The sequence below is a fragment of the Lygodium microphyllum genome, chromosome 13 (assembly GCF_053477565.2).
Source record: "Lygodium microphyllum isolate KBCC chromosome 13, Lygodium_microphyllum_v1.1.10, whole genome shotgun sequence".
NCBI lineage: Eukaryota > Viridiplantae > Streptophyta > Polypodiopsida > Schizaeales > Lygodiaceae > Lygodium > Lygodium microphyllum.
The window spans coordinates 139,753,206-139,897,384 of NC_141147.1; the positions used below are offsets into that span (position 1 = coordinate 139,753,206).

The window sequence follows — 144,179 nt, forward strand, 5'->3', positions numbered from 1 at the left end:
TAAATTGGGATAGTGCAAGTGGAACCTCATTTGCTTCAATAATCTCTTGTCCAATTCTAGTGGTTTTTCTCTTAGGAGCCATCATGATCACAAGAACTATTCCATGTGTATTTCTTGCTAAGCTCCTTCTTCGCTCCTTTGTAACACTCCTTTGTCTTGAAACTTGTCACTATCTTTGGGATAAGGCTTGAGTGAGGGCTAAGAAAAGGGTGATTTAGGGGGTGGATTTGGTAGCTAGATATGAAGGGGAATAGAGTATTGAGATGATGTTATAGATTAGGAAAAAATAGATTTGAAATGGATTTTGAAGAAAAATTGAATTGGTAGTGATCCCAAGTAGGATAAAGGAAAGTGTTTCTATTTTGATACTTCAAAGGTGGATTTCCATATTGAATTCCCTTATCAATAGGATGGAGCTAAGAAAATAAATGGGGATGGAGTTGATATCAAAAAAGACAATTGAACTCAATCGATATTATAATGAAAGGTCAATAGATGTGGGGGAGAGAGATAAGGAAAGACCAATAAGGGTGATGGATATGAGGAGGAGATAGGTCAAAACAATTTCTCCAGTTTGTGAGATCCAATGGACTCCTTGTCTTCAATCTCTCTTGATGCCCCGATGAACTCATTGCCTTCTCTCTCTCACACATGCACGCACACACACACACACACACACACACACACACACACACACACACACACACACACACACACACACACACACACACACACACACACACACACACACACACACACACACACACACACACACACACACACACACACACACACACACACACACACACACACACACACACACATCTTGAAGTAGCAATGTATGGTGTGCCAAAGAAAAAAAACATGTTTAGCTATAGGCCTCTTTCATAGCCCTTCAAGTCTAAAGCTTCATCTTCCCTTCTCATATGCTGGTGGACTTCAGCTACGTCTCTCCTTCCACATGACTAGCTGCATGGCCTTCATGGCTTGAGTTTTGGTAATCCCCTCATTGTTTTCATCATCTTCTCTCTTATTAATTCTAGCGACCAATTTTTCCTAAGATTACATTGGCTAATCAGTTCGATCCTCTCTATGTTTGTATTGATCATCTTCTTCACTCTATGTTTTTGCATGGCGGAGCTTATCTTGATAATGTATACAAGAAAGAAATGAATTGAAATGTTTCATTCAAATGATAAATATTTATTATTATTATTATTTTCTAGGGTTCTATTTGTCCCCTTCCATAAGCCCCCTTTCACACACATTCTTATACGTTGACTTTGAGGTTTTGTGTGTTAGAGAGAGAGAGAGAGAGAGAGAGAGAGAGAGAGAGAGAGAGAGGGGGTTGTGACTAGGGGTGAATTGTGTTGTGACCAAGGAAAAATTGACCTCTCAATTGTTTGGTTATACAATAGTGGAGAGCCTTGGTGGAGAAGAAGGGGTAAAGGCCTTGAGATGATGATGGTGGAGTGTAGTGATGGAGGCCTTGGTGGAGAAGAAGAAGCAAATGGCATTTGTTGAGGTCTTGAGGTGATGATGATGGAGGCCTAAAGGTGAGGTGGGATAAATGTATGCCAAGAAGGCTCCCACTTGTGATGGATCGGTAGGTTTCAAAGGAGGTATAACCCCTCGAGGTATGTGGTTTGAGGTGAAATGGCCATGGGGTGTGTGTTGTTAGAATATTAAGCTCCCCTTACTCTTCAGTTAGTCTATCTTTATGTGTGTGACCGAATTAGCTGGATACAGTTGTACATGTGTGTGACATTCAATAAGTCGATGTAATCAATGACTTAACCACCATTAGTCTTGGTTAGTCATACCTATGTGTGTAAGTCTCTTTCAATTAGAATGATGGAAGAATAATGGAAGAAGAACAATAATGAGTTGAGGCTCATCTTTCGCTCCACTCTGTCTCTCTCCCTCTCTTCCAACATGGTACCAAAGCTTGAATGCCTGAAGCCTGAAGGCTTGGCAGTGGCCATTTGACATCAAAACATCAGATATGAAGAAAACATCATCAAAGGAGATTGTGCCTGCAGCCCGCTTTTTTGTAGAAGCTATATCTTGTTGCAAAAATGGTTTTTGGGGAAATGGCTCCCTAATCTTGACAGTTTTGATGTGATCTACAACTTTGCAGAAGAAAGTATTTTCAAATTCCTCACAGATTTTGAGATATTTAGCACAGACATGTGCAAACTGGCTATTTATTGCAGTAAACAGCAAGTGATTCAAGGGCACTCGTGACTTTCATCCTAACAATGTATATTCCCTTATTATCATGCATTTGAACATGATATTGGAGTGTTAAATGCTCAGTTTTCGAGCTTATTTGCAGGTTGGAAACAGTGAACCGGTTGTTGTCTTGAATTTGGAAACAATATACCTACAAGGTTGAAGTATCTATTATGCTTATTTGCTATTGAAAAATGCTTGGATCATACCACTTGAGTGGTAGATGCTTTTTGGGATATTGTGAGTGCTGAAAGTCCAAAGTTTGGACTGATTTTTTGCTAGTTATACCATGGTATTGATTGGTTATTGTCTGTAGGAAGGATACCTATCATCTTCACTTGACATACATGCAATATATTCTGATTGGTTGGACATGTATTAACTCGTGCATAGAGTGGAAATTGAATGAGATGTTTTGGGGCTATTTTGAGGTCTGAATACTCTTGTTTTAACATAGAAAATACTACTAGTTATAGCATTGGGATGGCTATATTTGGTACTGCTACTTGCATATAGTACAAACATTGATACTTGTATGGACATAGTTTGTTGCTGGGATGTTTTGCCACTACCATAGAATGTTTTGAACTAATTTGAGCTTGATTTATGCTCAGTTGACTTTGTTTTTTCATTCTTGGAATATAGTTTATAGGAAGCAGGTTGTCAAGAAAACTGTCTTGAATTGCAAGAAACTATCCTGAATAGCAGGAAACTGGTCCTAAACTGTAGAAAAATGAGTCAGATACTTACAGGTTGTATACATCACTGAATATCTAAGCTACAACTATGGCAAATGCTCAAGGCATTGACAATATCACTCAAATTGTGGAAGAAAAGCTGGACAACAAAAATTTTGCTTTATGAAAGTTCCGTATGAAGAATTTTTTGGTTGGTACATGTTATTGGGACTTATGTATAGGTGATGAGGCTAAACCTGAAATACATTAAAGGAATCTGACAAATGATCAGAAAATGACTCATAAGCTATGGACTGAGAGAGCATGCAAGGTGTTACATTGGTTTTCCTTATGTTTATCAAATGCTATGGTTATACAGATTACTAGATGCAGTTCCCTAAAGGATCCATGTGACATACTTATGAATAATTATGGAAATGTATTACATGCAAGAAAGATTCAGTTGAAGCAACAGTTCAATAGCATGTCTAGGAATGATAGAAGCATTCAAGCCTACACTACAGAGATCAAGAACATAGCGGATCAGCTTGCCACTATTGGATCTTCAGTGTTTGATGATGATATGATTGCAGTGACATTGAATGGACTTGGTAGAGAGTATAAAGCATTTGATACGTCTATTTCTATCAGAGCTGAATCCCTTGATTGGGATAAGTTGGTTGCTTTGTTACTGCATGAGGAAGTTACAGGTTCTAGTACGTCTCAAAGCAGAGGCATTGTTCTTTACTCTAGCCAGCATGGCAAAGGCGGAAGAGGCCATAGCTCTTTTCGAGGTTGAGGAGACACTCAAAATACTTATGGACAACATCAGTAGAATGCCTGGCATGGCACAAATACACAGGGCCAGTGTGGATCTGGTGGCTTTAGAGGCAGGGGGAGATCACCCCATGGTAGAGGTGGTGGATATGGTTCATGGAAGTCAAATGATCAGTCAAACAGAGATAAGGACTGTCATTACTGTGGCAGATATGGACTCATTGCAAAGGATTGTTACAAGAAGCAGGGAGATATGAAGGCAAAGGGCAAACAACATGTGCACTATGCATCTTCTAGCGGTGCTCATGATGAGCAGGTTGACAGATTGTTTGCCATGCAGCATGTGTCTAAGAATGCATCTAGGTAGGACAAAGATGAGAGATGGTACATTGATTCAGGGGCTTCAAATCATATGACACCCCATGGAGAATGGTTTGATGAGATGGTTGCAGTTTCACATGGTTATGTGTGTACTGGGGATGATACCCAACATGACATTTAGCACATAGGATTTATTCTGTTGTTGATGCCTGATGGCAAGAAAAAGAGCCTACATGATGTACTACATGTATCTACAATAACCAAGAACCTTTTGTCAGTTGGATAGATGGCAGAACAAAATTTGCAGGTGAGATTTAATAGAGATGGATGCTTTGTTGGATAATATGGTAATGTCTACAAATTGATTGCTAGAGGTCGAAGAGATGGCAGAATGTTTACTCTTGATACGTCAATTCTAGAATTGAAAGCAGCCATGTTTGAACATGGTGATGGTGCTATACGGGATGTTGAGATATGGCATAAGTGGATCAGTCATGTGAATGTACAAAAGCTGAAATCTATGCAGCAAAAGGAGATTGTGCTTGGACTACCTAAGTTTACGTATCATGACTTTGGACATGTATGTGATGCATGCTAGTTTGGAAAGCAAGCACGGTTTCCACTTATGAGACATGTATGGAATAGCTCACGAACCTTGCATTTGGTACGTTCAGATGTATGGGGTTCGTCTCATAATGCTTTGTTTGGTGGTGCTCATTACTATGTATCCTTCATTGATGATTTCAACAGGTATACTTGGCTTTACATACTAAAATATAAGGATGATGCATTTGATACATTCAAGGACTTCAAGAAGCATGCTGAAAATGAGTTGAGCTGTCTTAGATCAAATGGAGGTGGAGAATATGTCTCTAACTACTTTGACAGGTACCTTGCTAAACATAGGATCAGAAGATAATTAATTTGTAGCTATACACCGCAGCAAAATAGTGTAGCAAAAATGAAAAATAGGGTATTGATGGAATCCGCAAGAGCTATGCTGAATGAGAAGAGTTTGCCAAATGTTTATTGGGCTAAAGTAGTAGTGATTGCTATCTATGTGTGAATAGAACCCCTACAATAGGGATTCATGATGTAACTCCATATGAGAGGTTGTATGGTCATAAGCTTGACATTTCACACTTGAAGGTATTTGGCAACACTGCGTATGTGCATGTTCCTGATGAAAAGAGGAAGAAATTGGATCCTAAAGTTGTCAAGAGTGTGTTCCTTGGTTATGCACAAGACTGGAAAGCTTACAAATGTTATGTACCATCTACACATGAGACATTGATTAGCATAGATGTTTTTGATGAGCTGGCATGTGGTATGGTAATCTGGTTACAGTGGCTACTGATGGATCAATCAGCACTAGTAATTCTAAAAATACACCTACATTGAGTACATCTATGAGTGGTCCTACAGGTGATGGGTCACCTATAGTAAGTCCTTGGTCAAGATGCTTGCGGAGTTGTACTCCTACGTCCATTGACACAGATATGTCAATGAGGGGAGATTGGATAAGGGAAAGGAAAATATGCTTGAGCATGTGACATGTCCACTTATAGTAGGTTATGGGTCATACAGTGATAGTTTGGATAGTGAGTAAGGCATTCCGTCTGTTATGACGCCTGGAGCAAGGCAAAGTTGTTGTGTACTGCCTCATGAGAGGCAAGTTCAGAGTGAGCCATAGTTACGAAGATCTGAGAGAGTCAAAAAACCAATTGACAAGTTTACATACAATGGTTATTCAGCCCGCCATTATGCATATATGGCTAGTGTGACAGGTTACAAAGAACTTGCAAAGTTTGATGATGCAATTATAGATGATAACTAGTGTGCTGCCATGGATGAGGAATATGCAGCCCTGACTAAAAATGAGACATGGGAATTGATTGAGTTGCCTGAAGGCAAAGTCCCCATTGGCTGCCCTGGGTGTACAAGGTTAAGTGCAAGTCAGATGGTTCGTTAGAAAGCTATAAGGCCAGGCTGGTTACAAAAGGGTATGCACAGCAATATGGCCTTGGCTATGAGGAGACTTTTAGTCCGATTGCTAAAATGGCAACAATCAGAACTGTCATTGCTTTAGTAGCATGCAAAGGCTGGAAATTATGGTAAATGGACGTCAAGAATGTTTTGTTGAACGATGATTTGGTTGAGGAAGTATATATGGAGCAGCTTGAAGGCTATGTTCACTCGGACTTTCCTACACATGTATGTAAAATGAAAAAGGCTTTATATGGACTGAAACAGGCACCTAGAGCATGGAATGCTTGGATCAGCAGTTATTTACAACAACATGGATTTAGATTGGGTGATGCAGATCATAGTCTGTTTACGAAGAAGACAGATCATGGATATGTTTTTATAGTGGTTTATGTAAATGATCTTATCATCACTAGAGATGATGAAGAGGGCATTGCTAAAATTAAATCATGTTTACAGGTTGAATTCAAAGTCAAATGTGAACTAAAGTATTTTCTTGGGATATAGGTAGTCTCTACACCTCAAGGTATATGGCTGCTACAGAAGCAATATGCTCATGACATGTTATAGAAAGAATGGTATGGCTGAATGCAAGCCTATGGAGACACCTCTTGATCAGAATGTCAAGCTGTAAATTGATGTTGAGAATGACATAGAGAATGTGACCATGTATCGACAGATGGTGGGCAGCTTGATATACTTGACTATTACCCATCGTGACTTATGTTATGCAATGGGGCTGATTAGTCTGTTCATGCAAAAGCTTCTCAAGCCACATTTAGATGCAATCAGGAGGGTCATGAGATATGTAAAGAGTACTACAGATTATGGACTGTTTTATGCATATGGAAAATCTCTTCACTTGATAGGGTTTGTTGATGCTGATTGGGCTGGTTGTGCCTATAATAGGATGTCAACCAGTGGTTATGCATTTGGATTGGGTAACAATATGATTAGTTGGCAGAGTAAGAAATAGTCTAGTGTTGCATTGTCTAGTACAGAAGCTGAGTATAGAGGAGCTGCCTTAGCAGCTTGCGAAGCAGTTTGGTTGACGAAACTATTGAAAGACTTGGGAATACAGCTGGAAAGCAGAGTGAGATTGCATTATGATAACCTCATCAGTGTTATGTTGGCTAGCAATACTGTCTACCATACTAGGTCCAAACATATTGAGGTTCACTAGCATTTCATCAAAGAAATGTTTCTTACAGGGTGGATTGACTTGATTCATGTGAAGACTGAAGACCAGGTAGCAGACATATTTACCAGTTCTCTTGGTAAGGAAAGTTCATATACTTCAGATAGCTACTTGGAGTTTATCAAATGGTTTGAGCTTGAGGGGGAGTGTTAGAATTTCAAGCTCGCATTACTCTTTAGTCAGACTATCTTTATGTGTGTGGCCAACATTAGCTGGATACAGTTGTGCATGTGTATGACATTCAATAAGTCAATGTAGTCAATGACTTAACCATAGTTAGTCTTGGTTAGTCACACCTATGTGTGTAAGTCTCTTTCACTTAGAATGATGGAAGAATAATGGATGAAGAACAACAATGAGCTGAGGCTCATCTTCCGCTCCACTTTGTCTCTCTCCCTCTCTTCCAACATGTGTGATCAACAAAGGCCTACTTGACGTAGTGCCTTGAGGTTGAGGCTTGAGGTAAGAAGGATTCCACTCATAGTAGTGTCATTTGAGGTAACTGACAAGACTCTACTCATAATAGTAAGCACTTGAAGCAAGTATGATAGGGTCGACTCGAGGAAGCTCATGGAGCCAACTGTAAGTAAGTTCACTATGAGTCAAACTAAGTGGTATTAGTAGCTAAAAATGATTTGAAGTCAAATCCAAGTTAGAGCAACAAGATAGATGATCAAGCCTCGATAGTAGATGACTCACTAGTACTTATGGTGGAGTCTATCTTGCCCAATAGGTGTGGAGATGAGGGTTAGAAAAAATCATAAAGCATCAAAATTTATCAGTAAAAATTTTTATAATTCTAAATTTTGACCTCCTACAAAACCCCAAGTATAAGGAGTTCCAATCTATGTACTAGACACGTCCTATAGGACACTACTATAGCAATATCTAATCAAGGCTATGGGTATAACATGGATAAGTATAGCCTTAATACTAGTTAATTCTAGTACCAATACTATTTTTTTGGCCTAAAAACCTACAATTTGTGATTTTAAATCCCTCCCAAAGAAGGGATTCTAAAAGTTGTCAAACTATGTATTGTCACTCCCAAACTAGCTCCTGATGAGTCATGAAGACCTAAGAGGGCACCTAGCCTGTAGATCCATGGCCTCACAAATCCTCAATCAATATAGCCATTCAACTATTAGATATATTCAATACTCTACCCTCGTAAGGTGCCCCCAATGATCCATTGTGCTCTAAGTTATAAGGCACCCATTATGAGAAATGTGTAAGCCCAAAGGGTCCTAACTTCTATGTCACATAAGATTTATGTGACTAGATGGTAAAAAGATAACCCTTATAGGTCTAGCCTTTGGGTTAGATAGAGTAGTTAAGCTGGTAGCAACTCAATGTATACTACATGGAGTTGTGAGATGTGGGAATGATTAGGGATCCCTATTTTGTGGCCCATGGCTAAGGGTCTCACAAGAGCCAAGAACACTACCCGTGGTCATATGATAAAGGGAATATTCCTTAGAATATTCATTGGCCAACTAGGAAAGGTTCATAATATGGTTAGATAGGCTAACCTAACAATCTATCTTTCACCTAGTCAAAGTTCTTCTAGCTAGTCTTAAGCACTTTGCATATCATTTGTCTAGATCTCCATCTAAGCTTCATGAAAGCACATGGGTGGATAGAGCCATATTTATATTAGTTTGTTTGGAATTAAAGAATTTTTTGGTCTTCTCCTATTTTCTTACTACATAAGAGGCAAGGGTTCAACAACGAAGAGGCGCATTGTCATTCGGCGTATCAAATAGTGGTGCTACTGTACTAGCAATTCAAACATGAAAGATTCATCCACCAATCTTTAGCAAAGGCAAGTTAGATAGTATAAAACACATGTTGTGGAAGTTTAAAATTATAACTATCCTTGGTTCTTATGAGCTTCTAGAGAAGGTGCTAAGAACTAACTTTGAACCACAAACCGACCCCCAATCCATCAAATTGAGAATTATGATTCCTCAAAATGTAGATCTTCTAAGGCATTGGAAATGAAGGAAGAAAATGTATTGTGTGCCTTAGTTATAAGTTGTTCTAATAGTACATTGACATTAATTTAATACACAACTAATGCATTAGAGGCTTGGAACATACTAAGGAGTTAATAAACAATGCAAAAGCAAACAAGGATTCATAACCTAGAGAATCAACTAGTAGAGGATAAGTTTGTTGAAAGAGAGGCAACTGAAGCAGTCATCACTCATCAAGAATCTACACAATCAAATGGCTGGCACTAGGATACAAAAGACTAGTGAGGAGCTAGTTGAGAGGTATCTTAGAATTTGTTCACCAAATTTTGATGCACTAGCATACTATTAATGAAGAAGGAGCTACAGCTTAAAGCTTGAGAAGATAGCATTAGTGCAAATGTTACATTCTTTGCCAATGCAAAAGGCAAAGGTTGTTTTTTTATCAATGGTAAGAAAAGGAAAAAGGATGGTAATAAAAATTTTCAAAGAGAGTGCTTCTAGTGCAAGGAGAAATGACATGTTATTCTAGATGTTCATGTCAAGAAACTAATGAAAAGAATGGCACCATGAAAAATATAGGAAAGGAGACAACCAATACAATTGAAGCAAAGTTGGAGTTATTCATCGTGACCATTGAGGAAGCTTGTTCCTTAGCACAAGAAATATCTACCATTAACTCATAGATACTGGATATAATGATGCCTCCTATCACGTGACCACCAAGAAAAGTCTATATAATTATAGGTAAGTGCTACAAGAATCCATCACTATGATGGTTGGGAATGATAGAAAATGCCCTACTAAGGATACAAGTATTATTTTATTTATTGCTACAAATGGTGGAGTAAAAAAGCTTTCAAATGTGTTGTATTCTTTAGAGATTAAGAGAAATATTTTATCAATTTCTTCCATAATTGATCTTGGCCATGAAGTGAGGTTCAATAAAACATGTGTAAAAATTCTCAATAGTCTTGGCAAAGTTATTCGCAAAGGAGAAAGATGTAACAACTTGTATGAGCTAAGTGCTCTTATAACCATCACTATTGTGGATACATGTAAACTTTGGCATGAAATATTTGGTCACATTGGATTTGCAGTGTTAAAGGAGATGCACAAGCAAGGTATAATTACTCATCTACCTACAATTATTAAAATGAAAGAACCATGTGAATCTTGTATGATTGACAAGCAATAAATAAAGAAATTTCCATAAGAAATTAAGAACAAAGAAAAGGCTCCTCTAGAGTTGGTCAAGGCTTACTTGTGTGGTAAAATACCTACACAAGACTTGGGAAGATCTTCTTATCTTATGTTAATCATCAACAAGTATAATCGGAAGATATGGGTGTACTTACTTTGTATAAGGTTCCATATTTTGGTAAGTTAAAAATTATTGAGAATGAGGATAAGAGGAATATGCTAAAATAAAAAATCATCAAACATATGTTCTTGGGTTATAGTGATGAGTAGAAGGCTTACAAATTGTATGACCAGGAGGAAAAAAGTGTCTTAGCAAGCCATGTTGTGGTGTTCAAGAAGTAGCCATAAGTAGTGAAGGAAGAATATGCAAATTCATGCACTTTATCATCAAGCAAAGAAGTAGTCCACTATGAACCTATCCCAAGAGCTATCCCTAACTTCAAGAAGAAGGAAGTATCATCTTGAAGGATGATGAGGAGAAAGTTCACAAACTTGTAATTATGCCACTGAAAAATCCATTCACTAGATGGGTGAAGTAGCTTCATGATCATAATAATCCTATACTTATAACTATTGAGGAAAGGTAGATGGACCCGAAAGGTCTCAATTAATAGAGGAGCAAAGAAAAACTTCTTCTCACAAAGTCAATATGACCTTGATGATGGCTAAAAGTAGTCTTCCCATGACAAGAAACAAACACCAAACCAGGGTGGAAATCTCATGTATATCAAAATGACCAAATAATACTTTCATCTTGTTTACTTGTAGCTATGATATGATGGATTTAGGCCATCTAGATAGTAAGATAGTTGAAGAGATTAAAGACATCCCGTGTTCCTAGGAGGAGTACAAATTTATCTTCACCAACTGTACCACCATAGTGGAGATAACAAAATAGTTATCAAGATAAAAATCTTTGCATAGACACTTGATCACATCCTTCAAGCCTATCTTTTTAGACACATTGCAAGAAGAGCTAGATGATTTGGACTATCTAGTAAAATCAAAATCTCCCATTTTATAGAAGTGGTTTATGGGAAGGATCGTATGTTAGATTGTGATAAACTCTGAACAATGATGAACAATTAAGACAAATTGGTATCAACCATTCTATCTTGCTTCTACATTGTTTAGGGTGCTTGCTATAACTTATAATATACCCATAGAGGATAATCTTATACCTAATCCCTTCTTGGATAGGATAATATTTTAATAGACTCATAGATTACACATCCCCCCTTTCTAGGATAGAAGCTAAGTGAGGAAGAACTTCACATGGACAATATATTAGGATCATATGTCTTTCTAATAGACATTCTAACTTACCTTATCCATATTAGCATAAGACTATATAAAATGGATCACCATGTACCACTAGAGTACAATAGTCACTTCTTTGATGGTTGCTAGGGGGATTGCTAGTTGCTAATAAATAAATCCTAGTTCTTTTGTATATAAGTAAGTTTTTTCTCCTTTGGTTTCTCATTTGATATATTTATCTATTTTTTTCCTTAAGCACCACTTCAATGAACTATTAGATAACTTTTGCAATCATCCTTGTAGTGCTTGCCCATGTTACATTTATTGCATGGGGGTAGACAAGGACATGATAAAAAATACAATGCAAAGGTATGATAGTAAAAAGCTCAAGTTTTAATCAAATATCGAATATCTTAAGTTGGAGTCAAGTATATAGTGCTCTCAAAGCTTTGTCGAGTGAATGTAAGACAAAATAGATCAAAAAACAAATGACTCAAGCTTGAAGACAACTTTGAGGGGGGTAGAAGGTTTCCCTAAATCCTACACTATGAAACCATCAATTTATAAGACCAATCATAAGCTTCAACTGAGATTCAAATATCTACAAGACCGTCATTTACAAAATCCCAACTTCATGAATCAAGTTGCACCATGAACATTCACCTCAAACGACTATTGTCTTCCTTGAGAGTTGCAAAGTGCCCAATGTAAATACAAGCCTTCACCAACAACAATAGTTCTTCTTCGATAGTATTTGCATCAACAATGAGGCTTGTTCTTTTAATTGACTTAACTCAATATTAATTTCCTACACTTAAGTGCATTAGCCATGTTGAACCATGTTTATTGCCTTCAAACAACCTCATAAGCTCCTATGTGTCCTAATCACTCTTTGTGAGGGCATCACATTGTATTGAATTTTTTCTTTAAAAAAGAAATTGTTAAAAAGAAAAGTAATATGCACCCATGAGCAGTATACTACACCTAGGAGTCCCCATGTTAGGAACACTTGGTGACGTTGGTTAGCTAGTTATGTCTCTAATAAGCTAGACTCTCTTTCCAACCTCCCATGCATTCATTCAAGGACCAGAAGGGCAAGAAACATCTAGGTTGACAATCTATGTTTACACATGTCTCCTTAAGCCACTTGCACTATTCCTTTCTCTTTATCTAGTAACAATGCAACTATCATGAATGTAAGGTGGACAAGAATGCCAATGGAGAGTATCAATTTCCTAAGCTTTTACTAGAGCTATTAATCCATTAAAGAGCCTTGTCTTTCAAGATCTGTTTGGATGGATGCTAGTATGTCCATCCTATCTTTCAATTCTCGATATGATCCTCTCTAACAATTCCTTTTCCTTTAGCAAGGCCAACCTTTCTTATCTTCATCCACCCAAGTGCCTTGCTTTTCCTTTAGCAAGGCTAACATTTCTTATCTTCATCAACCCAAGTGCCTTGCTTTTCCTTTAGCAAGGCGAACATTTCTTATCTTCATTGACCCAAGTGCCTTGCTTCATTGAATAAAGTGACAAGAAGAAGCCATGGAATTATCTTCTAACTGTAATAGCCTATGTAAGCACGTGCACTCACTAAACCCTAAACCCTAAACTATATACAAATTGGGTCCTCAGCTATGGAACAATATTATATGCTTTTGACCCATCTCCTAATCCAACAACATATGTCTCATGCATGCAAAAGAAGATTAGCCCTCCCCTAGGAAGTGAGTGCTACACATGAGGTTTTACTTTGCAGGTATAGAAGTTTATAGAGAGTTGTGACCCATTACTTCAATAATGAATCTCCCACCTTCTACAGATCCAACCCATCCCCTATCCTTATTCGAGGTCTATCCAACAGACACTAAAGTGTATGAATATTGTCCATGCCATCCTCTACGAGCCGTTTCACCAACAAAAACGCCAATCACCACCACCTACTGTGTAGCTAGCAATATCAATGAATGATGACAACTACTTCACCTAGGTATCCCATCATAACCATCCTTAGTATTTCACATCTACAGTGTAAGTTGAAGCATGCTATCTTTGACATTGAGTGCCAATGGACTAGCACTCATCTAGGAGGGAGATAAATGTTGATCCTTTTAAAGGTCAATGAAAAAAAAGGGTAAAAAGAAAAAGCCCCTGGGTGATAAAAAGTAAAAAAAAGTAATGGGCCTACAAGAATCAAATGAAAAAGCAAATATCAAATTGGGAAAACAACTACATCTATGTGACAATATTGAAGCTAAGAGTGAAAATGCATCTCAAAATAAAACTCCATATGTAATGGCAAACCATTTAGCTTGGTAACACATTCAAAATATCTTTAATTCATATTCATTAAGTTAAAATAAGCTTCTCATTGCATATTGATGCTTCTCACAATATATGTAGGTGAAAGCATAATAAGTTTTTTTAATTTATGAATCTCTCATCCTCATGCATACGTAAAACATGATGATCATCTTTGTGCCTATACTCTATCCTTCTACTAGTTTCAAACTAGTAGAGTACCTCCAACTTGCACATGTGTACAATTGCTTACACACATGCACACACTACTATTCACATACATAATAATCTTTTGCAACCTTAACATTTCCTTCTACTAGTTTCAAACCAGTAGAGTACCTCCAACTTGCACACGTGTACAATTGCTTACACACATGCACACACTACTATTCACATACATAATAATCTTTTGCAACCTTAACATTTCCTTCTCTCACAAACACATAGATTTAAATAGGAAATATTTGACACATAAAGTACATTACTATATTGGGAGCAACATATTTATGTATATTTTATTTGATCTCTTCCAACACTGTCAACAAACTCGATTCAAAATCTCTAATATCTCTTGAAATTATTAGTGATTCCCACTTGAAATAAGCCATCGAGTGGACCCATATGAGTTTATGGGTGCACAATTCCAAAAAAATTCATTGAAGGTGATATTATATTCACACCCTTATACCATTTCAATTTAACCACTAAAAGTAGGCATCAAAACGGACCATCCATTAGGATATGGGATGGTTGTTGGGAGGAATAAATGCATCATCACACACCATAAGGTGCAAAACATGGTTACCGTAGAACTCAAGGTACCTTTGATTCATAATCTATTAATTGTACTTGAGAGACTATATTTGCATGAAAATGGCTCATTTCAATAAAATGAACCTAGAAATCCTAATATAGAGTTTATTTTCATGAAAACTTTTATCTTTCAAATGAAGCTAGTAATATGAAGAATTTATTTTTGAGTGAGATGATTTTCCAACCTATGTTCTTCTATGTGAATAGATGTTTTAAAAACAATGGAGCATTGATGAGGAGGGATATTTCATGTGGCCAAAGCATAGCCTCTTAGCATCCTCTTCACCACTGCACAACAAATCACTATCAATAAATATAGCACCCTCATTATTTTGGCATCCTCCCATTGCACCTATAAATTCAATCCCAATCTAGTCTAGCAACATTAAAGCTCTCTCTTATTATTCTTAATGCACATATCAAGTATGGCTAGTACCCTTAACCCTAAACATTCTAGGTTGATATCACAATATAACAAAACCCACATTGTTTGGGAAATTGGGATAAAATCTAGGCACATGGTGAGGGGGGGGGGGGGGGAGGGACAAACATCTACAACTAAATTCAATGCAAGCCAATTATGCAGGTGATTGTAGGTCCTTCCTTTACACATCTTATTTCTACATGCTATATCTAATAAAAAAGAATGTAAAGTTAAAAGTAACATGCCATTTAACTCATGTATGCTAAAACACTTTAGATTATGTATGTATGATTTTGCATGCAAACACACTTCTAAATAGGTTTAACCCCACCAACCTCTATGTTTGTGGGTCCTCAAAACAACCAATGTATTCCTTGTTCCAAAGACATAATGAATGTAAGTCCCATCCTCTCTCTCTCTCTCTCTCTCTCTCTCTCTCTCTCTCTCTCTCTCTCTCTCTCTCTCTCTCTCTCTCTCTCTCTCTCTCTCTCTCTCTCTCTCTCTCTCTCTCTCAAGCCCCTCGCCCCTAACCACAAATGCAAAACTATTGTAAGATAGCAACAATAGAAGAGCACCATTGAGATAAAAGGTGATTAGTATATAATAAACTAGAAGTCTTGCAAAGTAGATTGGATTGAGCAATGCTCATAAAGCGACATCTCTTTAAAGTAACATGTATGTCAATTGGAAGGCTAATCATTATTAACTTAAAATGTATTTCCTTAATAGTTCTTGCAAATTCGTGGCATTTGAACATTTATTGTTTCACATTTTTATTTTAAATAAAAAAGGAAAACTTCACAATGGTGATCACTTTTAAGGAATACATTCAATTATTTTAAAGTGTCATCATTCACAAATAGGGCATACTCAATGTGTAAATTGATGAGATCAATAAACAAAAAACAACTTTTCATCCTACATTGGTATCGTATGGATGTGTCATTAAAGGACGTGTAAATTCACATTTAGTGAGATAAAATTAACTCATCATAACACATCAAGCTTATCGAAGAACACCTAAGTGAATGCACACAAAATTTATTTCTTTATGAATCTTTTCATTTTATTGCATCCTTAAAACATGATGATCCTCCTTGCACATATTATTTATCCTTTCATCTATCATTTGTCCTTCATACAATATCAAAGAGGTTAGTTGCGGCTATCCTCCTCATCCCTATGTAAATGGACCTCCAAGTGGCATATGTGACCTTGCAACAACATCAATTAAGTACCCCACTCATGGATTTAATAGGCCTTGCTATCATAATGGCCAAATAATACCTTCACAACATCTACTAGAGGTTTATGAAAGCATGACATGAGAGGAGTTTTTCTTCTTAAAGAACAACCAACATAACATCCACTAGAGATTTGTAACACACACACACACACACACACACACACACACACACACACACACACACACACACACACACACACACACACACACACACACACACAAAGATTGGGGAAAAGGGAGGGAGGGAAAGAGGGTAAAAAAGAATAACACCCGCTACCCTAAAGCAATGCACTAGGTGTTGTGAATCACTTTGATGAGGTATGCTAGTATGTCCACTGAACATGCATATTTTGTGCCATAATGATGCCTCCAACACAATAATCGTAGTTTTGGTTTTCATTCTAAGGATTTTCCGCTTATTTGACTTGGCTATATACCAATGTAAGGATTTGTTTATCCCAATTAGGAATCTATGTGGAAGAAACCTCCTTGATATTTGTACTCAAACACACTAAGCCACATCTGGTTATATCAAATGACCATGTATGCATGTGCAAGAAATCGATTTAATTTGGAGAGAGAGAGAGAGAGAGAGAGAGAGAGAGAGAGAGAGAGAGAGAGAGAGAGAGAGAGAGAGAGAGAGAGAGAGAAGAATTGTCTTAGACTTATTTAAGAGATATCTATGAGAAGAATTGTAAGTCATATACTATTGCAATATGGCCAATGTAAGGATTTGTTTATCCCAATTAGAAATCTATGTGGAAGAAACCTCCTTGATATTTGTACTCAAACACACTAAGCCACATCTGGTTATATCAAATGACCATGTATGCATGTGCAAGAAATCGATTTAATTGAGAGAGAGAGAGAGAGAGAGAGAGAGAGAGAGAGAGAGAGAGAGAGAGAGAGAGAGAGAGAGAGAGAGAGAGAGAGAGAGAGAGAGAGAGAGAGAGAGAGAGAGAGAGAGAGAGAGTAGAATTGTCATAGACTTTAGTTAAGAGATATCTATGAGAAGAATTGTAAGTCATATACTATTGCAATATGGACGTCATTTGATCATTTGAAAATCAAAATCATTTCATGTTAGTAAACAAGATTTAAAGACATTAAAAAAGGCTAAACTTAATATTGATGAAGAAAAAATTTACTTGCGAATTTATGAATGTACTATAAAATGTGTTAAAAAAAACTACACTCTAAATACAAGGAGAGGAAATCTACACTTATATTGGTGTGAGCTTGACAAAAAGAAAAACCTTAGCTCTATGAACCTAGTGTTTTTTTCAAGCACAATAGTAAAATGTGATAAATATAACATTTCTTTTAAAATGGCAAAAAACTTGATCTACTAAAAAGTAAGGTTTTTCACAACATTTTTTAAAAATAGACTCAAAAGCATATAAATTTTAATATTTACATTCATTTTGGTTATTTTGTTAAGATAATCTTTTAGTAGATTTCAAATGTTTCTCCTAAGATGCAATATCACCTAAAAGGTTTGCACAAGTGTGTTTTAGGCGAAGAAATATGAGGTACAAGAAAAAAGAGAGGAGAGAAAATAAAAATAGAGAGAGAGAGAGAGAGAGAGAGAGAGAGAGAGAGAGAGAGAGAGAGAGAGAGAGAGAGAGAGAGAGAGAGAGAGAGAGAGAGAGAGAGAGAGAGAGAAGAATTGTCTTAGACTTATTTAAGAGATATCTATGAGAAGAATTGTAAGTCATATACTATTGCAATATGGCCAATGTAAGGATTTGTTTATCCCAATTAGAAATCTATGTGGAAGAAACCTCCTTGATATTTGTACTCAAACACACTAAGCCACATCTGGTTATATCAAATGACCATGTATGCATGTGCAAGAAATCGATTTAATTGAGAGAGAGAGAGAGAGAGAGAGAGAGAGAGAGAGAGAGAGAGAGAGAGAGAGAGAGAGAGAGAGAGAGAGAGAGAGAGAGAGAGAGAGAGAGAGAGAGAGAGAGAGAGAGAGAGAGAGAGAGAGAGAGAGAGTAGAATTGTCATAGACTTTAGTTAAGAGATATCTATGAGAAGAATTGTAAGTCATATACTATTGCAATATGGACGTCATTTGATCATTTGAAAATCAAAATCATTTCATGTTAGTAAACAAGATTTAAAGACATTAAAAAAGGCTAAACTTAATATTGATGAAGAAAAAATTTACTTGCGAATTTATGAATGTACTATAAAATGTGTTAAAAAAAACTACACTCTAAATACAAGGAGAGGAAATCTACACTTATATTGGTGTGAGCTTGACAAAAAGAAAAACCTTAGCTCTATGAACCTAGTGTTTTTTTCAAGCACAATAGTAAAATGTGATAAATATAACATTTCTTTTAAAATGGCAAAAAACTTGATCTACTAAAAAGTAAGGTTTTTCACAACATTTTTTAAAAATAGACTCAAAAGCATATAAATTTTAATATTTACATTCATTTTGGTTATTTTGTTAAGATAATCTTTTAGTAGATTTCAAATGTTTCTCCTAAGATGCAATATCACCTAAAAGGTTTGCACAAGTGTGTTTTAGGCGAAGAAATATGAGGTACAAGAAAAAAGAGAGGAGAGAAAATAAAAATAGAGAGAGAGAGAGAGAGAGAGAGAGAGAGAGAGAGAGAGAGAGAGAGAGAGAGAGAGAGAGAGAGAGAGAGGTGTATGAGACCATACAAATAGACACACAAGTATTAAACACATATATATGTACACACACATGCACACATATACATATGTATGTGTGTATGCACACACATATGGAGTAAAAAAACATGTATATAGCATATATATACATACATCCATATGAGAGAGAGAGAGAGAGAGAGAGAGAGAGGAGGAGGAGGAGGAGGAGGAGGAGGCGACGACGACAGAAATAAAGAGAGAAGATTATGTATACTTATGAGACCACACAAATGGACACATGTATAAAACATGTATAGAACACAGACACACTCACACATATCTAAATATATATATGAGAGAGAAAGAGTAGAGGAGAGAAAATAGATACACATTTATAAAATACACACACACACACATTACATTGATATATATTAATATTAATATCTATTAATGTATTTATATATATATATATATATATGATACATATATATGTATTATAAATATTATATAATATATAAGATATATATGATATCTATATATGGTATAAATATATATGATATATGTATGATACACATACACACACATGAAATGTATACTACATATATAATGTGTGTACGTGTCTCTATATATATGTGATATAAAATATATATAATTATGCTAATATAATTATAAAATCTTAGCAACACTATTTTGTACATTATTAATTACATTGGATTAGTAAGGCTATTATGATGTACATGGTATGTATTAGATATCATTTAAAGAGGTAATAATTTTTTTTGAAAAGTGAATAAACAATTTGAGAAAATGAGAGAAGAGAGGAAAGTACTTTAGAGAGAGATTTTGGGAAGAGGATTAAAAATTTTGGAGAGAGGGAGATTGGAGAGAGAAAATAAAAATGAGAGATTTTACGAGAGAAAAGGGGGGTGAAAAGAAAAAACTTAAAAATAGAAGAGAGAGAGAGAGAGATTGATTTTTTACGAGGGAGGAAAAAAAAATACACATACACACACACAAAGAACACACATTTGGAAAGAGAGGAGAAGAAGAGAGAGAGAGAGAGAGAGAGAGAGAGAGAGAGAGAGAGAGAGAGAGAGAGAGAGAATATAAAAAATTGGAGAGAATAAAATATATGGAAAGAGAAGGTAAAAGGTTTTGGAAAGAGAGGGGGGAGGGAGAGAAGAAAAACTTGAGAGAATTAAAGAATTAATAAAAATTAAAAAATTAAAAAGAGGGAAAAAGGGAGAGAGAGAGAGGGGAAGGAAAGAAAAACACTTACACACACATAATATATGTTTCAAAAGGAGAGGAAGAAAAGAAAAGCGGAGAGAGAGAGAGAGAGAGAGAGAGAGAGAGAGAGAGAGAGAGAGAGAGAGAAATTGAAAAGATAATAAAAGATGTTCAAAGCACCAAACTAAAATTAATGTGAAGTATTAGCGTAACACCCATGAAAAGCCCTAGGAGAATCTAAAAAAATCCTTAGCTCACAAAAAAATACTTTGGTGTCTCTCACAATTTATTTCTTTGTGATTGAAGCATCTATAGACCTTTAGCAATTGGAAACATGCCTTTGAATCTTGATGCGAAGCAATATAGAATACGAGTGCTTTGAGAGTACTGGTGTGAAGCACTAGGAGTTTACGTTGGTAGACTCTAGGCATGGAGCACTAGTTTTTGTAATGTTGTAGACTTAGTGTACAAGGATAATATGCATACTATGATAGGCTTAATGTGAATAGAAATTACTATTAAATGCATTTCTCTTTGAGAAACTTTGAGAAATGGTCATAAGGGTTTTTTGGAGATATAATTGAAGCTTTTTGTTAATATTTGTCTTCTACTCCCTATATATCAATGAGTGCTATATCCCCATATATTGCACTTTCGTACATTTAGCATTTGAAGTTTGAATTATATTCCTCATATCAACCTTTCATGAACTATCTTGCCAACCAAAATATGCTTTTGAATCCCAAAGCAAAGCACCAAGAGAGCACTAGCATGATTAGCTGGGAAAATCTAGGTGCAAAACGCCTAGGGATACAATAAAGATGAATTGTAAAATAAATAAATGAAAAAACGTCTCTATCTAAATCCTTCATGCGGACTTTAGGAGACATAAATATTCAAAAATTGTAACTGAATGGCTCGATACAAACACAAATTTTGTACAAAAATAAAGGATGGAGAATCTTGACACTAATTTGAACCAGATGAGCATCTTATGCCGTCTCACACGTAGTGCTCACATGCATAAGCACTCTATGCCTTTTGCCACACACCCACACACAATTTGCTGCTGTCAAAACTTACTTACAAAAGGTATAAGGAACATCTCCTTGCGTCTTGTCACGCCATCATTACAAAATAGCCATCTCACCAATCGACTAACAGCGAGCAGGACTGAGATGGTAGCCCTTATGCAGGAAGATGCCGACCGAGGAGCCCGTCAAAAGAAGCATACAGATCTTTGTTCTCAGGTCCAAAGATCTCATCAGCTTTTCGTAATGTCTCCTGCCCAATGCAAAAGTGCCACTGTAAAAGTTGAAATAGCAGAGAAGCGCAACACTTTTTAAAGCTGGAGTGAGCAGTGAGCACTCAACGTCCACATTCGACTTGTAATAACCATCCGGGGGTAAGGAGAAATCTTGGAGGGAAGGATACAAACCTCTCTTGTCTGGCGATGGGCATTGAGCTCTTTGATGTTAGCGAGGAAGGCGCTAAATTGCTCATAGGATAATCGGTTTCTGCAACACCCACATGCTTCAGAGACGATATATTCGGCGCATGAAAAGCATTTATCGATGCCCGACACATCAACAGATTATCGCCCAAAATTGGAACAAAACAACAGCTCATTGCACGTCTCGACACATGTCAAATCCTTGAACATCTGCAGCTATTTGTTATCCAGACCTTGCCGAGGAGTAAGGCTGTATTAACATGAAAACGGTACAAGACCAATGCAATGGACAAAATCAACTGTGACATAAAAGATCACCCATTGTACCAGCAGTTTCTTGCAGCTGGTTCCCTGCATTCAGGATTTCATGTTAAGCGGAGAACATTAATTTTTTACCACTCAACCCAACGTGTGATTGCGTTCATCGTCCTCCAATTTTTCGATCACCCAAAGCCGTATTGATATAGCCATGAAGGGTTGAAACTTAACTTGAAAGAGATGTATTTACAAAGAGGACAGATTCGTCAACCAATATGCTAAAACAAACACATCAGCAATTGAGGGCAAGAATGTTCAAACAAGTGGTCCGACTGAGATGCTTGATTAGACGAGATTACTTTCTGCATTTTTTTCTAACCAAAAAATAAATTCTATTTAACACCATAGACACAATTGTATAATGCCAGACCATGTGGGCCGCTGAGTGAAACAAGGTGCCAGAGTCGTGTACAAAACCAAAACCCTCCCTTCCCCCCACCCACCCCCCGCCCCTGGGCCCCTCAACGAAAAACACAAAACATTGCCCTCCCTCCTCTCTGGCCTGATTATCAGGCCTATCATCAGCTGCTTCCACCTTTGCAGCAACATTCCCCTAGGATGATCACTCACTTACCCAGGTGGTTCTCGGAGAATACACAATGGAAATTTCTAGTCTGACAGTGGTGTACTGCATGGGTGCCTGTAGTCAGACACCTTGCAGTTCACGCCACTAAGAAGGAATTGGAGGAGACCACTGCTTTCGGACACATCATGGGTTACTCCTCCAGAGCCTAGCTTCGGGATTGGCTTCAATCCACCTTGGGCATTGGCACCTCACAGTTAGCAAAGGCAATGCTGATGGGCCAAAGTATTTGTGTGGTGCAGTTCACCTTAGCAAATGCAGCACAAAGGCTTATCGACAGCTCTCCAGTCGTATCTGCTAAAGGAGTCACTAGCATGGTTCTGTGGTACATTGGGTTCACAGTCTCAAACTTTGGTCTTCTTCACTGCTTCTCTAGACATCCTGTCACCCTCCTCTTCCCCAGTCTTGCAGTTGGGTACCGCCAGCTGGTTGAGGACTTTAGATAGCTCTTTGGCACAATGCTCCTTGCCTCATTTGCCGATGCAGTCAAATAAGCAAGAGTGCCAAAGGTGCAGGTGGCAGTGACAGATGTAAAGTAAATCCCTACAGTCTTGGAGATTGAGGCAAGGACTCATTTCAGTTAGCAGGTCATACTCACAGGACAGCCTGGGTAGTGCCTCAGAGACCATGCTTTTGGACACCATTCTTTGGAGTGCACATGCTTTGGGGTTAAGGCCACTCAACAGGTGACTACCTAGATGGAGGATGACAGTTTCACTAGAGTACAGTGATGCCAAGGTAGGGGACACAAAGGACTCCAATTAGCCCTGGTGTCCACCAACCCCAATGCCAGCAGCCCCAATCAAGTGTAAGCCATCAACTCCCTTGAATTGGTGGGCCTGAGGCATAGACTAATTGAATTGATATACCATCAACTCCCTTGAATTGGTGGTTCCATTATTGGTATACCATTAACTCCCTTGTATTGGTGGGCCCAAGGCATCTAATTGAAAGCCAAAAGAATTGCTCTAGTGCTGAAATTGTATTAAAATGAGCATTTACAGAAAGAATGCCTTCAAAAAGTGAGATAGGATCAAGCAAGGATGATGCCTCTCAATTTGAAAATTCAAGCGTTGGGGAAAATGCAATCCCTACTCTTGGACAAGGCACGCAGCATGAGCAATGAGCTGATAATGTTGGTTTACACTAAAATGTGGGTTCCTCTAGGTCTCTTGAAGTTGATGACCCTAGCAAGAGAAAAATGAATTTGATGACCAATTTAAGGCTAATAATAGTTGAAATGTTTGTGGAATTGGCAAAAGATCCTTGGTTTATGCACTTTTTCAACACCTTAAGGGAGGGCAGTAAAAGGCAAGAAGAGGAAATTGTCTTCAAGAGCTTTCGGATAGCAAGATGCACTAAATGAAGAGTCCATACAGTAGTTACTGAGTTAAAAATGCATTAGCCTAACTTAAACAACCCCAAAATACGCTTAACTAATGAAGAAAACCTCTTATTTTAAAAAGAAACATGATTCTAGAGAGAGTTATTGTGTATCCTAATTTGGGTGCCCCAAACTTTCTATAAATATGCATGTAGCCCACCACTCTCCCTTAATCACGTTTTTGCATGTTTTAGGAGTCGTATCTCCACTGTCCACACCCCGTTCGTGGAAGACATCGTGGTCAGAGCTTCCACTAACCATTGCTACCATTTGGCGCCTGATTCCAGTCTTTCTTGCGTGGTTGCAATTGTCACCTACAGTTGGGTGTTGTCGCCTATAGTTGGTAGCTATCGCTATCATCTTCTCTCTCCTTTGAATGCTACATTTTTTATTTTTAGATGCTGCCCTGACATTCTCTCACCTCTGTCTGCTGCATTTGCATCTAACAATTATTGTGCAGATTTTCTCTCTCCTGCATTGTTGTTTGCATCAGATCCAGCATTCCTTGGCTGCGTTTGCTGATGTTTGACACTCGGAGGCTGCCTTTGCTGCAATTCAGGATCCGTTCAGAGTACGACACACTCTATAACTCATAGCCTCTGCCTTGATCCCAGAGATACGAGAGTTCAAGGTTCTATATACATTGCATAGTGTGTTTGCTACATAAGCACTGTAAAATTTATTATTCATTCACTTTATTATTCATTGTGTTCACTGTCTCTGAGTTACCCTAATCCTAATTGTGTTTTAAATTTATCAGTCTGTGCCTTGTCGTACGATTTGTTTCATGCTTTTTACATTCAGAGCATTTTTTCATGGCAGCATCATGTTCCAAATGTGAAAGTAAGCATAAGTAAATGATGTTAGTGGAGCAATTGATAAATGTACAAGGCTAACTTGAAAGTGCCAATCCAATGATTTTTGGACAGCAGGGCATGCATGCAATTATGAGGTAGCCATGGTACTTTGGTGATGATAATAGTTTCCATGCTATGGTGGGTTAGGGATTGCATATGGAGATATATGGCATAACTCCTTGTGGTATCTAGGTATGGTTTGCAAGGCTCAATGTATCTGGGTATGGCTAGTAATATGGATAATTCTATCTATAGTAATATTGGCATGATGCTGGGGTACGAAGTGACAAGTTTGGCAATGTATGTATGCAATCCACCATGTTTGGGACTCATGGTATTAATGCTGGTCATATAAATATTTCATTGCGTTGGTCGTGAAGAAAAATACAGCTAGTAAAGCCTGCATGAGAGAAAATGCAGCTAGTAATGCATGCAATGTATGGGAAAATATATCTTGGTATGGTTGGTAGTATATAAATCCCCATGCACAATCATATTGCAATAGTCCAAAGTATGCAAATAGGAATCTCGTGCTCCTAGCATGTCAAATACATATAAGGGCTAGTCAACTAGATGCAATGTTACATAATAGTTAAGTTGGAATCGCAACATTCCAATGCTTGAGAGGGAAAAAGGCCTAGAACCTAGTAGAGGATTTGAGACAAGTAAAGTTAGAGGAAAAGTTTCCATGTGCTTCTTAGTGAAGCTTCAATATTATTTTACCTGAAAGAATGTAAATGGATGGAGGAGGGTGACTTGGTAGATTATCCTTAGTGATACACTTTAGTTTGATGAGTTTTAGTTAGAGCTAATTTTGGATTGGGCTCTTCAGGCTGAACAAAGCATAGAAGGTTTAGAGTATTGCCCGATGCTCAAGGGGGAAAAAATTGTATGCTGATAAGTATTTTTACCATTGGGATCACTATTTAGTGTACTAGTCACTATGAGTTGGTATGCAAATGTGTATGGTTTGCACCTAGGCTTTAAAACTAAACATTTGCAAGGTTGTTGGTATATATGGAATACATAAAATGTACATTTGGATGTGGCATACATTTGCAAGGTATCCATTGGATACATGGATGGTATACAATGTATATTTGTAGTTGATGCAAGAGAAGTACAATTGTATAAGTTACATGTGGTTTGTAGTTTATGTATACTTTACATGACTATCATGTGGTACATCTTTGCTATGAGGTGGTGTTTATGCTCAGTTTATACATTACAATGCCTTGGTGGTTAGAACAATATCAGGTTTTGGCATGTAGATGTATCCCTTATGGTTTGGACAATGGTTATGATTCATGTGTCTAGATTGTGATTGGTTTAAGTGAGCATGAGCAACAATGGCTAATGTTATTTACACTATGATGCCTTTTGGAAAAATTCAAGTATAGTATGCTTTGCTTTAGCACATTGTAGTGCAATGAAGTACTATTGCAAGGATTTCAAGGGAGAGGTCTATCACAAAAACGTGGAATTGTATCACTTTACTTAGCATTTGATTCAAAATTAATCAAATGTGCTAATGTGACTTGTATATGTGAGATGCAAGTTAATTATTTCATAGTGTGAGACCCAAACCTCGAAATATTAGTTGTCGATGTCAAAGGCAAAAGTTGTAATAAGTTATATCTAATAGATACTAAGTGATCCTTTGGCTACTAATATCAATGGTAACATTAAAGACTAGGCATTAATTGCTTAATTAATACTAGTCTAAGGACTAATAACTTCTTAGGGATACTCAATTATTGGTTGGTGGAATTATTTTTTAAGACCTAGAATAATTATTAAATTAATTTGTAAAATTAATATTATAAAAATTAATTTATTAATTTAATAAGCTAGATAATGCTGAAAAATGAGATTAAAAGATTGCCACTTGGCAAAACTTGCCCATGGAAGTGGCAAAAATATTTTTAGGAACTAATGGAAGTCTACTCTAGCCATAATGCCATTGCGAGAGGAAATGAGGCTGTTAGAGAGAAATAAGATACTATTGATATGATTCGTAGCCACAAGGGACCAGTTTTGTAGCAAGCAACAACAATTTGGAGCCCTTCAGGTGTAGATGACAACAATCCAAGGTTCTTCTAGTGTAGGTGATAGCATATAGAAGGGGGCAGCAACCTTTTTGGTTATCCTAAACTACAAGCGATAGCTTCCATGGCTGTTTGAGCAGGGCAGCAACAAAATTTTAACTTTTCTTTGGATGAAACCTCGAAATTTCTCTCTAGAGTACTCTCTTATTCTATAGTCATCTCTCAAGTTATCTCAGTAAAATCTAGCTATTTGAGTCAAGATGCATGCTGAGAATTGAGAGCCTAGAACTTGAATTCAAGTAGTTGAAATTAAAGAATTTCAGGGAGATTCAAGAGGCCAACTAGCAAATATCAGATTTGGGGCTTAATGTTTCTCTTAAGGAGTGGGATAAAGCAGAATCCCCAAGCAAACCAAGAGACAAGTTGGTTTGAAGGCTTACCGGTCATTTATGATAGCAAGAGGGACTTGGATTAGAAGAGGATATTAGTGAATCTTAGTCGTGCTCTATTAATTTTCAATTAAAGATAAAGAAATACCGCAAGGGGCATCAATTCTGGGGCCAACAGGCTGTCCATTGTCCAAGATTTAAGTGGTTAAGTGTGCATTTTAGTTTATGTGAATTGTTTTCTTGTAATTTTTGCTTAATGAGGTTATTTACCACCCTATCTAAGGAGAAAGACTAGTTTCAGCACCCATGGCCTAATTTATGGGCACTCTCTTTATTCTTTATTTCGTAATTAGCCAATCTATTTTGTGGTAGAACTCCTCAATTTTTATCTATAAGAGAGGGAGTGTGGCCACAATTCATTATCCATTTGTGTACTTGCAGATTCTTGGTGTGGAGAGAGGGAGCTTGTTGAATGTGTGAGTTGGTACACAACCATTGTACTCTTGTCATAGTGGATTCCTTTTCCTGATTACATCTTGTGCATTGTCTCATTCATGATCTTGTATCTTTCATTATTATATTGCGTGTTTTTCTCTTCTAACATGGTATCATATATTTAAGGTCTCTTGATTGAGACATGTTCATTCTTGTTGATTTTCTGCGATAGAAGAATGTTCTTGTGTTATGCATGCATGTGACAGGTTGCTAATGATTGCAACCTGCGTTTGTCACTAATAATTTTTTTAATCACCATCCTTGTAACTGTGGCTTTATAGGTATTATAAACTAATTTTGTTGCTGTTGATGACCTAGTGTGTTCTCCCGCTCATCAGATGTGCTAGTGGTTGACCCTCTATGGGTGATCATAATGCTCCTATCAAGACTTACTGTGTAGACTAAGATATCATCAAGGAAACAATAACACATTTCCCCAGAAGAGATTGTAACACTCAAGCCATGAATCTAGAAAAGTAAGCAAGCACATTGGATGACCCAAAAGGAAGAATCACAAACTCGAACAATTCAAATGGAGTTTGAAATGCCATATTTAGAATATCTTCTAAAGCAATCCAAATATACTGATAACCAAACTTCAAATCTAGCTCATTGAAAATCACCGAGCCTACCGGCTGATCCAATAACTTATCTATCCATGCAAAGGGAAATTTACTTTTTATGGTGAGCTTATTAAGGACCCTATAATCCACACACAAACACAAGCTCCCATCCTTCTTTGACCAACAAGATTGGAGCACTGAATGGGCTTAAGCTAATCCAATTCAAGCCCTACTCCAAGAGGTCATGAAATTTTGCCCAAAGCTCCCAAGATCATTCTTGCTTATTCAATAGAATGCCTTGGAGGGAGGTTCTACTTGAACTAAACTTTGAAATATACTCTCGCCTGCCTCTAAATGCTGTCGCTTGCTTCCTCTGGTCCCCTAGGTTGCGGTTCTCTGCCTCCAATGGCTGAAATCAAGGCTGAGAACTAATCACCAGCTCTCTCTTTTGTTGAGAAACACTGATCCTTGAGCAAGGTTTAGCTATGGAGGATGGAAGTCAATGACAAGATGCATGATGACTGAGACTAGATATACTAACTATTACTCAAGTAAATTAAGTTCCAAGATAGATTAGCTCGGACTCATAAACACAAACTTGAGTAGAGAGAGATAAGACTGAAAGTACAAAGTACAATAGCATTCTCTTCAAATGACTATCAAGTACATTGCTTTATAGTTACATGATGGTACCACTTTTCTCACTGTGCCTATGGGATAAAGGCAACTTCTCCTAAGCTATTGCATGTCCCTTATCCTACTGCTCCATACAAAGAGGTTGTCTTAGGAGTGTGATTGCATAAATCTCAATACTTCTCCTCAATCACAACCATAAAAAACACGGAGTATATAGAGGCTGTCATGAGTAGAATCTTAGTAAGTGTAGATATGAAAAAACCAACCATACAAAGCTAAAGGCTATCACAAGGCCTCACTAAGTGTGCACAGGCTGTAGTGCACAAGTTACATGAGGGTTACAAAGCTTATGATTAGAGCATTAATGCAAGTACATACGAGGCTTAAAAAAGTTGGTGTGAATAGTGGAAATAGAAGGACTAATGAGGCTTATCCTTTTGCTCTTGAGTATATTCTTTTCTTTTTCTTCATGGTCTTCTTCTTCTTTGGCAATTGCTAGAGAGGCCTTTTGTGATCTTTTCCTGGCATAACAAATTTTTTCAATTTGTCCCGTTCTTTTGCAGAAGTCACAGACAATGTCTTTCTTCCCTTTGTACTTGTTATTGATATAGAGAACATATTCTTTCTTTGAAGTGCTTGCTTCTTCTTTTCCTTTGAGCTTTTTTTCTTCTTCAAGGAGTGATGCTTTGATGTCTACTAGCTTTGGATTTAGCATATTAATTAGTGTGGTGGAGACATTATCAAATTCTAGAGAAAACTATTGAGTAAGACTCCAATGCATATGTCTTCTTCCATTTTTAAAGTTAATTCCTACAAGTTGAGTTAGCAGACTTTTCATATAATTAAGGTGAGTAACAAGGGATGTATTAGCCTTCATATCCAATTTGAAAAACTCAATCAAAAATCCATTTTTTGAGAATTTAGATTGGGTGCTCAACAGTGTGTCCAACTGTTTCCAAGTGGCATGAGATGCATCATGTGTCTACATGGTGGATATAACTGTTATCAAGCTCAAGCTTGATGATGGCTTGGGCTTTGTCATTCTGTTGCTATACTACTACAAGAGTAGCATCTCTGGGTTTCTTCTCTTGGCCACTGGTTATTGATCAAAGGCCCTTCTTCATCAAGATCAACTTGATCCTTGTCTGCCAAGTGTGCAAGCCCATTTCTTTGAAGCGGCATGATAGTGAATCTTTCCCCATACTAGATGGCAGGAGCAGCAGCAAATCAGTACCAAAAATCTCAGATTAGACCAACAATTGAGTTGCTTCGATGTGTCAAGAGACATGAGTGCCAAGAAGCACTAATGAGTATTAAAAAAATGCTATGTCTGTTGAGCTTAATGTTGAACTTTGATGGTTGAATCTTCCTCTCCTTGCTGATTTGATGTGGCAATTTCATTGGAACTTCAGTGGTACAGTGGACTAGAGTGGCACACACTTGAGTGAGCTGAGAGGAGTGAGAAAATGTAGAGTTTTATGAGCTTCAATGAAAGTGGCTATGACTGCTAGTTAGGATTTCAGGACAAGGGCCTGGTTTTTTACTTTGTGCAGCCATCATAGTGAACCATTTGGCACAAGATTTGAATGGGGAGTAGCCTAGGTCATGGCCTTCAAAATCCCCATGCAAATTGTCAGCATTATAGAGTGTGATGATGGCACCAACAATACGACAGGAAACAGTGCAGGTTTGGGCAGCGAGCTGAATACTACCCAATGCTGGGTAGGAGGGAGGCCAATGTTCTACTGTGATGTAACAGGGAGAAGCTCCTAGAGCAAAAGAAGATTCCCATGGAAGAAATCTTAGTGAGATATGGCTTGGTTGAAGAGATCCAAGAGCTCCAACATAGGTAGGTACTGCTGGCTATGGCAGACAAAGGAGGTAAAGTGAAACTAGAGTAAGAGATGAGGTCATCTATTGAAGTTGAGCTGACCAAAGGTTGTGGGGAGCTAGAGGAACACTGAGCTGAGCTAAACCGAGCTCACCATGGCTCTGGTACCATGTTGAGAAACATGGATCCTTGAGCAAGGTTTTTTTTTACAAGTAAAATGTGGCTAATTATATTACTCAAAAGTCTCATTACAACGAAGTGTACGTGCTCAACAGACTAGCTGAAGCTGATGCAAATAACAAGTCCATCATATATACAAGCCTCTCAAGGTAGTTTGGGGGGGATGGGGGGGCAAGAAGCCATGGAGGGGGGGGTATATCACCATCTTGGGCTGCCCGCCTGCATCGTGAAGAACAGGTCGTGGCCGCCCCAAGTGAGCAAAAAGTGAAGATGGAGCTCTTGGCGAGCTCGAGACTTGCCCTGCACCAGGTCCCAATGGCCACGGAGGGAGTGGATGATGGAGGTCCAAAGCTCTGCCAAAGGCGCATATATTGAAAGATACTTCCCGCCAAAAACCACTTGATAGCATGCCTTCCAAATGTGCCATCCTGTAAGACTCCCTATGATCTCCCATACCTCTGAGCACTCTGCTGTGGGCTCCAATACTTGGCGATTGGGTAGAGCCTCCAACCCGACCACTACACAAGATCCAATCTCGATGAGAAAGATCGTGTCTTGCATCCTAGTCTCATGTAAAAGGTGATAGCCCTGGTTGACTACTTGCCAGCAAAAAGCCCCCCACGAGATACAACCAAGGCTAGGTGCCATACGGCGGAGAATACGGCAGGCTTCTCTCCACATGAGTTGTGCCGCCTTGCAAGACCAAAGGCAGTGCTTTGGAGTCTCTAAGTGCTGTTGTGGGCAGTACTTACAACCTCCATCTTGCTGCATCTGAGTCAACCAACTCTCAACAACCAAATCCCCATGTGCCAAAAGTCAAAGGAAATACAATACCCTCCTCGACCTCTAGCTGTCCCACACGCGACGCCAGAAAGTCCGACAGAAGGCATCCATGACACTATGCTCCGCCCAATATCTGCTACGCAAAGATGCCCAATCCATGTCCTTCTGCATCAGTATATTCCCACCAATCCTGGCTGTGTACTCCAAAAACCTTAGTGGCTTCTTGGCTACCGCACTCTCCAGGGTCCCACTCCAGCTCATCAAGTGGCCTGCTCTCCCATATCCAAAGGTACCACTTCCGAAACTCCTCCCACGGCACATAAGGGTCATGTCGCAGGTCTTCCCCTAGAGTCCAACCACACGAATCCTCCTCCAAGGAAGAACGACAATCTCCTCATCCTGTTGTCCTCTATCAAGAACCAAACACCCCCCATCCTCCACGGTGAAGAAAGTCCCATAGGGGACACCGCCCACTCTACTTGCCACCTGTAAGGGGATACCTGCCGGTGAGAATTTAGTAGCCCACACCTCACTAGACTCCACCGGCTCTCGGATCGGGGGGTCTAGCCACTCCTAAGGGATCACTGAGTCAATATCCCTCCTCCTCACCTCAGCTCCTCATCGCGGTGACAACCTGATGCCCGCTGCAACACCTCTTGATCCACCATCTTGTACACCTTTCACCACATCCCGATAGTATGAGCAGGGCCAGTCTCCCACCCAGCCTACTAGATGTGGGGGTGCTCACCAATTTGTATCCCGTCCCGATCTCTGACCTGGGGGCTCCAAACCACCAGCTAGTGGTCTATCTCCTCTTGACATCCTGGGGCCAACTAGCTCTAGAGGTATTTTGAACTGCAGCTGGAGCAAAAATCAACTAGCGAAAATCAACTCTAAGTAAGCTGTGGAGGAAGGAAAATCTGGGTGGCGTGATCTAGGTAGTCATGAAGATCCATCTCAAGGATGGCCTCCAACCACCGCCAAGCCTCGGTCTACACTCTTGGAGACTCTCCTGCAGAAGGACCTTTCAGGTCTGCCACCTGGTGTGAAACCATGGACCACTAGCTTGCCCAAAAGGTCCAGGCTCTAGAACTCTGGGTCGATGATCCTAACCCCTCCCTCAGACTGATGTCAGATGATGGTCGCCCATGCTACCTTGGCCTGAGAATCCCTGGAATCGTCTGAGCCAGCCCAGAGAAAATTCTGCACTAGGTGGCGAAGCTAAACCACACAAGGCGAGGAGAAGCACCAATAAGAGGCGATATACTAGGCCGTCGCTAGGAGGACTTGGTTAACCACCAGGGCTCGGCCTGCTAAGAAAAGAGGGGCAATGCTCCAGTAGGTCAATAGAGTCGAGAATTGGAAGAAACTGCTCGGCAAGAGTGATATCGAGTCCAACCTGGAACCGTAGATATCGAATGGTTTGTCCCCTGCTCACCCATCTAACCCCAAGTGGACACTCCACTCTCTGCTAGAGTCCGGATCTGCAAGAAAACCAACCGACTTTTGCTGGTTGATTTTCGCTCCAGCTGTAGTTCAAAATACCTCTAGAGCTAGTCTCACTCTCTCCAACATTAGCTCATCATCCTCTATATTAAGAGCAGTATCATTTGTATACTGTGAGTCCAGCAGCTCAGTCTCCTCCCTCTCACTGGAAGTCCAAGGCCACGTAGCCCACTTACACGTGAGCGGAGAAAGTAGGACATCGCCTTCGCAAAGAGTAGGAACAGATACAGGGCAAGAGGGCAGCCTTGCTAGACAAATCTCTCTAGCCGAAACTCCTCCCCTCTGCTACCACCAATGAGAACCCTACTAGTGGAGCCGATTTGTAAAGTGCCGAAGCCCCACATATCCATGCCTTCAACCTTACCACGGTGTCCTCTAAGAAGTCCCAATCAACCCTGTCATAGATCTTCTCAAAATCTAGGAGTATTGCCTGTTAGAATATCAAGCTTCCGTCACTCTTCACTTAGTCTATCTTTATGTGTGTGACCGACATTAGCTAGATACAGCTATACACGTGTGTGACATTCAATAAGTCGGTGTAGTTAGTGACTTAACAACAGTTAGTCTTGGTTAGTCATACTTATGTGTGTAAGTCTCTTTCAGTTAGTATGATGGAAGAATAATGAAAGAAAAACAACAATAAGCTGAGGCTCATCTTCCGCTTCACTTTGTCTCTCTCCCTCTCTTCCAACATGGTATTAAACACTTGAAGCCTGAAGGCTTGGTAGTGGCCATTTGACATCAAGACATCAGATTTGAAGAAAACGTCATCAAAGGAGATTGTGCCTACAGCCCATTTTTTCGCAGAAGCTATAACTTGCTATAGAAATGGTTTTTGGAGAAACGGCCCGCGACTCCTGACTTTTTCAACATGGTCTACAACTTTACAGAAGAAAGTTTTTTCAAATTCCTCACAGATTTTGAGAGATTCAGTACAGACCTATGCAGACTGGCTGTTTACTACAGTAAACAGCAAGTGATTCCAAGGCACTGGTGGCTTTCATCCTAACAATGTATATGCCCTTGTTATCATGCATTTGAGCATGATATTGGAGTGTTAAATGCTCAGTTTTGGAGCTTATTTCCAGGTTGGAAACAGTGAATTGGTTGTTGTCCTGAATTTGGAAACAATATATCTACAAGGTTGAAGTATTTGTGATGCTTATTTGCTACTGACAAATGCTTGGATCATACCACTTGAGTGGTAGATGCTTTTTGGGATATTGTGAGCAATGAAAGTCCAAAGTTTGGACTGATTTGTTGCTGGTTATACCAGATATTGACTGGTTATTGTTTGCAGGAAGGATGCCTATCATCTTCACTTGACATACATACAATATATTATGACTGGTTGGACATGTATCAACTCTTGCATAGAGTGGCAACTGAATGAGATATTTTGGGGATGTTTTGAGCTCTGAATATTCTTGTTTTAAAAGAGAAAATACTGCTGGTTATAGCAGAGGGCTGGCTGTATTTGGTACTGCTACTTGCATATAGTACAAACATTGATACTTACATGGACATAGTTTGTTGCTGGGATGTTTTGCCACTACCATAGAATGTTTTGAATTGATTTGAGCTTGATTTATGCTTAGTTGACTGTGTTTTTTCATTGTTGGAATACAGTTTACAGCAAGCAAGTTGTTAGGAAAACTGTCCTAAATTGCAAAAACTTGTCTTGAATAGTAGGAAACTGGTCCTAAACTGTAGGAAAAGGAGTCAGATACTTACAGGTTGTATACATCACTGAATACCTAAGCTGTAACTATGGCAAATACTCAAGGCACTGACAATATTACTCAAATTGTGGGAGAAAAGTTGGACAACAAAAATTTTGTTTTATGGAAGTTCCATATGAAGAATTTTTTGGTTGGCAGAGGTTATTGGGACTTATATACAAATGATGAGGCTAAACCTGAAATACATGAAAGGAATCTGACAAATGATCAAAAAAGGGCTCATAAGCTATGGACTGAGAGAGCATGCAAGGTGTTATATTGGTTTTCCTTATGTATATCAGATGCTATGGTTATACTGATTACTAGATGTAGTTTCCCAAAGGATGCATGGGACATACTCATGAAGAATTATGGAAATGTAACACATGCAAGAAAGATTCAACTAAAGCAATAGTTCAATAACATGTCTAGGAATGACAGAAGCATTCAGGCCTACACTACAGAGATCAAGAACATAGCGGATCAGCTTGCCACCATTGGATCTTCAATGTCTGAGGATGATATGATTACATTGATATTGAATGGACTTGGCAAAGAGTTTAAAGAATTTGATACGTCTATTTCTGTGAGAGCTGAATGCCTTGATTGGGATGAGCTGATTACTTTGCTGCTGCATGAGGAAGTTGAGCTTGGGCTAAATACAAGTTCTAGTACATCTCAAAGCAAAGACACTGTTCTTTACTATAGCCAGCGTGGTAGAGGTGGCAGAGGCTGTGGCTCTTTTCAAGGTCGAGGAGACTCGAAACACTTATGGATAGCATCATCAGAATGCCTGGCATGGCACAAATACACAGGGCCAGCGTGGATTTGGTGGCTTTAGAGGTAGGGGGAGATCACTCCATGGTAGAGGTGGTGGATATAGTTCATGGCAGTCAAACGATTAGTCAAACAGAGGTAAGGATTGTCATTATTGCGGTAGATATGGACACATTGCAAAGGATTGTTATAAGAAATAGGGAGATATGAAAGCAAAGGGTAAACAACATGGGCACTATGCATCTTCTAGCGGTGCTCATGATGAGTAGGTTGACAGATTGTTTGCCATGCAGTATGTGTCTAAGAATGCATCTAGGCAAAACACAGATGAGAGATGATACATTGATTCAGGGGCTTCAAATCATATGACATCCCATGGAGAATGGTTTGATGAGATGGTTGTAGGTTCACATGGTTGTGTGTACTAGGGATGACACCCAATATGACATTCAACACTCAGGAATTGTTCTGTTATTAATGCCTGATGGTAAGAAAAAGAGCCTGTATGATGTATTACATGTATCTACAATAACCAAGAATATTTTGTCAGTTGGACAGATGGAAAAATAGAATTTGCAAGTGAGATTTAATAGAGATGGATGCTTTGTTGAAAAATATGGTAATGGCTGTAAATTGATTGCTAGAGACCGAAGAGATAGCAGAATGTTTACTCTTGATGCGTCAATTCTAGAATTGAAAGCAGCCATGCTTGCACATGATGATGGTGTTGTACGGGATGTTGAGATATGGCATAAGCGGATTAGCCATGTGAATATACAAAAGCTGAAATGTATGTAACAGAAGGAGATTGTGCTTGGACTACCTAAGTTCAAGTATCATGACTATGGACATATATGTGATGCATGTTAGTTTGGAAAGCAAGCAAGGTTTCCATTTATGAGACATGTACGGATTAAATCACGACCCTTGTAGTTGGTACATTTAGATGTATGGGGTTTGTCTTATAATGCTTCGTTTGGTGGTGCTCGTTACTATGTATTCTTCATTGATGACAGGTATACTTGGCTTTACATACTGAAATATAAGGATGATGTGTTTGATGCATTCAAGGACTTCAAGAAGCATGCTGAAAATGAATTGAGCTATAAAATTTCATGTCTTAGATCAGATGGAGGTGGAGAATATGTCTCTAATTACTTTGACATGTATCTTGCTAAACATAGGATCAGAAGACAGTTAACTTGCAGCTATACACCGCAGCAAAATGGTGTAGCAGAAAGGAAAAATAGGGTAGTGATGGGATCGGCAAGAGCTATGCTGAATGAGAAGAGTTTACCAAATGGTTATTGGGTTGAAGCAGTAGTGACTGCTGTCTATGTGCTGAATAGAACCCCTACAGCAGGGATTCATGATGTAACTCCATATGAGAGATTGTATGGTCATAAGCCTGACATTTCACACTTGAAGGTATTTGACAGCATTGCATATGTGCATGTTCCTGATGAAAAGAGGAAGAAATTGGATCCTAAAGCTGTCTATGTGCTGAATAGAATCCCTACACCAGGGATTTATGATGTAACTCCATATGAGAGGTTGTATGGCTATAAGCCTCACATTTCACACTTGAATGTATTTGGCAGCATTGCATACGTGCATGTTCCTAATGAAAAGAGGAAGAAATTGGATCCTAAAGCTATCAAGAGTGTGTTCCTTGATTATGCACAAGACCAGAAAGCTTACAAGTGTTATGTACCATCTATACATGAGACATTGATTAGCAGAGATGTTTTTGATGAGCTGGCATCGTGGTATGGTAATCCAGTTGCAGTGGCTATTGATGGATCAACCAGCACTAGTACTGCTGAAAATACACCTACAGTGAGTATATCTATGAGTGGTCCTACAAGTGATGGGTCACCTACAGTAAGTCCTTGGTCAGGACGCTTGCGGAGTCGTACTCCTACGTCCACTGACACGGATATGTCACTGAGGGGGAGATTGGATAAGGGAGAAGAAAAGATGCTTGAGGATGTGACATGTCCACTTATAACAGGTTATGAGTTATCTAACAACGACAGTTTGGATAGTGAGTTGGGCATTGTGTCTATTATGATGCCTGGAGCAAGGCAGAGTCGTTATGTATTGCCTTATGAGAGGCAAGCTCAGAGTGAGCCACAGTTATGGAGATCTGAGAGAGTTAGAAAACCAGTCGACAAGTTTACATATATTGGTTATTCAGTCCACCATTATGCATATATGGCTAGTGTGATAGGTTACAAAGAACCTAAAAGTTTGATGATACAGTTATAGATGATAACTAGTGTGCTACCATGGATGAGGAGTATGCAACCCTGGCTGAAAATGAGACATGGAAAATGGTTGAGTTGCTTGAAGGAAAAGTCCCCATTGGCTGCAAATGGGTGTACAAGGTTAAGTGCAAGTCAGATGGTTCGTTAGAACCCTATAAGGCTAGGCTAGTTGCGAAAGGTATGCACAGCAATATGGCCTTGACTATGAGGAGACTTTCAGTCCGTTGGCTAAAATGGCAACAATCAGAACTGTCATTGCTTTGGTGGCATACAAAGGCTGAAAATTATGGTAAATGGATGTCAAGAATGTTTTCTTGAACGGTGATTTGTTGAGGAAGTATATATGGAGCAGCCTAAAGGCTATGTTTACCCGGACTTTCCTACACATGTATATAAGCTGAAAAAGGCTTTATATGGATTGAAACACGCACGTAGAGCATGGAATGCTTGGATCAGCAGTTATATACAGCAATATGGATTTAGATTGGGTGATGCAGATCACAGTTTGTTCACGAAGAAGACAGATCATGGATATGTGTTTCTAGTGGTTTATGTAGATGATCTTATCATCACTGGAGATGATGAAGAGGGCATTGCTGAAATTAAATCATGTTTACAGGCTGAATTCAGAGTCAAGGACCTTGGTGAACTAAAGTATTTTCTTGGGATTGAGGTAGTCTCTACGCCTCAAGGTATATGGCTGCTACAGAAGCAATATGCTCATGACATGTTACAGAAGTATGGTATGACTAAATGCAAACCTATGGAGACACCTCTTGATCAGAATGTTAAGCTGTAGATTGATGTTGGGAATGACATAGAGAATGTGACCATGTATCGACAGATGGTGGGCAGCTTGATATACTTGACTATTACCCGTCCTGACTTATGTTATGCAGTGGAACTGATTAGTCAGTTCATGTAGAAGCCTCGCAAACAACATTTAGATGCAGTCAAGAGGATCATGAGATATGTAAAGGGTACTATTGATTATGGGCTGTTTTATGCATATGGAAAATCCCTTGACTTGACGGGGTTTACTAATGCTGATTGGGCTGGTTGTGCCTATGACAGGAGGTCAATCAGTGGTTATGCATTTGGATTGAGCAACAATATGATTAGTTGGCAGAGTAAGAAACAGCCTAGTGTTGCATTGTCTAGTACACAAGCTGTGTACAGAGGAGCTCCTTAGCGGCTTGCGAAGTAGTTTGGTTGATGAAATTGTTGAAAGACTTGGGAATACAGTTGGAAAGCAGAGTGAGATTGCATTGTGATAATCTCGGCAGTGTTATGTTGGTTAGCAATCCTGTCTACCATGCTAGGTCCAAACATATTGAGGTTCACTACCATTTCATCAGAGAAATGGTTCTTACAAGGTAGATTGACTTGATTCATGTGAAGATTGAAGATTAGGTAGCAGACATATTTACCAAGTCACTTGGTAAAGAAAAGTTCATATACTTCAGACAACTACTTGGAGTTTATCAAATGGTTTGAGCTTGAGGGAGAGTGTTACAATATCAAGCTCCTGTTACTGTTCAGTCAGTCTATCTTTATGTGTGTGACCGACATTAGTTGGATACAGCTGTGCATGTGTGTGACATTCAATAAGTCGGTGTAGTCAGCGACTTAACCATAATTAGTCTTGGTTAGTCATATCTATGTGTGTAAGTCTCTTTCAGTTAATATGATGGAAGAATAATGAAAGAAGAACAACAATGAGTTGAGGCTCATCTACCACTCCACTCTGTCTCTCTTCCTCTCTTCCAACACTACCAATCCCTGACCACTGTGCTGGGCCCACTCGGTCGCCTCGAAAAATTGAAGACATTGTCTAGGATCCTCCTGATCCTGGACAAAATCTTTTTATGGGTATCATGAATGATGTCTGAAAGCACGGGGCAGAGTCGACTTCTAATCATCTTGGCCAATGTTGTTGGGGGTAAAGGCGCCTCCGCCTAGCCGCCTGTGTATTACTACACTGACAGTCACCACCAATGCACATTGCAGGTGGCGGGAGTCCGTCACCATCACTTTATTCTTTATTCTTTTAGTGACAGTTTGAATAAAGGAAGGCCCGATCACACATTGTGACTGTTGGAGTTCCCATTTCTTGTCTCTCTCTTTCTTGCTTTTGATTTCCCGCCATAGCTCTCGAGTGTAAGCTTCGATCCTTCTCACCTTTCAACTGGTATCAGAGCACGGCTTCCCGACTCTTGAGCTTGGCCTGTGGCATTCTCAGCTTCCCATCGACTCCCCACTCGCATTGGGTCTCCTTCTCGGCAGCCATAGCTCATTCTCTTGAGCTCCCGTCACTCCCCGGCTTTCCGAGCTTCTTCCCAGCCTATTGAGGCATCATTAAGGCATTGACATTGAGATATTGCTTCATTATTTCAGAGATTTATCTCAGTCCACAGGTCTAGGTAAATAGGGTTTCACAGGTTGTGGGCAGCCATAGCTCACACCTCTTGGAGCTTCCTTCACCTGGATCTTGCTTCCAGCCTATCAAGGCTTGCTCAGGCTTGGTGTAGGTCTTCTTTGGCCCCCATTTGTGCCCCCTTTGGGCCCCATTGTTGACACGTGGGACAGCAGCCCCCCCCCAGCCAGCTCACCTTTTTTTTGCGCCTGTTTCAAAATCTAGCCCAAAAATCACTCTTTTTGCGGGCATTCGGAACCCGATTCAGGCAAGGTAAGAGTCTAAGTTAGGGTTTTGGCATGCTCTGCACGTGATGGTGATGTCAGATTTTCCAAATTCTGATGATAGAATATTCTGCAACAGATTTCAGGTCTGAGACAGCATGTATTTGTATGCCTATGGCTTATGTGATGCTTCTACTAATGTCTATTGATACCGGATCACTTGTGGATGTTATGCCTCTTATGTGAGACACATTTCGAGCTGATTTAGCTCAGTCATTAACTGTTTTGAACAATCCCACATCTGTCCAAAACAGCGCAGCCACCTGTTACTTCAATTTTATGCTTACAGGTCTTGGCATTTGATGCCCGATTATGCCCGGTTGGTGCCTATACATACCGGAATGTATGCCTATGGTTTGCCTATGGATTTGAGCTTAGATTGAGCACTGATTTGCTCAGTTTACAGAGGTTATATGCTGCTGGAAACTTCAGGGCTGAAGCTATTTATGTTACAGTTGGGTTATTCCTATTGGTCACGGGGTGCTCCCGGCTACTCGGTATGATGTCATGATGTATTTGGACTATGCCACATGTTTTGTTTATACTCCCGAATGCTTTTGAGCTGAGATTAGAGCTCGATTTGGGTTTGACTGTCACTTCTTTGCAGCTGGCATTTCATCTATGACATGGTTTATGCCTAGATTACCCAGTATTATGGGTTATGATGTCTTGGTGAATGCTTTATGATTTGGCTGTGGATGGTAGTTGTTTGAGCTTGTCTCGACATTCATTTGAGTATTCCCTTGAGCAGTTGGACATTCACTTGGATTTTTTCGTTACGACTTGGCTTTTTCCATTACGACCTTGGATGCTATCGAGGCATTGTCTTGGTTACCTGTCTTTGGTACTTTGACTTGGTTTGCTTGAGCTGTTGAGCTCGTTTATCCGCCTTTTGAGCCGGTGGGAGCATCTTGTATGCTTGACCGACATGGGGCAGGAGGTTTATGCTATTTGAGCATTTTGCTGATACTTGAGACTTTGGGATCTCTTACACTTACATGTTGCATGGTTCATGCACTGATATCTTGGAATTGCTTTTGACCTGAGCTTGGGCTTTGCACTCTTGTGAGCATACACCTACTAGTGTCAGGTCTTGCCAGTGTTATGTATACTTTGCCCTATTGTCCAAGGGGTATGTCTACTCACTGAGGATGCTTTGGTGACATGTTTGAGTGTTTGCTTAGGGTCTTGATGACTGTTTGGTGCTGATTTATGCCCGTTTATGGGCTGGTCATGTCTTGGTTGTCATTTATTGACTTGATACAGTGATTTGGTTAGAAATTGACTCTCACAGTACCCTGCTGTCATTTATTACAGCAAGCATATAACTCCGGACTGACATGGATTTTGCATGCTGAAATATTCTGAAATGTTGTACTTTCACTAATACTTGGTGGACAGCAGCTTTGGTTACACTTTTCTCGCCATTTTCTCTCGATTTTGGTGATTTTTTTGTCATTTTCTGCAGTAAACAGCAAGCAGTTTTGAATTGTCTACAGTCTTTCAGCCTGCTTTATGGCAAGTTCGTCTACTGATCATGCTATTTTCAACATCACTAAGCTTGATGGTACGAATTTCTCTTATTGAAAGAGCCAGATTTTGCAGGTATTGGTGCAGAAATCGCAGATCAAACCATTGAGGTTCAGCGGGCAGCCGCCTACAACTATGCCAGATGAGGAATGGTTTGAGCTTGATGAGTTACGCAAGTCCACTATTGTATTATCTCTCACAGAATAGGTTCATTACGATGTATTTGAGGAAAAACAGAGTGCATGGCAGTTGTGGGATAAAATCAAGAATCTCTATGACAAGAAAAGTCCAGCGAGTCAGATGTATTGGCTGAAGCAGCTTATGGATCTGCGCATGAATGAGAATGTGACCATGTCTGCTCACTTGAGTCAGTTCCATGCTATACTCAAAAACTTGACTTCGTAGGACATTACTTTTATAGAGGATGTCACTCCTCTTTTCTTGCTTGGTACTCTTAATGAGTCATGGGATGTATTCCGCACTGCATTATATGCCTCTACTGCTACCTTGAAGTTATCTGATGTTGAGAGTGCTCTTCTGCAAGAAGAGGTTTACTATAAGAATTTGGATGTCTCTCGTGTATCGCATGCTATGACAGTTAGAGGCAGGAATGATGGATATGGAAAGCATGGCAGTGGCAGTGGCCGTGGACGGGATTCTTAGAAATCTTGGTCTAAGTCTCGTGGGAAGTCACGTAGCAAATCCCGTGGCAGGAATGCACATGTTACTTGTCACCATTATGGGAAAAATGGTCATATTAGGCCACAATGCCATGAACTGCGCAATGAAAGGTGCAAAGATAAGGGGAAAGACGAAGTGCAAGATAAGTCTTCTGATCGCAGCATAGTGACTATAAAGTCTAGTGTTAAAATTGAAGAGATCAATGTTATGCAGCCTGAGGATGTTGATGATGATTATATCCTTGCAGCTTCTTCTAGTGCTTCGCAGATGACAAAGATACACTCTATGTATGCACAGTGTTGGCTCTTGGACTCACGTGCATCCTTTCATGTGATACATTACCGAGAGTGGTTTCATTTATACCGTACAGTTTCGAGTTCTATGCGCTTAGGTGATGACAGCTCTCTTGATATTATGGGCATTGGCGATGTTAGGCTGCACTTTCCTTTTGGCAGTAGTTTTGTTATGCAGGATGTACGTCATGTACCTACTTTGACACGCAGCCTCATGTCAGCTGGACAGCTTGATGGTGCAGGTTATCATGTATCTTTTGGAGACTTTGCATGGAAGATCACTCGTGGCAGACTTGTGATTGCAAGAGGTGCCAAGGCTGGCAGCCTCTATCCCTTGATTGTATCCACTTCTTCCCTTAATCATGTTTTGTTTGTAGGTTCTATCCCACATGTATCTCTTTGGCATGCCCGTTTGGGCCACATGTCTTTGAAGGGAATGAAAATGCTTTCTAGTTTGTAGTACTTACCGCCCCTTGATTATGCATGTTTTGATTCATGTGAGCATTGTCTTTATGAGAGGCAGACTAGGTCTACGCATAAGAAGTCTGATAGGCCATGCATGAGTGAGCCCTTGGCATTGGTACATTCAGATGTCTGTGGGCCCATGCCTTGCCAGTCTATGGGTGGTGCAAAGTATTTTGTTACTTTCATAGATGATTTTTCATGGAAAGTTTAGGCTTATCCCATTAAGCTGAAATCTGATGTCTTCGCTCTGTTTTAGAGATGGCTTGCATTGGTTGAGAACCGGTCTGGGTATAGGCTAAAATGCCTATATCCAGAGATGGCTTGCATTGGTTGAGAACCAGTCTGGCTTGCATTGGTTGAGAACTAGTCTGAGTATAGGCTAAAATGCCTAAGGACAGATAATGGGGGTGAGTATGTCTCACGTGCTTTTGAGCAGTTATGTGATGAGAGGGGTATTAAGCGTCAGTTGACCGCCCCCTATAACCCCCCCCCCCCCCCCCCCCCAGAATGGTTTGGCTGAGCGGATGAATAGAACCATCCAGAAGCGTGTACGCAGTATGGTTAGCCATACAGGCCTACCACAGAGCTTTTGGGCTGAGGTAGTTAGTACAGGTGGAAAACCTCCCTCTTATGCGTATCTTCGTGTCTTTGGATGTGAGGCATTTTGCCATTTGCCTAAGGACAAGAGAAGTAAGCTGGATTCTAAGAGTGTCAAATGCATTTTCCTTGGTTATGGGGATGCAGGCGAGATGGGTTATCGTCTCTGGGATTTGCAGGCGTGGAAAGTTATCCGCAATTATGATGTAGTCTTCCATGAAGACAAGATGCATAGGCAGCCTGAGCGAGTTGTTGAGATCCGCAGGGTCATATTTTAGGAGGAGCCGAGGGCTCCCGCACAGTCAATTGGACAGTCTACAGCTTTAACAGATGCTCATGGTCAGGGTGTTGGATAGGCAGTTGGGGAGGCAGCAGAGCCTGCCATGAGACGGTCTACTAGAGACAGACGTCCATCTGATAGATTTCAGCCCTCAATGCATTGTCTTGGTTACAGATGTAGGAGAGCCTTTCACTTATGATGAGGCTATGCATAGGGGTGACAGTCACTCCTGGAAGAGGGCTATGCAGTCTAAGATAGACTCCTTGCATAAGAATGAGACTTGGGATTTGGTTTCCTTGCCTAAGGGCAAGAAGGCTTTGCCATGCAAGTGGGTGTACAAGCTGAAAAGTACCTCTGGACACCCCAAGCCAGCATAGAAGGCTAGATTGGTAGCAAAGGGTTTTAAGCAGGAGCATGGTGTGGACTTTGATGAGGTTTTTTCTCCTGTGGTTAAGATGACCACCCTGCGCTTAGTCTTGGCTTTGTTTGCTCAGCTTGACTTGGATTTACACCAGATGGATGTCAAGACGGCTTTCTTACATAGGGACTTGTATGATGAGATTTATATGAAGTAGTCTAAGGGCTTTGCAGAACCTGGCAAGGAGCACCTAGTGTGCAAATTGAAGAAAAGTCTTTATGGCTTGAAATAGGCATCTAGGGAGTGGTATCATAAGTTTGATGCCTTTATGCAGTCACAGGGCTATAGCAGGAGTGCTGTGGATCCGTGTCTTTACACGAAGAAAGCCCGTGATGGTTCTTTATTGATTTTGGTACTCTATATGGATGATATGCTGATAGCAGGGAAAGCTCATGATGAGCTAGATGCTCTTAAGGCTCAGATAAAAAAGAGCTTTGAGATGAAAGATCTGGGATAGACCTCTTACATACTTGGTATGCGCATTAGACGCGACAGGCATCAGGGACTCCTCTACTTGTCACAGAGGGAGTATATTCATAAAGTCCTTGAGCGCTTCTGCATGCAGAACGTAAAGCCTATTGGCTATCCATTGCCTTCTTATGTAAACGTATCACAGGTTGATTGTCCGCAGACAGATGAGCAGAGGGCCGAGATGGCCAAGATTCCCTATGCATCCGCCGTGGCAGTCTTATGTATGCCATGATCGCCACTCGTTGCCTTATAAGCCACTGACAACAAGGTGATCGGTCTCCACTGGGATAGCTCCGACCGATCTCCCTCTTTGGGGAGGAGACTGACAAGGCCTGCCGATAAACTCCCTCGTATCCTTCCTGAGCTGAAAATCTCCTGAAAAGCCAGTAGTAGGGGGTCCTTCACCACCTCCTAGTAGATAGTGAAGAAGGTCTTAGAAAGACTATCCTCTCTCGGGCATTTTTGCCCATCCTATGCATTGAAGGCCTCAACTAGCTCCTTCTCTGTGAAGGAGTCTAGGAGAGAGCGTCCCATCTCCTCTATGACAAGGGACGGAATCCAATTCTAGATCTGCTATCTACAACGGTGTACTCTGGCTGAGACTACCTCCTGTTGAAAAAGCTGTCTGTAGAAGTTAGTGGCAATCTCCATCACCTCATCTAGGCTAGAGCAAATTCTCCCATATTGATCGTGGAGGCTACGAATTTGATCTCCTGAGGTGAGAGACTGATGTACCTGAAAAAACTCCCTGCACATCATGTTCCCCTTCCGCACCCAAAAGGCTGTTGAGGCACAGAAGGAGAACTCAGAGCGCCTGTCTTCAAGACTGGCGAGGGCTGCCCGTGCGTGCACCTCCTGCGTGTGGAAGTGGGATCCCCTGGTGCCTCTTGGAGTAGTCTCTAAGTAGCTGCTAGGTCTCACCAGAGTGCTCTCTCCTCCCAACTTTGCTGCTTGGCCTATAGGACTGTCTCCTGGCAGATCCTACTCGACTCGGCTAAGACCTTTGCAACCTCCTCTGTGATTTGGTCCACCCTAGACCACTCTCTAGTCTAGAGCTGCTCAATCTGCCTCCTCATCTTCTCTCTCCGGTAGATCGAGTCAGGGATTCAATAGAATTGCGTGTCAAGGGCTAAAGCGGGAGTATCAAGTATGAGGAGAACTAGACAATGATCAGACAAAGTGGTGCTAGCCAACTGCCCTACCTGGCCTCCACGAGAGCATTCCCACTCCCACATAGAACTGGTTCAGTTGCTCCAAAAGAGTTCCGTCTAGCCGCCTATATCCCCAAGAGAAGTTCAACGACCTCTATCCACTCCTGCGGGAGCTGGAAAAGATGTGATGCGCTCTAATACTTGGTGTGGAAAGCGCCATCAAGCGGGACATTTAGCCACTGAATGTACCTGAAAACTAACAATTCCTGGAGCCTTCTGTTCCTACTGTTTGCGGAAAAACCATACAGAGGATATTTGCTCTCTGAAAGAGATGCATGAATGAAGACAGAAGGATGAAAATGCAAGATTCAACTTGCTAAAATCCAAAATGACAACATAGGATATTGGACCCAAGCCTAGAGAGTTTGGTCCTAATTTTGGTCCAAGGAGGTTTCCCTCTTAAAGTTACAGAGGACGACAGTCTGGAGGTGGTCAGAGATCAGAGGTGGAATGTTATAGGTGTGGAGAAAAGGGACATATCTCCCCAAATTGTCCAAACCCTAGACGATCTGTTGATTACAAGTCCTTATACAGCCGATGTAAAGGTGAAGGCCATACTGCAAAGGACTGTCCCAGTCCAGCCCCTATAAAGGCCAATGCCACTGATAGCCAACAAAAGGTACAAGAACCTGCTTCCAATTTGGTCGAGTTGGAAGTTGTTGCTATTACGCGCACCAAGAAGAAGGAACCAGTGGTTCAGAATGGAAATGACTCTCCTGCCAAGACTGTGAAGTTCAACCTACCTATAGAGGGACAGAGCAGTACAGAACAGAATAGTATAGTACAGAGCAGTACAGTACCACAGAAAGCTACAGAGACAGTCCCAGAGACAGGACCAGAGGCCCAGGAGATAGAAGATACAGAAGCACTTCTAGAGGCAGAAGACGTGCCGATGCAGCAATGGTTAGAAGAAAAAGGAAAGATGAAAATGGGTGTAGCCCCATTTCCCAGCCGGCTGGAGAAGCCTGTGGATCCTATTAAAGATTATGGCTTGGTCAAAGACCTAGACACTTTTAAACCAAACTTAACATTCCGGCAGTTGCTGATGCTGTCTCTCAGCTGCCGAAAGAGATTCAAAAGCATCTTGACACGAAGGCATGAACTAAGGATCGCTCCTTCAACAGCAACCAAGACCAATAAGGCCCCAAAGCCTGTAAAGGAAGTAGATGTGGCTAATGCCTTTCTAGATCCTGAAACCCCAGAGATTAGTATATGGATAGAAGGATGATTCATTTCAAATGCATTGATTGACGGAGGCTTACTGATGGATGTCACAATGAAGGAGTTACGGTTGCAAGGAATTCAACCTACACAGTGGCTTATCCGATTGGCAGACCAAAGTAGAGTCAAACCATTGGGCATCCTTCCATATGTAAAAACAACCCTTGCAGGAAGAGACTATTGGCTGACATATTTGGTGGTCAAACCAAATTCGTAAGGGACTTCATACCCTCTGCTCTGCTGTTGGAAAGACCTTGGCTTTTTGAAGCAAGAGCCAGGACGGGACTGGTTCAAAGGAACCCTAACCCTAGGCAGAGGACCCAACAAAGCGGTATTAAAGCTGTATGGATCGCAAAAAGGCAATGGATCCACATCCATTGAAGTCATAACCGACTCCTCTAACTAGGTAACAAATGGTACATCAAGAGATGAAGAGGCTATTAAGCAGATCTTTCCTAAGAAAACAGAGGCACAGTCCCTAACACTGGGCACTGTAAGCCAACTACCAGGGGAAGTAAAATCCTTGTCCATGGGAGAATACCTCCTACCTCAACTAGAATTAACTTCTGAAATCACCTCTGACAATGAAATAAAAACATGGATGTACTGTTCTCCCTGTTACATGACAGTCGCAGAGACAGAGTAGCGATAGTACAGAGACAGTATAGTTACAGAGCAGAGACAGTACAAAGGCAGAACAGATACAGAGCGGCTACAGAACAGAGACAGAGCGGATACAGAGATAGTTACAGAGACAGTAACAGATATAGAGCTAGAGCCAGAGGCAGAAGCAGAGTCAAAACTGGTGATAGAAGCAGAAGCACATGCATAGGCAAAAGATCTGTTCTTCTCCTACAGAGCCTCTACAGAAGCAGAGTTAGAGCCTCCAGAGGATGAGGATGAAACTGATGAGGAAGAAAATGAAGTAGGCTATGAAAGTACAGATGAAGAATTCCCTCTAATAGAGGATGATCTTGTTGATGTCCCTACAGAGACCTCAGAGGCTGAATATCTCAAGGTACTGGATGGAATGACCATGATTCCGTTTGGGTTGGTCAATGGACCACAAAGTATGCAGAATCTGTATAAGCAATGGATTAAAAGCATAAAAATTAAGTTCACCAGTGGCTCCTGTCGCCCTGATTGTTCAGTCCAAAGAAAAGATGATGATGATGCTCCCTGCCAACAGAAGCCCAAGCCCTCAAAGGTAGCAGGTCCGTGCTATGTGACATTTCTGGACGCATTCTCCAAAGATGAATCCCTGAGTCCTGAAGAAATCACCACTCAAACAAAAGCAAACAAAGCTCTGATATCCTTCCAACGCCTTAAATAGACAAATGAGTCATCTGTTCAAAAGGAGGACACTGGTTCTAGTGGGACATCAGACGAGGATACAACTCTCTTGAAAGAGTCAGACCTCTACCGAGAAGCAATCCGTGGAACATTTATCCGTGAAGTGGAAGGTGAAAGACAAGTAACGTTCCTGGATGCTGAAGGAACTGAATGTCACCTAAAAGTGGGTCTCAATCTTCCAGAAGAAGAACTGGTGGTCTTGCGAGACCTACTAAAGGAGAACTTAGACGTGTTTGCTTGGTCCTATAAAGACCTAAAGGGGATTGATCCCACAGTATGCCAACATCACATTGACCTAGAGCCGGATGACACACCTGTAAGGCAAAGACAAAGACGGATGAATCCTAATTATTCTGCTCTGGTGAAGGCCGAATTATTGAAACTTCTTGAAGCAGAGTTCATCTATCCCGTGGCTAATAGTGAATGGGTTTCGTCCATTGTGGTAGTACCCAAGAAGAACAGGAAACTTCGAATATGTGTTGACTTTCGAAAGCTCAATTCGAAGACAAAGAAGGATCATTTCCCTATCCCTTTTACAGACCAATTGTTGGACACAGTGGCAGGCCATGAGCTTTATTCCCTCTTGGATGGATTCAGCGGATATAACCAGGTCCAAATAGCAAAAGAGGACCAATCTCAAACAACCTTCACCACAGAATGAGGGACCTATGCCTACAGAGTGATGCCATTCGGACTCTGTAATGCTCTTGTCACCTTCCAACGAGTAATGATGGCTGCCTTCCAAAACCATCTGCATGATTTCATTGAGATGTATCTTGATGACTTCTGTGTCTATAGTGTGATTCGTGAGTATTGGGGACACCTAGAGCAATGTTTTAACAGATGCCGAGAGTATGGGATTTCTCTCAACCCCGACAAATGTGTCTTTGGCGTCTCCTCAGGAGTTCTTTTGGGCCATATTGTCTCTGCACAAGGAATTGCAACAGACCCGGCAAAGATTGAAAAGATTGCCGCTTTAACAGCACCAACAAACCTCAAGAAATTAAGAGGATTTCTTGGCCATGTGGGCTATTACAGAAGATTTATTGCACATTTTGTAACCAAGGCAGCCCCTCTGCACAAGCTCCTAAGGAAAGAAGCTGATTTCCTTTGGATGGATAACTGTGAAGAAGCCTTTAATACCCTAAAACAATGCCTGATCCAAGCACCTATTTTACAGCCTCCTGATTGGACAAAGGAGTTCCATATGCACACTGATGCATCAGTTGAAGGGCTAGATTCTGTCCTATGTCAAAAGGGCCCTTCTAAATTAGATCAACCAATATATTATGCAAGCCGAAAGGTCACTGATAGGGAACGGAACTATACAATGACAGAGCTTGAGTGCTTGGCAATGGTGTTTGCGCTGGAGAAGTTTCGACACTATCTATTGTCCACACATTTTAAGTTCTATGTGGATCATGAAGCCCCGTTCTTCTTGATGAACAAAGCAGATGTTAAAGGACGATTGATGAGATGGTTGCTTCTATTCCAGGAGTTCGACTTTGAAGTAGTCACTAAGCCTAGCCATTCCCATGTCCTAGCTGATCATCTATCACGAATCCCTCAAACAGAAGAAGAGGAACAGGATGATCCAGACCTTCCTGACGCTTCTTTGTTTCTAGTTGAAACAATTACTCCCTGGTATGCAGACATAGCCAACCTCTTGGCAACTCAACGGTATCCTCCTGGCATCTCAAGTCGTGAGAGGAAGAAGCTTTTGTTAGAATCAACCCCCTACACTTTGCTAGGCGGTGCACTATACAAGAAAGGCAAAGATGAAGTGCTGCGAAGGTGTGTTGTAGGGGATGAAATTGGCATAGTATTGAAAGCATGGCATGACGAACCATGTGGTGGACACTTCGCAGAAGAAGCGACAGCCAGGAAGGCTCTATTGGTAGGATACTGGTGGCCGACCCTCCACAAGGACGCATATGATTACTGCGAGAGATGTGATGCCTGTCAACGTATGGGAAAACCCACCAAAACAAGTGCCATGCCATTGCAACCCAGTCTCCCCCTAAAGCCGTTATAGAAGTGGGGGATTGATTTTATGGGTCCCATTGATCCACCTACCAGACGGAAGCAGAATAGATACATCTTAGTATGTACGGATTATGTCACAGAGTGGTGTGAAGCTAAAGTCCTAAAGCGGAATGATGGTAATAGTGTCGCACTGTTCATGTACGAGAATATTATCACCCGTTTTGGCAGTCCCCTCGAGCTGGTAAGTGACAGAGGTACTCATTTCCTTAACAAAATCATGGAGGAGCTGACGGAACTGTATAAGATCCCCCATCATAAGTCCACTCCCTATTACTCCAGAGCCAATGGCCAAGTTGAAGTCACCAATCGCATCCTTTGCTCGATTCTGACAAGAACAATTGCCGCACATCGTCGCGACTGGGACGATCGACTTACAGAAGCCCTCTGGGCGTACAGAACCTCCCATAAGGCAGCTACAGGACAGACCCCTTTCCAGCTAGTGTATGGTATAGAAGCCGTCTTTCCTATTGAGCTGGAATTGCTCTCTTTGCGAGTGGCAGTTAAAGAATGCTTGGAAGATAGTGAGTCACTGCAACGTCGTCTCCTGTACTTGGAATGCTTGGATGAGATACGGCGGATGGCCCTACAGTGCATGGAAACCACTCAAGCGCGATGCAAGGCCTATCATGACAGTTTCATCAAGCACAAGGAGTTCAAAGAAGGTGATATTGTTTTAGCCTATGATTCGAGATTTGGCAAGTTTCCTGGCAAGCTCCAACAACGATGGATGGGCCCGTACAAGGTAATGGCCGTCAATCCTAACGGCTCTATTCAGATGTAGACCGTTGATGCCTCTGATGATCCTTTCCTGATTAATGGGTAAATGGGACATTTTCCATGTGAACACATCTTTATTTCTTCGAAACGCTGATCTGATGAGTCAAGCTTGTTCTACCCCTTTTCCCTAATATTTTTTCTTTTTATTGCGTGTCATTTTGATGCATGGTTTCTCCATTATTAATTTTACGGGTTTTCGGTGTTTTTTTTCGTATCTATTTTACATTTTTCCATGAGAACCTGCTCTATTTTCACCGGAATTTCAGTTTGATTTGACAACCATGTCCTACCAGCTTTTTTCCCACTTTTTTATTTTTCCTCTCCGCTTTTCCGGCTACCGGATTTTTAGTTATTAATTTTTTCCGAGTGCTTGCAAACACAATTTTCGTGTTTTTTCAAAGTGAACCCTTCCAAATTTTCCCCAAACATAGCTTTTGATGTTCCATTCCTGTGAATTCCTTTTTCCCGGACATTTTTTCTTTTTACTGCCTGCTATTCCGACGCACAGTTTTTCCTGTATTAATTTCCAAGTCCATTTTCGGGGCCATTTTTGGGGTTTTTCCCATGTGAACGCATCCTATCTCGATCGGAACTGTGTTTTGACATGATAGGGTCGTTGGACACATTGTTCTGCACACTTTTCCTTCTTTCCGCACTTCGTTCCAATGAGTGGATTTTTCGATATTAATCCCCGCATGTGTTTTCGGACATGTTTTTTTTGCATTTTTCCCATGTGAACGCCCTCATTTTTCTCCGGACACCCCGTCTTACTTTTCTATCATTTTTCCCTCCTCTCTCGGCCCATTTTTCCTTTTTATGGATTTTCGTTTCGGCAAATGGTTTATGAGTTATTAATTTTTCTTTGTTTTTTCGTGTTCTTCCGTGCCTCGCCTTGCGCGTGAACGCGTGCGTTTTCGTTTTTCTGTGTTTCAAAACGCCCAGTCACGTCCGCGACTTGCGTGTCGACGTCCCCGCCCCGTCCGGTCCCACCAACGCAAATTTTTTTGCCCCCACCCCACGCATGCGCGCAGGACGGGGGCATGTCACCTTTCCCTCTCTTTTATTTCTCAATTACTTAATTCATTTATTAATTAATTTTATTTGTTTTTTTAAAAAAAATCAACGGGCACCTCCCCGCGTCCCAACCAACCCCCCCTCTCTCTCTCTCTCCTTCTTCTTCTTCTTTCTTCTTTCTCTCTCCTACCCCTCTTTCTCTCTCCATGACCCTCCCCCACCATCTTCCCCACCCTCTCACCTCCTCCCTCCACCCTTCCAACTTCCTCCTCCTTCTGCGCCCTCCTTCCCCTCCCCCCCTGTTGACGCCCCCCCCACTCGGCACCCCCCCCTCCCTCCCCTCCTTGGCCCCCCCAGCGGCCGCATTCGCCCCCCCCCAGTGCTCTCCACCTTCCCACGCTCGTGCCTTCCCTCCTCGGCCCTTCCCGCAGCCGCTCTGCCGTTTCATCGCCACCGGCCGCCCTCGCTGCGCTGTCTCGCCACCGGTCGCCCTCCACGCTCCTCCTATGCCTTCGTCTCACCACTGGCCGCCCTTCATGCTCCTCCCATCCTCGTCTCCAGCACCGCCACCTCCCCCCCTCTCCTTCTCCTCCTCCTCCCGCCGCACATTCTCTCCTCGCCGCCGCCTTCAACGTTTCCTTTCGCCTCTTGCACTGGCAGCGACACCTTCTCCCGCCTCCTGCCCCGGCTGCGCCGCCGCCCTCCTCCTCCTCCTCCTCCTCCTCCTAACTGTATCTCACTGGTTAGTTCCACTAACTTTCCCTTAGTTAAACTAATCCTAATTTAGTTAGTTAACTTTAGGTTAGTTAAACTAACCCTAATTTAGTTAAGTTAACCTTAGTTAGGTTACACTAACCCTACTTAGGTTAGTTAACTCTAGGTTAGTTAAACTAACCCTACTTAGGTTAGTTAACCCTACCCTAGTTAAACTAACCCTGGACTGGTTAACTAACCCTAGTTCAGTTACCCTAACCCTAGTCTAGTTAAACTAGCCCTAGTCTCCGTAACCTCATCTTAATCTAACTAACCCACCTTAGGTTAGTTCCCACCTTAATCTAACTAACCCTAGGATAGTTAGTCTAACCTAGGTTAGTTAGACTCTGACTTAGCTTACTTACCTGACTTAGACTAACCTGACTTGCCTTGACTTAGCTTACCTAACTAACCTAGACTAACCCAGACTAACCTAGTTCCCTTTGACTAACCTGACTTGACTTAGTCTGACTTACTTGATTTACCTAGACTGACAGGACTTAGCTGACTTGATTTGACCCTACTTACCAAACTAACCTGATTTTTCTGATTTAATTGATTTAATTAATTTATAAATTCATTTCAACTAAAAAAAAATTCAAAAAAAATTCTAAAAATTCCCTTAGATTTCTGCAAATTTTTGAAAATTTGTTAGGTGAAAATTTCCACCACCAAAATTACAAATAATTAAATACTTGACAATTTATTCAAAATTCCCTAAAAAATGCAAAAAATTCATTTAAAATTAGTAACAAAATACAGAAAAATTCAATAAAATTCTAAAAAATTCCACCCATCCCCTTGACTTTTTTTCATTCATTTTTCACTTTAAAATATTTTCATACAAGGCACCAATTTTTTTTTCAAAAAAAAAAAAAAAAACAAAACAGATTAAACATAAAAATCCAAATCTTATTTTCCTAACATAAATTATGGATATTTCCTAACTGGCTGAAATTTTATTTTTCCTTCATCCCATATCCATATTTCCTTATTATTCATTTTGAAAAAAAAAAAAACAAACAACCACATACAATTTATTAAAACACAAATCTAGAAACACACACATAACTCCAACCACCACACATAATACCCCTAAAATATCAAACACACAAAATATAAAATTCAAAAATAAAAAAATATTAATAAATCATAATAAAATAAAATAATAATAATAATCGACACATCCACTAAGGTGTTGCCTTTGTTGTTCAGTCAATGGTCTTTGATTTTCTTTGACTGGATTCATTGCTTTTGGGGAACTCTTCCGTGCGCCTTTAGGCCATTGCATACACACCCCTTCCAGGTATTTATTTTGTGCACTTTATTTCTTTTCATTTCTCCTTAATCACAAATTAATTGCTAAATGAACTCTTTATTCACCCACAATTTTCACGTGCATTTGCGCTAAACATACCATTTCATAGTAAAAATCAACCAACCGTTCACTTTGCACGCACTACGAGCGCTTAAGAGGCACTTTAATTTGTAATAAAAATGAACCAGCTGTCACACGAGCACGCGCTGGCAAAAAGGTGCTCCACATCACTCTTAATTTTTAATTAAGGAATTTGCATTTAGAGACCCAGTCTGGGCATCGTAGTCCAGGTTGCGCTAAAGCACCGTTTCAACTTAATAATTTGTAATTAAAATTTTAAGAAGGAATCGCCGTTTTCTTATTAAGGTTTATAACCTAATAAAATGTCACCCATTGTTAATAATTTCTTAAAATGAACCCTTCATTAAAATATTTCTCCATCAGTGCACTTTTTTTCTCTTTTTTAATAAACTCGTTTCGTGGGATGGGCACGTAAAAGTCAATTAGTTAACACTGATGGTCAAGGTTATGGTTCAGTCTTGATGTACATTTTTATGATAGTCTGATTTGTCCATGTGTTACGATTACGGATACGGTGTGTAGTTTTTTCTTTCTTGCCTGATACGGGGATTTGGGTGCTTGCATGTTGCATCGCATGAAGCTTTCGGTCGCATATGTGTAGAGGTCATGCCGAAATTATTCTAGACTGTGTATTGTCTGGGGTGGTAACTGGGTTAGTTACGTCTATGTCTGTATGAGTGTCTTTCTTTTTGGATTTATTCATTTTTTATCGCCCTTTGGTTGTTTTGCAAGCATTCTTTGTGACTGTCTGTGTTGTGGTGTGTGTGTTTACCATCTAAATGGCGCCTCACGCTCCTCCCCTATCCAGTATGTCCCACTGGTCAGTAGGGATTACTCTTCCCTACTCACTTTTAAGCCTCTTACGAAGGCAGGACTCGCGACTTTCGTGGCTGTCTCCTTTCCATTGATTCTAGAAGATCCATCCATGTGTGATGAGTTCCTGGCCTCATACAGCAAGAAGTCGGGACTAGTCCATGGTACTTCCATGACTTTGACACCTCGAGGGTTAGGGAAGGCTTTGTCTCTTCCCTACAAAGGTGAACCCTTTGTTACAGCTCGCCAGCTATTCTCTAATAATGAGATTTTGAAGCTGTTACAAAAACAGACCAAGGAAATTCTGGATGTCAAGAAGATGATCAACACTTCAGGAGTCTCTTTTTCCATGATCACTGATCCTGTGTGGAAGTTGGTCTGCCAGTTCCTCCAAGACAGGTTTATGCCTGCAAAAACGCCATTCCATTACTTGTCCAAAGAGCTCTTTACAGGTTCAAGGATAATGTTAAAAGGAGTAGCTATTGATTGGAGCACTTACCTACTCACAAAAATGGATCAACATTTCATTAAAGTAACCAGGGGCAATGTTACTAATGTCACCTATGGATCCTACATGTCTGCCTTCTTGACCTACTCAAGTTTACAGAAGAGTGTGCCTCCACCTCCTCCATCTGATCCAGTACCTCCTCCTCCACCTTCAGATGAGTCAGAACCAATTGATATAGAGGATCTGGATTCTCCTCCTTCCCTGGTCATACAACGCAAACGCTTGAAGCGGATAGTAGATAAAGCTCCTTCAGTTCTTCCTTCCATGCCAATTCCTGCTACATCTGGCAGTGATCTCCCTGCTTATCTCACATGTAACAACCTTTTCAGAGCATATAGAGAAGGTTCGTTGGACATATCAGTCTCTTCACTGAACAGTCTAGTCTCGGGAGATGCCATTCCATTTCTATGTAAAGACATTGAGAGTTCCATTGAACTGTCAGTGACAGCCTGTGTTCAACAGCTGTATGCTTCCTTTTATGAAGAACTGATGCAGTCTAAAGACCAATTGCATAAGGCAACATCCGAGTTAGCCTCTGCTAAGGACACACTGGAAAATCTGTTAAAGCAGATGGAGCAACAAACCCAACTGATTGAAACCCAAAGAGATGAGATATCTTCTTTGAAGATTCAGTTAACAGAGGCTCAATCAGAGGTTACTAGAATCTCAGAGGAGAAGGAGAGGATGTCCAAAGAAGCGCAAGAGTTTCAAACTCTCTTAGATGTAAAACTTTCAGCCTTACAGACTGCTAATGACACAGTGGAATCACAAGCTTCCCGAATCAAGCAGTTGCAAGACCAACTGGTGCAGTCACGGTCTGTTCCTCCAAGCCCTAATGTTCCCTTGATCCCTTCTCTCTCACAGCAGGACCTGGCAGTTCTTCAGAGACAGGCTACCTTGTGTCCTCTCTTCCAAGATAAAGTGGAAAGATTGCAGTCCAGGATGGATCTGCTATGGTCTACCTTTGAGAATTTCCAGGAATATGTTCCTCTGGACCATTCTTTCTTTGTCCACTATCAACTACGCAAGTTGGTCTTTTACATGAAGCTTTCAACGATGGATCTTCCTCTTCCAGAGGATGGTTGGAGTGGGGCTTGGTCTCCTGAGTTGCTGACAGAAGTGGTCCGTATGGTGTTTGAAGATTTTGTAACGACAGATACCATGTTGCTATCATATATGTATCTACGGGGAGACTTGTTGATTCCAGATGAAGTGGATATGGCCTGGTACGTGGGGGATGTGGTTTTACAAGCTGTTTTGTATGTCAGCTATTTGGAGTTGTGAATAGATGACATGTTCCAGAGTTACTCCTCAAAAGTGACTACTTGCCCTGAAAATTTCTGGCACTCAATGATTGATTCTGTGGTCCTGAATCAACGACAGAACACAGCTTCTACCTATGTACAGAGCACTAACCAACTGAGGGTGGATCTCTTAGCTCACCTTTCCAAAAATAATCCATTTGATTCCACCTTTTTTTATGCCTATCAGAGAAGATCTACCTTAGGTCCCTCTGTTCCTAGCCTACTGTATTACCAACAAATGGCTCACCGTTATGATACCTATCTTTCCCTCTATCAAACCACTTTGACAGCAATCTTACCCTTTCTTTTCCAACCTCAATCTTTTCCTCAAATTTCCATATTTACATATTGCTCTTTTATCGAAGATAGAGTATTTTCCTCTTCTCCACCATGCTCTTCTGCATCCATCCATATACCTTCTACCTTTCCTATTTATCAGTTAACACCCTTCCTAACTGATTCCTTAAAATTTTCAGTCACTCCTTCTTTAACCTATTCCTTCTTTTATGATTTTTCCTACCCATCTCTTCATCCACTTTTACTTATTCCACTTCCATCTCCTGCCACTTCTATCTCTCAACCCCCTCAGTTGGTTAGTGAATATGAAGGGTTTGATCAGCAGATTCCCAGAAGAAGGGGATGGAGCTCGACTGATTCTCTTACAGGACCTTAGATAAACTGGCCAATTATTCCAGGAGATTGGACAATTGCCAGTCAAGCATACCAGAACTACCTTCATTTTACTCACTAATATTCACAATCTCTGGATCCTTCGGTGAGATTGACAGCTCATTTTCCTTGGTATCTAGCATACATGCATAGGCATTCCCATAATGATCAAAAGGCCATTCCAAAACTTTGTATGAATGTCAATGTGAACATTGACTCCCACCAGTTGGATGTCCTGTATTTTCATGCTCTATGTCTCCCTAGCAGATACCTTGTCTTGCTAGAAAGGATGTGCTGCCTGCAGTTTTTTCAAAATCCTCCCAAGACATTTGTAGATGAATCTTTCTCCATGGATCGCTTCCGAAACCACCAAGCTTTTAAAAGGGATCATCTTCATTGATGCCTTTGCAATGTATCTTGGAAGCTTTTTAATGATATATATCTCTTTTTGGAGGTGTCATTCAGATGGTTGTGTTAGTGTTTGTGTATGTATTGTCTTAATTGTATGTGATGAGTTCATGTTGATTGCGAATACTTGTTCGAGAGCTCTTTTCAAAAGATTGTTGGTGGTGGATGGAAAGCCTATAGTGGAAAGCTGAAGAGAGTCTCTTATATCCTTTACAAATTTGTTATGGCTTTTAAATGATTAATTAGATGAGTTAATGAATAATGGAGTTTTCCTTTAGTAGTATTTTTTCTCTCAGATACAGGTGATAAGTTGGAGTCGTGTTTTGGCAAGATTATTGAAGATCTGACAGAAGACAAAATTGAGCTCTTTAGTGAACTTATATTCTTCTTTTCCTTAGGTCGCGAGAACGCTTCCTTTCTAAGTGCGGGGATATGTTGAGAGTGGAAAAAGACTGAATTTTTGACTGATTTTTGTTGTTTTTGAGGTCTGAATGATTGATTTTTGATGGATCTAGAGTGATGTATGGTTGTAAGGGAAGTATTTGAGAGTGTTTTGGATGATATTGATTATGTTTTGGAAGTTCATGATGATTCTCAGTGGAGTTATGAGGTTTTGAGATGTTCTGATAGGTTCTGATTGGTTCTGTATACCTCCTATATAGCTTCTGTTTTGTTCTGATTGTCTTCTGTATGAAGCATAGATTGATGATTGATGAAGATTGAGATCTTTTGAAAGCCTATTGAATAGTTTTTGAGAGTTTGGAATGGTTTGAGTATGAGTTATGAGGTTTTGATGACCTTCTGTAGACCTTCTGTAGAGCCTTTGTCTCTGCTCTATCTCTGTACTGTAACTGTTCTATAGCTGTTCTGGTGCTGTACTGTGATTGTTCTATAGACCTTCTCTAGGTGTTCTGTAGAATGTATGTGTGACTTTGGGAAAGTTTTCTAACCTTTGGAAAGGATGAATCTAAGTTCAAAAGAGCTAAAACAAGTGGAAGAAACAGCTGCTGAAGACTGAAGAGAAGACTAAGTGACAGTGACAGTAGTAAGCTGTGAAAAGACACTGTAGTGGCTCTGGTGACTCTTCATATCAGACATGCCTCTTGGGAGGTGTATCCACGACCTAAGAATGATTATTGAGAGTTATTATGAGAGCATTATAGTGAGGAGATGATGTACTATTGATGGAGAGAGAGAGAGAGAGAGAGAGAGTTAGAGAGAGCCAATTTTATCAAAACAGTGTAACTGTATATGAGAGATTGAGAGAGAGAACTATGAAGATATTAAAGATGAATAATATGTGATTGATTTCCATTCAAAGATGGTGTATTCTTTTGTGTTCTTTATTATATTGAAGAATTCTATGAAGATGTTGGAGATTATGGTTGATTCTATCAAATCCGTGGGAGATATCTACTATGATGCTGCGTGAAGAATTGCTGTTTTCTTTGTTTTGATGATCAGAAGAATGAAATAAAAGCTTGTTGATGTTACAAGATAGATTTTCTTGCAAGAGAATTCTCTTTTCCTTGGTGTTCCTCTTGGGGCTCCAACAATTTGTGTAGCCATAGACATTCTATCATTGCTATGAAGGCTGCCTTGTACTCAGCCTCAAAAGATGAGGTAACCACTATAGGTTGTTTCGTGATAAATGCATGAACATCCCAAAAAGAAACAATATCCACTGGTACATTGTCAAGTATCTAAGTCTCCAATCCAATCTGAAACATTGTAAGCATGTAGCTACAAGTCTCCCCTTGGTAAATATCAAGGCATATGTCAAAGTACCTGGCAAGTAATGGACGATCCTCTTAACAGCTTGCCAATGAACTATACATGGAAACCTACTCACCTAAGATACTACAAACTGTATGCCAAGGCATATGTTACAAAGATAAATAAGGCATCCAACAGCCTAGCTGTGAATTGCAAAATCAATCATCTTAGTATCATCATGCATAGAAAGCTTCAGTCCTAGCTTCATCGAAGTACTCGTAGATTTACAATCCTGCATGTTAAACCTATGTAGAAGCTTTTCCATATACATCGACTGTGACATGATGATACCATGCTAGTTTTGGGTGAAGTAAATTCTGAAATAGTAATGTGAAAGGCATATATCTAACATAGCAAATATTTTCTTCAATTCAGCTTTAAAGTGTGCAATTCTGTCCTCTTTAAGTCCTATGAGCAGCAACATATCATCTACATAAAGAATGATGACTAACAAGTCTCCCCTTCATTCTTAATTTATAGAGTAGGAGCAATTGGATTGTTTTTGAACCCTTTGTTGTTCACAAAGCATCTACCTTCATATATCATGCACGAGAAGCTTGTTTCAAGCTATACACAAAGCCTTGTTTAGCTTGCAAACCAAGTGCTCTTCGCCTTTAACTACAAACCTTGGAGATTGTGATACATAAACATCCTTATGAAGGTCACCATTAAGAAACATTGTCTTAATGTCCAACTAATGTACTTTCCATCTATATGGGTGCCCATAGCAGTAACAAATCTAACTATACTCATGCGGGATGTAGGAGGAAAAGTCTCCTCAAAATCTATGCCCTTTTTTTGAGCGTAGCCTTGGGCAACGGGTGGCAACTCAACAAGATCCCAAGTACCATTAGTAGCAATGGAGTCCAATGCCTCTTCCATGGCCTGCAACCAATGTACATCCTACCATGTGTCATCAAATGAAGTAGGCTCATCCTCATCCAAAATTTGAGCTCATGAATGCGTGCTCATCAAGAAAAGTGTCTACTTCCAAATTTTCCACAAAATGTGTCCCCCTACATCTTGAGCAACCTATTTAGTACATTGAGGCAGAGGAGCATCAATCTTACTCTCTTGGAGAGTCTATAACAGCCATCTCGAGATTGTTTTTGCTACATTTACAATATCCCTTTCTTGCCTAACTGCTTGGTCCATTGTCAGAGGCAAAACATGATCAACTAAAGGCTGATTTGGGTAGGTGGATCAGCAACAACTTGCTGTAATACATCTGTTCCTAGATTTACAGCAGGCTTGAATCCCAATGCAAGTGGCAAAAGACCCTCCAAGACAGCACAGACTCACACCTGGCTTGCATCTCAAATTGATCTTGAGAATAGGCTGCACTTTCAGCAAAAATGACATCTTTGCTAACAAAAATCCTTCCTATATAGGGATACATATAAATAGTAGCCTTTGCTCTTCGAATTGTATCCAACAAAAATACATTTAAGTGCTTTATCATCTAGCTTTCCATGAAGCTCTTTAGGCACATGAGCAAATGCTATACATCCGAACACACAAAAGTAATCAGCCTTTGGCTTTCTATCATGCCATGCCTTATAAGGAGTGATCATCTTGAGCTTTAGTCGGAACATGATTAAGTACATTTGTACACTGAAGGCTCTCAAGCCAAAACTTATATGGCAACCCTTTGCTTTTCAGCATACATTTGGTCACTTCCATGAGTGTGCGATTTTTTCTTTCAGCCACTCCATTTTGTTGAGGTGTCATCCTCATAGTGGCTTGATGTGTAATGCCATGCTCAAGCAAAAACGTCTCAAATGCACAAGACGTACTCCCCCCTTTGATCTGTGTGTAGTGTTTGCACCTTTAGATATGACTCTACTTCCAATTTTATAACCAAATGTTTGAAGTCCATAAATACATTTGACTTTGTCTTTAGGCCATTCACCGATGTGTAATGAGAGCAGTCATCTATAAAAGTGAAAATATGAATGACCATTAAGAGCTCTAGTCCGCATAGGACCACACACATCAAAGTATATTAGTTGCATTTTTTGGACATAATGCATTGCACCATTCTTCTTAAAAGCAAAACAATGCATTTTTCTAGGTATACATCCCTCACATGAGGAGGTGGAGTATCGATTGGAGGCAAAGCATCCACCATCTGATAATGCAAAAGTGTAATCAGACTACCAAAGCTCATATGACCACATCAAGCATGCCAAAGCTCTACATTTTGCATAGTGGTAAGTGTATTGACTATTAGAGCACGATAAGATCTCCTCTAAGTATCCAACAAGAAGAGACCTTTATACAAAATACCTTACAAAGCAAGTGGCTGTGCTTGACAAGGCAGACACCTCATCCTCCACCTTCTTCTTCTTCTTCTTCTTCTTCTTCTTCTTCTTCTTCTGCATAGATGACAGTATTGGCAGTAAGTAGAAGGACCTTCTTTTCTAACATTGGAGGAGCTGCAGCAGTGACGAGTGTAGCATGATATGGAGGGGGTGATGGTAGCATAATCCAATCGAACCCACTCTAATACCACTCTTGGGTATGGAGCTCACATGTGTAACCAGCAAGCTATGGAACTCCATGGAGAGAGACAGCTCTCTTGCAACTTGCAAGTACACACAAACTGAAAGACATATAGATAGTAATAAGCAAGATATAAATGTGATGGGGCCTGGATATATAGACTAAGCTATGTAGCTAAACCTTTGACCCTTATTTAATGCTAAGTGGTGTAAAAGGTGTTCACACCTAAATACACACTTTTACACATAACAATGTGTGTTTACACACGGGGATAAATAAAACTAATAGTTATACCTTGCCTGTGACTTGCACTACCCAAAACACCATTTCTGAGGAACAGAAATGGCCTGAAACAGCTATTCCATTTCAGCAAGGTAGAAATGGTGTTTCAGGAAACTATGATTGATCCAAAGTACTAGAGTTAGGCCCTATTGGGAAAGCTAGTGATCCAAGATTCTGAAGGCTCACTCTAGGTGGCCAAATCCCAGAAATTCTTCCAGGAAGGCTTCTAGGAATGCAAGCCCTGGTTAGAAGGGGAGTGGAGACCATCTATGAGATGGATTTTCACTTCAGCAAGGACCACCTTACCCAGATCCTCCTCCTTCACAGTCTACTATGGGTCAAGCAGAGCCTGCATAAGGTCCTAGAGCTGAGGGCTCTCGTATGCTAGGAGGAGATTGACAAAGAGCCACTCTTTGGAACCACACATCCGAGATCATGATAGGATGCAGCGCCTTTGCAAGTTTCTAATTCTACCTTCACTAGAGGCCAGTTTCAATATGAAAAAGGCCCATAGTATCTGCTGAAAAGTTAATCATACTACATTTCTTCCCTCTTGTTTTCATTAAAACCTTGTCAAACTTGGCAAGAGTCAATCATCTAAATTGTACACTCATCTTTCCAATGATCATGTACTGTCTCTCTCTCCTTTTCAATTGGGGTCCTCTCCAGCCATAGGATGTATCTGAAGCTTTTGATCATTTACTTAGAGGATGATATGTGGTGAGAAGTATCCCCCATACTGTCAGGGAAATATTTTTCAGAAGTGAAAAAGCTGTCCTCAAAACGATATCCAAAGCTTTTGACCTTTACTTAGAGGATGTTATGTGGTGAAAGTTAAGCTCCATCTCCCATATTATCAAAGTAATATTTTTCAGAATGAAAAAGCTGTCCTTGCATCTCTATCTCCTACTATTGACATTGAGAGTCCATGCGTCTTGGAGATCTGTGCCCTACAATAGTTCCCATGTGTGAGACCTTAATGGTCTTTTCCAGTGGTCAAAATCCATATAGCATCATTCCCATTGCATGCCTTTTATGTGGCTAGGTGTGAAAGGAAACACAAAGTCTTTATTGCAAATTTTCATATTAACTCAGTGTTCTGCTGTGAATAGGCATTGATGACTATTAGACACATTCAGCGCAGTCCAATCATCAAGGCTAGAAAATCATCATTAAACAATTGAGATTTATTTACAATTCCTACATGAATCTAAGTTTTAAAAATATTGAAATATTTTTAAATGAATCAAAACAAACTTGACACTTGGATCCAATTGAGCCATGAAAACACAGTTTTTGGCTGTTACTTATTGCAATAATCCAAACAAGATAAATTCTGCTGTTTTGCAACTTCTTAAAAGACTACTAACAGTTTTAAGAGCACCATACCGTGCTTGGCGAAAGAACTCTTTTCCATCAATGCGAGGAGTTCGTGCTGCAAATTATTTCACATCCAGTTGTTCATGATTGCATTGACACATCCAACTACAATGCATAATCACAGTATAAAATCGGAAAACACATCCTAAATTAACTAAGTGTCACCTGGAAGAGACCCTGCATGAGGAGGTGAGTTGGGAGCTGTGGTGTGCTGGCTGGTAGATTGTGATGAAGGTAAAGATAACCGCTGGGGAGAGCCAGATGCAGACTGTTGCAATGGAGAGTCAGCTGCAGATTGTCTTCTAGGAGACCCAGTTGGTGTCAGTTGACCTGGTGTCAAAGAGATTGCCTTCTGACTTCCCAATCTTGCTGCAACATGAGCATGCCAGTCACTTCAGTACATTAAGCCCAAAGGCAAAACAGGCAAACCACCTTTCCCACTTTCGTAATAGTCGAAGTTGAACTGTGTCCAATAAAATGGAAAGGGATCTAACCATCAGAATCAAAAGGGTGTTCATCATCATTTGCTGCTGCAGCTGAAGCAAGATCTGCAGCCGACTGCATAGACATGAATCTGGAATGATGTGCTACTTTTAAGGGCACTGTGCCACTTCCATCATCAAGCATCTGAACTTTACTTCTAAATTCAGAATCTGCAGCAAGTAAAGCATACTTGACTTTCAAAATCTTATTGGAGAATAGGCTTTCTGTACAATCCTAGCTACTGCCAAAGGAGAATATCATGGGTAAGATAAAGCCATGTTAACTAGTAAGAGCTGAACCCAACCTTTTTTAAGGCTGAGAGCAGCAGCTGAGGAAGTGAAAGAATTAAGAGATGAATGCCATGTAGCCTTGTTGACTTCATCCTTTTGCTGTGAAGGAGCAGGCTAGAAAGCAAGAGATAAGCTGTTTGAGAAAATAAGATACTAAGACAGCCCCAAATGGAACAGTACATATAATGAATATCATGTAAGTCTGGGAAAGAACATAATTTCTTTGCATAAATAAATAGATATCACTTCAATTGGCAGTGCAGCCAAAATGCATCATGGAACGTTAGGGTTCCTTTCCAAATGAATGAGGCACCAATATTTCTCACCTTTCTTGACAACATGCATGCATACACAAAAGAAAGTTGAATAATCACTTGGCATCATGTTCCTCACCAGTTCTTTGTTTCAAGCCTCCACGTACAAACTTCTTCTCAGCAATGTTATTCAAATTTCAAGTAGAGTCTCCACCTTGAGTCAATCTAAGCAATACTAGTTACTGATAAATGGTTTTCATCAAGACCAAGTACACAGAGAGCATCTTTCACATAGATTTTCTCACTAGAAGCATGCATTTCTTAAATCTCACTTTTGAAGCATTCCTTTAAACCGATCCCCTTTTCTTTCAAAGAAGAGAAAGTTCTATTAATAACACCTTCGAGAAAACCACCCTGAGATAAAATACAAAGTATAAAGAACTATCCTTTGAATACTTTATGTATTTTTTTACCAATATTCACTCATGAAAAAATAAGGGAGCCACAATAGACCATTGTGGTCTCCAATGTGCTGCTCAAATGCTATGAATCACTACTTGATGTATATCATGTGCCTAGGCTCTTTGTCCCTCCTGGCCTCACCATAGTCTTTTAATTACCAACTGAAAAGACTGGCCAGGCCCTCTCAACTAGTTTTTCACTCCTCTTTTTGTGTTTGACTGCTCCAATATCCAACCTTGCCACCCCCACTGCCTTTCTTTACACCTCTCACCATTGGCTACAACACATATATGTCCCTCTTTGGCTTCCTGAGACCATTTTCTGTCATAATCACCTTAAGCCAGTTCTTGCTACGACTACAAGTTATCCATCTAACTTCCATTTTCCTGCAATCAAACACTTTTTTCTATCATCATTGTATTACACTTCTACTACTGCTATGTCAGCCCAGCCACCACGATCATTCTCAGATAATGTGTCCACCTCCATTTTGGTCACATCCAAAATTCTTCAAGGACTTGGTGTTTGCATTTTTCTGGTTTTCATCATGATATCAGAGCCACACACTCCCTTTCGCACATCATAAGAAGGCTGGCTTACAGTACATCTTATAGGAATAAGATTTCTTTATTCTTAGGGGGCATATCCTATAAATAGCTCTTGTACTATCCGAGAATCTAGATATACTAACTGTTTGCTTAGCCATAGCAGTGTTAAGCTGTAGGAGCCCTCCTGCTATCCGAGGAACTAGATTTGTGGCTGCTTGTGGGAGAGTTGCAGTCCCAACCTGTGTTATTGACAAGAGAAGCCACTTCATGCTGTTCAGTTGGCTATATTCAGCACTTCATCTACCCGGGCATCTGAATTGACAATAGTAGGAGGCTGTGTTCAACTGCTTGAGGCAGGAAACAGAGACCATAAAAGGATGAGTTTTATCAGTCACCCAAGGAGCCTGTCGTATGCAAGTCAAGGTAGAGGACAGTTGTCTACAGCAGGAAAGGCTTGTTTTCAAGGTGTGCAACTGTAAAAAACTGTGTTTTCCCAAGTGGAGCAGTAGAAGGCTGCACTTTCTTCATACAAAGATCCACAGCAAATAGCTGCATCTTTGCTGAGATCATCATTTTTCAAGGGTATAGCAGGAGTAGATGGCAGTGTTTCAGCATTCAAAAGCTGTATTTTCACCTTGAGACATCACTATTGGTTTAATCATGGCCATGGATGAAACCAACCTTTCTTCTTGGATAGGGTAGTAATACTTGATCAAGCACTTAATTATAGCAATTAACAAAAATCTTGGACAATAGAGACTTGTTGGCCCCAAAACTAGCATCCCTTTCGGTATTTCTTTAACTTTAATTACTAATGGATTGAGTACAAGCTGAGATGGCACAATCTCTTTTGTTGATCCAAAGGCCCCTTCTTGTACAAACAATCAACAATCAATTTGGGCCAATTGCCCCTTGATTTTCACCCAAGACTTGCTCTAAAGGAACCACCAACTAGACAAATGCTGCCCCAATTCACAATGGATATGATGGCATCTGAAATCCTTGACAATTTCTTGAATTTTCAGGTGCTGATTTCGGTGCACGATACCCTTGACCGATGGCACAAGTCCCAAGGTGGCTGCTAAACCCTAATTTCTGCAAAAAATTAGGGTTTACAGCAGAATTCTCCTTGTCGTCCACCAAATTTGGCTAAGATCTACTCCAAATGGCTAAAAGATGCTGAGATCTTTAGAGAACAGGTTGAAGAAGGTGAAAGAATGCTAAGATGAGAGAGAAATCTGAGATTCTTCACAAGGAAATACCCAAAATTGATTGTTGGGTTCATCCGCGCTCACGCCCGTCACATCGCCAGCTGCCCCCGCTCCGTCTGATCGCCCGCCCCAGATCGATCGCGCTCATTTGTGAGCTCGCCCCCCCTCCCCCCCACGTTGACTCCCCCCCACCCGACGGCTCGCAATAGCCGCCCTGTCATCTCTCGCAATAGCCACCTTGTGTTTCCAGCCGCCTCGCCTACCAGTCTTTCGCCCCCGCCCTGACAGTTTCCTCCCCCCGTATCCTGCCATTTTGCCTCCACCTCCCATGTTTCCAGGCGCCCCGCTTATTGTCTTTTGCCCCCGCCCTGACAGTTCGCTCGCCCCCATGCCATATCTTGCCATTTCACCCCCGCCCCGTTAGACCGCGCCCTCCCTGCATGCCCGTCTTTTGCCCCCACCCTTGACAATTCACCCTGTTTGTTACCGTCTTATCCACCCCCCCCCCCCCCCCCCATCTTGTTATCCCCGCCATATCCACCCTCTATCCTAATCTCCCCCCACCCCCGGCGCGCTGCCTTCGTCCGCGGTGTTTAATACCCCCTGCCAAAAATAGCAACTCCCCCCCCCCCCCCTCACCATTGTTCCCCCCCACCCTCCAGTTGTTCCCTCTATCTGCAGCAACTTTCCCCCCTCAAGTAGCACCGTGACGTGATTGGTAGTTTTCTCAGAAGGGACGCACAATGGAAACCTCTGGCCAGACGCCGACGCACTCAACGAGTGCCCTCCAATCAAACACCTTGCGTGTCGTCCTCTCTGAGGAGCAGCTCTTAGCCGTTCAAGCTAAGGAGTTGGAGCTAAAGAAAACAACAATTTATGGTCAGGTAGTAGAACACTCCCCAGCTAGGGCCTAGCTTCGGGATTTGGCTTCACTCCACGTTGCGCATCAGCACAGCACAGATCGTGGAGGTGGTCCTAATGGGCCAAGGTATTTTCATGGTCAAGCTCAGCTCGGCAGACACAGCTCGCGAGTTGCTTGCCAGTTCACCATATGCATCCACGAAGGGGGTCATATACATGGTCCCTTAGTACAGTGGCTTTACTGTGGAGGCATATGCACTCCACAACAGGTTTCTTCAGCACTCGGTCACCCTTCTTTTCCTAACCTGGTAATAGAGTATCGCCAGTTGGTGGAAGACTTTGGATGGCTCTTCGGCACTATCCTTCCCGCGTCCTTCGCGGATGTAGTGACAATTGCAGGAGTCCCAAAGGTATGGGTGGCAATGAAAGAGGTCAAGAATATCCCACAGTTCCTAGAGATTGAGGCGGGCGAGCACTTCTTTAGGCAATAGGTCATTGTGACGGGGCAGCTAGGGCAGTGCCTACGCTGCCACAACTTTGGGCATCAAGCAGCAGGTTGCACGCGTTTCGGAGCCAAGGTGGCTTCGTCAATAGGCCCCTAGGTGGACGTTGACGGCTTCACATGGGTCTAGAGACAACAAAGACGGAGACGGCAGGGGAGGCGCAACCAGTGTCTCAAACCTAGCCTCAGCAGAGCAGGGAGCAGGTGGGCGAGCAACGCCCCCTCAGTAGAGCACTCCACAACCCCCCGCTGCCCGCCCCACCCGGTAGGACCGCAACCCCCCACATCCACCACCCATGCCACAAACTACCTCTCCTGAGTCCCCACCCCCCATCCCATGCCCCCCCCCCCCCCACTGACCCTGACTCATAGCCCCCCCCCACACCCGCCATGTACCTCCGTCCATCCCACCATCCCTCGATCATCCTCCCCCCCACCACCCCCCGTACCGAGCACCCCCCCTGATTCGCACCTGGTTCAGGTGATCCCCCCCAAACTCTCCCCCCCTCCTCCCACAGGAGGTAATGAGCCACACACGCCTACATCCTCCTCGCACCAGCAGTCCTCCCCCTCCCACACACCCACTAGCTCATCCACCCCTGCCGCCTGTCACACTTTCCCGAGACAGACACACCTGTTGCCACAGGAGTTTTTCCGCAGTGGCCCATGGTTCTACTTGAGAGTTGTGGAGCGCGGAGAGGTTCCACTATCTCTAGAGGTGGGGATCTTCGTGGTTCGTAAGTCAAGGAGGGGCAAGGTCCATCTACTAGCACCTCCGGATGGACCAAACTACACCTTCTTTTTCAGTCCTCTCACTTAGGGGAGTAGACGACGACACAGATAGGGTAAGAGTTGAAGAGTCAGGTGGTGGACCACACCTCCCAATGGATGGGACAAGAAGGACTAGCATTGTTTGCACAACAGTGGCCTGGTTGCATGATGGATATTAACTGGTGGGCCGGTGTCGAGGTCCCTTACCTGAGCATTATTTTTCGAGCCTCTCCATAGTGGAGAGCTCTGAGGGATGTGATCGAGTGGCCCCTGGCACAGGTGGCCTATTTCTACCAATACACAGAGTCCCGACTCTCAGCATGGCTGATTGATGCATTGATAGTACCACTTGGAACATCTATCACACCTATGGTCCGGCCGAGGGCCACCATGGGGGATTGGAGTTCGCCATCCAGACCGGTGGCAAAGCGTACTTGCATACCTCATAGCTTCTCCTCTTCATCAACAGCCTCCACACTGAACACATGCCTGTTCGGTCAGTCACAAGTTTCCCCATGAGCTTACACCTTGCATCCTGGAATGTGAATAGGCTCCACTACAGTGGGGCACGTGGTTCCAGGAAATTGATTATTCGGCAGGAGCTGAAGTGTGCCCTTGCCTGACGGATCGACATTTTACTTCTACAGGAGCATCAGCTCACCCCCATCCGGGCCTAGCGGGTAGGGAAGGTACTCCCAGGCAGTTCGCACACTTACTGAGAGCACGCCATAGGTGCCCACGGCAAGAGTGGAGGCGTATGCACCTCTATTGGTCCGAGTTTTACCACTTGTGTACGAGACCACGGGACGATAGTGGCAAGGAAGGTGCTATGGATCAGATTGGATATTGGGAACTCGTGCCTTGGAGTCCTTAATATCTATGTTCCTATGGAGGTTAGGGCATGTAGCAAGTTCTGGGTGGAGATCGCGGAAGGACTCCCAGAGATGGACTCCTGGATTGTTGGAGGAGACTTCAACAACCTGGAGGCTTTGGAGGACCAGCAGGATAGAGGAAGAAACTACCAGGACATGGCCAGGGAGGAGCACGAGACATGGGAGGTCTTTCTACTGGCAGTAGGAGCACGCGATGCTTGGAGAGACCCTGCCTTCCATAGGAGGGAGAGATCGACGAACTTCTCTTGGGAATGCAGGCGGCTAGGTGGAGTCCTACTGGAGCGGTTGGACACGTTTTATGTGGGAGAGTGGGGAGACTCTCAAGGAGGCCAGATTGGGCAGTTGGCAAACACCACGTTGTTTGATCATGGCCTGGTTCTCCTAACACTAGATCCCCCAGCATCTGCTCTAGATACACGATCTTGTTGGATCACTGACTTGATCTATAGAAGGGAGGAGGTGACGAGACAGATAGAGCAGATTTGGACTAGAGAGTGGGGTAGGAGGAACCAGATCACAGAGAAGGTTGCAGAGGTCCTAGCTGAGTCGAGCAAAATCTGCCAAGAGGCAGCCATACAGGCCAGGCAGCAGAGCTGGGAGGAGAAAGCACTCCGGCAGGACCTTGCAACCACGTAGAGATTATTACAAGAGGCACCAGGGGATCCCACTCTCCACACATAGGAGGTGCGCGCGTGAACATCCATTGTTGGCCTAGAGAGGACAGGCACTCAGAGTTCTCTTTCCGCACCTCAACAGCTTTCTAGGCGCGGAAGGGGGACACGATGTGCAAGGAGTTTTTCCAGGTGCACCAGCCTCACACCTCAGGAGAGCAGATACACAGCCTCCAAGATCAGTATGGGAGGACCCATTCTAGCCCAGACAAGGTGATGGAGATTGCCACCGACTACTACAGTCGCCTCTTCCAACAGGAGACAGTCTCAGCGAGAGGGCATCGATATAGACAACAGGTCTGGGATAACATCCTGCCCCTCATCACAGAGGAGATGGGATGCTCCCTCCTAGCCCCCTTCATAGAGAAGGAACTAGAGGAGGCTTTCCATACACAGGACGGGCAAAAATGCCTGGGAGAGGATGGCCTCTCTATGGCTTTCTTCACTATCTTCTGAGAAGTGGTGAAGGACCCTCTATTGATGGCCTTTCAGGAGATTTTCACTTCAGGACAGATGCCAGCGAGTCTTTCAGCAGGCCTTATTAGTCTTCTCCCCAAAGGGGGAGACCAGTTGGAGCTTTCCCATTGGAGACCGATCACCTTATTATCTGTGGCCTATAAGGCACTAGCAAAGATGATTGGTAGGCGACTATGCCCCGTGCTTCCAGACATCATCCATGATACATGGACAGGCTTTGTCCAAGATAGGAGCATCCTGGACAATATATTTACCTTCTTTGAGGCAACAGAGTGGGCCCAGCACAATGGGCAGAGACTGGCCGTACTACTCTTGGATTTTGAGAAAGGCTATGACAGGGTGGACTGGGATTTCCTAGAGGGCACCATGGTGAGGTTGAGTTTCCCCTATGCTTGGATTTGCGGGGTCTCCGCACTTTACAGATCGGCCATCAACAGGGTTCGCATAGGAGATAGGCGAGGGGAGGAGTTTCGGCTCGAGAGATCGGTCCAACAGGGCTGCCCCCTAGCTCCGTACCTGTTCCTTCTCTTTGCAGAGGCGATGTCTCACTTCCTCAGGTCACGTGTGAGTGGATTACGTGGCCTCCGACTTCCAGGAAGAGAGGAGACCAAGTTAGACTCAGAGTATGCAGATGATACAACGCTCTACATAGAGGACGACGAGTTGATGCTGGAGAGAGTGAGGTTGGCTCTTGAGTGTTCTGTTCTGTAGCGGGAGCAAAAATCAACTGGCGAAAGTCAGTTGATTTCCTCACAGATCCAGACTCTAGCACGAAGTGGGGCGTTCACCTGGGATTTAGGTGGGTGAGCAGAGAACAGACCGTTCGGTACCTAGGGTTCCAGGTGGGACTCGACATCACTCCCGCTCAGCAGTTTCTTCCAGTCCTCGATTCTATTTGGAGAAAGCTGACCTACTGGAGCACGGCTCGCCTCTCACTAGCCGGCCCCCCCTACAGGTGGCAGGAAGAGTGGGTAGCGCTCCACCTGGGACCTTTTTCACAGTGTAGAAGGGGGGGCGTCTGGCTCTTGACAGAGGGCAGCAGGATGAGGAGATAGTTGTCCTTTCATGAAAGAAGATCCGGGTGATTGGCCTTCATCAGGGGAAGACATGGCGGCTGGACCCTTTGATCTTTTGGCAGGAGCTCAGGGAGTGGCACCTCTGGATCTGGGAAGGAAGGCCACTTGATGAGCTGGAGTGGGATCCAAGAGAGTGGCTTTGGCCGGCCACTGTGGTCTCCAAGAAGCCATCGATGTTCCTGGAGTACACCGCCAGGATTGGCAAACACATACTGATGCAGGAGGATATGGATTGGGCACCGTCACATAGCAGGCACTGGGCAGAGCACAGCATCACGGAGCCATTCCAACGGACCTTCTGGCGCTATCTATGGGACAACTGGAGGCCGAGGAGGGTATTGTATTTTTTATGGCTAGTGGCACATGGAGGCTTGGCGGTGGGAAGCTGGCTTGCCCAAATACAGAAGGAGGGAGTTTGTAAGCGCTGCACACAGCAGTCTATGGAAACCCCAAAGCACTGTCTTTGGTCGTGTGAGGCGGCACAGCTCGTGTGGAGAGGAGTATGCCGCATCCTTCGCCGCATAGCACCCAGCCTTGGATGTATCTCTTGGGGAGCTTTTTGCTAGCAAGCGATCAGCCAGGGCCGTCACCTTCTGTATGAGGCCGGGATGCAGGATACGATATTCATTATCGAGGCAGGGTCGTGTGCAGTGGTGGGTTTAAAGGCTCTACCCATCCACCAAGTACTGGAGCCCACAGTAGACCGCTCTGAGGTATGGGAAATCATAGGGAGTCTTACCGGTTGGCATATCTGGAAGGCGCGGTGTCAGGTGGCTTTTGGCGGAGAGAGACTTTCTGTACAAGCGACCTTAGCAGAGCTCTGGACCTCCATCATCCACTCCCTTTGAGACGGATGGGATCAAGTGTAGGGCGAGTCCAGGGCTCGTTAGGAGCTCCGATGTCATTTCATGCGCACTTGGGGCGGCCAGGACCTGTTCTTCGTGATGCAGGCAGGCAGCCCCAGATGGCAATATACACCCCCTCCATGGCTTCTTGCCCCCATCCCCCCCAAACCGCCTTGAAAGGCATGTATATATAATGTATCTGTGACTTTCACCAGCTCCAGCTTGTCTATTGAGCACGAGTACTCCGTTGTAATCAGTTTTTTTAGTAATATAATCAGCCACATTTTACTTGCAAAACTGATTGCTGGTATATCAAATCTGCAATTAATGCAGTCACTTGCTGTCCTAAAGCCTCATAAATGTTGTCACCTAATTAGCAATGCTATCGCTAGTCTCTCGAGAGAGTCCTTTTGTTGTCGTCTACTTCCTATAGCCCTTTGATGGTTGTCACCTGTAGCAAATGTTGATTTCTATGCAAAGAATTGGACCAGCAGCCTTCTCTCTCTCTCTCTCTCTCTCTCTCTCTCACACACACACACAACTTGCCAACACTAAATGGCTCTCTACCAGCCCCAAAAACGATTTTCTTAGTTGCATGGGTATTTTTGCCACAAGTAGCAGCCTTCTAATCCCATTTTTCAATAATTTTTGGCTATTAAATTACTTTTTAGAATTAATTAATTTTGAAAATTAATTTCAGCCCTTCTTATCCTGCCCAAATTTAAATATGCCCATCCACAATTAAATTGGCTAGGCCCTTTGCAACCTGGAGTGGTCTCCATCCTCAATTGACCCTTAGACTAGTATTAATTAAATAATGCTATCCCCAATGTCACCACTGACACTTAATGGTCAAATAACTATCCTAGGGTCAAAACTGATAACCCAAGTCCAATTGGCATAACTTGTCACAACTTTGCCTTTGACATCCACTACTGACTTCTTGGGGTCCTCGGCCATCAACCATGAAATAACTACCATGTGGATCACATGAGCCTTACAGCATTCCACATTTGCTTATTAAATTAATCAAATGTTACTAACAAGAGAAAAGCATCTCAAAATTTTCATGTCCACATGACGAGTCACTAGCAAGAGCAAGAGTAAAGCATCTCAAAAATTTTAGAGCAAAGCATCACAAAAATTTCATGTCACGGAGACGTGAAATTTTTGAGATGCTTTGCCCTTGCTAGTAACATTTGATTAATTTAATAATCAAATATGCAATGTTGTAAGACACATGTGATGTAGATGGAAGTTATTTCATGGTAACAAGCTAGGAACACCAAGAAAGCATGGATATCAAGGCAAAAATAGTGACAAGTTATGCCAACTAGGTTTTGGATGTCAGTTGGTGTCAATTTGGCCCTAGAAAAGTTAATTGGCCATTAAATATCAATGGTGACACTAGGGACTAGTAACTAATTAATTATTTTGTGCATGTCCAAAGGTCAATTAAGGCTAGGGACCACTTGAGCTTGCAATGACCTAGCCAATTAAATTATGGATGGGCACATTTAATTTTGGCTAGGCATTTAATTTTGGGCAGAGTTGAAAGGATTGAAATTAAATTATCTGAAAATTAATAAATTTGCTAAAAATTGTTGAAAAATGAGATTAGAAGACTGCCACTTGGCAAAAATGCCAATGCAATGGAAGAGAAGACTATTTTGGGCTAGGAGAGACTCGTTCGATGTATCCAACTTGTGTGTGTGTGTGTGAGAGAGGGGGGGGGGGGGGGGGGGGGGGGGGGGGGGACAGAAGGGAGGGAGAAGATGTTGCAAATAGGTTCTCTAATCAGAATTCAGCCATTGGAGCTAGGCGATAGCAACTAGAGACACTCAAGAGGCAAGTGACAGCAAAATTGTACTCCCCAGGGGCTGGCGACAATATCAAGAGATTGGCGACAGAGACTAGTGATTGCATTTTCTAGGCTCCAAAAATAGGCAACTACATTTATTGTTGTAGCTAAAGAAAGCAATAGACAGATTGGAGGGTTTTCTTGCAAAGAAGCTCTTATTTCTCTCTCATCTCAGCATTCTCTCATCTTCTCCAACCTACCCTATGAGTATCTTAGTATTTCTCAACCAATTGAAGGTGTTCTTAGTCAGATTTGTCGACGACAATGAAATTTCTGATATAACAATAATTCTCTACAGAAATTAGGGATTACCAGCCACCTTGGGACCCGTGTCATGAGTTAAAGGCATCGTACACTAAAATTAGTAGCTGATATTTAAGAATCGTCAGGGATTTTAGATGCCAGTCCATCCCATTTGATTTGGGTAGCATTTGGCCAGTTTGTACAACTCTTGGATAAAGATCAAGGAGCAATTTTCCTGACTGGTTTGTTGATCAGTTGTGACAACAAGGGGCTTTTGGATCAATGGTGGAGGAGATTGTGAAATCTCAACTATACTCCATCCAATAGTAACACAAATTTAAAAAATACTACAAGGGGCTATTAGCCATGGTTTCACACTTCATGTATTATGCCTTACCTTAGTCGTGTTAGTTCTATATGTGAGGCAGCCCTTAGATGCCTTATAAAGTGCAATTTATAGGCAGTTGTAAAAATGTGGCTTGATGAGGCAAACACGTGTCATTCTCATTTTTAGGGTTATCTCTGATGTTCAAGACCTGTGTATTATAGATTCTCATTACTATATAGCAGATCTGACAGTTGACGCTATCATTCATTGTGTTCCTATTCTATTCTCAGCATGTTCTCTATGTTCTACTTCTCATTCTCTGATTATTAGTGCTGAAGTATGTGTTCTTATGTCTCTATGTGATTATCTTTGAGTTTCTATGAGTTGTCTAAGATTAGGTATTTTCCCTATGAGGCACTATCTGTCCTACTATGCATTCTGTATAGATTAGGGCAACAACAAGGTGCTAGTTTAAGGGCCAGCAAGGTGTTCAATATCCAAGATTATTGTGGTAATGTGTGCATTGCAATTTATGTTCATTTCTTAATTGCTGTAATTAAGTACTTGATCAGGTTTTACCACCCTCTCCGAGAAGGAATGTTGGTTTCATCTACTGCCAGGAGGACTATTTAATACTATCACCAACCCTTGGCTGATGTGGCCCTATACTTGGGCGCTTTAAATCTGCAATCACTTGCCCCTGCTCACTCTTCTCATACTATTTTCTACCACAAAAGGTCCTCCAATGGCCAAAAACCAAATTGGCACGTGCTCCTTCCTCTCTTCCACAAGTTGAATGCATTAAATGACTCTCCACTAGTCCCAAAACCATTTTTCTCACTTACATGGGTGTTTTTGCCAAGTGGCAACCTTCTAATCCCTTTTTCCAACAATTTTCAGTCATTGAATTAATTGTTAAATTTAATTAATTTTGAAAATTAATTTCAGCCCTTCTGACCCTGCCCAAAATTAAACGTGTCTCTCAAATTAGCTAGGCTATTTGCAACTTGGATACATGCATATGTGCATGTATACACATGCATAAATGTAGAATCTATGTGCCTCTCTTTCTTCCATAATTTTGAGCATCCACACTCATCCGCATAAGCATAAAACATGTACATGCAATGCTTTTTAATCCTACAAATTATTCATTCATTTTGCCATATGGTCCCCAATCTTAATTGACCCTTAGACTAGTATTGATTCCCTAGTGTCACCACTAATACTTAATGGTCGATTAACTATCCTAGGGTCAAAACTGACACCAACTGACAACCAAAGCCCAACCAACTCTGGCATAAATTATCACAACTTTTTCCTTTGACATCCACTGACTCCTCACGGTCCTTGGCCATCAACTATGAAATAACTGCCATGTGCATCACATGTGCCTTACAATCTTGCACATTTGAGTATTAAATTAATCAAATGTTACTAGTAAGATTAAAGCATCTGAAAAATTTTCACATCCTTATGACAATCAACTACCTTCTTTTGCTTTTCCTTAGACATCTGAAGTGCATACTTTATATTTGCATATGATGCATCCAAGCTTTCCACATAGCGATCAGCCTAAAAAGTCTTATCCTTTGTATGCAAAATAGATTGTATCTTCTTGCCACCCTCAATCACCTCAAATGGAGCTTTGCTAGTGGAACTATGCACCATGTTGTTGTATGCAAACTCAACCAATGGCATATACTACTCTCATTGTATCTTATGGTCTAATACATAGTACCTCAAAAGATTTTACACTCGAATTTTCCTCTTCAAACTGACCATCTGTCTACAGATGAAAGGATGATGAGAATTTCAATGTGGTACCCATATTCTCAAACAACCCCTTCCAAAAAAAACTAGTTATCTGAGGATTTCGATCACCGACGATAGACTCTAGAATACCATGATACTTAAAGATGTGGTGTAAGAATAAACATGCCATATGATCAACCTTTATTTTCTTCCTTACTAAAATGAATGGCCCTATTTCCTAAATCTACAAATGATAGTCCACATCCCATCATTCCATGTAGGTGTCCTAGCCATGATTTATGCTAAGTTTATGCTTTACTATGGTTGTGAAGTCAAAACAGCTGAGAAACATGAGTTATGGATGCATCCAATGGGTTTCTAGCAACAATTTTTGACTATTTTTCAATTTTATGTTAGATAGGAATTTTCAGTAAGTTTTGGGCACATGGTATGGTTAGACACCAATCACCAATGTTGTGACTGTGATGTCTTATGAAAATTCCAATGCTGAACGCTTTTGCTTTAGCACAATGCAGTATAATCGAGGACAACTGTAGGGATTTCAAGAGGGAGGTCTATCACAGGGATATAAAATTTTTCAGATATCTTAATCTTTCTAGTGACATTTGATTAATTTAATAATCAAATATGCAAAGTCGTAAGGCACATGTGATGCACATGGTAGTTATTTCATGGTTGATGGCCAAGGACCTTGAGGAGTCTGTGATGTCAAAGGTAAAAGTTGTGATAAGTTATGTCATGGGCTTTGGTTGTTAGTTGGTGTCAATTTTGGCCCTAGAATAGTTAATTGGCCATTAAGTGTCAATGGTGACACTAGGGGCTAGGCATTAATCAATTAATCAATGCTAGTCTAAGGGTTAATTGAGGTTACAAATGGCTCAGCCAATCTAATTATGGAGGGGCACATTCAATTTCGAGTAGGGTCAAAAGGGATAAAATTGATCTAATGACTAAAAATTGTTGGAAAATGGAATTAGAAGATTGCCACTTAGCAAAAATACCCATGCAAGAGAGAAAAACGTTTTTGGGACTGGTGGAGAGCCATTCAGTATATTCAACTTTTGGGAGAGAGGAAAGAGTGGGTTTTCAACCATTGGAGGACCTTGTAGGGAAAAAAACAACATGAGAAGACTAAGGAGAGACAATGATTGCAGATTTGAAGCTCCTAGGTATAGGCAACAGCAACCAAGGACTAGCGATAGCATTAAATGCTTCTCCTAGTAGCACACGACAACATTTGGGACTGATCAAAGCAAAGAGTAGTCAATTTCAGGATTTTCCTGTGAAGAAAATCAAAGTCTTCTCTTGCTCCGGCATTCTTTCACCTTCTCCAACCTTTTCTCAATGGTTACATTTGGGTAAGTGTTTCAATCTGCATTCTATGTTGATGTGTCCTCTCCTTCCACAGTGGTAGCATTTCTTGGGATTCTTCTTTGTAAAGAATGTGTAATGAAGCATTCAACCAGGAAAGGAAATCTAACTAAACTGAAATAGGCATAAAATAACAAAGAACTATTGCACCAAGACATCTTGCCATGTATTAATGATGAGAGTTCCAAAGAATACATGACAGCCATGGCTGATGCTTCATCTAGCAAAAAGGAAGCTAGCTTCAAGAAAGTGAACAGTAAAATTTTGTAAAATGAGCCAAAAGATCTCTATTCTTAGCAACTTGCCTTCTTTATCCTAACTCCTCATCTCCAAAGTTAAGGGCAAATTTACATAGGCAAGGGCTGAAATTACAAGGGCTGGAAATTACAAGGTATGGAATTAGCATGATTCCAAATTACAAAAGTATCAAAGTATTTTTCTTTTATGACAAACCATCCTGTCCTAAGATGGTTTTGTCCTCAAAACCAAAGATAAATGGACCAAATCCAAGCCAAGGATGATAGTAATCATGTCCATGTAGCTCCGATACGATAGGAAAGCACTTTCCATATAAGAGAGACCTTTATGTATGCCAAACTGTGAGTAAACTGGCTGCTGTCCAAATAGGGCTGATTTACAAAAACTGTCATAACTTCTGATAGAGTGGTCCAAATAACACATATGAAGTATAGAAATGAAGTATAAAATCCCAGTATCACCTCATAATATCAAAATCAATTTTTAATAACGTCAGGACAGTTTTCTTGCCAACAGAAATATCTCACAGCAAGCTGTCCCTGCACAGTCTGTCATGTAACATCCTGCAATAACCAAGGAAATTCATTCACATGTGGATGGTTGCCAAGAAGATTCCTCTATAGGTAAGCTACTCCACTTAATGAGGTACTCAGTAAGAGTACGATTTCTGAGCACTTTTTCTCTCTTTCCAATAATACTTTCAGGTTCATATATGACAAGTCTTGCTTCATCCATTGGTGGCAACTCTTCCAATACCTGTACTTTAGGTCCAACATACTTCTTAAGCTATGAAACATGAAATACATCATGTATTCTAGTGGAAGAAGGTAGTTGAATCTTATAAGCAAGCTCTCCAACTTTGTCCACTATCAAATATGGTCCATAAAATTTGTGAGCAAGCTTGTTGTTCCCACCCTTCAATGAAGCGTAGTGTGTCTTAGGCACTTTAAGAAACACCCAATCTCCAACTTTGAAGTCCAAATGTCTTCTCTTCTCATTTGCATAGGCTTTCATTACTTCTTGTGCTTTCCTTATGCTGTCCTTGCATTGTCTCATGAGTGTTTCTATCCTTTCTAACTCTTCCTTTCCTTGGGGGTTGACATCTTCATGAAACAAAACTGATGGGATTTGGACTTTGTACCCATAAAGTGCTTCAAATGGGGACATACCTATGCTCATGTGATGCGTGTTGTTATAACAAAATTCAGCAAGGTGGATCCAACGATCCCATAAAGCCTGTGTCATGACAATAATGCCTAAGGTACACTTCCACCCAGTGATTGACTCTTTCCGTTTGCCCATCGGTTTGGGGGTGATAGGCTGTACTAGGAGTGAGAAAAGTACCCATAGAAGAATATAGACTTCTCCAAAAGTTGCCCATAAATTTTGTATCTCTATCCAATACTATTCTCATTGGCATACCATGCAGCTTGAACACACTTTCCATAAATTGCTCAGCTACTTGCCTTGTTGAATATTGTATTTTGGTTGGAATAAAGTGGGTTGATTTAGTCAATCTATCAACAACCACATAGATACTTTTCCATCCATGACTAGTAGTAGGTAATCCCGTTATAAAGTCCATGGAAATGTCAGTCCATTTGCCCGTAGGAATGGGTAAAGGCTGAAGGAGTCCGGCTGGTAATAGAGTGGAGTCATTTTTTTGGCACTCTAAACACTTGGATACATGTTCCTTGACGTCCTTCCATAAACCCTTTCAATAAAAACTTTTATGGACCTTATCAAAGGTCTTGAAAAGACCCAAATGTCCAGCCATTGGTGATGAGTGCATCTCATGGAGCACTTTCAGCTTGAATTTACTGTTAGGAACCAAGTACACTTTACCCTTAAACCATAATAGTCCATTATGCACTTTGAAATTTGGAAATTCTTCATCATGTCCTTACTGTAATTTCGGTAAAATCTGGACAGCATGCTCATCCAGCACATATTCTTCTTGGATGTCGTTTATCCAATCCTTATAAATTGTAGACACTGTAGATAAACTGCATGCCCACATTCTAGATAATGCATCAGCCACAATGTTATTCTTTCCAGCCATATACACTATTTCAAAATCATATGACTACAAGGTAGCCAGCCATCTCTTTTGCTTGGGAGAAAGGTTGGGCTGTGAGAGAAAATACCTCAACACCCTATAATCGCTTTTGACTTTAAAATGTGTTCCATAGAGATAATGATGTCATTTCTTGATTGCATGTAGAATAGCAAGCATCTCTTGCTCGTATACATGCATCTCCCTCTCTTTATCATCGAATTTTTTGCTCTCAAATGCAATGATACCATGCTCTTGAACCAAAACAGCCCCTAAACCTCTACCACTAGCATTCGCGTAGATGGTAAAAGTCTTGGAAAAATTAGGGCAAACTAGTATTGATGCTGAAACAAGCAATTGCTTCAGCTCATTAAAGCTCTTGTCGGCAATTTCGTCCCAAAAGAAGGCCTCTTTTTTCAGCCGATCGGTAAGAAGAGCTGCAACATGAGCATAATTCTTCATAAACCTACGGTAAAAAGATGATAATCCAAGAAAACCTCTTAAAGAAGTAGCATTAGTTGGGGTAGGCCATTCTTTGACGCATTGCACCTTCTTAGGACCCACTTTGATTCCATCTTCTTCAACTATATGACCCAAGTATTCAACTTCATTTGTCATAAATGAACACTTAGTTGCCTTGGCAAATAGTTTGTGCTTCCTCAATATATCGAAGACTTCTTTTACATGCTGTAAATGGTCCTCTTTGCTCTTGCTATAGATTAAAATGTCATCAAAGAACACCAAAACTGTTTGAAATAGCAAGGGCTGAAGTATCTTATTCATAAGAGATTGGAATGTGGCTGGAGCATTGGATAAACCAAAAGGTATAACCATGAATTGATAGAGGCCTCTTTCCGTCCTAAAGGCTGTTTTAAACTCATCCCCTTCCTTCATGTGTATTTGATGATACCCCGATCGCAAGTCAACCTTGGAGAACACCTTAGTATCCTTCAATTCATCTAGGAGGTCATCTATTCCAGGTATTGGATACCTATTCTTGATAGTGACCTTGTTAAGATCACGGTAGTCGATACACATGTGAAAAGAGCCATCTTTCTTCTTTACAAGAAGGACCGGAGAGGCAAAAGGCAATTGGCTTGTCTTGATGAGACCCATTTCTAATAGCTCTTTCACTTGGCGCTCTACCTCTTCCCTTTCCACCTTGGAGAGGCGATATGGTGGTTTGTTAATAGGCTTGGTGTTGGGCAACAAGTCTATAGGATGATCTACTTCTCTTTTGGGAGAAAGAGAAGTAGGTGGCTGAAAAATATTATCATAATGCTGAAAAGAGGCGATATGGTGGTTTGTTAATAGACTTGGTGTTGGGCAACAAGTCTATAGGATGATCCACTTCTCTTTTGGGAGAAAGAGAAGTAGGTGGCTGAAAAATATTATCATAATCCTTCAACAACTTGCAAAGACATGGATCTATGTCATTGGTAGAAGGAGAGGACTGATCCTCATCAATCTTTGAAAGAAAAATAGTGAACATGCATGCCTTTGCATTTATCTCTTTTTTAATCTTCTTGGGGCTGATCACCTCTATTTTCTTCTTCTCAACACCATGTAGGATTACTTTCTGTCCACACCATTGAAATTTCATTTCAAGCTTGTTAAGATCCATAGTAAATCTGCCCAAAGATTTCAGCCAATTGCAGCCAAGTATAATGTCAATGGGACCCATTTCTAATGCGATCAAACTCACTGATGTAGTGTACAATGGAGATAGAATGATAGGAACATTTGGGCAGCATTGATTACTATTTTCAAAGTCTCCATCGGACACTTGGATTTTTAGGGAAGGAGGCATATCCTGTACACTCAATTTCAACCCATTGAGTGATTTGGAATTAATAAAACTATGTGTGCTGCCCGTATCAATGAGTATGTGAGTGGTCCTTCCATGATTTGGCCTTTGAGGCATAGGGTATTGTCCCCTCTTGGACCACTCCATGCATCATTTGATATGGAACATAGCGAAGGATGTAAATCAGTCCAAGAATCATCCATGTAATGACCACTCGGATCAAAAGGAAAGCCATCCATTGGACCATAAAACTCGTCAAGGATACTCTCTTTATTTTCATGCATCTCTTCTTAAGTAGTAGAGCCTTCAAACTGTGCTAGACTTCCCTCAATAGGTTCAGCATCAGAATCATCTTCAAAAATCATACTAACCTTCAAATTCTTAGCCTTACACTTGGACTTATAGTCAGGTGACCATTTCTCCCCACACTTGAAGCATAGGCTCTTGGCATACATTTCTTTGAGCTTGTCATTAGACACATTCTTGCCTTGGGTAGGGGCTAAAATTTTGACACTAATATCAGTCCTTTTTCCATCAAACTTATTTTCAGCATTAGATCTGAAATTGCTGCCCTGCTTTGATCCATAAACTATGGGATAAGTTGGTATCTTGCTGTAGGTATTGCTATGAACATTTATTGGCTTTCCACCATGCTGAAAAGCATGCCCATAATGGCCTGATGTCTTTGGGAACTATGTAGACTGCAATAAATGCCCTGTTTTTGGCTAAAAACTCTTGTATTTCTGCCCATAACGCTCAACCAATTGAATGGCAACTTGCAAAGATGTAGGCTTCATGGCTCCAACTTCGGATGATAAGATAGACTCCAAACCAAATATATACTTGTTCAATTTGGCACTATCGGAGACTCCATGAACATACATTGAGAGGTTTAAAAACTGATTTGAATACTCTCTAACCGAAAGACCACGTTGCTCAAGGGCGTACCATTTCTTTTCCAAGTGCTCTTTTTCAATGGGAGAGACGAAGACTTCAATCATAGCATTCTTTAGTGCTTTCCAAGATAAGAAGTCATGCCCAATTTTTGTCATATATCTCCACCAAGTATGTGCATAGCCTTCTAAATGAGGGGCTGCAAACTTCACTTTGGCATTTTCGGGCCTTGGATAAAGGGAAAAGTACATCTCCAATTTGTCAAACCACTCCTTCAACTCCGTAGGTGAAGGATTCTCCCCTTTGAAATTTGAGATGATAATTTTCTCTTTATACTCTCTCTCATATTGAGGTGGCTGCCCATTGTGGTGCTGCTGTCCAATATGGTGTTGCTGTCCAAAAGAGTTACCAAATGAGCCTTGCCTAGGGAATTTATTATTCCAAGTTCCTTGTGCAAATGGGGTTTGCTGTCCATACTACATACCATGACCTTGTGGCTGGAAATAATGTCCTTGAGGCTAAAAATGAGTGTTACCCATATTGAAAGGTTGTCCATGGTACCCTTGATGTTGTCCATGCATAGGAGTATTAAATGGTGGTTACTGCCCACTGTTTTGTTGAGGTCAGCCATGATTGGATAAAGAGCTTGGCCTATTAGGATGAACTTGAGTATGAGGATTGTGTTGTTACTGTCCATAGGAGTTTGGGGCTAAATTCACATGCCCTTGTTCATGCCTACCAATATTTAGTTAAGGATAGAATTGTTTATAAAATGGATTGCAACCATGGATGTCCTCTTCATGCCTAGAGCTTGCTTGAACCCTATCGTGTGGATCTTGCCTATGTGGCTAAGAATAGGCCTTTGATTGATGGGGCTGAGGCTAAAATGAAGTGTGCTGTATAAAATCTTTAGCCTTTGACGATTTCCCAATCTCAAATTGTCCTACCACCTTTGGACTAGAGGGTTTGGGTTGGTCTTCAGCCAAAGGAGGGTTTGGAACATTAGGACCAGCTGTAAGCAATATCTTTTCACTAAAGATAGCCACTAACTTGTCAATACCCATCCTCATACCATCAAAACCTGATTTCATCTCTTTAATATCATTTGAGAGTTATTGTAGGCTGTTAGAGTTCATGGAAGCATGGGACATCTCAACTCCATTCATTGGTTGATTGATAGGAGAATAATGGAACTTACATCAATCTCTTCATTCTCATAATGCCTATGGTATATAGCTTCCTGAGGGGTTTCATGTTCATGTTCATGTTGGTATTCTCTCAGCTCTTCATTGATGGTCTCCAAAATAGGATCCTTTTTATTATTCCTTGCCATGAGTAACTTCCTATCCTGTATATACAGCAGAGGAAAGCCTCGAATATCTTGAGTTCTAGTGCTTTGAATAACAAGCTTTTTGGCTCCGCTTGAAGCTTGAGAAGTCCTCTTTCTAAGAACTATCAAGTGTTGAAAGTAGTTGAATACAGAACATTTTGTAAACAGTTTTCTATAGCTGTTTGGAAATTCCTGCAACCTGTGAATGCTCTGTTTTGATCATATAGCGACTTGTACCTTCAATTTTCATGTATCTACCAACCATGTAGACCTGTAAGGGAACTCCATACATCTGTCAAAACTGAAAATACCCTCTGCAATAATCGGAATGATTGAATAACCCACTGTAGACTGCAAGATTAATGGGACCTTGTTTGTATACCCTGTCCCAAAACCTCAATGCTAATCCAATGTCAAAATACCATGCTGAAAACTGAATTCTTGTTCCCTTGAGTGGTACCTGTACCTGAACTTTAAATGCGTGGAATCCGAGACTTGAGGGGTGTGCAAATTTCCCTCTCAAGTCGGTTTGTGCTCCCCTTCAGGGTCCTTGTCAGTAGAGGAGAGTCACCTCTCTTTTGTCCTACCAACTCGCCCGACATCCACTTTTCCTCGTGGGTATATACATGGCACTTCAATGTTAAGCTCTAAAAATCAGCATGAAATGTATGGAATGAAAAAAATTTGATTGTCCTTTTGATGATATGCAAAAACTTGAATGGAATAGGCTGAAATTAAAATGGAGATAGGTAAGGGATAACCTCAGTAGTGACTCACTGCTTAACAATTCTTATTCCACTTACCATTGGGTAAAATTTTACTCATGTCAATGAACAAAAGGAGCAAACAATTCAATATCAGGGTTAGGTAAATGAGATGAGAATTTGAGGCACTTGGAAATGATTATTTCAGTGAATGAGATTGATTATGCAATGATCAATCACTAATATAGCTCTATGGATTTTCTCATGAAATGCATTTGATAGAATGGATGGGATTCTTTATCATTTTAATCTCTCTTTCATCAATTTGGACTTAGCTCAACAAAAGGATTTAAAGAGAGATTAAAATTGATTAGAATACCTCTTAAGCTGGTAGAAAAAGAGTGTTGTTGTTGATGAAGGAATCTCCCCAAATAGAACTTGACTTAGCAAATAAAGCTTGACTTCAGCTTCAATTAATCCAAGAAATCCCCATTTAAGCTTTCCAATACTAATATCTAGCTTCTTGATCAAGACTCTTCATGAAGAGTGCTCCCATTAACCATTGGAACTAAAAAATTTATGAAGAAGGCTTCAATAGAGATATCACTTGAGTTGAAGATGCTGATTACTCTTCATTGTATAAAGTAGGCTTCAAAGAAACTTCAAAATTTGAAAGAGAATCCAATAATTCCCTTCCTTCAATTGACATTGGCTGCCCCTTCCATAAATCCTTCAAGAATCCACTCCATTCTTCCACAATGGTGGAAAATCCATGCAATGTTGGTACTATCCTTTGTGTAGAGGCTTCAAGAAGTGAAAGTAACCAAAAGCCCCATGATCTTGATAAGAAATCTGAGAAAATAAGCTTGCTGTCCAAAACTGTCCCTGTTAGGGTTTCGTGAGAGAGGGAAAGACTCAAGATGGAAGAAATCTCATCAAATCTTGGAAGATACCAACTGCCAAAGGAAGTAGGAGATTGGTATGGCCCAACTAGAGCTTATTAGCTCCAAATTTCACATCGTGAGGCAGGAGTATGATCAGGTGCAGATCACGCAGCCTGTATACTCATATACCACATTGAAGAAAATGAGCAATACTCTCAAAATTGGTACTCCATAGAAAGCTCAAGTGGCAAGGAAGATGCTTGTGAGGTCAAATGGCAAGATAGAGTTCATGGCTTGAAGGTAAGATCAGAGATTTCCATGGTTTCTATGAGAGAAGCTTGTAGGAAAAGTGAAGAACCCCTGTTCTTGAAAAGTAATCACAGTTTAAGCTCCACTAAGTCATGTAACCCTCATTCTCTTCAAACTTACCCCAATTTTGGTCCAAATCTTGGTCACGACCTGCCAAAATGGTTAGAGCTGCCATTGTTCACTGGTTCATGCCAAGAACCTCCATCTTAGTCACGGTTTGTAAGAGTTCTCCATGTCAGACCACGATTATGGAAGAACTAACTCTTGTGACTGAATTTTAACTGCGGTTTTCACTCCCTAGTCACTGTAACTAAATCTATTGCATGAAAATGACTTCTGACAAGATCTAAACTAATGCTCTGATACCAATGTAATGAAGCGTTCAACCAAGAAAGAAAATCTAACTAAACTGAAATAGGTATAAAATAACAAAGAACTATTGCACCAATACATCTTGCCATGTATTAATGATGAGAGTTCCAAAGAATACATGACATCCATGGCCGATGCTTCATCTACCAAGAAGGAAGCTAACTTCAAGAAAGTGAACAGTAAAATTTTGTAAAATGAGCCAAAAAATCTCTACTCTTAGCCTCTTGCCTTCTTTATCCTAACTCCTCATCTCCAAAGTTAAGGGCACATTTACATAGGCAAGGGCTGAATTTACAAGGGCTGGAAATTACAAGGTATGGAATTAACATGATTCCAAATTACAAAAGTATCAAAGTATTTTTCTTTTATGACAGAATGTTGCCTCCTTGCTTGTAGATAAGTCAACCTGCTCTTTAAGTTTCTTTTCTTTCAAAAGAATTGAAGATATGCACACTTCAAGGTTAAGTATTTCATGTGTAAGAAGTGAAACTTTCAAAGATGCATATTCTTTAGGTAGGCTTACAAATAGCATTGCTATTGGGTCTTTTTCAGAACTTTGACTTGGATACTTTCAAGTTGTTTGATTAAGCTTCTTAATTTTGATACATGTTCTGTAAATCAATCCTTATATTCATTATGCAAACTATAGAAATCCATTTTTAAGTACATCTTTTGATTTTTTGCTTTTGTACCAAAAATTTATTTAACTCCTACTATGCTTCCTTTGATGTTTCTTTGATATTAATATGGTGGATAAGGCCTAGAGCAAGATGTAAACCAATTAAAGTAAATAATTGTTCATCCTTTTCTACCCACTCTTCAGTTATTTGTGATGGTGTACTATCTCAGATTACCTTTCATGATTTTTTATCTATGAGTAGAAACTACATCTGAGTTTTCCAAGTGTAATACTTCTCTCCGCCCTCAAAATTTTCAATGCCAAATGAAATGTTCAAAGTTGAAGCTATGACAAGGTCTTGCTAGGTTATTTCCCATGGCAATATCTAACTCCTTGCAAAACGGGATTTTTCAAAGGCTAGATGTGTATGAACAACTTTTGGAAAAAAGTGAAAGGGGCCTTTTTAGGCTAAGGCTATTAAGCTTTAGCTTAATAAAGATAAGAAAGAAATGGATAATAGCGGGCCACGAATTCAGCCTTGTTCAAACCATCCGGGTCTTCTATGTGCTGCACCTGAGTCAATTCAAGCGAAAACCCGCTCGATTAGCAGACGATGGAGAATGGAGCTCCAAAGCTCTCTCTAAGCAATGGCTTTATTCTTCTCTTCTTCCTTCTCTGTTTCACTGATGGAAGCTGCCCCCAGGCTTGTTGACAGAAGCTGCCCCTATGCTCATGGCACAAGCAATCCCTAACCTTATGCATCAATGCTTGAGTGATGATGGCTTTTTGATTTGCTTCAAGAAGACTCATCTTCTTACCTTCAACCTTCAATGAGATTCAAGGAGGCTCATAAACAAGATAGGCCATAGCTTTGAGAGAGCAAAGAAAACCACACCCCCATTGCATAGAGCTTGCCAATTTAAATATGCACATATTTACATTGGATACATTGTATTGAGACCAATTTGACTTGCCACCTTAGATCCTTATCCATTCAACTCAACATCCTTATCCCTCCACACTCTAAGGTCTAGTTCATATTGAGTTGCATACCCAAATACAATTTCTTTGTGATCTGGGCTTCTTGAGTAGTGTCACCCCATCATTGAGAGTGGTTTTTGCATCTACTAAAAAAACAACCTTAGAGTCTAGGGCATTCTTAGTATCCATAGCATATATGTCACATGTCAATTTTGATATAAGACCTCCCAAGGTAGTGCTTTATAAATGAGACACATAGCATGGGCTCCATCTAATGAATAATCTAAGCCACAACCTTGACAGCCATCCAAGAGTCAACGTGAGTGCACTTCACTCAACCATCTCAGCAACAACCACAAGAGCCATGTAATAATAAACCAATGGGAACTCTACAGGATGGGGACTGCCAAGTTAATTGCCGAAAGATTGACCTCAATCTTAGATAAGGCTTGCATTTCCCCTGTAATTGACAAGGTACTCATGCAGCCCAGCCCTCACGTTGTAGGTTCCCACTTACATAAAGATACTTCAGCATGTTGGACCAGCTTCTATCAGTTGCTACATGAGACTGTTCATATATGTGGCACTTTCACCTTGAGGGTATGTTCTTAAAGTCAACTCAGGAAAGACACCATCCTGCAGACTCCACAGCAGTTCATCAGATACACACATGCACACAGTTGTTGCAGAGTATGTAGCCCCCTTTGAGCCAGTCCTACAGACCCCATTGAGACTTCCATGGATAATTCAGCGCACATGGCCAGTACTGTAATCACTTACTCAAAGATGAGGAAGCACAAAACCCTTGATATTTTTCCATTAGGTGCCTTCATGTGATATCATCAAGTATTTCTCCACTACCACCTGCCTGAGAACCAAGAATCTAAGTCTGAAAGGCTTCTACACTTCTTCCATATAAAGTCACAGTTTATGTTGATCTGATACTTGCACCCCCTCCCTCCACCAAAAACCCCCTAAAGGGAGCAATGAGGATTCTTTCTTGGAACTTCAATCACCTTGGTGGGTCAAGGTGTACCTTCTAGTGAGATATTTTAAGTTAGGGACTCCACCATGCAATGCTTAAAGCCACTGTTTAAACCCTACCTGTATGAGAGTATGTTGCAAGCTCCTCCCATGATGCATTCACACATTCTGCCCCTCATCCAAAAGACTCAATGCACCAGTGGCAGTTGCTTCTCACAGATTTGTGGTGTTACTACCTTCTTCCCAGAGAATTAAAGGATGAAAAATTGTCAGAACAAATTGGAGCCTACCAGATAATATTATGCAGCCTTGGCTTGCTTGCCAGATAAATACTCCCCTCAATCCTGCTGTTGGCTGGCTTCAAACTGCGCCACACCCACATACAAGCCTGGCAGCTCTTGATATAGCTGAAAAAGACTCCAGCTAGACTCAGTTGCCTACTCCCTCACACCATTAAATAGGCCAGAATGATGGTTTTACTTTCAAAATATATGGAATAGTTGATGATTTCAAAGGAACCTTTGAGCCTCTAATCTGAAATACTGTGAACTATAATAGTGAATATCCATGGAATAAGCAGGCAGCAGTTTCAAGTTAACATGTGGACACAAAATATCCATGAAAAACATTCCTAGGTGTTGTCCAGCCCACTGTAAGGTGATAAGAACTGAAAAGTTTCTAGCTTTACAACACTGCTCTATCCTGCGCATTCATTGTTTCAATCCCAAAAACAAAAACTTAGTTGTTATCCAGCCCACTGCAAGGTGATAAGAACTGAAATACTGCTAGCTTTACAACACTACTCTATCCTACATGTGCAATGTTTGGACCCCAAAAACATAACTGTAACTCCAATGTTCACACATGTACATAACTCTGAGATTTAAACCTATAGCACCAAAAAGGATTGAGAGAAAGGAGGAAAACTTACAGAACTTGCATCATCTTCCTCTTGCAAAGATTGCATCAATGTCCTCTTGAATGTTTCTAACTGCACAATTACATGACATGTCGGTTTCAAGAAAACAGATGCTTATGTGTTTGTGATGAATTAAGAAAGAAACACTGACAAAATCTTGTCTAAAACAGCTGCAACAGCCACAATGAAATATGTAGAAAAATGAAGACTGAAAACAAAACCTAAATTAGCCAATACTGACTAAGGTTTTATACAGATTCATCTCAACAGACAATAATGAATTGGAATCCCTTTTGAGAGCTGACTAAATATCAATAAGAATGTTTCGCCAATTCTTCCAAGATATATAGCATTATCTCCAACGATAAGAAGAAGATATAACAAGGGGAGCAACTAAGGGTCATAAAAAGTATTTAAGAATTTCTGCACATAAGATGGACTCTAGAAAAACTGATAGGGCTAACAAAGGACCTTTTCCAAAACCGGAGAGAGCTTGGAGAGAGGGAGACATTGAAGGGTGTAGACACAGATTGTGCTGTTGTTTGTATATCAGCTCTGCTTGACACATTGGTGATGGGATGAGCAGACACCAAGGTTCTTGAACCTTCTCATCACTAGAGACAAAAGGAGTCATTGAAGTGTATAGATAGAGGTTTTGTCATCTATTACTTGCATCTCAGCCCTTGCTTGGCCCAATGCCCTTGTACTTGATTAAGACTTCATTGCATCAACTACTGAATTTTGTTTTCCATATTCTTCTGTTTAGCCTTACTGTCATTGTGAAATGTCTATTTTATCACCTTATCATACATTGCACTTCTAACATGGTAATCCACGCTCATGTAAAGGAGCTTTGCTCCTGCTTATTGAACACATTTTCTGCCATATGATGTACTTACTGCTGTTTTGCTAATCTATGTGTGCTAGAGACTGTATTTTGAGTGCTGAAGTCTCTCCTTTTCATGATGTTTTTTACTTATATAGTGCCAATAGTCATGCCACTGGCCCTCGACACATAGACTCATGTTCAACTCTTTTACCTATTTTTAGATGACTTTCTAGATGTAGAAATTGAACTCTAAGGCCTTCTAGTGACCATGCATTCAACCTATTGAAACCAGCCTTCCTTCTTGATAGGGTGGTAATTCCTGATCAAGCACTTAATTACAACAATCAACAAATAAACATAAATTGAAAATCCACAATTTACCTTCCAAGTTCTTGGATAGTAGACACCCTATTGGCCCCAAAATTGGCAACCCTTTCAATATTTCTTTCACTTTATTGACTAACGGATTGGGTACAAGCTGAGATTTCACAATCTCCTTGGCCGATCCAAAAGCCCCTTGCTATAGATACAATCAGCACACAAAATGGGCAAATTGTCCCTTGAAATTTCACCAAGGACTTGCTCTAGTTGGACCCCAAAAGGCCAAATGCTACCCCAAATTCACAATGGATGGGCTGGCATTTGAATTCCCTAATAATTCCATAAATTTCAAGTGCTAAATTCAGTGTACAATGCCTTCTACTAATGGCACAGGTCTTGGGGTGGCTGCTAAACCCTAATTTTTGCAGAAATTTAGGGTTCATAGCAAAATTTCTTCTGCTGCCCACCAAATTTGGCCGAGATCGGCTCCAAATGGCTGGGAAAAGCTGAGATCTCCTAAGAAATAGGTAAGAGAATGCTAGAGAGAGAAAATTCATAGATTTTTCGCAGGGAATGGCCGAATTCTGCCTACAGCTTGTGCAATCTGCCCCTCTAGCTGCTGCCTACTGCCAAAGAGGCCCAAAACTGATTCCACCAGCCTCAATTTGCGGTCGCCTGATCCTGACGGTCCTTCTCCTGCTAGCGCCTGATCCCGTAGGGCCTGTAGTTGCTGTCTCCTGCAGCAAATGACTGAAAACTGGTATGAATTCTGATCTGCAACACCTTCCCTCTCTCTCTCTCTCTCATAGGCTGGAAACTCTCTCAATGGCTAAAATCAGGCCCAAAAACGTTTTCTCAATTAGCATGCGTATTTTTGCCAAGTGGTAGCATTCTAAACCCAATTTTCAGCATTATCCAACCATTAAATTAATTTTCAAAAACCATAGGATTAGCATTTACATCATGAACTTGCATATGCATTTCTTGCCCAACTGGCACCAACTGCTTTTGACCATGAGCATCTTTAGGAGCATCTTGACAAGGCCTTGGCTTGTTCTTCGGTGCATCTTGCTGTCCCGAAGTTCTAGAAGAGGATTTTCTCTTCTTGCCCTTGTTGTCTTTGTAGGAGTGTTCAAAAACCGAGTAAACTGAGGATCTTTTGCCAATACAGCAAAGATATTGGCTGCTGCCCTCATTCGATTCTTGAATGCATCATCAAATTCCATTTCCCCTTGCTTATCATCATCATCTTTCTACATTGAGGGTCCAGCATCTTGGCCTTCAACCATATTTTTAGCATGTTGTCCATAATTCGTGCCTTGTCCAAGATCAGGCATTGCATTTCCTTCTTCCCCATGAATGTGCATCATGAGAGGCATCATTACTGCTTGATTGCATCCCACTGTATGAAGATATCTTGCTGTAATTTCTCAGCTGAGCACAAAGATCAACAATAGCACAAAGCTTTGGCTTGGAATTAGGTGCCTCGGGCCCACCAAATCAAGAGATTTGATGTATCCCGGCAATGGAACCATGAAACCAGCCTTCCTTCTTGAAATGGGTGGTGATAACCTGATTTAAGAGTTAATTACAACAATAAATAAATGCACATAAAATGAAATATACACTTTACCATAACATTCTTGGACAGTAGACTCCTTGTTGACCCCAAATCGGCGCCCCTTGCGGTAATTCTTTAGCTTTCATTCAATTGGAAGGAGTACAACTTGAGATTCTTCAATCTCCTCCTGCTAACCAATTGCTCTTGTTGTCATAAATGACCAGCAAGCCTTTTGGGTCATTTGCCCCTTGATTCACCGAGGACTTCTTCTCCAATTTGACCCTTGGCTGGCCAAATGCTGCCCCAAATCAATTCGAGATGGGTTGACTCATGAAATCCCTTAATAATCTTCAATTATCAGCTGCTGATTTCAGTCCCTTAAGCCTTCAATCTCTGGCATGGATCCCAAGGTGGCTGCTAAACCCTAATTTCTACTGTAAATTAGGGTTTACTGCAAAAATTACAGATCAGCCCACCAAAAATGGCTGAGATCTCCTCCGAATGGCTAAGAATTGCTGAGAATGGCTGAGCATAGACTGAAGGAGATGAGAGAATGCTGTAGAGAGAGAAAATTCTGAGAATTGTCGCGAAGAACTGATCAAAATTAGGTGCTGCCCTGTTGTACCAGCCCAAACGGATGCACCAAGAACAATAGGAGCATCAGAGATTGTGATCTTTAGGAGAAAGTGCATCAGCAACAATTGCCAGCTTCCTAAGGTCAAGAATATGCAATCTCCATCACCAAAATGGTCTCCAATGGCTGGGAAATGGCCCTAAAAATTGGCAACAACAATCCAAACCTCTTCCCAACAGCTCCAAAATGAAAAAGCGAGATTTCCCTCTCCCTTCAGCCCTATTTAGCCTTTCTCCCACTTGCATGGGAAAGTTTTGCCAAGTGGCAGCTTTCTTAATCCATTTTCAGCAATTTCCAGCCATTTAATTAATTTTCAGAACTAATTAATTCTGAAAATTAATTCAACCCTTAATCCATGCCTAGAAAATTGACCTTGCCCATCCAAAAATTAATTGGCTAGGCCATTTGCAACCTAAAGTGGTCCCATGCATTAATTGACCCTTGGACAAGCATTAATTCATTAATTAATGCCTAGTCCCTAGTGTCACCAGTGACACTTAATGGCCAATTAATGGTCCTAGGGACAAACTGACACCAAAATTCACCTAGAATCTAACAAGTGTAAATTGTTACGACTTTTGCCTTTGACACCCATCTTTTTCACAGGGTCCTTGGTCCTTCAACTGTAAAAAAGTAGCTTGCACCTCACATGTGCAACACATGTGCATCTTTAAATTGCACATTTGATTAATCCTTTAATCAAATGTCAATTAAACATAAGCAAAGCATTAAATTTTCACATCCTAGTGACAGCATCTAAGTTGTTGGGTCCATGCAGTGATATGCTGACCTGCTTTGTCTATGCGCAAGTCATGACATGCAATGGGATGGGTGTGTCCTCTCCGTTAAATGTCTCAACTCCAAAGAGTCCACTCTCTTTGAGTTGGTCCTCCACTCTGATTGCCTTGTCAAAGACCCTAGCTAGTGTGTCTTGCTGCAAACTTGGATTGTCTGCCAAGGCCTTGTAGAGTTCCTCACTTCGTATCCCATTGATGAAGACGTCGCTTACCAGTTGGAATCCTCTTGAAGAGACTCCCCACATGGGTGACGTAGTCTCTAATGTCCTCCTTGTCTTTCTGCTTGATGTTCATCAGCCACACTAGAAGGTTATCAGAGTACCCAGGCTCAGAGAATCTCTTAATGAAGAGATTCTTGATGTTGTTGAAGTCAGTCTGCTCAGCACTGTCCAAACTCATGTACCCGGTCCTACCCTTATCTCCTAAACATAGATCGAAAGCTTGTGAGTGCAAAGTAAGATCAGTTGGCCTCACACACTTGCTCGAATTGCTCTACGAAGTTATATGAGACATCGTTTAGCTGGTACTTGTCTAGCTGCTTAGCCACAATAGGGATTTTTTATTGGCTCTTAGAACCCTGGTTAACCCCTAATCCTCCAAGCAATGAGGTTTCCATTGTAGTGGCGCTCTACTCTGCTAACGCATTGTCTAGTAGTCGCTTCATAAGAAGCTCACCCAATGTGAGATCGCCTTCCAGTGCTCTTTCCCTTTCTACGTCAGGTCCTGTCCTATTTTTGCTTGCTAGGGCTAGCACTTGCTGAATCTCGCACATTTCTATGTTCTGTCATTCTAGGCTTATGGCTTGCTGTTCATGATTGTTTGCCACTATGTCTTGCAAAGCTTTCTATGCTAGTTTCCTCTCCTCTTCGAGGTTTGCTATGATATCCTCAGATAGCCTACCGTGGTGATCCGTCTGGGTTTATAAGTTATACTTGCTCACCATCTGTTGAATTTCATCTGGAAAGTTCCCTAAATCGAGCTCTTCGTTGCGTCTTTGGTTCATGCTAGTCTCTGCCATATCTGCAGTCTCTTGTTCCACCAGGATATTGTTGAGGCTGATTAAATCCAGTAGATTCACGCCTACAATGATGTCGGGCCTCCAATCTGTCTAGCTCCTGTGTTGCGTCTTTCTCTTAGACCTACTACTTGGGGTTCTCGATTACCCGTCCAAGTTTCAAGGTCTTCTCCTACTGGTGGATTCATTCAGTTTCCTGAATCTGAGTGAGTTCCTTGTTATTTATAGACAATCCTCAATTTCAGTTCACTTAGTGTGTATGGTGCTCTTTTCCGTGCATTGTGCGAAATCAGGCTTTCGGCTTTTCAATGCACTTCAAGTGATAAAATCAATGTGGGTTGCAAATGAAGAATGAAAAATGCAACTCATGCTATTCCCCTTTTTGTTCGTAGCCTAATGTGGCTCTAAGCACATTCTCTGGCTACTCCTAAGAATTGTCTAGGGTCTTTACTGCTCCTCTCCGCTCGATTAGGGTGGAATTGGGGTCTATGAGTTGGTTTTGGCTCTAAGTGGAGTTGGCTACTAGAGGTTGCCTCTAGGTCATAGGTCACAATTTCCCATGTTCTCGGCTTCTATAAACGGGGTCATTTATCTTCGAGGGTTCCGTGGTCTAGTTCAGTTGGTTCTGGTCAAAGGCTGGGTGATTTGCCCTTGTTTTTGTTTTGTCTTGTTGGTCCGATTCTCCGACTCTGGGAGTCGAACGGTCCGAGTTTAATTGGATATGTCTGATCAGACGGCATTCCGATCAGACTAAGGTGGTCCGATTCCCAAGTTTGGTCCGAATAGGGGTTTTCCGTCCAACTGGCACGGTCCGATCGGACGGCGGTCCGTTGGCTGGGTTGGTCCAACTAACTAGTCGGGCAGTCTGATTCTACCAATCAAACTGTCCAACTTGTCCGACTTTGGAAGTTAGACACCGATGGGTGGTCCGACTACGGCGGGCGCAAACGTAAATGCTGGCTCAATCAATGCCAAGGGTCCCTAGGGTTTACAGCATAACCTGTAACCTTCCAGACAAGCCAATATAGCATAAGGAAGGCATGGAGGCACCTGGAATGAGAGATGGACTCGAGATCAACACGCTTGATTCGTTCTATACCTGCAGCTCTCTCTCTCACAATGAAGAGCAGAAATAAGCTCTTCCCTACTGGTTTTGGGCTTTCACGGTCCTATCTAGCCATCCTTAACCTTCCAACTCCATGTCTTGCATGCATTAACCCCCAAAACTCATTTTTTCTCTTTTCTTTTCCCTGTTCTGTCTCTTTCATAGTAGCAAAACCCTATTGTTTCCCTACAAGTTCTTGGTCCGAATCTACCTAAATGCAACCAAAAATCACAAAGTAATCCCTAGGCTGAAGCAATCTACTTGTCTACTCATCAAAAAATCCAAACACTTACTTGTTTCGAAGATCAAAGAGCCTAAATCTCCTACCTATATCAAGCACTAGTTTGGGGGTAAAACCCTACTTCAATTTTTTATTCGAAGCGTGCAAGCGCTCAAGGCTCGAATCCATTTGTCCCAGCAACGGTACCAAAATGTTGGGAGCTCACGCTCAACCGCCAAGACCCATGGACCACTTATTGATTCAAGCGTTTCAAGCCAAGCACTAATGGCTACCTCTCATATAGCTGATGCGCTATCCCTCTCTACGAGTGTAGAGAGCTTACCTCGATGCCCAAACGAGTTGCCTCCTCCCTCAAGCACACTAGTAGCTCCATGATTCGTGATATTAGCTCAAGCAGCCTCAAGTCTTTTATGTGTTTCAATTAGAGTGAATGTGTTTAATCACAAGCTTTATTCTGGCAGTCCAATCTGTTAACATCAAAATCTTTCCTTGCCCACGTCTTTCATATTCTAATGAGCTGAAGCATGCCAAGAGAGAGAGAGAGACTATACTGCAAGGGGGAAATGAAAAGAGCTTAGTGCAGTTAAGATGTCAGTTTGTTGCGGTGAACAGTTTGTCCATTGAAAGTGTGAAAGGTTGGGTGGACAACCTAAAGTTCACCATTTTGGATTGTCTATGGACAATGTAAAAGGCCTCTCCAAACGCTTTTATGGTAGCTGCTAAAAATCCTTGCCAAGGAAAAAAAAGGGACTAAAGAGTTTTCCACCCTGATGTGAATCCAACCCTAGTATCTGTGAGAGTGCGCAACGGAAAGGAACAGAAACACAAAGACAAAGGAATAGAGAGAGATTGCAAGAAAAGAAGAATGAAATCTGCACTGAACAAGAAAGAATGCTAATACAAGCGGGAAAGTAGGAAACTGATTCTCCATGCACTCAGCCCACAATGTCAGTGAGGGCACCAGATCAAACTGATGATGACGGTAGCACTAAAGATGGAGAAAGATGATGGAACCGGAGTGTGCACCTCCTAGGGAAGGAGGAAGACGAATGAATGATGGGAGGGGAGGCTATATATAGCAAAAAATGCTCAAATATGGCCAACCTATATCTGTGAAGGCCATAAATGCTAGTTAATTATGAATAAATTGCCAGAAAAATGGAGGTGACCCTAGAAAAAACCCAGATGACAATGACAATGTCTGGTAGGTAGGTAGACTATGGAAAGGAATAATTGCCCAGAAAATACACACAAATTTCCGATTGAAAGAGAAAATACATTGAAAGGTAATAAATTGAGTGCCATAGAATGAGCTACCTCCTCCGTCAAAACAAGTGACACGCAAGTTAGAACTCCTAAAGTCCTTGTCTAACTTAGATTGAGGCTCACAAGCAAGAGATGACAAGGTATAACAAACATGACTGCTAACACCCCCTCTTAGATCCTGGATGTGGCAGAAGGCGAAGGAAGAAACAGATCCTACAGTGGCAAGAGGAATGCCAATGTCCATGAAGTCTGTCGATTTAGACTACTGATGAAGTAGCTCCTCATGATCCTAGGAAACCCCCTTTGAAACACTAGGGGACAAGGAATCCACAACCACATCACCAAGTTTTGTCCCCCTCTAAAAGGGATGGGGGATGTTGAGAAACCCTTCACCCGCAGTTTGCGTTTTTGCATTTTTGAGTTTTGCGTTTAGGGTTTGCAGCCCCGAAAAGGGGCGCCATCCTAGACTGACTGTGCCTATTTATCAGGCCACTCTTCATCATCTTCCTTCTGCTACGGCACCCTTGTTCCCTTGTATCACATTCACTCCATGATTCAGAACTTCATCATTCCATTTATCAGAGTTTTTTTCTCTCTTCTCTTCACTTCTCCATGTTTACCGAGCTCACTCCGTGTTCCTCCCCTCCAACCCTACTATCTCGCTGGTACGTCATCTTTTGACATGGTATCAAAGCTGGATCTGCTCACCTAGCACCGAGAATCCTCCACTCCAGTGAAGGCAAAGACCGGTGGCGGGTTTGGCATCCACTGCTCTTCTTCTTCTGCTGCATCAACACTTTTTTGGCGGCTGTTCTAAACTGCGTTTGCAGCCTGCAGCTCAGCCAAACCATCCCAAGGCTCAGCCAAGCTTGCGTTTGCAGCTGGCTGACCTCCGCCTTCTCTACCCAACTCCTGGTGGCTGTTTTTTTGCCGCAGGCCGGCTCTGCCCAGCTCTTGGCGGCTGTCTTTTGCCGTTGGCCTGCTCCGCCTTGCATCCTGGCAGTTGTTTCCTGTTTGCCCCAACCGCTTAGCTCCTGCTACCAGTGGCTACACCCAATCTGCTTGTTTTTCAGGCGGCTGCTGCTGGCGGCACTGGCTGCAGACTGGCAGTTCCTCTCTATCTCCTTGCGTTTGCACAGGCTGCTGCTGATGGCTCAGCCAGTCAGCTGGCGGCACAACCAACACTGTTGTTTCTCAGCTGGTGGCCTTTTTCCCACAACCGGCGGCTACACCTTAATTGTTGGTTGTTCTTCTTGACCACTAGTGGTTCAGCCCCATCCCCTGCCCTCCCACCCCTTGAGCGGCAGACATTGTGGCTTCTGGTTTGTGGCTAACCTCTTTCTTCTTCAATTTGCCACACCGGTACCATGGCGTCTCCACCAACAGATTGCCAGTCTACTAGATGTTCCTACTGCAGCACGAATGGTCATCCCACCGAAGACTGTCAACATCGACCTTTGCTCCCCACCCCTCCGGAGTATATGCATCTTCCACCAGGCACTCCTTGTGCCACCTCTCCTTTGTGGGCCACAGAGATCGTTCTGCATCTGCTATCAGAGTACTATGCTCGAGGCAATAAGACGCATCCGATGTGCACTAAGTCATTTCTAGCACATGGAGGATCGATTGGCGCTACGACCTCTTGGAGATCGTCGAAATGCCAATGGCAGTCTTCTCCCACCTATTTTCCGGTACAGTGGCTACCACGGTCCACAGATCTGCAGTTCACTCCATCAAGAAACAGTGATTGTTTAATATCGTCTCCTCATCACTCTGCTCCTTCGAGAGACAGTAACTGCACGACTCCTTCCTTTTCTTCGGCTACCCAGACTGCTCCACTGAGAGACAGCGACGACTATTGCCCACCTCTTGCTCATTCTGAGCCCCACCCTTCCCTACCCTCGACTACTTAGGTTCGAGAGGCTACCTCTGGGAGCTCTTTGGCACTCGAGATACCTTCTTCAGCACAACCGGCGGCACTTCCTTCATCATTAGATGTTTCGAAGTCCGTGATCCATGAGTTTTTGGATTCCCTATCTACTTCAGAGGGGGATTTTGGGGGGGATGTTATTTCTTTGCCCTCAAAGGGGGCATCTACTTCTTCTTCGACTTCAGCGGGGGCCCTCCACCTCCCACCTCAGAGGGGGAACCTACTCAACATAAAGTTCTTCACCCATCCTCTACTTTGTTGGGGTGGCTGTCTTCGACCAGTCATCTTTCTACTGATACCCAGGATCTTCAAGTACCACCTAGATCGAGACCTCTAAGGTTCAACCGCGACTTGGTGACGAGGCCTTCGTATTCCTTCCAGCATGGATGCACGGAGCTAGTGGCTTCTCTCCCAAGGTTGAGTTTCAGTTTCTCCAGTTCACTCCGTCTACTGGTCTTTACTACAGGTTCCCTTTCAGGTGGAACTCTTGGATCTAAGGAATTCTCTACATCTTCTTGCTTTCGTCCCTTGGTCAGCATGGAGCCACCTCCCGAGATCGAGTACGGGCATATCCTTATGATTCTTGGTACCACACAAAGTCCGACATTCCTCCTATGCATTGCGTGATTTCATCATCTATGTACTAGGGCGCTTGGGCAAGTGAACAATTTTTCCACGAGGGACACTGTCCAAGTGGCACTTGCTACATGAGCATTCTTCAGCATGTAGCATTGCATCTCCACCTCACTCTTCTCTTGTTCCTCTTTTTTAGGCATGAGAGGGGGTGTTGAGAAACCCTTCACCCGCAGTTTGTGTTTTTGCGATTCCGCGTTTTGCGTTTAGGGTTTGCAGCCCCAAAAAGGGGCACCATCCTAGACTAACTGTGCCTATTTATAGGCCACTCTCTCATTCATTCCTCACGGCTGATTCATTCAGTCCATCACATCTTCTCTCCAACCGCTCCACTATCCTCACACCCCTTCAGGAGGACATTGCAGTTCGTGGTTCGTGGTTGTCTTCATCATCTTCCTTGTGCTACGGCACCCTTGTTCCCTTGTATCACATCCACTCCATGATTCAAAACTTCATCATTCCATTCATTAGAGTTTTTTTCTCTCTTCTCTTCTCTTCTCCATGTTTACCGAGTTCACTCCGTGTTTCTCCCTACCAACCCTATTGTCTCATTGATACGTCATCTTTTGACAGGGGATACAAGGGAACCACCAACAAAGACAATGGGGGATGGAAAGGAGCCTGTGGAATAGAGGGTGCACAAATGAGAGTGGGTGTAGCAATAACTAACTACCTCAGAGAACACAACATAAGAGAAGGAAAATGGAGCCTGTGAAGCTCGTTTTTCTACCAACCTATCGCGACAACAGCCCCTGTAGAAGAATCCTCAATATAAATGGCCTACTCAGTGGAGATAACCTAAGTACCAAGTGTCATGAAGTCATGTATTTTTGAAACCTCACTTAACATGTGGTTTAATTTTTAATCGCATGATTAAGTAAATGATGCACATGTGAGGTGCAACTGGGGTTAAAGTAAATTTACGAGCCCGAGATCCAAAGAAATCATGGGATGTCAAAGAAAAAAGTTGCTATAAGTTATGCCGCACAGGTATTTGGTGGTATCTGGTGCCAATTGTTGGCCTAGGTTATCTATTTGGCCATAAGTGTCAGTTGGTGACACTAGAGAAGTGGCGTTTAATGGTACCTAATGCCAATTTGATGGTCAAAGATGATGCAAAAACACTCGCAAATGGAAGTTTCCTAGCCAGTTTAATTATTGGCCAGTCAGATTATTTTCAGGGCATCGAAATAATTATTAGATTAATTTTTAGTATTTAAAGACTGAAAAATAATATTTAATTATGAAAAATGTTGAAAAAACCATTTGGAAAGGTTACCACTTGTGTCAAAAATGCCCATGCAAGACTGAAAAACGTCTTTAGAAGCCGGAGAGAGGCATTTTTATAAATTCAGCCAACAAGAGAGAGGGAGGGCAGACTGCTGGCCTGATTTACAGCCATTGGAGAACCTTCTAAGGCAGCCAGGGGCAAAAGAAAACCAATCAACAACAAGAGACAGCATCTACAGGCTGTTGAGGGAGGGCAGCAGCAGTAAATGAGTGATTTTCTTCAATTCTTTGCATCTACATTTGCATCTACATGTTGTTGTGGCAGGGCAGTAGCTGCACTTAGCTGATTTTCAATCATTCTTCGCAACAAAACTCTAAATTTTCTCTCCCTACAGCTTTCCCTCTCATCTCTCACCCATTTCACAGCTTTGCTATGAAGATCTCAACATTTGGATCCTCGGATGCTGAGAAATCGCAAATTTCTCTGTTATAAACCCTAATTTACAGCAAATATTAGGGTTTAGCAGCAGCCTTGGGAAGCATGCCAGAAATTGGAAGCTCCAAGACTTAGATTCAACAAGCCTGAAGGTGAATTCCAGCTGAATTCAGGTGGAGGACTACCTAGCCATTGAATTTGGGGCATTTCCATCATCTATGAATTGGGTGAAGAAGGCCAATTGAGTGCCCAAATCAAGGGGCAAAATAGATTGAAGACTTGCTGGTCACTTTGGACAACGAGGGGAGTTGAAATACCGAAAGGGATTGGGAGAATCCCATTGTAAATCAACTTTTTCTTCAATAAATCTAAAGAAATACCAAAAGGGACGTCAATTTTGGGGCCAATCAGGTGTGCATTGTCCAAGATCAGTAGGTAAATTTGTATTTTCAGATTTGCATTTATTGTTTGCTGCTATAATTAAGTTGTAATCAAGGATTTACCACGCTATCCGAGGAGGAAGGCTGGTTTCATGGTTCCATTGCCAAGATTTGAATCCGGGTCGCCTCGGTAAAAGCCAAGATAAGATCTTTAAGGCTGATCGTTATGTGGAAAACTTGGATGTAGCCTATGCAAAGATAAAATATGCACTTCAGAGATCGCAAGAAAAGCAAAAGAGGGCAGCTGATTGATACAAACATGCTTTGCAGTTTGCAAAGGGTGATTATGTATTGCTGCATTTTGAAAAGGCAAGGCTGAAAAAGATGAAAGGAAGAGAAAGATTGTATCTGAAGTTGAGTATGAGATACTATGGGCCCTTCCAGGAGTTGGAGAAGATCAACAATGTGGCATATCGGCTGAAATTACCTCCACATTGGCGGATACACAATGCCTTTCATGTCAGTTTGTTGAGGCCTTTTCATGGTGATGTGCCAGAGGATATGTTTGCTGAAATTCAACCTGAGGTTGAGGAGCTAGATGAGATTTTGGTACCTGAGCAGATTTTGGCACATAAGGAAAGAAAGGTCAAAGGTAAAGTTTCCAAGAGATACTTGGTGAAATTTCAAAATTATTCACCAATGGATGCAAAATGGATGGAAGAAGATGACTTGGCAAACCATCCTCAGTTGTTGCACCTTTACCTAGATGCCTTTCAGTTAGAGCTGACTTTAGTTTGAGCTTTGTCAAGTTCAGTAGAGCAAGGGTCGGAAGTATTGCCTAATGCTCAAGGGGGAGGTAGCACTTCCACCCCTCCAGTTATGGACAACTCTCGTATATAGTGGATCTCGGATGTATTCAGCATACATCTAAGGTACTGCACTGACAGTATGTTTGCCATGATATCACTACTTAGTGTACTAGTCACTGTGAGATGTATGCAGATGAGTATGAGTTTCACCCGGGCACTGGAACTATACTTTTGCATCAGCTTATGATCAATTTAGCATGAATTTTGCCTCAATTTTGAGACAAAAATTCTGATCAATTTCAGCTCAATTTTTTATTAGCTTGAGAACCGTTTACACTCGGATGACTTTCACTCGACCCGTCCAAGTAAAGCATTTGGACCAACTTTGAAATTCGACCCTTGGCCCTGCTGACTTGGCCCAACCACCCCACTCTGACAAGTTGACATTCGGCTCGGACGAATTCACCACTCAGCCCTCAGCCCACTTGACTAAGCCCACATGACTCGACCCTCGGCCCCCACTCGGCCACTCGGCCCTCGGACAACCACACTTGGACTGGCCAAATTTGTCATTCGAGTGAGTCTTATATTATGTTATGTTGGCTGGTAATTTTCAGCATATGTTGGGCATATGGAATGGTTGAACAGCAGTTCGCAATGTTGTGTTAACTATGATGCCCTATGGAAATTCCAATGTAGTACTTTGCTTTTGATGCATTTGGTAGTGCAATCGAGGATGATTGCAAGGATTTCAAAGGGGAGGACTATCATGAGGACATGTATTTTTGAAACCTCACTTAACACGTGGATTAATTTTTAATCACATGATTAAGTAAATGATGCACATGTGAGGTGCAACTCAGGTTAAAGTAAATTTACAAGCACGAGACCCGAAGAAATCACGAGATGTCAAAGGCAAAAGTTGTTATAAGTTATGCCGCACAGGTATTCGGTGGTATTGGTGACACTAAAGAAGTGGTGTTTAATGGTACCTAACGCCAATCTGATGGTCAAAGATGGCGCAGAGACACTTAGGAATGGAAGTTGCCTAGTCAATTTAATTATTGGCCAGTCAAATTTTTTTCAGGGCACCAAAATAATTATTAGATTAATTTTCAGTATTTAAAGGCTGAAAATTAATATTTAATTATGAAAAATGCTGGAAAAACCATTTGGGAAGATTACACTTGTCAAAAATGCCCATGCAAGACTGAAAAACGTCTTTAGATGCTGGAGAGATGCATTTTTATAAATTCAGCTTGCAAAAGAGAGGGAGGAGAGACTGGTGGTCTGATTTACAACCATTGGAGGACCCTCTAAGGCAGTCAGGGGCAAAAGAAGACCAATCAATAGCAAGAGACAGCATCTACAGGCTGTTGAGGGAGGGCAACAGTAGTAAATGATTGATTTTCTTCAGTTCTTTGCATCTACATGCTGTTGTGGCAGAGCAGCAGCTATACTTGACTGATTTTCAATCATTCTTCGCGACAAAACTCTAAATTTTCTCTCTCTACAACTTTCCCTCTCATCTCTCAGCCATTTCACAGCTTTGCTCTAAAGATCTCACCATTTGGACAAACCCTAATTTACAGCAAATATTAGGGTTTAGCAGTAGCCTTGGGAAGCGTGCCAAAATTTGGAAGCTCCAAGACTTAGATTCAACAAGGCTGAAGGTGAATTTCAGTTGAATTCAGGTGGAGGACTACCCAACCATTGAATTTGGGGCATTTCCATTGTCTATGAAGTAGGTAAAGGCCAATTGAGTACCCGAATCAAGGGACAAAATAGATTGAAGACTTGCTGGTCACTTTAGACATCAAGGGGAGTTGAAATACCAAAAGGGATTGGGAGAATCCCATTGTAAATCAACTTTTTCTTCAATAAAGCTAAAGAAATACCGAAAGGGGTGCCAATTTTGGGGTCAATTGAGTGTGCATTGTCCAAGATCAATAGGTAAATTTGTATTTTCAGATTTGCATTTATTGTTTGCTGCTGTGATTAAGTTGTAATCATGGATTTACCACCCTATCCGAGGAGGAATGCTAGTTTCACCAAGCCTAGTAAGGCCATAAACTAAGAGAAGTGAAAGCCCAAATCCACAAAGGGCTATGAAAGGCAGCTTGAACTGCGGTCAGGAAACAAAGGTAGAGTGCCAACACGACAGATAGGCACCAATACAATATCACCAACAATGACGGAACCCTCAAAAGGATGTAGATCCTGCAACGAATCACCTCGTGGAGTCATATGACTAGAAGCTCCATTATCAACCAACCAAGGCGTCTTAGAAGACAAGGCAACCACTGAAGAAGGCTCCTCCAACTAAACAATATGAAGAAACACTAAATCATGGGTAACCGCTTGAGCAGAGGTAGAAGACTCGGATGTTTTAGCACCATCCTTCGCTCCTAGACGAAGGTGAGGGTACTTCCAACATTTCTCCACTGGATGTGTTCCCTTCCCACAGCATGGGCATGAAGGCTTCTCTAAGTCAAAGCTAGAAGAACTCTTCTATCTTTTAGCCTTGCTGTGCCAATGAGTCAAGACCATAACATGGCAATTTATGAAGGAGACCTTGAAGTGTTGTGCTCTTGTCCATTAAGGACACCTTTGTAGTCGAGGCAAAAGAGCCCAACAAGCACTTCTACCTTCTAAAATGCACAAAAAACAATGTATCAAACAATAAGAGCATAGAAGAACCTTTGGCATAACAAAATTGTCAGAGGTGGAAATTTAGTTGAGGACTTGCACTATGGCTAGGTTGAAGGCAAAGTTGATACATATACCCTATTGGATCACACCCCTCCAGTGGTAATCTACTCCCATCTTGTCAGAGCCATGGAGGCTATCCTTGGAATTTCATAATCAATTCCATACTTACAAGTGGCCAAATATGTACTTCTCTCAAATAGAATCTCACTTTGTAGACTTTCTGTATTTTAGTCTTTTTTTGGCTTCCTCTTTCACAAGACCACTTTTTGAATATTATTTACTTGTGTACTAAATTTGGTACAAACAGTTATCCTAAATCAATTTTGGTACAAAATAGTGATCCTAAACCATATTACTAAATTTAGGTTCAGTACCAACTTTGCTATTAAATAGTGTTCCTCAACCACAATATAAAATTTGGAATTGATAGGATACACTCCACCTTACACAACCAAAGCGAGTAGTTTGAATCATCAAGCTGGCCTCTTCAAGTAAATAAGGGAGTATGGGCACCTATATAGATGGTGCCATGGATGGCATATGGAGGCAATAGAACGGGCCTTCCATGAGACATGGACAGAATGGGGAGGAGAGGGTTCCTGAACAAACATGCTAGGTGACCTTCATTTTTCACAATCTGCACGATAATCGCGTTGTCGTTCAGAGAAATGCTGAGAAAGCTCCTCATCTGTATCATCAAAGCTACAAAACTGGTGGTAAGACATCTTCAAAATCTTGCAAGACACCCACAAGAAATTTGCGTTTTGGCAGTAGACAACCCCGAAATAGGAGAAAACGACTACAGGATCACAAGGAAGTTCGGCAAAATGCAAAAGTGGATGGCCTCCTTTGCAAGAATTAGGCACTCTATGTCTCTCTCAAACAATGATACCATGCACTAATATCATGTGTGTGTGCAACGGAAAGGAATAGAAATGTAGACAAAGGAACAAAGAGAAACTACAAGAAAAGAAGAATGAAATCTGCACTAAACAAGAAAGAATGATGATACAAATGGGAAAGCAGGAAACTGATCACTCCCTACACACAGCCCATAGCATCAGTGAGGGCACCGGATCAGGCTGATGATGACAGCAGCACCTAAGACGGAGGAAGATGACGGAGCTGGAGTGTGCACCTACCAAGGAAGGAGGAAGATGAATGAATGATGGGAGGGGCAGGCTATATATAGCCAAAAATGCCCAAATATGGCCAACCAGCAATAAATGCTGGTCAATGACGAATAAAATGCCAAAAAAATAGGGGTGACCTTGGAAAAAACCCAGATGACAATGACAATGTCTAGCAGCAGGTGTGGGGAAACTATGGAAAGCAATAACTGCCAGGGAAATGCACACAAATCCCCTACTGGAGGAGAAAATGCATTGAAAGGCAATAAACTGAATGCTCTAGAATGAGCTACCTACTCCATCAAAACAATTGACAGACAGGTCAGAGCTCCTAAAGTCCTCGTCTGGCTCACATCGAGGCTCACAAGCAGGAGATGACAAGGCATGACAGACATCACCGCTAACAGTATCCTCTAACTTTATTTTGTAAACACAGTTATGTTATGTATATCATCTCAGATATACTGCTCGGTAGTCAAAGCCCACACCAATCAAAAAGGTATGACCATCACAGGACTCTCAGGACTTGGAAGTCCAGATTCAGACAATCTGGAACATCACACCCTTACTCAACTGAGAATCTGGAACTGTGGAAAATTCTAGCCAGCAACGTGCCTGCTAAGGATAGGATGAAATTTCTGAACACTTCTCCTCTCTGTCCATTCTGTAAAAGAGCCTAGTATCCTCTATCTTTTGATCAGGGTTTTATGTGCTTTCCAGTTTGGACCAGATTTGCGACTTATTTTGCTAAGTTGCCAATAAACACAAAAAATAGAAAAAGCACACATCTTTACTTGCAGATATTGAATATGAACTAATGAACACAAAAAAGAAAAAACACACACATCTTTACTCACAGATATTGAATATGAACTAAATATCCAGAAAATTTTGTGTCATCAAGCACTAGTTCTAATGCCTCTCAGTCCAAATTTTCACGAGGGACTGTTAACATGCATAAAGTTAAAGCAGTCTGGTTCTTGTGGAAACACAAGTAATAAATTCCGGATTCACCCTTTAAACTCATATTTGATGCATACCATAAGAGAGCACAAAACACTACAGTCTAAAGCTCCCTCGAGCAGCCTTGAACCAAAAACCAATCTACATCTTTCAAAAAAAAAAAAAAGTTTGCTTCAAATGTGCATGTTGAATGCATTCACCGCTGTAAGATAAAAGAATTACCTTAGCAACATCTCGATTCAACTTTTTAACCATTGCTGCTAAAGTATTTTTCTCATTTGCAAGCTTGGCCTGAAATAATCTCAACAGAAAATTGTTTTAATTGATGACTTGAAGTAAAGGACAGCTCCAGAAATCACACGCTACTTCCAACAAAACATTGGAGATAACCCACCATTATGCAACTAATTATAGCATGAAGTTTAATATATATAATAATATGAGTAAAGAGGTGTAAGTAAAGTTTGCAATAAAAATGGCTTGCTTTTTCAAGGGCCCTTCCCAACCTTGGAGCTAAAGATTGTAACCTGCATATTTTGACACTGATCCTCTAAAACAAGTCGAATCAGAAAGTTCCCCAAAAGAAGGAACTGGTATGTTCCTGAATTGCAAGGCAACTTCAAGCATCCACTGACAAGTTCTGTTTAAATAATTCTGGGAAAAACTGACAGATTGCTTTTTAATAATGTCTTTCTTAGAGATGCCATGGTTAAAGAGAAGCCAATAATGCTCTAGTTTAGCTGAGTCGTGTTGTCCATGAACAAGCACCCACACAAGTTGGGGAATCCCCAAGTGCAAGCTGACATGGAACTCCATGCATTTATGTGATGATCCTCTATCAAGAGTTGATACAGCTACTGTCACAAGGGTTATGGTTTCTATTCATTGGTGTATGCATCTTAGCTGCTACTAATTTTGCAGATTAGTGGTTTTCTTCACAAATTCATCTGCTTATTCGAAGAATGTGCCTCACCCTATGAAGAGAGAGACCACCAGCTAGGAGTTGGTTGCCTTGGCATAGGCTGAAAGACACAAAATGCCCCAGGGCTATTAGGACCTCCTTTCTACCAAGAAGGTGGTGGATATCTTCTTTTGAGTCAACCTGAGAGGTCCACCCCAAAGAAACCAAGACATGAGACTAAGGGTGTAATGGAGGACTGCCCAAGGAGCTGCCAATCACAAAGGTGATGGAACACTCCTACAAGACTTAGTTTTACTCTTTTGAACTGAGAATTGGCTAATGTATACTATTTTAGACTCCAAAAGGAAACCATAGTGCAAGACACAAAGGTTGTCAAGGAAGAAGATCAATGAGGTGAGGATTAAATGTTGCATTGTGACCACTGACCTATCCAAGATTTGCTGTGAGTGATGTGCCACAACATTCAGCTCAAGGAGGTAAAAGGGAAAGCATGCTACATAGTGCAAGGGTTTTCAATTGGAAAGTCCTCCACGTGGGTTTTACACCATTCAAGCACCTAAATTACATAAAGAAATGCAAATGCAAAAGGCAATGCAAGATGAGAACACAATGCGAATGTAGCAAGTGCCACTTGAGCAATGCCCTTGGAAGGGAATTGTTCACTTGCCCAAGCACCCTTTTACAAAACATAATGCATGGGTACAAACGAAAAAGGATGTCAATGTTGACGACAATAGAAGACAAGCCAAAACCTAAGTGTGCCAAGAAGAGAAAGCAATGCCTTCTCAAACTGTGGAGTCAACACCAAAGTAGAAGGGGCTGAAGTCAAAGTGTTGAGAACCTGATATACAAGTAGAAAAAGTAACTCAATTAGAAGAGTTATGAGGAGCCATAACCACCCTGATAGAATCGAGGGTGTCACAAGCTCAGCTTGGGAGGAGAAGCCTCCATGCCAATCAAAGTAGCAAGACTCAAGTCTAATGCAAATATGATGTGGCAACATTTTTCTTGGAGAAACAGACACTTTATAGCAACAAATAACTTGTCAAAAATGTTCCTAGACCACAGATACATAGCTTACATAACTGGACCAATTCTTGGATATTTAAGATGGCCCTACATGGTTGTTTTAATTGTCAAAAAGCAAGATTTACTTTGGCCAACTTTCTAACTATACTAAAAGTCTGGCCTACTTTGAGATTATTTCAAGAGTTTCAGGCTATCTAAAGCAACTCGTGGTTCTCAATTGAGGAATTAGTATCATCAACATCAAGTCCTCTTCTCCTTAGCAACATTTGATCTAGAGGGATCAATATCTTCTTGCGGAAAGTCGTCAACAAGATCACCAGTGCAGCACAGTGCAAGCATGAGCAAGTTGCTCAAGGAGTGTGGTCAGAGTTTTGGGGGCTGGGCACGATCAAGACTGAGCGTGATTGATCTAGACCAGTGGGAAAGGAGGTGTTATGCAAATGCGGACTGTGGAAGTGTGCTAGATAGCACACAGCTTCAGCACTTGAAGCCATATCTTGTACATTTCCCTATTACTATTGTAATGTAAGATTCATTTTTGCTTCTAGGTTCACTCATCTTCTATTGAGTTATGTAATTTGGGACCTAGTGCCTTACAATTGGTATCACATCCAACTCTCAAAGACAGGAAAGGAGCAATTGGAGTCAAAGACTTCCAAATTTTTTCACTTTTTCTCTACAATAGATTATAGGGATTTCTTTTTCCAATAATGGAGGCTTTGTACAAAGAGGTCGTGATGTAAGTGGAGGCAACATGCATGGTGATATAGATGACACACTTAGCAGTGGTATCACCACCAAGAACTCACTATTCTTCCAGGGCAACATGCATGGTAATATAGGTGGCACACCTAGAAGTGGTATCACCACCAAGAGCTCACCATTCTTCAAAGGCAAATGACTTCTTCTCAGTTGATGGTCTCCCAATTTCAAGGGGAGATCACTCACATGGGGCAGCACATGGAGCAAAAGTTGGACCATCTGAAGTGATTGATAGTCCCACATTTAACAAACAAGGTCTTTAGTGCAGCATGCATTCATTTAGAAACCAAGCCACCCAACAACGAGAGGGCTCACACTACTCAAGTGTCCCCACTCCCCAATACTCGTGGAGGAACCGGATGGGCCAAGAAGTAGCAATCACCTACACCTACTAATGTTTCAAGTGCTTTCAATTTTTGTCCATCAGGCACTTTGAGCCACCTTGAGAATCCCTATACACTTCTGTGCCTGTCCCTGGACAACCTGCCCATTCAATGCGGCTTGAAATCTATAACTGAGAAGGAACAAGAAACTAATGATTCTGAAGTTCAGCGGCAAGTGAGACGGGAAGCTTGTGTACACTTAATAAAGGAAATGGACTGTGCCCTTGTCCTCTGTATGGTAAACAAAGGGTTTCAAGATTCTTTATGTGCAAGAGAGTCTTAAGGATGGAGTGGTTCTATGGTGGGTGTTGTACCTCAAGACCCATACAGTGAGCACTTGGGTCAAGGCGCACTTGACTATTCTTCAACACTCCACTCCAATGGACTACATGTTGCAGCGAGGGAAAGAGTGGGAATCCTTTCAAAAAAGCAAGAGGAGGATGTGAACACATGATGCTTCACATGCTTCACCAAATTCCTACTCATGTATACTTTCTCTCTCTCTAATGATGAGGTTGTTTTATGTTTGGGGAGAGTTTGCATACCTCTATTTCAGCTGATGCGAAGGGGTAGCTGTTAAGCTCAAAAAGCTGCATTCAACAAAAGCAACTTCTTTGTCATTGTCAACATTAAGAATTTTGAAACCATGGCCTTCATCTCTGTCCCAAAAAGAAGCGGCATGGGGAGCTCGTGCAGCATCAGCTACCACCATTTCTTGCACTCCAGCAAGTCTAGACATAAGTAAGTTCATGGCCATCTTACATATCCCCAGTCAACTAAGCTCTATTCTAGTTCCCCTTGGTATAAATGATAACTTTTTGAAGCACCTAATATAAAGCCTTAGGTGTTGCATCCACCCTCTGCAGTGATTGTTGTCTCAAACTGGCCAATCCATCCATCTCAGCATCCTCTGAAATAGCCAAGGCATTTGGCTGAGTCTCTACTAGGATTTTTACCATCCATCTTCAACTTGTTCATTTCCCTGAAGGTATCAATAGGAACATCTAAGTTCTCATGTATCCAGGAACCATCAAAATTCATTGTCTCATCATGTGCGACAACTCATCCATGTGCCTAACTCTTCCACAAAACTTCATCCTCATTCCTCGAGCTGACAAATTATCCTTTCAATTCACACAACTCACAACGCAGATTATTAACGAGTGTATACTGTAAAAATGGAATCAAAATATGTGAGATTAAACCACTCATAGAAAAGAGCTATTGTCTGGGCGCCTTGCTATGTATGCATGTATGACATACAAGCTGTGTAGCTAAATGAATACCTTAACGAGATAATTTTAGCTAGATGATTTGTCAAAGTATTAAATATTTTCAACAGTTTGTCTGCCAGCTTTCTAAATTCTGAGCTTACAGTAGAGAAATTGTCTTGTTTGTTGGTGCAGGTAATTTACAGCTTCACAATCATACAAAATAAAGAATTACTACAGGTTTAATAAAAATCATCCCCCTGAAGCAAAAACATTGAACAGCCCATCATTGACTTTTAAAGCACTATCTGATCACATTACCTGTTCATCCAAAGAGTGGGACAGGCGATCTGTGGCTTCTTGAAGAGACTGTTCGAGTTCGACAACCTGCTGCTGCAAATTGTGGATTGCATTTTCTTTCTCCCCAATCTTTTGACGTAGTTTGCCAGTCTCTCCTTCAAGCTTTGTAACACGAACAGAGATAGCCATAGATGTGATCTTCCGTGCAATATCCAGCTGCTCATAAGGATCAGCCGGAAGCACAGCCAGCAAGTCTTGGGGCAGTTCCAGGTCACCCATGAAGCTGGCTCCAATTTAAGATCAAACTGTGAGATTCAATTGTGCAGACCTAACAAACCACATAATTGATAGAGACGTTATTTCAACGACACCGTACTTTCCATACTGGGAGTGATTCTGAACAATTACCTTCAGAAAGTGGTCGAAGCAATCCCTGCTGGAGCTGTAACAACCATCAGCAGAATATTTGAACTTGCCAATCTAATGGGGTTAATTCTGAAATGGTCTGAGTTCTTGCACTTTCTCGCACCCATATAATTGCAAAATTTCACGGAATTAGCTACTCAGACCTGAAAGATTTCAGACCAAAATGATCCAAACTATAAACAATCTTGTCAACACACAGTCACGCATAGATCCAGTTGAAAGACGTGTATTGTTAACCATGGAAACATGACGTAAAGCAGTCTGAAGAAATTGTACCATCCCATGGTCTGAAGATAAATGACAAGGTTTATTGATGGAATCCAACAGGATGTGGTATGAGTTATAGGCCTAGGTGCTGAAGGCAAATACTGGGCAGAACCGGTGTCAAAGATTGAATGAAAAGGATGAAGCAACCTTCCGATCCTAGCCTAGCTATGGAGCCATCTCCTCCTCCTCCTCCTCCTTCTTCTTCGTATTTTCTTCTTCTCATGCAGCTGCTGTCATCGACACGATAATCATCACGGGCCTTTGCCCTTTGTTTGGTATTGCATGTGCATATCAATCATCGATCGCCATTTGCTGGCCTTCATCGTTAAATTAAATTTTCTTTATCGAATTCCCATTTCTTTGCGCGTACGGATCATCCTGGAGTGCAAACCACCAGCTGCGAGACGCCACAACAGCCTTACGATCTTTGATCCGACGGTGGGGAGAGTCTCACCCGGATTCCAGCTTCCTTTCTAAGGCATAGTTTTGAGCTTTCCCTCACGTCCGCTAAGTTTTACTTAACGGTCAGACTTTACAAGTTCGTTAGCACAGTTTGATATCCTTTGTATGAGTTTTTCTTCGTCTCGTTCTTTCTGCCATAAGGTAAGCGTAAGGCATCCGCAAAAGGGGGGTGCCTACCCTCCAAATGTTGGCCGAGAGGAGTATCGCATTTGTAGCAACACATTCCGTTTCTCTTGGGTACACGTTCACCTTTTTGCACGAGCAACCTTTTGGGCATAGTTTGACATGGTGGCCAAGTTTCCTATCCTTATGTAACTTAGCACCATATGCATTGTGCGTATGGTCCAGATTGTGACCAGTAGGGCTTACCTATGCCCTTGCGATGGCCCTCCAAGAGAGTGGGTAAGCCCAATTCAAAGCACAAGGATGGACATCCCATATAGGTGCAAGTGGCCATCGTCACATGTGATAAGCATAATCGAGGGACATCTATCACAAGCTTTGTGGTGGTTTATGTGAGCAGCCAATAAGATTATTCACCTCCTAGTGGATGTTCAAATATTGCAATTTTTGCTCTAAAAAGAGGTTGAACACAAAAGGTTTTATGTGCAGATACCATAGAGGCCAATGATTGTTTAACACCTCAAAAGCTTACCCCCTTCTTAAAATTTTTGGCAATCTATCCCGGTTAGTTTGAACCCACCCTCAAAGTCACATTAATTTGATTCCTATATGCATATAGGATAGCTTGCAAGCCTATTCAGCAACTAAGTTTGATCTCATTGACATCCTCCTCTTCCTCAACGACTCTACCAAGGAGTACCAACCAAGTGTTCAAGTAGGCAAGAGCCTTGACTTATGCAAACACACCATGTAAACATAGGTGTCCAACCAAGTCATACACCCAACACGACTTGAAACCACAACTTCATGATTATGGGCCCAAGTTTTGCCACAAACCATAACCTTTGGAACTTCTTTTGGGTTTCTTTTTGTTGATATCTCTTATTTGACCTTTAAAAAGAATAAGACACCGTAATGGCAAGGATTTGCCAAAAGTAAGTGTGACCCTAAATTTGTTTGTGATGTATTATCCTCAATGAGAAAGTCCAAGAGGAAGATGATGATGAGAAAAAGGAAGAGGAAGAGGAAGAATAAGTAGCTACAAGTAATCTTTAAAAAAATATCTTTAGTCAAAAACCCCATAAACAAAAGCCATGTCTTGTCTATAGGTGGTTTTGTAGATTTCTCAAGCTTTGAATGTCAAACTTGATGGAATACTTACTGATTCAAGCACCTCAAACAGCAAAGCTATAACTACCTCTCACATAACCATTGCACGTCTCACAAATGACACAATGAACTCACTGATTTACCTCTTCATTTTGTAAGAATGAGCTTATCCATTTATTTTTTGAGTTTTATACATAAGCTTATTTTTGGGGCACCCTACCCTATCTTTAACCTAAAACTGGTTGGGCTTCTCTTATTTTGTGTATACCTTCCTAATTTTAATTAGCCTTCCCAGCTTAGTGAGCTAAAGAGTTGAAACCTCATTGCACCAATACCTCTCTTCGATATCTATATATATCACAATTTGTACAGGAGTAAGCCTAGTTCTCAAAAAAATTTGCAATAATTTATGAGTGTCCAAAATTTGTATGTGTGTCTACAGCTACATCTTGCACTCTTATTCCTCTATTATTTTTTTATTTTTTTGAGTTATTTTTCTCGCCACTTTTGAGAAGAGGTTAATTTATGAGTGTCCAAAATTTGTATGTGTGTCTACAACTACATCTTGCACTCTTATTCCTCTATTATTTTTTTATTTTTTTGAGTTATTTTTCTCGCCACTTTTGAGAAGAGGTTAATATTATCCCCCTCCTAGACAAGTGCCAATCCCATCGCACTAGTAGACCTAGTGGGTAGCATTGTTGGGCCTGTGTTCATGGGTTGTGAAGAGGATGCTAATGGGGAGTGATGAAAGGAGTTGATGTGGTGCTTGGTTTCTCATCATGGCGCAGAGGGAATGAGGACTAGTTATCCAAGTATATATCATAACTAAGGAGAGTTAGGAAGCAATTTTGCAAGGGCCATCGATGTCATCAATGCTTTCGGTCATCTTCATATTATGAATCTACAATCAAAAGTTGTGCACTCCCTAGGAAATGTGATGTGGTTGCCTTAATGTGTTGAGGGTTTGTGATTGTGGCATAGCTAAGAAGAGCTAGGAAGCAATATTACAAAGGCCACCGATGTCGTCGGTGCTTTCTGTCATCTCCATGTTACGAACCTACAATCAAAAGTTGTGCACTCCCTAGGCAATGTGGTTGCCTTATTGTGTTGCGAGGATTTATGCTCGTGAAAATTGCAACTAGGAGATGGATCAAACTCCAAGCAAGCTTGAGTGTTGTCCCACACTTGAGGACCCAATTTTTCTTGGGGAGGTCAATCATAAATATATGTATGTATCACGTAGGTTCAACATAAGGGATTTTTAAAATACCATTTTTACACTTTTTTTACGTATAGAAGGGTCCCATAAAAAGGGGTTACTTACTTACAAATTGAATACAAAATGATTATATTTTATTAAGAAAAAATTCACAAATAAGGATATTTATAAATAGGCCTTGAACACACGTGATATAGAGGGTATACATATAATGAATTCTCGAAGACCCAATTGGTGAAAAGTGAGGTGTAGTGCATCGCTCCGGGTGACAAGTCTACTAACTTATCCTAGGTATCTTGCCCTTGATAGTATTGAGAAATAGACAAATGATGTATGCTCCAAGAAGAGCTGTCCTGAATCCCATATGCATAGGAAGGAAAGTGGAATAATCCAAACTCTATAAAGCATTGTACTTGACTATCATTGTCATATGAAATGAATACTATGTCATGATGTTTTGTACTTTCAGTTAAGTGTCTTGTCATTGTCGATCCTACACAAGATTGTGTTTCTGAGTCCAAATTTCCAGCTTGGAACCTAATTCACTTGTGTAACAATTTGTCTCTACTTGTCCATGTCATTATGAGTTTGGTCTTCATCTTTCATCCACCATAGCTTGTGTCATGCTCTAGATCCGTATCTTGTAACATGGTATTAGAGCCAGGTTGGAATCCTACACAAGATTGTGTTTATGAGTCCAAGCTTCCATCTTGGAACCTAATTCACTTGTGTAACAATTTGTCTCTACTTGTCCATGTCATTATGAGTTTGGTCTTCATCTTTCATCCACCATAGCTTATGTCATGCTCTAGATCCGTATCTTGTAACAGATAGGCCCAGAGATTGCATGGTGGGTAAAGGGCTAGGAAGTTAGGAATGGTGCCTATTGATCAAAGCCATAGGAGTGCCGAACTTGAAGGCCCCTAGGTGATGCGATAGTGGGTGTACGTATGCTACATCAATTTTATCTCTTTGTTTTTTTTTTCATAGATTATTTTCATTCCCCCCCCCCCTTTTATGTTGTTAAAGGAAGTAGCTTCAAAGATTTTTTCATGCAAGCCCTAATTATGTAACTTATGAGGGTTAGCCTTGCCATAAGTGGTGTTGTTGGAAGAAAGAGGTGACTCCATTTTTAGTGAATTTGCTTGTGTTCATGTCCTCTAGCAACTCAAGATAGTAAGGCTGACACCATTGTCGCTCAAAGGATTAATCTAGCCATGGCATATCTATCTATTCCTACATTTATGTCAAATAAAAGAGCATGCAAGACTTCTTCTTCTACAGTTGTTTTCATTTCAACGATGTAAGAAGCAAACTTTAAATAGTTGCAAGTAGTAACAAAGGCTAGATCTAAGCAATCTAAAAATTCTAACACAAATCATTTGAAAGAGGGCACCAAGTCTCTTTCTTTGAACTTGAGGTTGTGTTCTTCCCTTTGGACATTAACATTGAAGACAAGAGGAAAGTCATACCACCCATGTTTTTCAGGGTTGTAATTGACTATATGCCTTCGTGGTAGGACATGTAGGTGGAATCTCCTCACTCAAGGGATAATGCATTGCAAAAACTGACTCAAGCCTCCATGTCAATATCTATAAGGTTTCTTCTCCACTTTGGTTGGTATTTGTAGCCTCACACTACTTTGAGCATCTCAAACACTTTGTTATGCTCATAACCTGATGGCACTTGGGTTGCTACCATAATGTAGGATCCTATGCCTTATGCTCCAACCACCTTTTCCCTAGCTATGCTCCCACTATAATGATTTCCTGTGCTACTAAAATAGGAAATATTTTTCTGAATCCCTTTGGGAGATAGAAAGTAAACTGCATAGGTGACTCTTGGGACCCCCATTATTGTAGCATAGAGAAATGGGCTCCTGCTTTTGTGGAAAGGGTATATACTTGGCACTTCCTAGGGTGATGTAGCAAGCTTCCTTTTCTCTATTCTTTCCTTTCTTCTTTGTTGAGCTTCTGTCCCATCACTTCAATGGAGGTGGGTGCTTTCATGTGTTCACACTCTTATGGCATCAACCCCTCTAGCCTCCATTGGGTCCCATTCTTCGAATCTCAAACAATGGAGGGGAACACAATTGTTCTTTTGTGGTTGGGAATGGTTCATCAAATGATAGGACATCAATTACTCTTAGGTCGTCCTTTATGGAAAGTCCCACTTCCTTAAGCTGCAGCACATAATCCTCCTTTGTCATCCTACATTATGTTGGCCAAGGTTGTTGTTATACTTTGCTTGAGTGCTCTCCTGGCAAGTTGTCACTTCCTTTCCTAGTTCTCAATTTTGTTGACTTCAACCTATTCCATAATTTCCAATAGGATATTGGCAAATCTTTGTTGTTGTATCTGCATCACTTCTTCCATCACCCTCACCCTTTCTTTTGCCCAATTCCTCTCATACTTTGACTATGTAGATCAAGCATAGAAGTTGCATTATTCTCTCTTCCCATTGGTCCATTTTCTCCTTGGCCTGCTCCATTCCTCTACTTTACTGGGTTGTTAGGATTTCCAATGTGGATCATTACTCCTTCCAAGCCTCTGACTCAAGTCCATTCTTTGCTTGAGTTCATAAACTAATTGGGTTTGGAGTTGCTTGTAATTGTGTGCACCCTTGTAACTTCCTTGGTCAACTCCATCAACTCTTTTATTCCATATTCTACCTCATCCTCAGCTTCCTCTAATTCTTTTTTAAATACTCTTTCAATTGTGTCATTGTATCTAGCTCTACTTCCAGCCGAACCTTCTCCTTGTTGGCAATTGTAATTTTGCTCTCTAGATGCACACAATTCTCTCTCTTCACTCGCATTGTTCCTACAACTCTTCATACCTTTCTCCTATATCTTCCTTAGCTTTAAATATTGGTAATTATTTTTTCAAGTTAAAAGGCTCCCTAATTGTCTTCTACCATATGTTGCATGAGTCTATTTTTCTTTCTCAGTGACAGTTAAGATGGCCTTTCTTTCCTCATTTAATTGATCTCTTTGATCCTCCAATTCTTTTAACAAGTTTTCAAAATCTTGTGCAAGGCTTTGCAAGAGTAGAGGTACCTTAAAGGTTCTTTGTTTGGATTTTGCATTTGTGATCACCACCCTTTTAGTAGATGTAGTAGTGACCTCCTCTAATCTTGCTTAGGAGAGATTTTGCCAATTGCACTTCCAATTCATACACCCTATCTTCCAATTTTCCTTTGGAACTGCCCTCAATTATGGTTGTTGGAATGGATTGTGTGAAGTTCATGATTGGAGCTAATGAGGCTTTCAAAGATACCTTACCTTTGCCTATCATTGGTGGAAGTTGTGGCGTTTCTATTACACTTGAACTTGGCTAGTACCTACTTCCATGAAAATTCCCAAATCACGGCCCATTAGTGTAACTTTTTTAGTCCCTTTTGGTTGCTCTACTAATCTTTTGATAGCCAGAGAAAAATCTTCTACTTCATTCCTCTCTAGCTCCTCCTATTGTCTTTGCTACCATTCCTCCTCTTTCCTTCGTGATTCCTCTTTATCTTTTTCTATGACCTTATCCTCTTCTGATACAACCTTTCCCTATTTAGCTACTGGTTTGATCATAATCTTTTTTTCTCTCTCCCTTGTTCAAAAGTGGTTGATCTTAGTAGCTACCTATGCTTCCTATTGTTGTTGTTGGTTTGTTTAAATTATAGTTCATCATGGATCCTGGAATCTTTTGCTTCTCTCCTATGGTGGTCATTCTAGTACTTGGGATCAATAGGTTTCCACTACTATACGTTTTGATTTATTCACCTTCTATTGGACTTCTCTTCGAGGCTTGGCTTGATGTTTTCTTGCTAGATTTTTGACATGCCTTGAGTTTTTTTTGCATTTTTGCAATTTTCATTATAGATTTTTCTAGTTTATGTTGCAATTTTCTTATCTTCTCATCCCCTAGATCCTTTGTAGACTCCTTCTCTAATGTTCCTTCAAGCATGGAAGACACCTCCTATATTGAGGCACAAGAAGGCTTTAGAAATGATGACACGTTTTTCTCATGCAAACCTTTGATGGCCTTTTCTATGATTGCAATTAGGATGCTCTTGAACCCTACCATACCAATGTGCTGTTGGTCTTTGCTTTTTTCCTTTTTGCTCCCTTGCTCACCATAAGTATGGATCCAAATTCTTCAAGGTCTTATGTTCCTATACTCAATGTTTTGGATATGGCATGGATGGTTTCCCTTATGTAAGCATTGAGATTTGTTTTGTCCATAGTTCATACTGCTACACTCTCCAACATTCCTACCCTAGGGGGTCTACTAGGGTTTACCGTATGGTACCACATGAGGGTAAAGGGAGGGGGGTTATTTAAGGGAAGGAAGGTACATTTTATAAGGTAAGGTCCCATAAATAGGGGATAGATAAGGGGTATTTTCATATATTTCTTGCACACAGGTGACGTCTCCTTATTACTACTAGTGAATCCCTCGTGATTCCTACCTAGTGCTACAGAATGTTGCATGTATCAACTTTGCTTGGCTTTTTAGAAAACGATATCTGGGATGCCTTCTATATGCACGCCATTAGTGATGAACACCCTCTACTTACCCATACCCAACTTGGTGTAAACATCTATTTTGCTTCTCAATATCCCTTTTGCTTTTTATAGCAATTCCAAGGCCCTATGTACCACATCTAGTTATAGTGGTACTTCAATCTGCTTTTAGCCTTGTTACGACTTCACTCCTATCACTAGCCTTGCCTTCCGCATCCCCCTCCTCGCAGTTGAGGTAACAACTTTGAGCATGGTCAACTCCCATAATGTGATGGACATTGTGTACAAGGGCCCTTGTTATCCTCCACCAGGATTATTTTGTTGCACCTATCAAGGTCATAGATTGGGAGGAACTCAGTACACTTATCACAATCCACCTTACCTTCAAACTTTTCCATATATGTCAATCTGCTCTATCCATTAACTCTTTTGTTTATGGAACCTTGGCCACAAATTCTACAAGATTGTGTATTTGATGGTATCACAAGTGGCAATGCCTCAATTTTCATCTTCAAATTGTATTTGTTCCAGTCTTCTTTTGAAAATGCTAGGTCTAGGGATCGATGATTCTCTCATGTATGATTGCCTCTCCTTGTCCACCATTTCAAAGAACCTAACATAACACGTGATGGTGAGATATCAATGAAAATATTTCAACTTATGCACAATTTTTTTTCTTTTGATTCCTACTAAATTCTTTTTTTCCTATTTTGAATTACTTAATTTTAAGTTTGATTTTATTTATTTTGAGTTTGGTTTTATTTTTACTCCAAAGAGTCCCTCCCGCACCTTATTGAATGCAATACTTCATACAATTGCGACGAGCAATGATTTGTGGATTTGTTAGTTTCAAGGTGTGTGGATTTAGCTTATAACATGTGCAAAGCGCACTTATTTGTATACATAGTGATATAATACACATTCAATGAGGCAACAATCAATCATAAAAGTAAGGATTATACTTGAATGTCACATCATGATCCATATAGTACAAGCATATGCCAACATGTGTTATATAGATCAAAGATCTCACATCATCAGCTATATTTTCATCTAGGAGATGTAGATTAAGTCTACCATAGCTACAAGCAAACAGGGTGAAGGTGTTGTCAAGTTGTCTAATGCATGTGATGACATCCTCTCTCATATCAATGGCCATATTGGTAGCTAGTTCTAGTATGGTTAGGATCTTGTAAGAAGTTTCTAGTCTCTATGGTAGATCTGTCCTTGTGGAGCTAAGTTGGTTGATGTGAGTAGCTAAATTGGATGTGACTATGATTCCAAACATCATTTTGTGTGTTTTTGGTATCGATGGTGAGAAAGACATTGGCACTTGTGGCAAAGGCTTTTTATTGTATCAAGGGAGACAAATGATATAAAGGTTTAGGGAGTGCACATTATTCTCACAAAACATGATGTAGTTGGTTGGTTTGGGTTGAAGCTATGAACTTGGATCTATAAATTGTGCTCTGTCAAGCCTTCTTGTGAGCTATGGACTTGGGTCTATGATATGTGATTTGTCAAGCATTCATGTGAGCTACCTATTATGCTTGTGGTGGTGGAATGAGGCATTTTGGCTTATGGTTTCTTATTTCCTATATGTCAAATCAGGTTTAGTGGGTGGTGCTTTGCATCATGGTGCTCATTTCTTTGACCTTTTTTTGCAATTTTGGTAATGGTGGGCGCTATGATTGGTAAGTGTTATTTGTAAGTGATGGTGGCTTTTGTGGGGACTAAGGACTGTGGAAACTTTAGCAACCACAACCAAGAATTACCTACATAATAGCCTTGCCCTTGTAGTAATGCCTTCAGGACCTAGAACCTTGGCAATGATTGTGAGTTCAGCACTTCTTAATCACACGATGGGAGGTCAATTTACTTAGCCATTTAACTTGGGTGTTAGTTTCTTGTATTTGTAGTCAGCCTTGAGGATCCACTTCTAGTCGCTTTGCCTTGGTTTAGCTATTACATTTACTGGTATATTATGGTTCGTGTGTGCTTTGAGTTACTGATTGAGAAGGGTTTTACCCCCGTCCTAAGGGGTTGTACTAGTTGGGCTTGAACCTATCGGTGGCACCTCCTACCTGAAAGAAACAAGTGTTCGCTTGTTGAAAATTCTGATAATTTTTACATTGGATAGCTCTAGGTGCATGCATTGCATCTCATAATCAACTATATACTTAGCATGTTGTTTAAATGGTCATCCTAACAATGTCTCCTTTCCAACTCCTTAAGTGTTATGTAACCCATAGAAGATGGTGGGTAAGCTTTCAATCTCAACACTTAATAGCATACAACATTTTCCTAATAAGTTATAAGGAGTGCCCCATAGAGGTTGACCTTTGCAATAGTTGGGATGAGTTAAGGTTGCCCGATACTTGTCCAATCATCATATGTCATGACATTGTAGTGGGATTCCTCATCCATTATGACATTAACTCTATTTTCTTTCTTTGATGTGAGTTTGACCCTCAGGTAAGTAGGTGGTATAGTTTCTTCATAATCAAGGTCAAGTTTAGTGATTTTCACACCTCTATAGTGATTGGTGGTAGTATCATTGGTGGTTCATGTAGTAAGAATTGGACTGGCAAATAGTAGAAGCCGATGCTCTCTCTAATAAGAGTCTCAAGCTCAACATTGTTGGTTCTACTAGTTTGGCATACATGGAAAGGGTTGAGACCTCTAAACTTCATCTTCTATTTATGGCATGTGATGAAGTAGAGCAACATCAAGTTTCCTTCTTGGAGTCTCATTTAATTTATTTGTCAAACCAAGCTTTCGGTTGATCCTTTAACAAATTAATGCATGTTGATCCACCCAAATCATTGGTCTAAGCTTCTCTATCATTTCATTGTTCTTGCATTGTGAAGCGGAGCTACGGAGCTCTACCTCGAGACCTACGGACCGCTTATTGATCAAGCATTTCAAGCCAAGCGGCCATGGCTACCTCTCACATAGTTGACGCGCAATGCTTACCTTATGGTTGTAGCGAGCTTACCTTGATGCTCGATCGAGTTCCCTCCTCTCTCTTGCACTCCGGTAGCTCCACGATCCTTGTGGCAAGCTCAAGCAACCTCAAGCCCTCTCCATCAAGCTCCATCCTCCATAGCCGCGTAAGAGAAGAGAAGAGAAGAGAAGAGAAGAGAAGAAGAGAAGATGAAGAGAGAAGGTGGGGGGCTTCTTCTCCATGATCCCTCACTTTCACACACTCACTCCCTCACTGCCTCACACTCCCTCAATTCCTCACTCAAGCACAAGCAAGAAGGAAAAAAAAAAGAGAAGAAGAAGAAGAAACTTTGGCCACACACAAGAATGAGCTTCTCATTCACTTTTGAACTTTATATACGTGCCCTAATTTTTGGGTGGTCATCCCCACTTTTTACATGGCCGGCCATTAGCCTAGGCCCTCTTTTCCTATTTCCCACCGTTCTAACTTATCCCATTCCCAACTAATGCATACAATTTGCACAGGAGTGAGCCTGGCACTCTTTTACAAGGATTCGAGAGCGTTTTCACAATTAATGGTGTGCTTTCACTCTTTCCTTTTCTCGAGGCGACATTGAGGCCTTCTGGAGAGGTTGTCATTCAAATTTTTCAGGGTCTGACCTCCATCCGGGGCGCCTTTTCCTTCATTTGTCCTATGTCCTTTCGGTTATCTCCCTCTTCCATTTTCCCACTCCTCTGCTCCATTTTGTGATCCTCTATGCTGCGGTAAATATTACCCCCCTCCTAGCTGAGTGCCAGTCCCATGGCACTGTGGTGGGGAGTAGTGGGGTAGTTGGGGTTGTTGCTAAGTGGAACTGGTGGGCAGATGACCATAATCAAAAGGTGATGTTGTGAATGAGAGTTGATGGAGTTTGATTAACGATGACCGGGAGAGATTCCGGCGTGCTTTAGACTTCATGAAGATGTCGGCATTTGTCACACAGTTGTAGCTCCCATTCTGCGATGGCTGTTAAACCTGGGGATCTCTAATCATTTGGAGAATATGAGGTTCTAAGATCTATGCCAATGGTGGGTCCATCACTGAGTTTTCCTTCTGCTTGATTTGGTTTAGTCATGGTAGCCCTTAGCAGGCAAATGGTCAGCTACATCAAGCATGTTGGTCCATCCAACCATCGGAATATGCCGAAGTTTTTCCTGAAGCTGTTGTAGTGGTGTTCTATCCGACGCAGAGAAAAATTATTGGGCATTAGCGGATGTCGTGGATGATCTTCTTTAGCTGGGTAGCCATTCACTAAGTCACGATCATAGCCTGCAAGAGAAAGTTGTGCACTCCCTAGAGGTGTGTCTATCTCACAGTGTGGTGTAAGTGCATGTGTAGTGGAACTAGGAGATGGGTCTAACCTTGGATAAGCCCTTGGTAATGTCCCACACTTGAGGACCCAGTTCATGTGTCATTGAAGGTGCAGTGCAAAACTTAGGGTGACAGGTCTGGAAGTCCTACCCTTCATGTGCCCTAAGCATGAAGTGGGGGAGGAGCTAGGTGTGAATCCTAGGTGTAGTGAGTGAAGTGAGCCCTCATGCTTCGTTTTTCTTTTTCTTTTTTTTTCCTTTTCTTTTGAATAATTGCATACACGGAAGATGTCCTGGCTAATGCCTATCACCTTTAGCCTGATTACGAGGTGGTCGCAAGCATTGGGATAGGAATGCGCGACTTTGTAGATATTCTTTAATAGTGGCCTAGGCCTTCAGAAGTGTGGATGACAAGAAAGGATGATTGCACCTCGTGAAGCGGGTATCATTCATATCTTCTAAGATTTCTATGCAAAAGAAGGGAAGCAGGGTTGCCCTCATCATTAATCTAGTCATGGCTCTACTATCTATCCCTAGGTTGATGTCAAAAAAGAGTGGAGGGAGGTGGGCTTCCTCAGCTGTGGGCCTCTGCATTAGTAGGAACTTGATAAGCCTAAGATAATTACATGTGGTTAAGAAGGCTAGATTCGAGCAAAAAGAAAATCCCGCGAGGAAGCGGTTGATAGATGGGAGGAGATCCTCTAACCTAAAGACTAGGCATTCCTTGAGGCTCCAAGCATTAACGTTATATATCTTAGGAAAGTCAAAATCCCCATGAATTTTTCAATCATAGTCAACTCCATGCCTACGAGGGTAGGGCATGTAGATGGGGCTGTTGCGTTCTTCAGGGAGTGAGCTACAGAAGGCGGTCCAGGTGTCAAAATTGGTATCCCAAATCCTCCTCCGCCACTTCGGTTGTGCCTCATAGCCTTGGATGGTTTTGGGAACCCTGTTTACCTTGTCCTGCCAGTAATCTACATGCTCTTGCCTCCATCTGGTTATTATGAGACTTATTTCCTCTATCCACCTGTTTGTAAGATCATTATCCAAATCCTTGATCTTGGCTAGAATGCCTAGAGGCAACGCATGGTCCAGAGAGCGTGGATAAGCAAATGAAAGCTCAAATGGCCTCGTTTGGAACTCCCGTTCATGCCATATGACCAATTCCTAAGGCCAATTGATAGGATGGGCATCCCCCCATAGTGGCACCGGCTCTTCAGGGAATTGTCTTGGCAGTGACCATGCTCTATGTTGGGCTTCCTCTGCTAGTTCATGTCTTCTTCTTCTGGCTGCCACAATGCGCTCGGGCATGTGGGCATCTTCGAGCTCTTCAGGAAGGAGGTCTGGTAGAGGTAGACTGGGCATTCTTTGTTGCTCTTCTTCAACATCTTAATCAAAGTCTGGACCCTCTTCGACATTCTGCTCGGCAACTTCTAGGGCTGCTTGTGGTGGTGGTGGTGGTGGCTGCTCATGGTCTTTGAACCCAAGTTCCTTAAGCTCAACAATGGAGAGGCCGGCATGGCGCAAGTAGTGAAATTGTTGCTCTTTTGTGATTCATGTGCCTGTTGGAAGCTCCCGTTCTTAAAGGCCATACCTTAGAGCTCGGGTAGTCAGTTCTAGCTTCCTTCTTACCTTCTCCACTGAATCATTGCCCTCCACTTGGGTGACATGTAACACTGTGCTAAGGAAGGCTTGTCTTTGTGCATTGGCACATACATCGGTAGCTTCTACCGTGGACTTGGCAAGCACTCTCTCGCACTCGGCCACTACCAAGCATTCCCTTAATTGCCCTCCACTTGGGTGACATGTAACACTGTGCTAAGGAAGGCTTGTCTTTGTGCGTTGGCGCATACATCGGCAGCTTCTACCCTGGACTTGGCAAGCACTCTCTCGCACTCAGCCACACTACCAAGCGTTCCCTTAATTGCCTAACTCTTTCAAAATTATTCTTTTCCCACTCGTTGGCTCTCTCGTCCATCTTCTTTCTTCCCTCCTCCAGCTCACTTGCCAAGGTGGTCACCACCTACTGCTGCTCATTTGTTAAGAACCAGAGTTGGTTCCTCTTCCTAGATTTCTGAGCCAGCTGTTATTCAACAATTTCTTTTGCTTGATTTTCAATGCTAAATCTATGTTCTGCCTCAACAATTAGTTCTAACTTTTCTTGCACAAGTTGCTCGTGGCTTTGAATCTTTGCAAGATGCAATCTTCTTTGTGTGAAGGCCATGGCCATGAGGGCCTCTGTGTCTCCCTTGGCAATCTCCAATGCACCTTGCAGTCATTGTGCCTCATGTTGCAGCCTTTGTGCTTCTGCTACAAGGATTGTCGGCCTTTCTTGTGCTAGGAACTCTATCTCTCTCTCCAATCTGTCTTGTTCCTCAAGTCCATACCATAGCTGAAAAGCTATTGTATCCTCTTGTCACTCGCTTGGCTCGCCTTCTTGAGCTGCTATCTGTCTTTGCTCTTCATCTTCCAGCCTTTGTCTTAGGTGGCTCTCATTGTCCTGGGCTTCCTTTGTTTTTGCTTCCAGTTGATCTTGTAGCGCTTTCACCTCCCTTTTTCGGTTGGCTCCTTGCTTTGAAACTTCTAGCCTTAAGGCTGCCGAAGTTTCCTTTTCCTTTTCTAGCTCCACCAGGGCCACCTTCTTTTCTTCTTTCGCCTTGTCCAATTGTGCTAGAAGCTCAGACACATAAGCGTTGTAGTCCACACCAGGTGGCATGGGAGTAGGGGCTGTAGTGGTTGATGCCTCTAGCTTTTTTCATTTTGGATCTTTCCTGGACTCGACATCTACGACAATGGATCTTTTCGCTCCAGTTTCCGGTACAATCTCAGTCACTTTACTTACAAGCATCTGCATCATGCTCATCAGTTGGGCCGTGTCTAGAGAGGGCATTGGTTGCGGGGCGGTTGTCGTGTCGGTTGGCACCGGCACGAAGGAGGAAGGCAGAGGGTGCGGTAGGGACTTGCCCTTGCCTACAACCACTAGGGCCGCTTCTACACTGCCACTTGCTTCAACCTCATGACGGGGACTCAAAGGGTCGATTTCTCCTCCCCCATGGGTTTCTTTGACTAATCTATGAGTGGCCTCTGCCAACTCGGCAAGTTCTTTCATCCTTAGCTCATCGGCTTCCTCCTCCGCCCTTCTTTGCCTCTCTTCTTCTGCCCTCCTTGATTCTTCTCTAATTCTTTCGAGTTCTTCCTCTTCCTTTTTCCTTCGTTCCTCCTCCACCCTCCTTGACTCTCCTTGAGCCCTCTTTATCTTGGCTCGCTCTTCTTTGCTCAATCTTTCTTCCTTCTTCTTCTTGCTCTTGTTAGTCTTCTTTTGCTTCCGTGGTTTGGCCGCTTGAGTGGGTGGTATTTCTGGCTCTCCTTTGTCACTTACTGTCTTTTCACTTGAGCCTTCTTCCTCGCGGTGAGGTGAGCTTCGGTGCATAGCTTGATCTTCATCTACGCTGGCATCCTTGATGGTCTCATCAATGATTGCCGTCTGGACACCTCTATATCTGATTGTAAAGGCTTTTATGGTAGGCTTTTTCTTGGGGATCGTGCAGTAGAGGCCGGAGATTCCCTACCAGCTGGTGCTGCTACTGGAGCCAGAAGTGCGGCTAAACTCTTGATAGTTTTCTGGACAAAGCCATTCCAATCCACCTCCTCTAGAACTCTTGCAGTGATGCTTTCCAGCAATGGCACCCCGATTCTGTTCATTAGTGCATTGTATCTGTGTCCTGAGAAAAGGCGTGGAACATTTTAGCTTGCATCATTGTCGCAGGGTTTGGAAAGTTTTAAGGGAATCCTTCCTAGGATTAGTAAGGGGAGAAGGAGGGCTCGCATGGACTTTGTGGGGCGAGTTAATAAAGGTTAGGGTTATATTCAAGCTGGGCATGACGATCAAGTTCGCATGGTCATATGGAAACTTGGGTGATATAGGTCAAGACATCATGAAAGATGTCCCCGGAGTTGAGGTGACTAGCAACGTGCAACTCCTCTTTCGTGAGGAATTGGTCAATGTAAGGGTGGGCCAACACCTGGTCATCTAAGTGTATATTGCGTGTAATGGCCAAAACCCTAAACGAAAGAGGTGCCACATAGGAGGTGTGATGCATTCTATCTGAGCCGGCATAGGGGTGCTCGACTCCTCTGACTTGGATAAATCTGGGGCATCTAGCTTTGGACGATAAATGAGTTGGGATTCATTAATCACAACCAGTGTTGGTCTAGCTTGCTTTGCAGCCTGGGCTCCATATATGCAGGCCTCTCTAGCTGGAGTGAGGTTGCTTAGAGTTGAGCCTCTTGAGTGTCCACTCTTAGGCACCCATATCTAGGGGTTGCCCTCATAGTATCCTTGTGCTTGCAAGAGATCTTTGGGGATCCATCGCGGTGTGATAGTGTGCCTATGTCGATAGCATCTGAGCTGCCTCTTAGGCTGTGACTGATAGTTTTTGCATTTAGAAGCACATATCTGCGGTTTACAAGGAGGTGGCCCTTGTCGTTTTGGCACCCATATGTGCGTGGACTCTTTGGCCTTGTGAATGGCCTTGTCATTTTGGCACCCTTGTCGTTTTGGCACCCATATGAGCGTGGACTCTTTGGCCTTCTGAATGGCCTTGGTGGGCTTGGTTCTAGCAATTTGAGTGTGGGGTGAGATATCACAGCCCTTCTCCCTAGGCTTGGTCATGAGGTGGCCGTAGGGGTCTCTATCGATGGCTCTGCAATTGTAGAAGGCTCAAGATAACCCTTGCTAAAAGTAGTCACTATGCGCACATTGCCTATAGCAAGATGGATGCAATCTAGGTTATAGTCCACATTGCAGTTCGCCTGCTTTTTAAAAGTGTGACCTAGTGGTGACTTATTACTGGCCCCTTTAGTGTTTGGCAACACATAAAAGAAGACTGGGATACCTTCAGACTCGATCGAGATAGCCACTTTGCATTTTCCTAAGAGTGAGTAAGTGTTGCCCCCAAATGGGCCGAGTTTAGCATTTGTGGACTATAATTTAGGTTGACCAATGCATGTCCAATGGTCATGTGTCAAGATAGTATAGTCGGCACCTTCTTTGATCAAGGCATCAAAAGAATACGTCTGTTCTGCAGTGACTGTGATTCGTAGGTAGGCGGGTTCCACTGCTTCTTCATCTTGATCTGTCAATTCAGTAATAGTGGCCATGCAGACGTTGATAGGGGCTTCAAGCATAGGTGGCTCGTGCAACGGATGGGAAGGAGGATAGTACTTTTTCATGTGACTGCCATTGAAGAAGCCTATTCCTTCACCTTCGAGCGTCTCCAACTCAACATTGCATGTTCTACTAATTGTATGTACTCGAAAAGGTCCTAGTCCTCGAAATTTCATTTTCTATTTGTGACCCTTCACAGAGTATAGTAAAACGAGGTCCCCCTGATCAAAGTTGCGTTGTTTGACATGCTTGTCAAACCACATCTTTCTTCGTGCCTTCTCACAAATCAGAGCATGGGTGGCCAAGAGTCGAGTCTTCGTGAGACGCTCTAACTCCACCAAGTCGTTGGTCCAAGCCTGTCTTCCCTCCCAACACTCCTGAGCTACTATCCTTAAGCTAGGGACAAAGAACTCTAAGGGTAGAATGGCCTTCGTTCCATAAGTCAGCCTAAAGGGCGTTTGTCCTACAGCCGTCTTATAAGCTGTACGATAGGCCCACAAGGCCGCCATCAATTTATTATCCCAGTCACTTCGTGATGTGGATACTATTTTAGTAAGCACGTTGACTAGGATTTTATTCGTGGATTCTGCTTGGCCATTTGCTAGAGGGTAGTAGGGCGAGGACCTTCTATGAATGATTAGGAAGGTCGAGAGCAGGTGGGATATCACTTCATTAATGAAGTACGTGCCTTGATCACTTATTAGTTCAATTGGACAACCAAAACGTGAAAAGACCTGCTCCCACAAGAACTTCGCAGTGGTTCTAGCGTCATTCTTCCTAGTGGCTCTTGCCTCTGCCCACTTCGTCAGGTAATCAGTTGCCACAATGATGTAGCGTGCCTGGGAGTACTATGCCGCAGGACTAATAGCTCCAATGAAGTGAATGCCCCATTTTTCGAAGGGCTGTCGTGCTATTACAGGGGTCAAATCCATCTTATCATTATGCACGGGCACCTTAGTCCTCTAGCACTCATTGTAGTGCTTTACAAATTTAGCAGCATCATGGAATAGGGTGGGCCACCATAGTTGGGATTTTAGCACCTTACAGGCTATTGTGTCCCCACTAAAGTGTCCTCCAGGTATTCCACCATGTGCTTCTCTCAATACATCGTGCATCTCGTGCTCACACACACATCTACGCAACAAATTGTCTTGTCCTAGCCTATAGAGTTGGCTGGCAATCAGTTGGTATGGCTGGATCTTTAAGATAAGTCTCCTTAGCCTAGCTTTCTCAGTATGTCTCTCAGGCAGACCGTTCTCTAGCACTTGAACTACAACATCGGCCCAATATGGCATCAGATCGGCCCTAAACAAGTCTCTTTCGCTAGACAGGCCAAAGAGGTGAGAGTCCGGTAGGTCGTCAGGTATGCCTTGTCCAATAGCTTCTCCTGTGGGTATGCGGGACATGTGATCAGCCATGTAGTGCTGCTTTCCCTTACGTATAACCATAGAAAAATAAAATTCCAAAAAGAGAAGTAACCATCTAGCTATGCGACCTGTAGCGCACGGCTTGTTCACAAGATAAAGCAAGGCTTGATGGTCAACGAAAAAGACGAAGGGTGTGGCCAACAGATAATGCCTAAATTTCTTTACAACAAACACCATGGCTAGCCCTTCCCTTTCTGTATTGGAATAGTTCATCTTCATTTCAGTGAGCTGACTGCTAGCAAAACTCACGGGGTAATCTAGGTTATGCTCACAAGGCTTGCATAGAACAGCTCCAATAGCAAACTTAGAGGCATCTATGTGCACATGGAATGTTATGCTCCAGTCTGGGGCTCGTAAGATTGGTGCAGTGGTGAGAGCCTTCTTTAACTCTTCATATGCACGCTGGCATTCCTCAGTCCACTCAAATACGATCAGCATCTTGTACAATGGTCTAGCAATCGGTGCGTAATTCAGTACAAAGCACCGATAGTATCCCATATGGCCTAAGAAACACTGAACGCCCTTGTAGTTAATGGGTGGTGGTAGGTCGACAATGACCCTGACTTTTGAGAAGTTGGTGGCAATGCCATTCCTTGACACTACATGCCCTAGGATACATCCGTGCTTCACCCAGAACTAGCACTTTAAGGGATTCAACGAGAGGTTGTATAACCGACACCATTCAAAGATAGCTCTCAACTTTTCTAAGTGTTCGGCCCAACTAGAGTGTACGCATAAGTCATCTACGAACACCTCTAGCTCACGTCTAAGCATATCCTTGAAGATGGTGCACATTAATCGTTGAAAGGTTGCAGGCGCATTCATTAGCTCAAAGGGCATAACGATGTAGGCGAATACACCCCACTCCGTGGCGAAGATAGTCTTGTGCCTATCGTTAGGGTGCACTTTGCTTAATTGTAGCCAGAGAAGCCATCTAGGAAGCTGTAGGCTTCTTTGCCTGCCACCCTCTCCAGCATGTGCTCGGTATACGGTAAGGGGTAGTTGTCCCTCTTCATAACAGCATTAACTTTCTTGTAATTCATGCACACTTGAATTTTACCATTCTTTTTCATAACGATCACTATAGGTGATACCCAATTCGTGTGCTCATCTCATATATAAATCCCGCCTCCATGAGCTTATCGATTTCCTCCTTCAGTGCATGGGCGTGTTTGGGATTCATAGGGTAAGGTCGTTGCTTTGTTGGCACCGCATCTGGAACCATTGGGATATTATGGGTCACAACCCTAGGATCGACTGCTTTAAGTTCCTCCAAGGACTAGGCGAACACATCGACATACTCTCGTAGGAGAGCAACAAGTTTAGTCTCCTCATCCTTGGTCAAGTCGTCAACAATGAACACAGGTCGAGGCTTCTCACCTTCCCCTACCATGTTGACTTCCTTGACCTTGGCGGGTCCCTCAATTGGCTCACTAATTTGCCCTTGTCTCTTTGCTCCTAGCAGAATCTCTACTCTATCACCCTTCTTAAACTTCGTGAAGCATTTGGGGAGATCCTGCGGCTTCTTTTTCCTCTCTAATTCTGAGTTCTTAGTTCACTTCCCGACCTCCTCCTTTAGCCGTCTGCACCTTAGGTGGACTAGCAAGTCCCCTTTGGTGCGTTTGACCTTAGAGGGTTGGGGTATTTCGGGGTCGCTCTATGTACTGACTTCTAACTCCGAGTTAAACTCACATCCCTCGCTTGAGGAAGGAGTTTCGCCAGGGGGTCATAATTCAGTAGGTGTATCCGTCTTAAGCACTGGAACTACCAATGGTTGTGCCACCCCTGCCTGCTCGTAATCCATGGCTCCTATGTGCTCCAACCAGGATCTATCGCACTCCTTCTGCATGACTCCTCTTTCATTTCAGCCTGCTCTTTCCCTTCTAGGTTTAGGGTCTGCCTTGATCTGTTTGATCGCTCTCCCTTCAGTGTCATATTCTATCGTGTTTAACTCTTCTTCACTCTCGTCCCCAATAGAGCGGCAGTCCTCATACTCCTCATCAATAGAGTCTTGCCCCTCTGACTGCTCGTCATCCCCCGGGTTTAACTCTCCAATCTCCTTTTCGTCAGTGACTAAAGCCCAATTGTATAACAGGTTAAGATCGTGAATTTTGGTCCATTTCCACTCAGGCTTAGCCAAAAGATCACTTAGGGGTTTTAGATTGGCAACCATGTTGCCCTTCAATTTATCGGTCGGGCACTCTATGATTCCCTGAAGCTCGAGCTTGTTGGTGGGGATATGGAACGAGACCGATTTCCCTAGGTTATGTGAACTTCCTGCCATCATGTAGAGTGGCACGATGGGCTCCCTCGCTGGCATGCTTGGGGATTTAGCAGATTGCCTATATAGCTCTTTCTCATCTGAGAACGGTAGGTCAACGGTTGCCAAGACGTGCATCCAATCCTACTCGTCCTCAGGGCAAGGGATGTACTTAGTCAATGACCCATAGGGTTTGCTTACCTGTGCACCACCTTTTAGCATGGTTGAGATAGCATCAAGGTCGGCTGGGGTAGTCTTCCAGGTATCCATCTCAACCCTTACCGCTTCTGTTCTATTCCCCAAGAAGATAAGATTGTTGCCCCAGTCTTCAATAACTCGCGCGTTCCTCATCCAGGGTCGGCCTAGCAGTATGTTGTAGTCCACTCCCTTCATGACAATGAAGTTCACGGAAAACTGCACCCCTGCGACCTTCATTGGCCAATTCTTTAGGACCCCGAATGGTCTGACCTTCATTCCATTGGCCAATGTGACATTGAACTAGCCGGTTCCACAGGTGGGTTTCCCCAGGCCTGTAGAACTGCATGGCTCAAGACACTGACACCGGCGCTCAAGGCTCGATTCTGTCAGTCCCGACAACGGAACCAAAATGAAGGGGAGCTACGAAGCTCTACCCCGAGACCTACGAACTACTTATTGATCAAGTGTTTCAAGCCGAGCGGCCATGGCTACCTCTCACATAGCCGACGTGCAATGCCTACCTTACGAGTATAGTGAGCTTACCTTGATGCTCGATCGAGTTCCCTCCTCTCTCTTGCACTCCGGTAGTTCCACGATCCTTGTGGCAAGCTCAAGCAACCTCAAGCCCTCTACATCAAGCTCCATCCTCTATAGCCGCGTAAGAGAAGAGAAGAGAAGAGAAGAGAAGAGAAGAAGAGAAGATGAAGAGAGAAGGTGGGGGGCTTCTTCTCCATGATCCCTCACTCTCACACACTCACTCCCTCACACTCCCTCAATCCCTCACTCAAGCACAAGCAAGAAGGCAAGAAGCAAGAGAAGAAGAAGAAGAAGCTTTTGCCACACACAAGAATGAGCTTCTCATTCACTTTTGAACTTTATATACATGCCTTACTTTTTGGGTGGTCATCCCCACTTTTTACATGGCCGGCCATTAGCCTAGGCCCTCTTTTCCTATTTCCCACCGTTCTAACTTATCCCATTCCCAACTAATGTATACAATTTGCACAGGAGTGAGCCTAGCACTCTTTTACAAGGATTCGGGAGGGCTTTCACAATTAATGGTCCACCTTCACTCTTTCCTTTTCTCGAGGCGACATTGAGGCCTTCTAGAGAGGTCGTCATTCAAAATTTTTAGGGTCTGACCTCCATCCAGGGCGCCTTTTCCTTCATTTGTCCTGTGTCCTTTCGGTTATCTCCCTCTTCCATTTTTCCGCTCCTCTACTCCATTTTTCGATCCTCTGTGCTGCGGTAAACACATTGCTACTCTCATACTAGAAACAAAAAACTCAACCAGCATTATAGCACCATTTCAATATGTTAATTTAAAAGGATTTTAGTCAATTGATATCTTATAAGCTACTCGATATTCCCACAAGGCTATCATGAGTTGTTGACCCAATCTCTTTGAGAACCAAAAATGATTTTGGTCAACACAATGTTTAGAACTTTATTTGTGGCTCCTATGTGGCCATTTACTTGGAGATAGTAGGGAGAGGACTTTTGATAAATAACCATGAAAGTGGAAAACAAGCGTGTGATTACTTCATTGATGAAGTGTATACCTTGATCGCTCATAATCTCAAGGGGATAGCTAAATCATGAAATTACCTATTTCCACAAAAACTTTGATGTTGTCCTAGCATCATTTTTACAAGTGGCACATACCTCAGCTCATTTTATCAAGTAGTTAGGTGTGATAACAATGTATTTTGCCTATGAATATTGGGATATAGAGCTTATAGGTCTGACAAAGTCAATTCCCCCATTTCAAAAGGTTGGTGGGTTATGACCGATATGGGTTTCATCTTATTCTTTCGCACATATGCATTCATATGTTGTCATTCATCACAATATTTTACCACCTTTTCCACATCACAAAAGAGGGTGGGATACGAAAAATATGATTGTAGAATTTTAAGATTTTAAGTGTAATAGATTCTCTATCAAAATGCCCTCTTGCAACTCTCATGTGTTCTATTAGGATATTATGCATTTCATGCTCACAGATTCACCTTCTTAGCAAGCCATGTTGGCCTACTTAGGCTTGCACTTTTGGCCAACATGTAGATTGAAACTGAAGGTAGGGCCCAATTTGAGGCATCTATTACCCCATCTCGATTTTCTCCATTGCGTATTCTATCAACAACTCGTTTCTAGTCATGCTCATCATCTAAGTAGAGCAAGTCAATAATGCAAGAATGTGCATCCAATCTCACTCACCATCAAGTCAAGGGATGTACTTCGTGATATACAATTTAGAACTCATCAGAAGCATGAAAAGTATTATAAAGAGTAAAGTATCATATAAGGATCTTAGAGAAATTCATTAATTTTAGGTTTTGAAGTTATAAGATATGAAAAGAAAATAGTCCTCTCTTAGCAAAAGTATACTTAGAATATCATAAAGAGGTTTAACAAAGAAACCTACAAACTGGCATGCACTCACATAAAAGCCAACTTAAAGCTTGTCAAAGAAAGTGGTATAAATCTATTTGATTCTGGCATAGGAGTGAGTTCATTCCTCGAGGGGTCCACTATACATATATCATTTATGTCATGTGCATTCAAGACCTATTTATGATATCCTCATTTGTGATATTGTCTTGAAGAAAACACAACCTTTTTTATTCAATTTGTACGTAACCCCTTTATATGACACCCTTTTGTATGTAAAAAATGTATAACAATGGTGTTTTTAAAACCCCTTATTTTGAACTCACGTGATACATACGCATGATTGAACCCCCCACCCCCTGGTTCATTGTCTAATCAATCTTATAATCAGAAGATCAAACCTCTCTTATTTTCTATAAGTATTGTAAGTTAATTCGTGTAAACCCACAGAAGTTCACTATCATTTCATTAGGGAAAAATTCTTACATGGAAAAGTTGACTTGGTTCATTGGATCAGTCATTAGCAAGATAAAACTTATCTATCAAGTCCCCCTAAGCCTTGATTAGTTCAAAACTCTCAAGAACCATCTTGGTCTTGAGCAAGTACACTAATGTAATTGAGGGGGGTATTATAGAACTAGACGTATCCATAGCCTACGTAGCCTTTTGTAAGATATTAAACTCGAGTCATAGTTATGATATTATATAGGTCTAATGTAATTGAGAGGGGTATTGTAGAGCTAAACATATCCATAGCCTACCTAGCCTTTAGTAGGATATTAAACTAGTCATAGTTATGATATTATATAGGTCTAATGTAATGGCCTTAGGCGTTATAGGCTGAGCATTTTAGGTTTGGACCCTTTGGGGCCTTATGTTGTTGCTTTGGCCCTTTATGAGCCAATTGTCCAGGCTGTTGGCCCTTTAGGCCAATCATTATGCCTTAGGCCTTAGTTGCCAAACCTTCAAGAGGCACCTGAATTTGCACGAGGCTTCCAAACCTGTAACATGACCCAAATTCAAATTTACATACCTCCCTCTCTTGACACACCATGATTGCACACACACACACACACACACACACAAAGAGCTCTATGTCCTCGCCAAACCTAATGTCCATTATGTGTGTGTGTGTGTGTGTGCGCGCGCGCGCATGCACGTGCGTGAGAACGGAGGCATGGATTGGGCTTGGTAGCATGAGCAAGTGGGTGAGCATTGCAATTAGTGAGCAAGTGGTCTTCTGAGTCTCTCTCTGCCTCTCATAGAGCATGCGCAATACGCATCACATGGTTGCAGCATCTCTCTCTCTCTCTCTCTCTCTCTCTCTCTCTCTCTCTCTCTCTCTCTCTCTCTCTCTCTCTCTCTCCCCTACCTGAAGCAGGAATATGAAGATAGAGAGAGGAGAGAGAGAGAAACTAAAAGAAAAATAAGAAGAAAAGAGGGAGTAGCATAAGAAAAACAAATGGACAAAGAAAAAAAAGAGAGAATGAGACCTATAATATATATATATATATATATATATATATATATAAAGAAGAGGAAGAGAGAGAGAAAGAGAGAGAAGTCAAAAGAAAAAACAGAAGAAAAGGGAGAAATATAAATAAAAATGAGAGAGAGAGGGGGTAGTAGAAGGAAAAAAGAGAGAGATAAAATATAAAGAAGAGAAATAACAAGAAAAGAGGAGGGAGAAAAAGAGAAAAAATGATAGAGAGAGATAGTAGAATGAAAAAATTTAAGAGAGACTAAGGAAAAAATGAGAGAGAAGGGTGTAGTAGAAAAAAAAGATGGAGAAAAATAAGAGAGAGAGAGAGAGAGAGAGAGAGAGAGAGAGAGAGAGAGAGAGAGAGAGAGAGAGAGAGAGAGAGAGAGAGAGAGAGAGAGAGAGAGAGAGAGAGAGAGAGAGAGAGAGAGAGAGAGAAGTTAAAACAAAAAAGAAAAAATGGGAGTCTGCTCGAAATTCCAAGATACCTTATGCATCCGCATTAGGCAGTTTGATGTATGCCATGATAGCCACTCGTCCTAATATAGCATTTGCAGTGGGAGTTGTGGCACACTATATGGCTACACTTGACGGACAACATTGTGATGCCATCAAGGGTATCATGAGATACCTAAAGGGCACAACAAGTATATGCATCTATTATGGTGGCTAGGATACATGAGTCATGGGATATACTAGCTCTGATTATGCAGGACATATAGACAATAGGAAGTCCACCTCTGGCTATGTCTTCACCTTTGCTAGAGGTGTTTGTTTCTTGGATGTCCAAGGTGTAGAAATGCATGGCCCTATCTACTACAAAGGCAAAGTATGTTGTAGCCACCACTGAGGTTTGCAAGGAGGCTCTTTGGTTAGGTTGTCTAGTGGCAAACCTTGGCATTACTATTGATGTGGTCCTTACAGTGCATACAGATTCTAGGAGTGCCATTCAATTGGCCAAGGATCCGATCTTCCATGCAAAGACGAAGCACATTGAGGTGTATTATCACTTTATATGATAGTCATTAAGGACAAGTCCATTGAACTTGTCAATATCTCAACTCACCAAAATCCTACATATTTGCTCACTAAAAGTCTCTTAGCGGAGCATTTTGCCTTCCTTAGGAAGTTGATGGGTGTTGGATAAGATGACATATTTTCTCATCATGTTGTACTTATATACATTTCTTCTTTGTCACATTTCTCTTATTCTCTCCTCACTAGGGGCACATTTGCCTTTAAGTGGGAGGTTGTTGGGGGTAAAGGCATATGTGTCTAGCTACCCGTGTATTACTTACACTGACAATACCCGCATACTTGTACACTTTGTACTATAGGTGGCGTGTGCCTGTCACTATCACTTCATTCTTTATTCTTTCAGTGATATTTGAATAAAGGGAAGGCTGGCCACACATATTCTCTCTCTCTCTCTCTCTCTCTCCTTCCACCATAGCTCTTGCTTCCCCTCTGTGCTTCCACCTCAGGGATCACTTCCTTTATGGAGGAAGATAAATCTTATTGAGTACAAAGGTCTAGATTTAATATTTATTATGTTGTTGCAAATGAGAAGTAGTAATATGAGTTTAGGCACATGTGAAGCTCATAGTAAAATCTTAGACACTAGAGAAAGCTCATATTAGCATAGCCCACATGAAAATAGAGATACATTCTACAATGACACCAACTTAGAGCTCCCATGGTAATTTTGAGCTACTATGTTAAAATTACCCAAATGATCTAAGTGTGGAGCTGAGGTAAATCATGAACCAAATCCTACCAAAATAATTTAAGTGTGGAGCTAAGGTAAGTCATGAACCAAATCCTACCAAACATGTGCTCTACTCTTTGCATATGTAGGAGCATGCCACTATATAGGCCCCCAGCTATAAAGAGATCCACATATCAACCCAATGATCCAAGAATTAGGATAGGGTAAATAATCAATCACATCCAAAAAATGTGTTGTAGGCCATCCATATGTAAGAATATAAATAGGCGTGATACCACTGCACAAAATCTAGATAGCTCTATTAGGAAGCAAATGTACCTTGCCCAGTAAAATAAGGTAACAATGTTTAATTGATAGCAATGTAAACACCTTGATTTTATGAATGCTCATCACCATTGGTTAGATCTTGTCTTTGAGGCAATAGCCAAAAGCTTCTTACATCTATATATATGGGACTCTTGGAAATTTGTACTCTTGGATGAGAACCTCACCCACATGCCTCTTGAGCTCATGTTTCCAATAAGTTTTATTAGACCTTGATCATATTTCAAATGCAAACAATTAACATTTCAAGTGACCACATGTAGATGCATGAACAAGAAAGCCACAACTTAGGTGCATCAACTAAGACCACTCAAGACCATACCCTCTCAAAATATGAAGGAAATTGAGTACAAAAAGCATCCAAAATAATCCCTATAAGCCAAGGCTAGATGTCACTACCAATCAAAAATATAAAGGCATGACATCAAATAAATCCAACTAATCCCTTCACAAGTATGAAGCAATTGCAATAAGCAAGTATATCCTCAAAATTGGGAGATCAAAGTAAGTATATATAGTTGTACACTTTCATAATCGAAGCCAATATGTATACAAGTACACCATTATCATCCCAAATCATACATATCATGCACATAGCTATATTAGAGTAAAGCAATTGACCATAATGGAAATTTCATTGTCCTTACAAAGTCTAATTGAAACTACGCATGCACTTCCTTATATAAAAAACACCCCATATCATGTGCATAAACATTTGTTGACATGTATCTCATGAGAAAGCACTCCATCTGATGTCCATAAGCATTTGGCAAGTATGTTAGGAAAGAGCACCCCATATCATATACATAATCCATAATACCCAATTTCATAATGATAAACCCATCCGAGTGACTTGAACCATTGAGACAATATCTAGCGATCCCATGTAGATGATAGTTGCATGGACAATTCATAATCAACAAGAGGAACCCACATCCACTCATCTACCTCTTATATATGCATATTTTAGTAAGTGAAAAGCCAATTTTACCCCCCAACAAATCAAGACTGTGGACATAGACCAACTTTGGCATGCCTACATCACTTGAATCTAGGAGGATCTTCTCCCCAGTGATCACTAATGCACCCAAAGGAAAGCTGGTAACCTTGAAAAGTATTTCACCATAATCGAGAAGTTTGAATCCTAAAAGGCCCAACGACAGTTTGCGTCAATAGAAACAGTGATGATCAATTGCCATAGTTGTGGAATTCGCTTTGTTGAGTTATGGCATTGTGGAATATCGATCATGCAAGTCATTGTTTAGATCTTTTTTTAAGAGAAACAAAAGCAACACAATGTCAAAAAAAAAAAGATCACTATTGAAGATATTTTATATTTTTTAAAAGAGAGAAAAAATTTAATAAAATGAGAAGAAAAGATAGGCAAGAAATAATCATTAGTTGCACGTGTAAATATATGAGTCTCATAGAAATGACACAATGCATGGTGAAAGTGTAGACTTTGCCTCGTAGTCTTTTATTGGAAGTTATTATGTGTGCTAATTACACACTAAATAGGTATCCAACTAAGGCTTTGCAAATAGTTATAGCTTATAAGGCTTGGCGATTATCCAAATCGATGGCCAAAAACTTTTGCATGGTTTAAGTAGTTGTTGACCAAATGAATGTGGATGGTTAACACAATCTTTTGTTTGTACAATTGAATCATATTTGATTTTGAAGGTGCTTAGTGTTTGAACTTTGAAGTGTTGGCTCTACTACCATGTGACTTTGATACACTCTTTTTTAGTTCAAGCAAATGTGTGGACAAAATATGCATGTGAGTATACACACACACACACACTCTCTCTCTCTCTCTCTCTCTCTCTCTCTCTCGTGTGCATGCATGCATCGACTGTTGACATCCTATATTGCATGCAATATTTGGAGCTGACCATTTATAATTTACTTTTGTGTGTGGGTGTGTGCATTGACATCTCGTCTTCCACATGCCGGTTATTGCCAGTTTTCACCGCAACTACACGGGGCTCTGTGTGTCCTTGCTCTTCTTAGGCGCAGGCAGTATCAGTGCCTAAAATTTTAGTATGGTAAAGAAAAACCACTCTTTTAAATTTTTCGTATAGTAAAGAAAGACCACACTCTTTTCTTTTTGTATGGTAGGTTAAAGCGTCCTGCCACGTGCGCAGTGGGCACAATATGGAGGGTTTGCTGTCAGCCCCTCTCTCTCTCTCTCTCTCTCTCTCTCTCTCT

General features: G+C 41.5%; 1 protein-coding gene across 1 annotated transcript; it reads right to left on the reverse strand.

Moving 5' to 3' along the window:
- Positions 1-21,346: 21,346 nt before the first annotated feature.
- Positions 21,347-115,803, reverse strand: LOC148027272 (uncharacterized protein At4g15545-like). The gene is made up of 11 exons (XM_087691848.1): positions 115,270-115,803; positions 114,976-115,136; positions 114,589-114,850; positions 110,183-110,251; positions 91,981-92,040; positions 65,716-65,815; positions 65,423-65,581; positions 65,094-65,297; positions 64,938-64,983; positions 21,719-21,797; positions 21,347-21,564 (listed from the first exon to the last, which is right to left on the reverse strand). Exons 3-11 carry the CDS (start codon positions 114,844-114,846, stop codon positions 21,469-21,471), a joined length of 1,071 nt encoding a protein of 356 aa, XP_087547974.1. The 5' UTR covers positions 114,847-114,850; positions 114,976-115,136; positions 115,270-115,803; the 3' UTR covers positions 21,347-21,468.
- Positions 115,804-144,179: the final 28,376 nt, after the last annotated feature.

What these genes read in the sequence shown, in the direction of transcription:
- LOC148027272 (XM_087691848.1), bottom strand. Translation starts at nt 114,846, where the DNA reads ATGGGTGACCTGGAACTGCCCCAAGACTTGCTGGCTGTGCTTCCGGCT. An exon ending in TCATGCAGGGTCTCTTCCAG is followed by an intron (nt 64,984 to 65,093) that starts GTGACACTTAGT and finishes AATAATTTGCAG; the next exon opens with CACGAACTCCTCGCATTGAT. An exon ending in GAGTTCTTTCGCCAAGCACG is followed by an intron (nt 21,798 to 64,937) that starts GTATGGTGCTCT and finishes TGGGTGTTGCAG; the next exon opens with AAACCGATTATCCTATGAGC.